Source organism: Mustela lutreola, chromosome 2 (genome assembly GCF_030435805.1).
Source record: "Mustela lutreola isolate mMusLut2 chromosome 2, mMusLut2.pri, whole genome shotgun sequence".
Lineage (NCBI taxonomy): Eukaryota > Metazoa > Chordata > Mammalia > Carnivora > Mustelidae > Mustela > Mustela lutreola.
In genome coordinates, this window is record NC_081291.1 from 177,593,264 (window position 1) to 177,737,442 (window position 144,179).

The 144,179-nt window shown below is 36.0% G+C and overlaps 1 long non-coding RNA gene and 1 pseudogene across 2 annotated transcripts; both read right to left on the reverse strand.

Annotated features, from left to right (window-relative positions):
- Window positions 1-12,618: 12,618 nt before the first annotated feature.
- LOC131825210 (uncharacterized) lies at window positions 12,619-106,008 on the reverse strand. Of its 2 annotated transcripts, XR_009351159.1 has the most exons (4): window positions 105,738-106,008; window positions 61,650-61,842; window positions 53,482-53,623; window positions 12,619-13,475 (listed from the first exon to the last, which is right to left on the reverse strand). It is a non-coding gene; the product is annotated as an uncharacterized LOC131825210 (long non-coding RNA). The 2 variants fall into 2 exon arrangements; XR_009351160.1 differs by lacking the exon at window positions 61,650-61,842.
- On the reverse strand, window positions 81,406-90,285 carry LOC131825207 (ribosome biogenesis protein NSA2 homolog; annotated as a pseudogene).
- Window positions 106,009-144,179: the final 38,171 nt, after the last annotated feature.

The window sequence follows — 144,179 nt, forward strand, 5'->3', positions numbered from 1 at the left end:
GAGAAAAAAGTTATTTACAACGTTTTTACTTTTTTTTTTTTTTACTACTTTACTACTTCTTTACTACTGGTTTAACTGGTTTTGGGTGTGAATGTTATTTTTTAATTATTATCACAAATGTTCTGTTTTTTCCCTGGAGTGGAGATGGACTACAAAGAGCCCAAATAGGTTTAGCGGGTTTTCTGCAATTATTCTGAATTGCAGAATAAAATAGTCCCACATAGATGAAATAGTTAAAGACAAAAAAATTATTTTTATGGAGGTATTCTGTTTACTATCTTAAGGAATAAAATACTTATTATATTATCATTTTGTAACCTCAAGCAAATTAACAGTTCAAAGTAATGATCATCTATGATTAGTAACCTCATAAAAAGAGAAAAAAACTCTTACATTATAATACCTATGAGTTGTTTTGCCAAGAATATTAAATTTGAATCTGTTCATGCCTGTACATGTAAGTAATATTATATAGAAAACATCCAGATCAGGGGAACATGTTAAATGATAGCATGGGGATGTAATCAGCAAAAACAAATCTGCGCAAGCTATACAGAAAAAAAATAACCTATTCTCTTGAACAAATAAATTGAAAAAAAACACAACCACCACAAAAAACAACCAGTGAGGAATTTATAGACTTAAAGGGACTTATATTGTGACATATAGACCTTATTTGCATTCTGATTTCGACAAATTTAAGAAATGATTACAAATGGAGGAAATTTTAATTCTGACTGGACTATTTTATAACGTTATGGGACTGTTGTTAGTTTTTACCTAAGAGTGGTATTGTACATGAGAGCACTTGCTCTCAAACTTTTGAGTCTCAGGATCTCTTGCACTTTAAAGAATCATTGAGGACCCTAAAGTTATTTTGTTTAAGTGGTGTGTATCTATTGACATCCATGTATTGTAATTAAAACACAAAAATTAAAGTATTAATTGGGTCATTTAAATAAAAATAATAATCTAGTAAATATTAACATATTTTCATAAAAATATATTTTTTCAAAACAAGAAAAATAGAAGTGTGACATTTTACATTTTGCAAATCTTTAAAATAACTTTTCTTATAGAAAGCAGATGAATTCTAATATCTGCTTTGCATTCATTCCTTTGTGATATCACATGTCATGTAGCCTCTGGAAAACCTCACTGTCCACTCATGAGAATCAGAAAGAAAAAGGCAACCAACATCTTTATTTTTTTTGAAAATAAATTCCTTTAAAGGGTGGTGGGGACCAATAGGGGTCAAACAGACCATACTGTTAGAACTACTTGTTAGAGATATATTCCATTCTGATGTATTTAAAAATGAAAAAAAAATTTTGATATTAACTTCATCATCTAGGGATAGAGAATAACAAGCGACTATATTTGATACATTATTTTCTATAATTTGATAGTTATTCAAGCTGAATGAGGAATATATCAGATACATACTAAGTCTTTTCTGATGTTTAAATTTACCAACAAAAAGTATAAATAAATAAATAAATAAAGTAAATAACAGTACAAGTGTTTTGTAAATGGGGAAATTATTTGACCATAACACAAGTATAATTAAAATATTGAAAACTTTGGACAAGAGAAGTAGTAAACAAAAAGTATTGTCCTTAGAAAAACATGAATGGTTTTATATATATATATATTTTTTTTTACAGTTTTAATGATTAAGAGTTTTTAGACTAATACATAGTTTTCATCCTTTAACTGACATTGATGAATTTTTATAATTCATCTTATTTTGTAGTAAGAGTGTCAAATTACAAAGTTAATCTAAGTTTTTAAAATTGGATGAAATAGAGTTAAGAAATTATAGTTTTTAATTTTCTAAGTTATAGTTTCTTGTAGTAGAAATTAAAAAAAAACTCTATTGTGAAAGAATTTCCCCATAAAGAAAAAATTAATTCTAAATCGTTTTACACATAATAACAAGCTTTCTATGAGCAGATCATCTAATCTTATATAAAATCTTTAAAACTGTCAAGGAGTACTGGAAAGGGTCCATTCTATAAGGCACAAATTTGGTACCACAACCACACAAGGGCAGAAAAAATGAGAAATATTGGCCTAGGATATAGGTGCCAAAATTCTGAACAGAAAATTAGCAAACTAAATATATAATAGTGTATAAAAAACATAATATATATGGTGAAGTTAAAGTTTACCTGTGGAACTCAAGGAAGATGTAATATCACAGAAATCTTTAAACATCATTCATCATATTGATAGGTTAAAATAGAAAGCCTGTAAGTCAACCTCAATAGGTGTAGAAAAAATCATGATAAAATCCTGAATAAATTAAGATTGGGAAGGATGTCAGCAAGATGAAGGAATAGGATATCTCAGCACTCATACCTCCCATAGAAACACTGACTTTTACAACCAGTCCTGGTGAGAACACCTTTACGGGACACCACAAGTACTTGAGAAGTTCCAGCACCTTTGGTACACCAAAAAATCTGAGAGTAGATGTATTGAAAAAGGCAAAAGCAGTTTCACCTCACCCATGTCACCCCTCCCCCAAGGAAGCACAACTCTGGGGAAAGAAAAATCTCTTCAGTCTTGATTTTTCCCAAGGGGGAGAGTGACAACAAAGTGTGTCCCCACTTTTACCAGTCATTTAGAATGTTGTCCCAGAGGTCCATTTCTGTCTTGCCCTACCCAGAACACTGAAGGGACTAGCTGAGAAATCTCAGGACTGCTAGAAGCAGAGAGAAGTTAGGGTTCACAACACCCAGGGGATCTTAACAACAGGCTGCAGCTCCTATAAACATGCCCAAGGGCCCCATCCACACCTCTGTAGGATCCCTCATTGGGGAACCCCACAGTGAGTAGATGTACACTTCCACATCTCTCTGTGCCCCACTGTGACCAGCAATGGGCATCCCCCTGCCAACTGAGCACAAAGAAGCCTCTTTGGATGGCACATGGGAGTCATCATGGACCTTCCAGAAACTCCCACATGCAACACATAAACATCAGCAACTGGCTCAACTCTGCTGCATTGGGAGATGACACACAGCCTTGACATTTCAGGGCACTTTCCTTAAGAAAATAAACAAAAGACTGTAAATACCCTACCTGGCTTTGCAATTCTAATTTTCCCTCTAATGAAGGAATAAGAGCAGTGGAACAGGTGTACCATTAGAAAAGGTCTGAGAAGTCTTTACCAGACTCTCTAACCAGGCTGACTGGTTATGGCGTTTCTTGAAGCCAGTCAATAAGATTAGAGAAGATAACTCCTTCTTTGAATGTGAAGACAATAATACAAAGCTTTAAGGATATGAAGAAGTACTGAAAACTATCAAGATTTATTCATCCATAAATAGAAAATACAAATAATAAAAATTCATCCATAAATAGAAAATACAAAAAAGACAAATAATAAGAAAGAAGATTGAATCAATAATCAAAAAACTTACAATGAGGAAAGCCCAGGATGAGATGGCTTCATAGGTGAATTCTGCAAAAACTTAAAGAATTAATACTAACCTTTTCAAACTCTTCCAAAAAATTGAAGAGATGGGAACATTTACAGATTTATTTTATGAGGCCAGCATTACTTTGATACTGAAGCTCAACTATGAAACTACAAGAAATGAAAACTATAGATCGTTGTGCCTGATGAACATTGATGCATAAACCCTCAATAAAATACTAGCAAACCAAATTTAGCAGCATGTTGAAAAAGTCATAAACCATGATCAAGCAGGATTTATCCTTGGATTCAAGGATTGTTCGACATACGCAAACCAATCATTGTGATGTGCTATGTTAACAGAATGGAAGATTTAAAAAAACACTTGAACATCTCAGTAGATACAGAAAAAACAAACATCTTTTCATGATTGAAAACTCAAAAGATTAGGTACAGAACAACTATAATTCTACTTCATAGAGGCCATATATAACAAGTCTACAGCTAAGATTATACTCAACAGTGAGAAGCTGAATGCTTTTCCTCTAAGATCAGGAACAAAATAAAGATGCTCACTTTTGCCACTTCCATTTAATATTGTACTGGAAGTTCTAGCCAGGTGGCTCCCTCTAGGTTAGGACAATTTCTAGATAAAGATTTAGCTAATGGGGCGCCTGGGTGGCTCAGTGGGTTAAGCTGCTGCCTTCAGCTCGGGTCATGATCTCAGGGTCCTGGGATCGAGTCCCGCATCGGGCTCTCTGCTCAGCGGGGAGCCTGCTTCCTTCTCTCTCTCTCTGCCTGCCTCTCAGTGTACTTGTAATTTCTCTCTGTCAAATAAATAAAATCTTTAAAAAAAAAAGATTTAGCTAAGAACTATTAGTAACCAGCACTTTTCTAACCTGGAGTAATGAGTGCTCTAGAAGCATAGGATCTAGAAGTGTAGTAGTATCTGGATTGCATACAGTAGCATCCATGATCCTATGTATAGAAAACACTAAAGACTCTACCAAAAACTCTCTCAGAATTAATAAATAAATTCAAGAAATTTGCAGGATACCAAAATCAGTGAACCAAAATCATTTGCATGTCTATTCACGAACAAAAACTATCTGAAAAAGAAATTAACAAAAAACAATTCTATTTACAATAGCACTGTATGGGATAAAATAATTAAGGATAAATTAAACCAAGGAGGTGAAAGATTTGTACACTGAAAATTATAAAACATTGGTTCTTCTTCAAAATTATAATTAGAAAGCACTGGTGAAAGAAATTGAAGGCAATATAAATCAAAGATATCTCATGTTCATAGATTAAAAGAATTAATATTAAAATATCCCTAACACTCAAAGAGATCTACAGATTCAATGTAATCTTTATCAAAATTCCAATAACATTTTTTACACATCCATACAGGCACACACACACACACACACACAAAACCCTAAAATTCTTATGGAACCACTAAAGACTCCAAATAGCCAAAAGAATTTTGAGCAAGAAGAAAAAAGCTAGAAGTATCATATTTTCTAATTTCAAAATATGACAAAACTATAAAATCAAAACACTGTACTGCCATTAAAAAAAAAGACATGTAGACCAATGAAACAGAATAGAGAGCCTTGAAATAAACTCACCAGAGTCATCGTAACTTCAATAAGGGCACCATGAACACAAAATGGTGAAAAGACAGTCTCTTCACTAAATGGTTTTAAGAAAACAGAATATCCATAAGCAAAAGAATGAAATTGAATCCATATCTCACACCATATTAAAAAAATCAAGATTAAAACATTCAATGTAAGACCTAAAACCATAAAAATCCTAAAGCATAACAGAAAAGCTCACGTAAATAGGTCTTAGCAATGATTTTCATATATGACCATAAAACACAGGCAAAAAAAGCAAAAATAGACAATATTGCATCCAAACTGAAAACTTCTGGACAGCAAAAGAAACACTGAACAGAGTGAAAAGGCAACCTATAAAATGGGAGAAAATATTTGCAAACCACATCTCATGAAAAATTAATATCCAAAATATATAAGCAACATCTATAACTCAGTATAAAACATACCAATGCCACCTACAAAATTATCCACCTAATTCCACATAAGTGTCCAAATCATATATGGTCCACTGAGAGGCATGATTCTTGTGAAGATTTGCAAATAAATGGAAATGCCTGACAGGGTGAAAAAAATCATGATCAAATGGTGTAATTAGCTTAGTTTGCATGATTCATATGCTTTTAAAAAAAAAAAAATTATCTGACAGACAGAGATCCCAAGTAGGCAGAGAGACAGGCAGAGAGAGGCAGAAGCAGGCTCCCCACTAAGCAGAGAGCACGATGCGGGGCTCGCGGGGCTCGATTCCAGGACCCTGGGATCATGGCCTGAGCTGAAGGCAGAGGCTTTAACCCACTGAGCCACTCAGGTGCCCCTCATATGCTTTTTTACATTTCTCAGTCTTCTTCTCATATACTTCTGATTCTATTAATGTTTTTAACAAATAATATAGGTGGAAGTCAGAATTGCCATCATTAAAGCTACAAGTTCTCCAAGAAAATTGTCTGGGATTGAATGATGTTTCTATTATTACTAAATGTGTGACTTGGGACAAGACATTTAATATCTCTGTGTTTTAGAATCTTCATCACTGAAATGGGAATAATAGTATTGCTCTCATAGAATTTTAGTAAGTTGTAGTATGGTTTGCATATTGATGAGTAATGTGTTTCTGGAGCTTGAAAAAATTTCAGTGCCTCTTTTGTACAGAAAGAAGCCAAGCACTTCTATCCTTGGATTGCATCTAGAAAAGGTTAAATATTCTGCATAATCTCAAGTGGTTCCTTGAATGTGGGATCCGGAAGAAAAGTGTTAGGCATTGGCAAAAAGCAGTTTAATGACTTTCCAACGGTAATACATTTTCATTTTCCTAAATGTATGGTATGCACCAAGTGAAGAACATACTCTATATAAAACCAACTTCCCTGAGCTGTTCATTATTTATTAAAAATTTACCATGAATTCACATGCAGATACTTATTTCTTTAGGTATATTCTATATTAATTGGTTTATTTAAATTGTATTTGGATCAAGTCTTCAAATTTTAGCATTCTGTAAAGTATTTAAATATTGCTGACAGCTAAAAAGTATAGTGTCCTGTTCAATCCTTTGGCCAGTTCTCATGGTTTATTGATTAACAGCAACACATAATTGATTTCTTCTTCCACCACAGGTAAAATGTCATATAAGTATCATCAGAAATGTGGTACTCCTAAGTATCAGGACTCATTAGTTCACTTTGAAGACTGCAAGGATTTTGATCTAGGTTAAACTGAATTCAGACATTGAAGTTAAACCAAGGAATTTGTTTCTGAACCTGGTGAATTCTTTAGTTCTAGGAAGTTGATATGTTAATGATTACTACAGGATTTCTTATTGACTCTTAAAAATGCATAATGAAAAATCAGAGAAGTCACACTGAACATATTAAATGCTGATGAAAGAAATTGCATATTTTACCTTTGAGAGTCACTGATGTTGCAGTGATCCAGTATCTTGTATATCTTGTCATAGGCACAAAAGAATTTAACAGGTGTTTTGACTGGTGGATGATGATGACGATTTGTATGCAGGATATTTTTTAGTAAAGTGTTCTTGGGAACAACACCTGCTGATTAAGGAAAAGCAATTTTACATTAATACAGCAGATTACAAAAGGTTAACAGAAATTCTTCTCCTGAAAATTATACTGTGCAGGCCCATAGATTAAACTCAGAAGATGGTGAGAAGGCTTTGGCTCTGCTGGCCATTTATCACAGGAGTATCAGTTTAATAACAAGTTCAGTTGTAGGTTTGGCTTTACTAGAAGCATACCAATTCATTATATTATTCTAATAAGAATTCTAATAAGAATAATATAATGAATTGGTATGCTTCTAGTAAAGCCAAACCTACAACTGAACTTGTTATTAAACTGATACTCCTGTGATAAATGGCCAGCAGAGCCAAAGCCTTCTCACCATCTTCTCACTCATTATATTATTCTAAATATTATGACATTCCTTTTTCACTTGTAAAATTGGGAGAGATTTTCTTGGGAAGAAATAAATAATTTTCTTGGATCTTTAGAAACAATTATAGATTATACTGAAGGCAGCTGCAGTAATGTCAAACTCTTGGACACTTGAGATGAGCCATTTCTTGGGCAGATTCCATTTTCTCAAATTATCTGCTTAATCATAAACCCAAGAACTCTCTTGGCTCTAAGTTTCTTTGCCAACAGAGTGATTATGAAAGGTGTATAGAGATCTAGGCTCACCCAAAAGTAGATTCAGTAGGATATAGTGGATGCTATCGTATGCAATCCGGATACTACTATACTTCTACAGCCACAGCACTCCTTACTCCAGGTTAGAGAAGTGTTGGTTACTAATAGTTCTTAGCTAAATCTTTCTCTGGAAATTGTCCTAACCTAGAGGAATCCACCTCATCCAAGTTTGCTCTCTTCCCTGGGGCAGCCTGTATCCAATAACTGGTTATCAAAGAAGGTGCAAAGGTTCAACCTCATTGCCTCCATTTAATACTACTTTTAAGGGTCATTCCCAGCTCCAGAACCTCCTAGAGGACTGGCTGAGGCTTTTGCTGAAAGACTACATTGCAGTTCAACTTGTCTCTGTGTCCTAATACAGCTTCCCCTTCCTCAATAGGTGTTATTCCCAAGAGCATTTCACCAAAAAATATCCTGCATACAACTCTTCATCTCAGTGTTTCTCTCGGAGGGAATGTATCTTCTGACAGTTGACTATGTCAGGAGTGGTTCTAAGAAGTAGATTGTAAAGTGAATTGGATATTCTGCTGGCCAACTGGTAATGATGCCATCATAGTTGGTAAGTAGAGTACTCATAGACCTCAACAGGTTGTAGAGGCATATTCTTAAAACATTGACTAATGGTGAACTGAAATGGGGTGCTAGTGAAAGGAAATTCCCCATTAGGAGAATATCTTAGGTATTTGAAAAGTTCTACGGATCATAATTTTAAGTACTGTGGAATCAGACAGCCTTTGCTCAGTTTTAAGTAAAGACATTAAAATGCTAAGGGTAATAAATAATTTGTTAAATGTGAGCTCTGAAAGCCAAAGGGCATTCTTTAATAGTACAAAAAGAGACTCTCAATCCCTGCAGCTGGAAGGGAAGGAAAGAATTTTACAAGAGTAGTAGAGCTCCAAAGAAAGTTGACTTTAACTGTATCAAATTTGATATGCCATGATCAGGAACCTATTGAAAACATATGGAATCCTGGGTCTAGGGGTCTTGCCATCTGGGTCAATTTATCAAAAAATCTTGAATTCTTAGATCCTCTAGCTCTCTCTAAGCCCATAGAAGTGGTCCAGAATCCCTACTAAAGGCTAGGGCTTCCTCCTTCTGCTTTGTAAGACAATATACATTCCTTTCAGGATCTATCTCCACCTCCTCTCCTGACCATCAGACAAATATCTAGGATAAGTTTACTGTATAACCCAGACAGGAAAGTGCTAGATGGCTAGATGTGCTAGACAAGATTTCTTTCTATCTATCTATCCAACTCAAAGATTCAGTAAGACCTGGTTAATATATAGTAGCAGGGACCAAGAGAGTTTTTACAAGATTTCTTCTTGAGGTTCTGGATCAGAAGTGCAGAACATAAAGTTGGATAAATGAGATTTTATTTGCCATTCTTCTGGAATACAGGATTTAACTCCCTGACAAGACTTTAGAAGAAAAAAATTGTTAGCATACTTCTAGGATGATCCTTGGGAACTTAGAAAAAAAAAATGCCTACTCTAAATGAAGTGTAAATTTTTGACCTGTTCTAACTGACAGCTGAGATAGGGCTCAATAGGCAGAAGTGAAGAGATAGGGGATGCACTATGTACACCTAGAAAACTACCAGCTGACAGTGAGAAGTTTGTAAGGGAGCTACAGAGACATGCTGTTTACCAAAGCAACAAGGATTGCTTTGGTGAGAGGGACATCCATGTCACTGGGAAGCTCAGTGATGTCTTTCCACTTCAGCTAAGAATGATAGGAGAAGTCCTATTACTGAACTAGAAACAGGAAAGATAGAAGCTGGGTGCATAGTCGTCAGAAACAAGTTGTGCATAGTTACTGTAATGAGAGGCAAGACTGGAATGGCAACTCAGGGCCTGACCTTCAGAGCTATGAAATGACTAACAAGGCACAATATTACTAGGAGAAAGATATAAATGAACAACCAAAAATGATATTAATTTATGCAACCAAAAGAAATTAAAAATCTATGATTAGGAGGCTAGGAGAACCAGTCCTATGTGGACAATATGGCAATCCCTTGCCCAGTTTCCAGACCTAAGCCAAGTCTCAGGCTCTTGAACCTACTGACTAAAGGAGATGCTGAGTCCACAGAAGGAATGACTCTATAACTCCATGGTAAATGTGTATGGTAATAGTTCCCTCAATTCTTTCCCCAAAGGAACCTATCACCATTTATTTAGTTAATGATACACTGAGGAAAAAAGAATATCCAGACATTTTAAGGGCTCTTGGATATAGGGTGTGAATTGACATTGATACCTAGATATCTGAAACAAAACATATAATTGGTAATTGGTACACTCCCACACTTGTTCCTTGGCCTGTGGAATAAATGCTATGATAGTAAGGGAGGATAAGTGGAAATCATTGAAATTGCCTATCTTATACCTAGTCAAAATGGTAAAAAAAATAATAATAACACTGAATTCAGAAAGAATGACAGAGATTAAGACCTAAAAGGGGCAGAGATGGTTGTTCCTATCATTTAATTTACCAGACTTGTCCCCATGAACATTTTAGATCCTGTTGGATAGTGGTACACTATTGCAAACTCAAGAAAACTGTAGCCCCAATTGCAGTTTCTATGCAGGTGTGCTAGAGCAGATTAGCATAGACTCAGGTATATGGTTTGTAGCCATTGATACGACAAATGTGTTATTTTCCACCATTGTCCAAAAAGTATACTAAGACCAGTTTGCATTCATATGAAATAGAAAAAATGAAATCCATTTGGTCTTGATTCAAGCTATGTTAACTTTCCAATTCTCTCTTAAAATATAGCTCCAAGAAACCCAAACCATTTGGATACTCTGTAGGTCACCACATTAGTTTCCCATACTGAGGACTCATATAAATTGGAACAAATAATTAAGAAGTGGTGAATAAGTTGGAGGCTTTGATAAGATGTATGTATGTGCTCCTTGATAAGATATGAGTTATTTAAAAAATAAATTACTGGGGCACCTGGGTGGCTCAGTTGACTGAGTCTCTGAGTCTTGATTTTGGCTCAGGTCATGATCTCAGGGTTGTAAGAGCAAGCCTGCATTGGGCTCCACACTGAGTCTAGATCCTGCTTAAACTCCTAAAAATTGTCTCTCCCCCTCTCTTTCTGCCCCTCTCCCCACTTGCTCTCTCTCTCCCAAAAAACAAACAAACAACTTTTATTATTTATTTTAAAATATTTTGATGAAAATAATAATCTATCATTTTATTTACTTCCCTGCCACAAGGAATTCTGTGCTTACCACTCTATACATATTATACTTTCAATCTTACAACAAATCTATTATTGTTTTGATTTTACTAGTGATGAAGCTGAAGCTTTACATATTTACATACTTGGTCAAATTTGTACACTGGCAAGAAGATTCAGAACCAGAACTCAGGTCTGTTTGACATCAAAACTCATGCTGAGACACAAATGGTTTCCCAAACCTGCTGTTCAGAGTTGATTTTCTGGTCCTCATCACTTCTTTTTTCTTTTTGTCTTGTCACTAAACAGGAAATAACTACTTATTTTAGCCAGATGGCAGCCAAATCACACCTCTTTGAGAAAGAAAAAGAAACTGACTGCCTTTACTTTAAATGACACATAAATCACAATGTTTAAATCACCCTTTCAACATAGTGCCAGGAAAAAATACAGGAGAAAAAATTAAATTTTTCAGAAGTAGTCACAAATTGCTTAGTATGGACAGAATTGTCCTCAAAAATGGAAAGGATATATCAGACTGTTAGGTGTCTTGCTTCAGACTGATGGTTGAAAGGCCACACCTTCTCAGGAAAGGTGCACTTGTGGAGTCTTTTCTTTTTTTTTTTTTTAAGATTTTATTTATTCACTTGACAGAGAGAGAGATCACAAGTGGGCAAGGAGGCAGGCAGAGAGAGAGGAGAAAGCAGGCCCTCCACGGAGCAGGGAGCCCAATGCGGGGCTCGATTCCAGGACCCTGGGATCATGAGCCGAGCTGAAGGCAGAGGCTTTAACCCACTGAGCCACCCAGGTGCCACAACCTTGTGGAGTCTTAATGAGGTGTTTCAAGAAGTCAAGATACTAAATTGAATTGGGAATCTGGCCAAAACAGCATTTTCCCAGGATATTAACATTTATTCTATTTGTCATCATGAATATATATTTATTACATAAATGCACGTATAATGCATGCTTTCTAATAATGATGATTTTATCTACTCCCAGATAGCATTCTAATTTGTTCTTGGAGTTTTTTCCTCTGAATTTGTTGGATTCATCTTTAGCCTGAACTACTGTCCTACTGGAAAACACAGAGCATATCTTTATAGCCTGGATTTTCATCAAAGAAGTCAGTCAAAATCAAACCAAAAATAGAAATTTGATTTTAATTTAGGGCTTAAACACACAACAATATTTTTCGTTGGCTGTTATCACTGTTATAGTGACAGAAACCAGAAAGGGAAAGATGAAGATCGATTATTAACTCTGCTTCTCAGAAATAAATATACAGGCAATATACCAGAGGCTTCTATTTATTGTCCAAGAAGTAAGTGGAAAACTTTAAATGAAATAACTTTCGTTATTTGAGTTTTATAAAATTTATAACTTATTTCTGCCAAAAGTCTACTTAAAGTGAATTTATTCCTATAGAGACCAGATTTTCACATTTCATAGTGAACAAAAGGTTTGTTGAACTTTATATTGAAAGCTAGAACTAAAAATTATAAAAATATATTTATTAAACCAATTACTGTAATTAGGTTATTATAGCAAACATACTTTAATTATGTACTAAGAATGGGAAGAAATAAAGTATAAATCAAATTCTCTTTTTTTGTGGAGAAATCAGACAGAAGAAGCATTTGGTATAATGTTATAACATCCTTTATTTTACATTTGACATTTTATAGAACATAAAGGGTCATTGTTACAAAGATATATGGAAACTTTATCAATTTTTCCCAATGGTCTTTTACAATTTGTTATTCAAAACCATTCTCTTTTAAAGTGTTTATTCTGACATTATCACTGTCATTGTTTCCTTCTTTCAGGTCATTATTTCTCAGTATCTATGCCTGTGATTCCCCAGTACACTTTTTTATATTTATAAAATTGGATAATCATCCATACACTGATAGAGTTTCAAAGAAAGGGAAAAGGATTATTCATGCAATTGCTAAACAGAAAAAGATGTGTTGAGTGGAGGGGTGCCTGGGTGGCTCAGATGTTTAAGCATCTGACTTTGGCTCAGGTTGTGATCTCCAGGTCTGGGATAGAGCTCCATGTTGGGCTCTCAGCCAAGTGAGGAGCCTGCATGTTCCTTTCCCACTGCCTCTGCCCCTGCTTGTGCTCTCTGTCTCTCTGTTCCCTCTCCCAAATGAATAAATTTTTAAAAATCTTTTAAAAAGATATTTTGAATGGAAACTAATATTTAAATTAAAATTTTTTGTACTTTCACTTTTACTTTCTTAAACAATAACATGCCTGCAGAGACTTAGTGAATAAGAATTCATAAAACAGAGGAGGGGTTTAAACAAAGGGCTATGGAGTGATTCTGTTCAGTCTGCCATAACAAAATACCACAGGCTGGGTTGTTTAAACCAGAAGTTTATTTTCTTATGGCCCTGTAAGCTGAAAGTCCAAGATCAGGATGCTCTTAGGATTGGTTTCTGGGGAGGCCTCTCTTCCTGGCTTGTAGATGGACTCTTCTCATTGTGTTCTCATATGGCATTTCCTCTCTGTAATGAGAGAGCTAGAGTTAGAGCTAGAAATAGAGCTAGAGCTAGAGATGATAGAGATACACCTAGTGTCTTTCTCTTTTCTTATAAGAATTCAAATCCTAACAGATTAGGGCCTTCCCTTATGACCTTATTTAACCTTAATTATGTGTATAACCTTAATTATCTCCAAATATAGCCATATTAAGAATTAGGGCCTCAATATATGGATTTAAGGGGACAAAATTCAGTCCCTAGCAATGTGTGCTCAATTATAGCTCCATTACTTTCTTCTTGTTTCATCTTGGATAGATTATAATAATCACTTAGCCTTAATTTGATAATCTCTATAATGTGGAAAACTACTCAATTCATAGGATTTTGAAATAGATCAAAGAAGCAGTGAATTTTAAGGATTCAGCACAGTACCTGGCATAGAATAAGTACACAATAAACACTTGTTATTTTGGATTCCTGATGATACCCCAGTACTAATTTAATCTGAAAAATGAAAAAAGATTGTATTCATTCCTTCATGACACTAAGATATGGTGAACCTAGAAGAGATCAGGGAAAATGGTGGAATAGGAGGATGCTGAGCTCATCTTGTCTGAAAAATTACTGAAGCAGCTTCTATGCAACAAACTCTTAAAATTAGCGGGAACACATCTTTCAAAAGCTAGTCATAAAGAGAAGGCCACATAGAAAAAGATATAGGGGTGGACATGCAGTCAGGAACCAACCCCTGGTGCAACTAACCACAAGTGGGAGGGACATCACAAACATGGAGGAGCAAGGATATCAGATTCCACAGCAGGCACTCCTGGCCTTGGAGACCTGTATAGGAATACAAGTCTCCATAACTTCTGGCTATGAAAGTCAGTGGGGCTTAATTTCAGGAAAGCCAGAGGGCTATAGGAAACCAAGTCTTTACCCATAAAAGGCCAGTACACTAAATGACTCAACCTGATGCACAGCACAGAAGCAATAGTTGAAAAACTCCTAAGGTATACATGAAGAAAATTTCTTGACCAATTTTAAGATGTTTGTCAGAGAGGTATTTCTTTGAAAAGAGAAATAAAATTAATAAACCTTTAGCCAGATTGATAAACAAAAAAGAAAGAAAACTCAAATATATCATAAATGAAAGGGAAATAACAATGATACCACAAAAATAAAAAGGTTTATCTGAGAATACTATGAAAAATTACATGCTAACAAATTGGGCAACCTAGAAGAAATGGGTAAATTCCTAGAAACACACAATCTTCCAAAACTAAAGAAAATAGAAAATTTGAGCATACTTATTAACTACTACCAAAATTGGATCAGTAATCAAAACCTCCCAACAAACAAAAGCCAGGACCAGATGGCATCACAGGTGAGTTCTATCAAACATTTAAAGAAGAGTTAATACCTATTCTTCTCAGTCTTTTCCAAAAAATAGAAGAGGAAGTACCCTACCAAATTTATTCAATGAGGGCAGAATTACCCTGGAACTAAAGACACTCCAAAAAAGAAAACTACAAGCCAGTATTCTGAAGAATAGATGTAAGAGTCTTCAACAAAATATTAGGAAACCAAATTCAACAGTACCTTAAAAGCGTTATTCACTACAATCAAGTGGTATTTAATTCCGGGATGCAAGGATGGTTGAGTATTTGCAAATCAACCAGTGTGATACATCACATTAATAAGAGGAAGAATAAAAACCATAGGATCATCTCAAAAGATGCAGAAAAGGTATTTGCCAATATTCAACATCCATTCATAATAAAAATCTCAACAAAATGGATTTAGAGGGAACATCCTTCAGCCTAAAAATAGCCATATATATACATATATCTATATGTATATATATATAGCACAACTAACTTAATACTGGTGAAAATTCAAAGGCTTTTCTCTAAGATCAGGAACAAGACAAGGTGGTTCACTCTCACCACTTTTATTCAACATAGTACTGGAAATCCTAGCTGCAGCAATCAGATGAGAAAAAGAAAAGGCATCCAAGTTGGTAAAGAATAAATAAAGGGGTCCCTATTTGCAGAGGACATAATGCCATTTACAGAAAACCCTAAAGACTCTACCAGAAACATTTTAGAATAAATTATTTTGTTAATGTTTTGGGATATGAAATTAATACACAGAAATCTATTGCATTTCTATGCACTGGTAACAAAGTAGCAGAAAGGGAAATTAGAAGACAACCCCATGTATAATTACTCCAAACAATAAAATACCTAGAAGTAAATATAACTAAGGAGGTGAAAGACTGTACTCTGAAAAATATAAGGTATAGTTGAAAGAGATTAAAGATGATGCAGACAAATGGAGAGATATACCATGCTCATCAATTGGAAGAATTAATGTTATTAAAAAGTTCACACTACCCTAAGCAATCTACAGATTTAATACAATCACTATCAAAACACCAACAGTGTTTTTCACACACCTAGAACAAGTAACCCTAAAATTTGTATGGAACCACAAAGACCCCAAATAACCAAACCAAATCATTTCACTTGAAATGATTCAAGTGATGGGGTTTCCACCACTTCCTGTGAATGACTATTCCACAGACTGACAGATCCCATTACATGGTCATTTTCCTCCTCATGCTCTGCCTACATTTTTCTTTGCATGAAGAAAGAACAAAGTTGGAGGTATCACAATCCCATATTTCAAAGTATACTGCAATAAAAGCTGCAGTAACGAATTTAATATTTTATTGTGGATAGACAACAAAAGCCCCTAAATAAATATCCAACCTCTCTTTGAAGTCATTTCATCTTTAGCCTTGTTTTAAATTTTTTCCATAATTATTGAAATTAGTATGTTTTCTTAAAGATTTTACTTATTTATTTGAGAATGAGAAAGAGCAAACATTAGTGGGGGGAGGGTAGAGGGAGAAGCAGACTCCCTGCTGAGCAGGGAGCCTGACACAGGCCTCCATTCCAGGACTCCAAGATTGCAACCTGACAGTTAACTGACTGAGCCACCCAGGTGCCCCCAAATCGGTGTCTTTTAATGGGATTTCTCTCTCATTTGTTCATTTTGCTCATCACTGCTACTCTGTGATTTCTAAATTTAAAAAAAAATTTTTTTCTAGTTATTCTACCAGGTTGCTCTCTTAGTTTTCCTCTTCTTTCTTTCTTTTCTAAAATTATTGAAATTAAAGATGAAAAAGACACAGTGCTCATCAAGTCCCTCTTCTTCCACGGTGGAATAGTCTTCTTTAATAGAGCAATTTTTCCACTTAGCTGAAAATGATTCAAGTGATGGGGTTTCCACCACTTCCTGTGAATGACTATTCCACAGACTGACAGATCCCATTACATGGTCATTTTCCTCCTCATGCTCTGCCTACATTTTTCTTTGCTCAATTTAATCCTGTTTCTCTTAGTTATACCTCTTTGGATAACTTAAAGAAATTCCTCTCCCCTTCTTGCTCCATATTTCCCTCAAATATTTGCAGATGGTTATTATTTCTCCTTAGTCATTATTTGGCCCAACCATTTGAATTAGGTCTTTCATCTTTTCCCGTTATCCAGTGCCTCTAGCTATTTCAATAGGTAGGTATTTGTGCTCAGAACTTGCCATTTAAAAAAAAAATGTTCTAAATCTTTGGGAATGGGAACATCCAAATCTCCATATGAGACTTTTCTCTTAGAAACTTCAAAGTGATATACACACACAATGCAGGACAGAAATAATTCAGGGCCTCTTGTACCTGTAGCTTCAGTTGTAATATTAAGTGATGGTGCTTCTTCTTGGTTCAAAAGCTTCTATTTCAAGTCTTATCTCTTTCTTGAAACCTCATTCACAGCATTTGGCACTGTTATAAAGAGGACTGATACTTCACTGTCTGAAATAAAGGAATTCTTCTGCCTCAGAATATTTAAAAACATCCCCCAAAGAGGCACCAGTCTCCTGAAAGAGGAATACATTCTTCCAAAAAATACAATTTTAATTAAAAAAATTTTTCCCTCAAAAATTCTTTGCCAACCTACTTTACTCTCCCCATAAATAGGTCCTCAGATCTCCAGGTTCATTTGTGGCAGTGGTTCTTACTAACCAGGGCTAGAAATACCATTGGAACATGATGTTTTAAGAAACATATCCTCTCTCTCCCTTTCTCATATTTAATGCATTTCTCCTTTGGTCAATGACTAGTGCCATACATAAATATAATGTAATTTCTGTTCCCTTTTCATTCATTTTTGTTGCTATTCCTGATATTTTACAGTGCCAATTGAAGCTATGAGGGTGAGTTGTTAACAATATTTGCTTTGTTCTCTGACGTTAGAAATGATGAAACATAAGGCAGATGTGTTAACTTGAAATGTCTTCAGTATAGATTTGTTAGGATCATAGAGGAAAACCAAATAATAGTGTAGAACTACATGGGCTTTGGAGCCAGATGGCCATTTATCTCTGTATTGTTATAAAATCTAAAGCAAGTAACTTCTCGTGGGTTTTTTTCCAAATATTTTTCTCTCTCTCTCTGACTTGGTAAGTATGACTAGTGACTGTTTCTTATTTTAAATAACTTATTTGTAATAGTTATCGCTATAGAGTGTATCAAAAATTAATAATGTTCCCACTCACTATATTTGTTTGGCTAATTCTGCCCATCATCCTCACAGAAACCAGACCTGTAGGATGGTTGTATTTTCAAAATAAACCTGTCTTCCAACTCCCGAGTTTGCTGAAGTAGTATTTTGCTTCCATGTTAATGCATTTTTCCCTGACAAAAATGTCAGTTTTATGGCATAGTTCTTGCTTATTACATATAATTTTCAATTATATTAAATGAACTATTCAGATTTTACTATGACTATTACCATTTATTGCTCACAATTGTCTTCTTTAAACACTTGTTCTATCTAGAGTTCACACATAATTTTCTTGGTTAGAGTGCTTTCTCAGGTAATTGCTGCAGTGATCGAATACATGGAGAGAAAGGGTGTGTAATATTTGTATTCTTATGAGATGAAAATAAAGGGTATCTTGGAGAAAGACAAGAATATTTATGATATTTATGAATATAAGAATATTTATATATGATACATATCATATATATGAATATAAGAGTATTTATGATAATATTTATGATCAATAAATATAAGTATTATATTATGTAAATATATAAAATATAAATAATATAAGTATTAATAAATTTATAGCTCTTTTTAAAATGTTTCATTGTTTTAGAGGGGAAACCTGATGCTAGATGGGTAGCTTCCCCAAAGTGCATGATCCAGGAGAAAGTAAGGTGGAAGCTGCAATGTCTTTTATGACCTACATGAGGGGTAGATACCAGGGGCAGACTCAGTGGAAGCCAACTTGGATGGTGGCTAGCACAGTAGTTTATTTTTTCATTTAATTAAGGGTTTTCTAAGATAATTATAGATTGAAATTCAGTGACTATACAGAAAGATCAATGCACACTTTGCCACATTTCCTCCAATGGTACATTTTGCAAAACGGTAGTATAATATTACAAGCAGCATATTACCATTAATAAAATCCACCAATTGTATTCAGCTTTCTCAGTTTTACTCCTACTCATTTGTGTATATATATATATATATATATATATATATATATATATATATATGCTTGTTTGTGTGTATTAAGTTCTAAACAATGAAGTTATGAGTGTTAATTCATATATTCAACACCTTATTTAAGATTCTAAAGAGTTTTAATACCACAAGAATCCTGTGGCTTTTTTATAAGCATCTTTCTTCCCTCTTGCACTAGTTCTCTTCTTCAACCCTAAACCTGGTAATCACCAATCCAACCTCATTTCTACAGGTAAGTGGTAAAACAAATGGTAGTATATACATACCACAAAATACTGCTCAGAAATATAATAGGAAAGGACAATTGATATAAATAATAACTTGGATGATTCTTCAAGGAATTATGCTTACTGGAAAAAAAAAAAAAACACGGTTCCTTCAGCCACGTTCCCTCTTTCTTTGTCTTCCTTCCTTTCTTTGTCTTCCTTCTTTTCTTCCTCTTCCTTCCTTTCCCTCTTTCCTTTTCTCTCCTTTCTTTCTCTCTTTGTCTCTTTCTTTACCTCCTTTCCTCCCACCCTTCCTTCCTTCCTTCCCTCTTCTGTTTGAAGAACTTCCTTTAGCTAATCTTAAAAAGTAGGTTTCCTAGTGAAATTTTTTTTTTTAGTTTCTTTTCACTTGAGAATGTTTTTTATTTTCTTTTAATTCCTGAACAATTCCACAGATACAGAATTTATGATTGATGCTTATTTTCTCCTAGTACTTGAAAAATATTGTGCCACATATTTATGGCCTTTGGGATTTTCAATGAAAAATTCTTTGACTCTTCTATAGATAATGTGTAGTTTCTATCTGGTGGCTTCCAGGATATTTTCTTACTATTAATTTTCAAAAGTTTATGATATGTCTTAGTGTGGATTCCATGGACTTTATACTGTTTGGGGGCATTGCTCAGCTTCTTGGATCTGTAGGTGTATGGCTTCCACCAAATGTGGAAAATTTTCAGACACTATTTCTTCCTTCCTTTCTTTTCTTTTCTTTTTTTTTTTTTTTTTTAAGGATTTATTTACTTGAGAGACGGAAAGATAGAGAGAGAGAGTGAGGGGAGGGGCAGAGGGAGAGAATTCACAAACGACTCCCCCCTTGAGCACTGAGCCTGATTCAAGGCTTGATCTCATCAACCTGAGATGATGACCTGAGTCAAAACCAAAAGTCAGACAGATATTCGATTGACTGAGCCATCCAGGCACCCCCCCAGACCTTATTTCTTCAAATACTCTTTCATTCACATTTTCTTTTCCTTCTTATTTTGGAATACCAAATGATATCCATGTTGATTTTTGTTATTATACCCCCCACTCCCGGATCCCTGAACCTCTGTTAATTTCTTTTGGTCTATTTTCTTTCTATTGTTCAGATTAGATAAAGAACCTGTCAATCTACTGTTTTATCTTTAAATTCACTGATCGTATCCTCTGTCATCATCACTCTACTATTGAATCCATTCAGTGAGTATTTATTTGTTATTGCATTTCAGCTTCACAATTTTCACTTGATTTTTTAAATAATTTCTATTTCTTAACTAATATTTGAAACTATTGTTTTATTTGTTGCAAGAGAGTTTAGAACTAGTTGCTGGAGCATTTTAATGAAATTTCTTTATAATCTTTGTCAGATAAATCCCAACATTAGATTCATCTTTGTTTTTTGGTATTAGTTGATTATCTTTTTTCATTCAAGTTTTGATTTTCTGAGTCTTAATATGGTGGATGATTTTCTATTATATTGTTAACATTTTTGTCTGTTGTTAGGGGACACTGGATCTTATTTAAATCTTTTACTTTCCAAGCAGTACCTGTTCAGATTTATCACATGAGGTTTGGCCTACTTTACGGACTGTCTCAAATGGTAGTTTTATTTTTAGAGGCTTTTGGTTTTAGTTTAGTCTGTTTGGTTTACCTGGTGATCTGGGGGTACCTGTTGTTCCTACTAGTGTTGCCTTAGGGAGAGAAGGGGGTCCTATGGTGAGCTGCTGAACATCTTTCAGTGAGGAAGGTCTGATACCTCCTGGTTGTCTGATATGTCTGTCCAGGGATAGGAGATTCTCAGGTGTCTGAGGTAATGAGCTTTCCAAACTCAGCTGTCTCTTTTACCGATTTCACTTTATATCTACTGTGTGGAAAGCAGACTCAGGCTCTTCAAGGAGAGAGAATACTTCCACAGACTACTTATTTTAGCTTGGGTTCCCGGTCCTTACCTAAGGAGTCTCACTCCACTGATGTTGTCAGGGAGATTTCTGTTCAATCTGTGGAAAGGAAGAGCTTGTCTCAGCTGCCTTCTTTTCCTAGATTAGGTATCTGAAAATATTTGTTTTGGGTGACCTTCCTGTGTTGGATGGAAGTATGCAAGACTTCCTGCCATTGTGCAGTTCTACCAGTTCCTTGCCCTCCAAGCCAGCTCATCATCCTCTCTTTATCTTTTATAATTCTCTTTTCTTGATGCCTTATACCATTTCCAAGGTTTACAGTTGTACTTGCCAGAGAGGAGCAGGGAAAAATGGCTTTACCTCATCTATAAGTGTACCTTTTAAATCCTCACTCTAGGTAAATTTTCTTGTATTCATTTATTTCTTCATTTGTTCTTTGAGGACCCACTATGGGTTTAGCACCATTGAAGATATTGGCAATGATAAAAAAGTACAAGATTTATGTCCCCATATAGTTTACATTCTAATATTTCTATGATTACCACTTTTATCACATATATTTTTTCTTCATATATCTTGTGTTTTCATTTATTATTTTCCTTTCTTAGTACTTTTTGATGTATTTTTCTAATTATAAAACCTAATTTTCAGTGGTAACCTCTTTATTTTCAATTTCTCTAATTTTTAAGTTTATTTGTTTTTGTTCCAAAAACTCTTTACATGTGTGTGCTATAATTTATATTCTTAATAAGATTAAGATTTTGCTTCGAGTTTTCTTCTTTTTCTGCCATTAATTATACTTCCATCCTTTCTTGATGCCACCATCTTCCCAGAAGTCATCAGGTTTCCTTAAATAGCTCCATTACCTGCTTTTATCAATAGGTATAAGTGAGAGAGTAAATGATCCTATAAGGAGTTTTTCTCCAGGTAATTGGTGATAATAATTTTGGCAAATTAAAACTTATCTGTTAAGAAATTTCAGAAGAAGCCTTTTTCTATTTAGGTGAAAGTAGAAATGGCTTGCAATTTCTTTCTGTGGCAGTGACATTAAGGAAATATCTTCCTTTTCCCAGAGCTGCATGTAGCAAGCCAAATTTTTCCCCATACCAATAGATTTACTTTAATGGCTAGCCAGATATCCTATGTGATTCCCATCCCACAGTACACAGAATTAGTGGAGGTTTTATTTTTGTTTTAAGCAAGCTCAATGCCCAACACAGTTATTGAACTTAACAACCTGGGGTCAAGAGTTGCATGCTCTACTAACTGAGCCAGCCAGGCGCATCTTGGTGTTTTGTTTTTGCAGAGACACAAACCTCTTTCTAAGACACTGGAGTCTCAGTTACACCCCACACATACACCTAATTTATGAGGTTATAAGGTCTGAGATATGTCTGTATTCTTCTCAGCCAAGATCATCTTGGTGTTTATATCTTTCCACAGGGAATTGTCAGGAGGTTTCCCATTTAGCTAATTGCCTTGCCAATTGGTGGAAAGAGACATGAAAGAACTGAAAAATCTGTAGATGATGGCTGAATTCACATTGGAGTGTACAGAGAATTACTAGAAAGAAAAAAAATGAATATTACAATAAGCACGAGGAAATGAAGTGTGAATGCTTATACAGACATGGCTTAGAGCATTTATGTTTAAAGCATGGAAGGAAGAGAGTTGGCAAATGACTTAATAAGCATGGGGGTTACTGTAAATGAAAAGAGGTGGGAAAAGAGATCTAAAGCTTTACCTTGAATTGTGATTAGAAACTCCTGTCACTCTGGAATTTTCTTGAGAGACAATAATATATATTTAATCTTTAAAAATAATTTATAAATGTTGTATTAAAGTTTCTCTGAGATAACACTTTGTCAAGATAAGACCACCCGTGTAGATTAGAAAAGAGGCCATACAGTAAAGGGTAAAAGTCATGGATTTTGGAGGCAAATACTACTTGTTTAAAAACCTAACTTGATTAATTATTTTCTGGATAAATAGGAGCATATTTATCCTCTCCAGGCCAATTTTTTTATCCGTTAAGTGAGGATAGTACTATTTAGGATAGGATAAGATTTATCTTACAATAAATCCTGAGGTCCTAAATATAACCTTAAAAAGACTTCCATATTATGGCCACTGCTTACAACCTCTTATTTGAACACATCAGGTCAAGGAAACCAGGACTCATTTTAGTTCCTTGAATATACTACAGTCTTTGTTTTGGTTGTGACCTTCCCAAAGGCTATTTCCATTGCTTATAAATTACTTCTCTTGTCTCTATCCCCATGCCTAACTCTTCATCTTAAACCTCATTTTTCAGCTTAAACTTCATTTTTTTCTGTTTTCCTGTCCCTTAGCCTAATTCTCATTTTGTTCTCCCAGAGTTCCATTTCTTTATTATAGAATTCAGAACATTTTATGACTATATACTTGTTTTTTGTTTAGGTTTTGTCTTTCCCACTGATTAGGGATTAAGTCTTGATATTATAGCTTCAATATTTGGTGAGTATTCATCACATAGTAAGTACTTAATAAATATTTGTTAAATGTATAAATTAATGAGCAATTGAATAAAGTAAGTGTCCAGGGAATAGTATTATTAGAGGACCCTCTCAACTACATAATTTATTTATAAGTGTATTAGTGTAAAGATGACTGTAAAAAAGAAAAGAAAATGCTAGAGTTCCCTTAATCTTCATATACCCTTTGTTGCAGACTTTCAATTCCACAAAGTAAAATAAAAGCACAATATTTTTCTCATTTAACACAGATAATAACCTACATATCATGTAGGAAGTGAGCAGCCCTTCTGCTAAAATTTATTCCATGTGTCATATCAACAGTAAGTTAGACACCAATATTTTCTAATAGACTTAAAAGAAACCCCAGCAGTTACTTCTAAACACCATGAAATTGATAATGTGGAGAGAAAAGCACTACTTGTCATACTTGAAATCCCAGGAGTCAGTCAGATATGTTGCTACCATATAATTTTTCCTTCACAATCTTTCCTGTCTACTGAGCCCACACATATGAAAGAAAATAATTCCCTTCTCTAAGAGTGCACAAAATAACCATAGAAAATTCTGCTGTTTCCCACAAACCAAAACTAAGGTAGCTAAGTCACATTTATCAGACTACTCGGTAAGTTGCCAGGAGTCAAAGTACTTTCCAACTATTTAGCTCAAAGGGCAAGTTTAGGAGCCCACCAGATTCTCTTGGGATATAGGAAAAATAATAGATGAAGACAATTCCTGTCAAGGTTACTTTTGTTTCAGCTCATCACTCTTACTGCCAAATTAGCAAAGAGATTGAACAGCTCCTTAGAAATCTAGTGTGAAGAGCATTATTCTTTCAAGACCATTAATCTTTGAATAATGTTCTGGCCGTAAAGATGGATCTGGACATGCAAGACAAATTAAAATTAAGAGACTGTTGCTTAAATAAAAAGAACAAGAGCCTGGATATATTGTGAATTGGAAAGTATCTTATGCAAGCAAGGTACTTCATCTTTCTTGCAGACAGGGGTATTGAGAAAGGCTTCTAAATTGGGTGATAAGAACCCATGAACTACAGATTCCATGTAACCAGGCTCTGACATTCAGATGATGCAAAAGCTCATTTCAGTAAAACTATTTAAATCTCAGACTTACAAATGTCTTTTGTAATTGTTGTTTGCTTTCTGTCTTTTCCACTGTCTTGTAGGTTCTGTGAGGTCATAGGACTATCCATTTGCCACTGTAGCCTTACAGCCTTTTCAGGCCCATGTGTAATGTGAAACTCTAGTGTCCTCATTTTGTCTTTGGCAGGCCAACCAGAAGTCCAGGCACTAGTGCTCGTTTCACTCTCTCATTTAGAAATTATTTTTTGCAGTTCACAGTGGTTACAAAAGAAAGCTTTAAATCTTTCCATTAAGTTAAAACACTGACTATCCCTCCAAATAAAGGACATACGATGTCCTTTAGTGGAGATGCAAACCATGTCTCTGTACTGTTTCCAGTATCTTATACTGAAGGGATCACATCCACGCTTTTTTATTTTTTTTATTTTTTAAAGATTTTATTTATTTATTTGACAGAGAGAGACACAAAGAGGGGAACATAAGTGGGGAGTAGGGGAGGGAGAAGCAGGCTTCCTGCTGAGCAGGGAGCCTGATGCTGGCCTGGCCTCGATCCCAGGACGCTGGGATCATGACCTGAGCCCAAGGCAGATACTTAATGACTGAGCCACCCAAGTGCCCAACAATCAGGCTTTTTAAAAGAACTGAATTTGATTTATGAAATATTCTTCTTTGGACTCTCTCTTTAGATTTTAAAATTAATAGAGGTGAAATAGCATGTTTTTCAGATAATGTCAGATGCTGGAGACAATATGGAAATATAGTAGGAACCATCTTGTACAAGTAGATTACATGTAGACCATTCTAGTGAACAGAATACAGTTAAAAAAAAGTATAGCTTCACCTCATAGCCCATAAGTTTCACATTTAGATATTTACCCCAGAAAAAAAATCTCACATAAGTCTAGAGAGGAATGGCACTGTTACTGACATTGAAGTATTACAGCAAAACTTGGTGTCTGCCACTGGTCATGTGGTTTAGTACACACTAGGGAATATATGCAATGAGAAAAGAAATACTTGATGTTTACAGAGAAATAGGAATAGATTTATTAAAAATTAAAATTGAATATATGTATGATATTCAAGATATCATGCATTTGCTTGAGTGCATGTATATACAATAATATATGTGTGTACACACATGCACACACACACACACTACATCATCCACATGTGCAGGAATTCTGATAATTTCTCAAAATTCTCACCCTCCTAAAGACAGATATTAAGAGTCAGAAGCCTTTGTGGAAACCATAGGCATCTAAAGGAGTTGGTGAAGAAGGTAGCTCAGAAAAGTCCATAACTAAAAGTTGCTTAAAATCTATTTTCTAAACTTGGCTTAGTCATTTCCTCTTTCTTAAACTCCATAGGTCTCTATTTTCTCATCTACAAAAAGAGCATATTAAAACTTATTGCATGGGTAGATATAAATGAGACAACATACTTATAAAGACCTTAACATATGGTTTGGCACATAATGGGCTTTTAAATAATATGAATTTTATTTCTTCCTTTTCTTTCCAACTCTCCTTCTTCCTTTTTTTTTTTTTATTTTCCTATTTTTAAAAGATTTTATTTATTTGTTAGATTGAGAGAGGCAGAGAGAGAGGGAGCACAAGCAGGAGGGAACAGAAGGCAGAAGCAGAGGCAGACTTCCTCCTGAGCAGGAAGCCCAATGAGGGACTCGATCCCAGGATCATGACCTGAGCCTGAAGCAGACGTGTAACCGACTGAGCCACCCACATGTCCCTTATTTTCCTATTTAACATGAAAAGCTGACCTATGACATTTTCAAATTGGAATACTAATGATCAACTTTTGAATACTCCCATATTGCCACTATGCTTCATATATAGTATTTCATAAATGAGATATCCTGAGAATCTTGCAATTTGATACCAATATTATTTATTTCTAGTTAAGAAGACTGAGGCTCAGAAATCTTAAGAAATTTAGCTAGAATATAAACATTATCTAGAAGAATTCAACAGTACTTCTCATCCTTACAGAGAAGCTGAAGTGTTTGAGCATGTAATTCTTTTGAGGGATAATCCTCAATCTTCAGCTACTCTGTGTATGGCTAAAAGAGTGGTATTAAATGGGTAGAGTGCAATATTGAATTTTTTTCCTGCTCTTGAATGGTACAAAAGTGGCCACAAACTGAAAAAGACATGGGATGAGAGAGAAAGGGAAGAAAGGAACTCACCTTTGTAGAATTTTGTAAAATGTAGACTCAATCATGAGAAATTTATGAGGCAGTTTTGAATATATTTGTACTTCTTTCATGGGTTTAGATTGTATAATCTCTGAGAATAATTGCTCTTGGAAGTCATGCTAACACATCTCAACATCTACTCATTGACCAATTACAGGAGGGAATGGATTTTTCTGAAACCCATATTGGTGGACAGATCTCAAAAAGAACTGCTAAAAGGGTTCCTGCTTTATCTGAGCTGAGATGCAGAACCTCTTTCAGCAAGTCTCTCTTCCTCAATTTCATTCTTTGGAAACTGGAGTGTGACAGTCATTACTGTCTAGTGGAATCTCTCAAATGATTGCTTTAGAGCTATAGTTCTCAAACCTGGTTACACATTGTAATTACCAGGGAGCTTTAAAAAATCCCAATGTTTAAATTCCACCTTACAAAGATTCTCACTCAGGGGTCTGAATATCGGAATTTTAGAAAGTTTCCAGATAATTCTAATGTACTGACCAATTTGAGGACCATTGCCTTAAGCCTGTTGTGCCTGTAGAGCTTTTAGTCTAATGGAACTATGGAAAAAGAGAAAGTATATGGTAATAAACTGCATCTTGCTCAACATGATTCTCTCCAGGTGAGAATAAGCAATAAATAGCCGTTTAAGTGGATGCCCAACAATTCTGGTTAGTGACCTGCAGCAGAAAGAGGGACAAAGGTCCTAGATCAGAGGTAGAAGCAATTTTGAGATGCATAGAGACTGAGGAGCAGTATTCAAGAAAAAATAAGTCCGGAGCCACTTTCAAATAAGTAAAACTAAAATTTCTGTTTTTTTCAATACATATTAGATAGAAGCTGAGGTTATAGGGCAAAATCAGAATTCATCTTAAAATCTGGGCTCATTCCACTGTACTACAGACTTTTTCTATTACTCATGTTCTAAATGTCAGATATATATGTTTCAAGCCCAATGGTCAAGCAGATATATTCACTTCCTTGTACTCTCTGATGTTTTTACTGCCTCTGAGTTTATTTCACACTCTTCTTTAATGCCTCCCATCTCCATTCCATTCCTCAAGGTCTTAATCAAGCCCAATATTCCTCTGAGGTCTTTCCCCAAATATCCTAGGCTATATAGCTCCCTCTCATTCTAGAAAACATGTTATACTTCCATTTGGCATCACATAGACAATTGTTGCTTAATGTCTGTATGTGTGTAAATTCTATTTTTATAATTATATTTTAAGTTTCATGTATATAGATGCCACGTTTTACTTGTTTTGTGGTTCATATATTCCCTGACACAGTGCCAGGCACATTGTGCATGCTCCTGAAATATATGATCAAGTGATGGATTATAAATATTAATAATTCTCAATGTTTTCAAGGAAAGAAAAATTAAAAAAAAATGAGACCGCTTCCAAGAAAGAAATATGATAAATAATTATCATGTTAAACTTGATAAATGGATCTTTTTAATGGGAGAGGCATCCCTCCAGTACACCTGCACTCAAGAAATGTGTAATCAAATTATAAGCACAAGACACCCGCCACCAATTTAACATTTAGACATGACATCATTTTTTCCTATGATTCAGTAGGATTATTTGACCATTCAACAATCCAAGACTGTTTATTCCAGAGTTGTTTTTTTAACTTTGTTTAACCATCTCCTTGACTTTCTTTAAAATATGTAACTTTGATACATTCTCTTCTTTACTGGAAATTCTAACTCTAAATATCCCATTACAAATCTGGAGTTTGAAAGAGAACTTCTGGGGCATTGAGATAATTTTTCCCTCCTTTCCAGGAGCCAAGTTTCTTCCTCCATATTTTCCCAAATGCCACAGCCAATAATGACCTGAATACCTCAATGAATTCCAAGGAAAAATGCCACTTGGTTTGACTGACCTCATTGTTGGGACTGTCTAGCAAAAGGGCTACTTGAACATTTGTTTTTCTCCTTTTGAGAAAATTCTATGATTAGACCATTTAAAATAATGTATTACCACCCCCACATCTTTTTAAGCTATAATTTCAAAAGTTTTGTTTTTTGTTTTGTTTTGTTTGTTTTTTTGGTATGGTTTGTGTGTGTATGTGTGTGTGTTTAAGGGTTTAAGTGTGTAATGCTATTTCCCTATGTTTCATTGGTCCCTTTCTTTTTATTTAGGTGAACTGAGAAAAGTGGCTTCATTAAGACAATGAAAGGCATTGTGGATTAAAGATTCATACCTATTCTATGGATGATCAATGAAAGGTTGGCTACAGTTCACTTATGGGAGATTTGAGGTTTTGATTACAGAACATTGGTCATCAATTCTGGTGTTTATCCAAATGACCCATCGACCTCTTTCGAAAATCTCTATGTCTGGCCATTCTCCTGAGATGAACTTAAGAAAAGCCTGCACACCATCAGGTAACAATTTTATCTTTTTAAGAAAACAGATGAGTTCAATAAACTGTAACCATTGTTTTTAACTAACTCGGATCTCTGTACCCCTTTTGCTGAAAATAAACTACATGTTATAAGAGAACATGTAGTTATACCTCTACTTAGAATTAAGAGTGCTCATTGTTTTTAGTGTTCTATTAGATAATACAGAAAAATAAGGCCCTCAGAGTAAAGAATGAGGTAAGAAGATTATGGTATAATATTCTCATAAAATTTCAAATTCTGACTACACATACAAACATATAGACATCTCCAACAGGAGAACAGCTATTCAATTTCCCATTGTTCTTCCTCCACTAATAGAATTCAGTTGTCAGTTGTGAGCAAAACTACTCTGTGTACCCCATTGTAAGAGAAACTAGATCTGTTTATGGTCCAAAATGATAATCACTTGTATCAGCAGGCTGGAAAATTTTGAGTATCATTTGTTTAATTATTTAATATCTTATTTAATACGGCAAAAAAGGGAGCAAAAACCATTTGTTTCTTTTCTTTGATGTCCTGAAACCTGTGTTCAATGAGATTAAAAGATTGATAGTAAGATATAGCTAACCCAAAGAGGGGCTACAACAGTATCTTACAGTAGCGGTCCAATATTTATCTGAAACATGAAATGGTCACCACAATGAGTCTAGGTACTGTCTGCCACCATAAAAACTAGTTCCCATTATTAACTGTATTCCTTATGCTGTACATTATATCTTTGTATCTTATTTATTTTCTAACTGGAAGATTTTACCTCTTAATCACTCTCACCTATTTTGCCCATCCACCACCCACACCCCTCTGGCAACCACTAGTTTGTTCTATCTATGAATCTGTTTCCATTTTGTTTTGTTTGTTCATTTAAAAAAAATTTTTTTAGATTTCACATATAAGTGAAATATATAGTTTTTGTCTCCCTATATGACTTGTTTCACTTAGCATGATATTAAGTTCATCCATGTTGTTGCAAATGGCAAGATTCATTCTTTCTTATGGCTGAGTAATATTCCATTGTGTATATATACCACATCTTTATCCATTTATCTATTGAGGTACATTTAGCGTGTTTCTATATCTTGGCTATTATAAATAATGCTACATTCAACATAGGAATACATGTATTTTCAAATTAGTTTTTCATTTTCTTCAGATAAATACCTAGATTTGGAATTTCTGGATTGTATGGTAGTTCTACTTTTAATTTTTTGAGAAACCTCCATATTCTTTCGCATGGTGGCTATACAAGTTTACATTCCTACCAACTGTGCATGAGGGTTCCCTTTTCTCCACATCCTCACCATTTATTATTTCTTGTCTTTTTGATACTAGTCATTCTGACAGGTCTGAGGTGATATTAGATTGAAGTTTAGATTTGCATTTCCATCATAATTGGTGATATTGCACATCTTTTCATTTATGTGTTGGCCATCTGGATGTCTTCTTTGGAAAAATGTCTATTCAGATTCACTACCTATTTTTTTTTAATATTTTATTTATTTATTTGACAGAGAGAGATCACAAGTAGACAGAGAGGCAAGCAGAGAGAGAAAGGAAAGCAGGCTCCCCAACAAGCAGAGCGCCTCATGCGGGTCATGATCCCAGGACCCTGAGATCATGACCTGAGCCGAAGGCAAAGGCTTAACCCACTGAGCCACCCAGGTGCCCTCCACTACCTATTTTTTTAAAAAAGATTTTACTTATTTATTAAAGAGAGAGATTGAAATCACGAGCAGCAGGGAGGGGCAGAGGGAGATTGAGAAGCAGACCTCCCACTGAGCAGGGAACCTGACATAGGACTCAATATCAGGACCCTGAAATCATGATCTGAGCAGAAGGCAGATGCTTAATTGAGCCACCCAGTCATCCCCCCTTGCCCATTTATTAATCAGAGCTTTTTAATATTGAATTTAATGAGTTCTTCATATATTTAATGTTAACCCCTTTATTGGATATATCACTTGTGAATATCTTCTCTCATTCAGTTGGCTCTGTTTTCATTTTATTGATGGTTTTCTTCACTGTGCAAAAACCATACAGTTTGACGTAGTCCCATTTACTTTTACTTTTGTTGTCCTTGCCTGAGAGACAGATCCAAAAAATACTGCTAAGGCTGATGACAAAGATCTTACTGTTCATGTTTTCTTCTAAAAGTAAGTCTTTAATCCATTTTGAGTTTATTTTTGTATATGGTGTAAGACAGTAATCCAGTTTGTATGTAGCTGTCCAGTCTCTCAACACCATTTATTAAAGGCACTATTTTTTCCCTATTATATATTCTTGCCTCCTTTGTTGTCAGTTAATTGATTATATAAGCATGGGTTTATTTCTAAGATCTCTGTTCTGTTCTATTGATCTATGTGTCTGTTTTTGTGACAGTACCATATCATTTTTGGTTTTGTTTTTATTTAAGTTCAAGTTAGTGTACTAACAGATAGTGTATCACTAGTTTCAGGGTAGAGTTCAGTGATTCATCAGGTGCCTATAACACCCAGTGCTCATTCCATCAAGTGCCCTTCTTAATGCCCTTCACCCAATTACTCCATCTCCCCACCCACTTTCCTTCCAGCAACCCTCAGTTTGTTTCTTATAGTTATGGGTCTCTTATGGTTTGCCTCTCTCTCTTTTAATCTTATTTTTCCTCCCTTCCTATATATTCCTCTGTTTTATTTTTTAAATTCCACATATGAGTGAAATCATATGGTATTTTTCTTTCTCTGAGAAACTTTCCTTGCTTAGCATAATAAACTCACCATTCTTGTTGTTCCAAATGACAAGATTTCATTCTTTTTGATGGCTGAGTAATGCTCCATTGTGTATATCACATTTTCTTTATCCATTCATCTATCAGTGGACATGTTGGTAATTGTGGACATTGCTGTTATAAACATTGGGATGCATGTGCCCTTTCAAATCACTACTTTTGTATTCTTTGGATAAATACCTAGTACTACAATTGCTGGGATATTGGGTAGTTCTATTCTTAACTTTGTGCGGAAATTCCATACTGTTTTCCAGAACGGCTGTGCCAATTTGCATTCCCACCATCAGTGAAAAAATGTGAGACATAAATCCATCAAAATTCTAGAGGAGAACACAGGCAGCAACTTCTTTGACCTCACCTAAAACAACTTCTTGCTAGCCAGTACCATACTGTTTTGATTACAATAGCATTGTAGTATAGTTTGAAATCTGGGAAGTTGATACCAACTTTATTCTTCTTTCTCAAGATTGCTTTGGCTATTTAGGGTCTTTTGTGGTTCCATACAAATTTTTGGATTATTTGTTCTAGTTCTGTGAAAAATTCCATTGGTATTTTGATGGTGGTTGTATTGAATTTACAAATTGATTTGGGTAGGATGGACATTTTAACAATACTAATTCTTCTAATTCATGAGTATATCTTTCAGTTTATCTGTGTCATTTTCAGTTACCTTTCATTGACGTTTTATAGTTTTCAGAATATAAGATCTTTCACCTCCTTAATTAAACTTATTCCTAGGTAATTTGTTCCTTCTGATTCAGTTTTAAGTGGGATTATTTTCATAATTTATCTTTCTTTTTTTTTAAAGCTTTAATGGAGATTTTTATTATTGTTCTTTTTTTAAAAAAATTAACATATAATGTATTGTTAGCCCCAGTGGTACAGGGCAGTGAATCCCCAGGTTTACATACTTCACAGTGCTCACCATAGTACCTACCTCCCCCAATGTCCATAACCCCACCACCCTCTCCATACCCCATCCTCCTGACAACCCTCAGTTTTTTTGTGAGATTAAGAGTCTCTTCTAGTTTTGTCTCCCTCCTGATACCATCCTTTTCCATTTATTTTTTCCCACCCCCCAAACCCCCCACATTGCATCTCCACTTCCTCATATCAGGGAGATCATATGATAGTTGTCTTTCTCTGATTGACTTATTTCACTAAGCACATGTCGTCGCAAATGGCAAGATTTCATTACTTTTGATGGCTGCATAGTATTCCATTGTATAAATATACCACCTCTTCTTTATCCGTTCATCTGTTGATGGACATCTAGGTTCCATCCATAGTTTGTCTATTGTGGATATTGCTGCTATAAACACTCAGGTGCATGTGCCCCTTCAGATAACTACATTTGTATCTTTAGGGTAAATACCCTGTAGTGCAATTGCTGGGTCATAGGGTAGCTCTATTTTCAACTTTTTGAGGAACCTCCATGCTGTTTTCCAGAGTGGTTGCACCAGCTTGCATTACCACCAACAGTGTAGGAGGGTTCCCCCTTCTCTGCATCCTTGCCAATATCTACCAATTCCTGACTTGTTAATTTTAGCCATTCTGACTGGCTATTTGTATTATTGTATTTCCCTGATGCTGAGTGATGTGGAGCACTTTTTCATGTGTCTGTTGGCCATCTGGATGTCTTCTTTGCAGAAATGTCTGTTCATGTCCTCTGCCCATTTCTTGATTGAATTATTTGTCCTTTGGGTGTTGGTTTGATAAGTTCTTTATAGATTTTGGATACTAGCCCTTTATCTGATATGTCATTTGCAAATATCTTCTCCCATTCTGTCATGTGTCTTTTGGTTTTGTTAACTGTTTTCTTTGCTGTGCAAAAGATTTTGATCTTAATGAAGTCCCAATAGTTCACTTTTGGCCTTGCTTCCCTTGCCTTTGGCAATGTTCCTAGGAAAAAGTTGCTGCAGCTGACGTCGAAGAGATTGCAGCCTGTGTTTTCCTCAAAGATTTTGATGGGTTCCTTTCTCACATTGAGGTCCCGCATCCATTTGGAGTCTATTTTTGTGTGTGGTGTAAGGAAGTGGTCCAGTTTCATATTTATGCATGTGACTGTCTAATTTTCCCAACACCATTTGTTGAAAAGACTATTTTTTTTCCACTGGACATTCTTTCCTGCTTTGTCAAAGATTAGTTGACCCTAGAGTTGAAGTCTATTTCTAGGCTCTCTATTCTGTTCCCCTGATCTATGTGTCTGTTTTTGTGTCAGTACCATACTGTCTTGATGATGACAGCTTTGTAATAGAGCTTGAAGTCTGGAATTGTGATGCCACCAACTTTGGCTTTCTTTTTCAACATTCCTCCAGCTTTCGAGGGCTTTTCTGGGTCCATGTAAATTTTAGGATTATTTGTTCAATTTCTTAGAAAAAAAATGGATTGGATTTTAATAGGGATTGCATTAAATGTGTAGATTGCTTTAGGTAGCGTAGACATTTTCACAATATTTGTTCTTCCAATCCATGAACATGGAACATTTTTTCCATTTCTTTGTGTCTTCTTGAATATCTTTCATGAGTACTTTATAGTGTTCTGAGTACAGATTCTTTGCCTCTTTGGTTAGGTTCATTCCTATGTATCTTGTGGTTTGGGGTGCAGTTGTAAATGGGATTGACTCCTTAATTTCTCTTTCTTCTGTCTTGCTGTTGGTGTAGAGAAATGCAACTAATTTCTGTGCATTGATTTTATATCCTGACACTTTATTGAATTCCTGTACAAATTCTGGCAGATTTGGAGTGGAGTCATTTGGGTTTTCCACATAACCTATTGTATCATCTACTAAGAGTGATAGTTTGACTTCTTCGTTGCCAATTTGGATGCCTTTTATTTCTTTTTGTTGTCTGATTGCTGAGGCTAGGACTTCTAGTACTATGTACAATAGCAGTGGTGATAATGAACATCCCTGCCACATTCCTGACCTTAGTGGAAAAGCTCTCAGTTTTTCTCCATTAAGAATGATATTCGTGGTGGGTTTTTTATAGATGGCTTTGATGATATTGAGGTATGTCCCCTCTATCCCTATGCTTTGAAAAGTTTTGATCAGGAAAGGATGCTGTTCTTTGTCAAAAGCTATTGAGAGTATCTTATGGTTCTTGTTCTTTCTTTTATTAATGTATTGTATCACATTGATTTGCGGATGTTGAACCAACCTTGCAGCCCTGGAATAAATCCCACTTGGTCATGGTGAATAATCCTTTTAATGTACTGTTAGATCCTATTGACTAGTATTTTGGCGAGAATTTTCACATCTGTGTTCATCAAAGATATTGTTCTGTAATTCTCTCTTTTGATGGGATCCTTGTCTGGTTTTGGGATCGAGGTAATTCTGGCCTCATAAAATGAGTTTGGAAGTTTTCCATCCATTTCTATTTTTTGGAACAGTTTCAGGAGAATAGGAATTAGTTCTTTAAATTTTTGGTAGAATTCCCCTGGGAAGGCATCTGGCCCTGGGCTTTTGTTTATTTGGAGATTTTTGATGACTGTTTCAATCTCCTTACTGGTTATCAGTCTGTTCAGGTTTTCTATTTCTTTCTGGTTCAGTTGTGGTAGTTTCTATGTCTCTAGGAATGCACCCATTTCTTCCAGATTGGCAAATTTGCTGGCATATAGTTGCTCATAATATGTTCTCATAATTGTTTTATTTCTTTGGTGTTGGTTGTGAAGTATTCTCTTTCATTCATGATTTTATTTATTTGGGTTCTTTCTCTTTTCTTTTCGATAAGTCTGGCCAGGGGTTTGTCAGTCTTATTTATTCTTTCAAGGAATCAGCTCCTAGTTTCATTGATTTGTTCTGTTGGTGTTTTTGGTTTCTATTTCATTGATTTCTGCTCTGATCTTTATGATTTCTCTTCTCCTTCTGGGTTTAGGCTTTCTTTCTTGTTCTTTCTCTAGCTCCTTTAGGTGTAGGGTTAGGTTGTGTATTTGAGACCTTTCTTGTTTCTTGAGAATGGCTTGCAATCGCTATATATTTTCCACTCAGGACTGCCTTTGCTGTGTCCCACAGATTTGGAACTGTTGTGTTTTCATTATCATTTGTTTCCATGAAATTTTCAATTCTTCTTTAATTTCCTGGTTGATCCATTCAGTTTATAGAAGGAGGCAGTTTAGTCTCCATGTATTTGGGTTCTTTCCAAATTTCCTCTTGTGATTGAGTTCTAGCTTCAGAGCATTGTGGTCTGAAAATTTGCAGGGGATGATCCCAATCTTTGGTACCAGTTGAGACCTGACTTATGACCCAGGATTTGATCTATTCTGGAAAATGTTCCATGTACACTAGAGCAGAATGTGTATTCTGTTGTTTTGGGATGGAATGTTCTGAATATATCTGTGATGTCCATCTGGCCCAGTGTGTCATTTAAGGCCTTTATTTCCTTGTTGATCTTTTGCTTAGATGATCGTCCATTTCAGTGAGGGGAGTGTTAAAGTCCCCTACTGTTATTGTATTATTATCGATGTGTTTCTTTGATTTTGTTATTAATTGGTTTATATAGTTGGCTGCTCCCATGTTAGGGGCATAGATATTTAAAATTGTTACATGTTCTCATTGGTCAGACCCTTTAAGTATGACATATTGTCCTTTCTCATTACTTATTATAGTCTTTGACTTAAAATCTAATAGATCTGATATAAGGATTGCCACCCAGCTTTCTTTGATGTCCATTAGCATGGTAAATTGTTTTCCACCCCCTCACTTTAAATCTGGAGGTTTCTTTGGGTCTAAGATGAGTTTCTTGTAGACAGCATATTGATGGGTTTTGGTTTTTTATTCATTCTGATATCCTGTGTCTTTTGATTGGGGCAGTTAGCCCATTTACATTCAGGGTAACTATTGAAAGATATGAATTTAGTGTCATTGTGTTGACTGTAAGGTGACTATTACTGGATATTGTCTCTGTTCCTTTCAGATCTACTACTTTTAGGCTCTCTCTTTGCTTAGAGGACCTCTTTCAATATTTCCTGTAAAGCTGGTTTGGTGTTTGAAAATTCTTTTAGTTTTTGTTTGTCCTGGAAGCTTTTTAGTCCTCCTTCTAATTTAAATGATAGTTTAGCTGGATATAGTATTCTTGGCTGCATGTTTTTCTTATTTAATGCTCTGAATATATCATGCCAGCTCTTTCTGGCCTGCCAGGTCTCTGTGGATAAGTCTACTGCCAATCTAATATTTTTACCATTGTATGCTACAGACTTCTTGTCCCAGGCTGCTTTCAGGATTTTCTCTTTGTTGCTAAGACTTGGAAATTTTACTAATAGATGACGGGGTTTGGATTCATTCTTACTGATTTGGGGGGGGTGGTTCTCTGCACCTCATTTTGATGTTTGTTCCCTTTGCCATATTAGGGAAATTATCTACAATAATTCTCTCCAATATACCTTCTGCTCCCCTCTCTCTATCTTATTCTTCTGGAATCCCAGTTATTCTAATGTTGTTTTGTCTTATGGTATCACTTATCTCTTGAATTCTCCCCTCATGGTCCACTAGTTGTTTGTCTCTCTTTTGCTCAGCTTCTTTATTCTCTGTTCTTTTGTTTTCTATATCACTAATCCTCTCTTCTGGCTCATTTATCCTAGCGGTAAGAGCCTCCATTTTTTATTGTACCTCATTAATAGCTTTTTTCATTTCAACTTGGTAAGATTTTAGTTCTTTTATTTCACCAGAAAGGGCTTCTCTAATATCTTCCATGCCTTTTTCAAACCCAGATAGCACCTTGAGAATCATCATTCTTAACTCTAGATCTGACATATTACTAATGTCCATATTGTTTAAGTCCCTGGCCTTCGGTACTGCCTCTTGTTCTTTTTTTTGTGGTGAGTTTTTCGGCCTTGTCATTTTATCCAGATAAGAATATATGAAAGAGCAAATAAAATACTAAAAGGGTGGCAAAGACCACAGGAAAATGTGCTTTAACCAAATCAGAAGAGACCCCAAATCATGGGGGGAAGAAAAGGAGTAAAAAAAAGTTGGGGGGGGAAAATTAAAAAAGGAAAAAAATAAAGAAAAAAACATAAAAAGGAAAAAATATATATATTAGACTGTTGAATAGAACAGAGTCACCCACTTAATTTGGGGAGTATTTTGGTCTCTTAGAAGAAACCACCTCCCAAAATTTTAAAGAATGAAAAACATATATAAGAGTACACATGATGAATGGATGGAATATGACTATAACAATGTAAAAAAAATTTTTTTTTGATTTCTAAAAAAGGAGTTGATAAGTTGGTTGGGAGATTAAAGAAAAAGAAAGTGTAGAGAATTTGCTCAGGCTTGAGACTAGAACAAAGCCCTGTGCTAGAGTTAGGATATATTTTGATCTATTAGAAGAATTTGTATCCCAAATTTTTTTAGAAGAAAAAACCCTATGTGTATACAAAAAGTAGTTAGATACAATGAGGGATAAAATATGACCATAATAATGAAGGTTCAAAAAATATTTTTTGAAAGGTATTGTTAATATAAACTAGTTAAAAAATGTTAAAAGAGGAAAGAGTAAAAGTTAAAAAAATTTAGCATAGAAAAAAAATAAAATTAAAAAAAAATAATCAATTTGCAATACTAAGGAATCATGGGTAGAAAGCAATGAATTCCATGCTTTTCTTCCTCCTCCTCTGGAATTCTGCTGTTCTCCTTGGTAAGTGAAGTTGTTCTTGGCTGGACTTCTTGCTGATCTTCTGGGGGAGGGGCCTGTTGTAGTGATTCTCAAGTGTGTTTGCCCGAGGCGGAATTGCCCCACCCTTACCAGGGGCCAAGCCAAGTAATGCGCTCAGGTTCCCTTTCAGGAGCTTTTGCTCCCTGACTGCTTTCTGTAGAGTTCTGGAGGATGGGGAAAATGGTGGCCTCCCAATCTCTGGCCTGGAAGAGCCAAGAGCTTAGGGCTCCACTCCTCAGTGAACACTCAGAGAAAAGCTCTCAATCACTCCCATCTCCCTGGCCTCTGGCTGTGCTCTGAGCCCACCCAGACTGTGACCTAGTGTCTCTGTCTCTGGCACACAGCCCTGCCAGGAGTCTCCAAACTCTGCAGATCCCTGTGCTCTTCCAGGGGTGTCTCCCTGGATCTTGTGGAATCTCCACACACAGAGAAGTGGCCTGTGCCACGGATCACAATTTAAGGTAATCCCAAGTTGCGAGCTCACTCCTCAGCTCTGTCTCTGTAGCCAGATTCCCAGCTCTAATACCTGTGAGCTCTGAGACACTCAAACACCCCTGATCCTTCTGTGACCCTGCAGGACATGAGACCATGCTGTCCCCGCATGGGCTTCACCCCAGCTTCACCTCTGGAGTGATGTCCCTCAGCGGAGCTGACTTTTAAAAGTCCTGATTTTCTGTTCCATTGCTCCGCTGCTTGCCGGGAGCCATCCCCTCCCCCACCCCAAGGCCTATCTTCCCTTTGCTTTGGATTCACTTCTCTGCCAGTCCTACCTTTCAGAAAGTGGTCGATTTTCTGTTTCTTTAATTGCTGCTCTTCTTCTCTTTGATCTCCTGTTGGATTTGTAGGTGTTTGGAATGGTTTGATAAGCTATCTAGCTGATCTTCTGCTACCTGATGTCATCTCAGCCTGCTACTTCTCCGCCATCTTGACTCCTCCCATAATTTATCTTTCTGACAGTTTGTTGTTAGTGTCTACAAATGCAACAGATTTCTGCATATTGCTTTTGTATCTGCAACTTTACTGATTTTATTTATTGCTTCTAATAGTTTTTTGGGTAGAAGCTTTAGGGTTTTCTACATATAGAATTTTCACATCTGTGAATAATGACAATTATACTCCTTCCTTTTCAATTTGGATGCCCATTATTTCTTCATGCCTAATTGTTCTGACTGTGACTTCCAATACTATGTTCTGTTTGATAAACATAACAAGAGTGAGCATCCTTGTTTTGTTCATGATTTTGGAGGAAAAACTTTAAACTTTTCATTTTTGAGTATGATTTTGGCAGTGGGTTTGTCATATATGGATTTTATTATATTGAGGTACTTTCCCTCTATATCCACTTTGTTGAGAATTTTTATCATAAAGGTATGTTGAGTTTGTCAGATTCATTTTACACATCTATTAAGATAATTATATGATGTTTATTCTCCATTTTGTTAATATAGTGTATCACATTGATTGTTTTCTGGATATTGAACCATCATTACTTTCCTAAAATAGGTCCCATTTGATCACAGTTTGTGATTCTTTTAATGTATTGTTGCTATTGTATTGGTTTGCTAATATTTGGTTGCTGATTTTGTGTCTATGTTAACCAAAGATATTGGCCTATAATTTTCTTTTTTTATAGTGTCTTTGTCTGATTTTGATAGCCAAATAATGGTAGCCTTGTATAATGAGTTTAGAAACATTCCTTCCTGTTCAATTTTTTGAAATAGTTCAAGAAGCCTAGGTATTAACTCTAAATGTTTGGTAGAACTTACCTGTGAAGCTCTTTGGTCCTGGACTTTGGGGGAATTCTTTGCTGACTGATTCAATTTCATTAATAGTAATAGGTCTGGGAGGGAGGAGTCAAGATGGTGGAGAAGTAGCAGACTGAGACTACTTCAGCTAGCAGGAGATCAGCTAGATAGCTTATCTAAAGATTGCAAACACCTACAAACCCATCGGCAGATCAAAGAGAAGAACAGCAATTCTAGAAACAGTAAAATAACCACTTTCTGAAAGGTAGGACTGGTGGAGAAGTGAATCCAAAGTGATGGGAAGATAGACCCAGGAGGGAGGGGCCAGCTCCCGGTGAGTGGCAGAGCAATGGAGCACAAAATCAAGACTTTTAAAAGTCTGTTCCGCTGAGGGACATTGCTCCAGAGGCTAAACCAGGGTGAAGCCTAAGCAGGATCAGCGTGGCCTCAGGTCCCGCAGGGTCACAGAAGGATCGGGGATGTCTGAGTGTCGCAGAGCTTACAGGTATTAGCACGGGGAAGCTGGCTACAGAGACAGAGCCGAGGAGTGAGCTCCTAGTTCGGGATTACCTTGAACCTGTCACCTCGGTGAGATCGGAGTGTGGCCAGAGGCCATGGAGATGGGAGTAATTGGGCACTGTTCTCTGAGGGCACACTGAGGAGTGGGGCCCCGGGCTCTCGGGTCCTCCAGGCCTGAGACTAGGAGGCTGCCATTTGTATTCCCATCCTCCAAGACTCTACAGAAAGCGCTCAGGGAACAAAAGCTCCTGAAAGCAAACCCGAGTGGATTACTCAGCCCGCACCCTGGTAAGGGCGGTGCAATTCTGCGTGGGGCAAAGACACTTGAGAATCACTACAACAGGCCCCTCCCCCAAAAGATCAACAAGAAATCCAGCCATGACCAAGTTCACCTACGAAGGAGTGCAGTTACAATACCAAGGAGAGCAGCAGAATTCCAGAGGAGGAGAAAGCAAAGTAGGGAACTCATGGCTTTCTCCCTATGATTCTTTAGTCTTGCAGTTAATTTAATTATCTTTTCTTTTTCATTTTATTCCTCTTTTTCTGCTAAATTTTTTTTTTAACTTTTACCCTTTTCGTTTTAACGTTTTTTAACTAGTTTATCTAACATATATATATTAGATATATTTATTTATTATATTATATTTATTATATTTTATATATATATTTTTTCTTTTTTATATTTTATTCATTTTCTTTTTAAATTCTTTTCTTTCTTTCCTTTTTTTTGCCCTTTCTTTCTTTCTGAACCTCTTTTAAACTCCTTTCTCCCCCCCTCACAATCTGGGATCTCTTCTGATTGGGTTAAAGCATATGTTACTGGGTTTTACTAGGAGCTGGTTCTTTGAAAAAATTAATAAGATTGATAAACCCCTGGCCAGACTTATCAAAAAGAAAAGAGAAAGGACCCAAATAAATAAAATCATGAATGAAAGAGGAGAGATCACAACTAACACCAAAGAAATACAAACTATTATAAGAACATACTATGAGCAACTCTACGCCAACAAATTTGACAGTCTGGAAGAAATGGATGCATTCCTAGAAGCATATAAACTACCACAACTGAACCAGGAAGAAATAGAAAGCCTGAACAGACCCATAACCAGTAAGGAGATTGAAACAGTCATTAAAAATCTCCAAACAAACAAAAGCCCAGGGCCAGACGGCTTCCCGGGGGAATTCTACCAAACATTTTAAGAAGAACTAATTCCTATTCTCCTGAAACTATTCCAAAAAATAGAAATGGAAGGAAAACTTCCAAACTCATTTTATGAGGCCAGCATCACCTTGATCCCAAAACCAGACAAGGATCCAATCAAAAAAGAGAGCTATAGACCAATATCCTTGATGAACACAGATGCGAAAATTCTCACCAAATTCTAGCCAATAGGATTCAACAGTACATTAAAAGGATTATTCATCACGACCAAGTGGGATTTATTCCAGGGCTGGAAGGTTGGTTCAACATCTGCAAATCAATCAATGTGATACAACACATCAATAAAAGAAAGAACAAGAACCTTATGATCCTCTCAATAGATGCTGAAAAAGCATTTGACAAAGTACAGCATCCCTTCCTGATCAAAACTCTTCAAAGTGTAGTGATAGAGGGCACATACATCAATATTATCAAAGCCATCTATGGAAAACCCTCCGCAAATATCATTCTCAATGGAGAAAAACTGAAAGCTTTTCCACTAAGTTCAGGAACACGGCAGGGATGTCCATTATCACCACTGCTATTCAATATAATACTAGAAGTCCTAGCCTCAGCAATAAGACAACAAAAGGAAATTAAAGGCATCCAAATCGTCAAAGAAGAAGTCAAACTATCACAATTCACAGATGATATGATACTATATGTGGAAAACCCAAAAGACTCTACTCCAAAACTTCTAGAACTTGTATAGGAATTCAGTAAAGTGTCAGGATATAAAATCAATGCACAGAAATCAGTTGCATTTCTCTACACCAAAAACAAGACAGAAGAAAGAGAAATTAAGGAGTCAATCCCATTTACAATTGCACCCAAAACCATAAGACACCGAGGAACAAACCTAACCAAAGAGGCACAGAATCTGTACTCAGAAAACTATAAAGTACTCATGAAAGAAATTGAGGAAGACACAAAGAAATGGAAAAATGTTCCATGCTCCTGGATTGGAAGAATATATATTGTGAAATAGTCTTTGATACCTAAAGCAATCTACACATTTAATGCAATTCCTATCAAAGTACCATCCATCTTTTTCAAAGAAATGGAACAAATAATCCTAAAATTTATATGGAACCAGAAAAGACCTCGAATAGCCAAAGGAATATTGAAAAAGAAAGCCACGTTGGTGGCATCACATTCTGGACTTCAAGGTCTATTACAAAGCTGTCATCATCAAGACAGCATGGTACTGGCACAAAAACAGAAACATAGATCAATGGAACAGAATAGAGAGCCCAGAATTAGACCCTCAACTCTATGGTCAACTAATCTTCAACAAAGCAGGAAAGAATGTCCAATGGAAAAAAGACAGCCTCTTCAATAAATGGTGTTGGGAAAATTGGACAGCCACATGCAGAAAATTGAAATTGGACCATTTCCTTACACCACACACGAAAATAGACTCAAAATGGATGAAGGACCTCAATGTGAGAAAGGACTCCATCAAAATCCTTGAGGAGAACACAGGCAGCAACCTCTTCGACCTCAACCACCGCAAGATCTTACTAGGAACATCGCCAAAGGCAAGGGAAGCAAGGGCAAAAATGAGCTATTGGGATTTTATCAAGATCAAAAGCTTTTGCACAGCAAAGGAAACAGTTAACAAAATCAAAAGACAACTGACAGAATGGGAGAAGATATTTGCAAACGACATATCAGATAAAGGACTAGTGTCCAGAATCTATAAAGAACTTAGCAAACTCAACACCCAAAGAGCAAATAATCCAATCAAGAAATGGGCAAGGACATGAACAGACATTTCTGCAAAGAAGACATCCAGATGGCCAACAGACACGTGAAAAAGTGCTCCATATCACTCGGCATCAGGGAAATACAAATCAAAACCACAATGAGATATCACCTCACACCAGTCAGAATGGCTAAAATCAACAAGTCAGGAAATGACAGATGCTGGCGAGGATGCGGAGAAAGGGGAACCCTCTTCCACTGTTGGTGGGAATGCAAGCTGGTGCAGCCACTCTGGAAAACAGCATGGAGGTTCCTCAAAATGTTGAAAATAGAACTACCCTATGACCCAGCAATAGCACTACTGGGTATTTACCCTAAAGATACAAACGTAGTGATCCAAAGGGGCATGTGCACCCGAATGTTTATAGCAGCAATGTCCACAATAGCCAAACTATGGAAAGAACCTAGATGTCCATCAACAGATGAATGGATCAAGAAGATGTGGTATATATACACAATGGAATACTATGCAGCCATCAAAAGAAATGAAATCTTGCCATTTGCGACAACATGGATGGAACTAGAGCGTATCATGCTTAGCGAAATAAGTCAAGCAGAGAAAGACAACTATCATATGATCTCCATGATATGAGGAAGTGGTGATGCAACATGGGGGCTTAAGGGGGTAGGACAAGAATCAATGAAACAAGATTGGATTGGGAGGGAGACAAACCATAAGTGACTCTTAATCTCACAAAACAAACTGAGGGTTGCTGGGGGGGAGGGGGGTTGGGAGAAGGGCAGTGGGATTATGGACTTTGGTGAGGGTCTGTGTTTTGGTGAGTGCTGTGAAGTGTGTAAACCGGGCGTTTCACAGACCTGTACCCCTGGGGATAAAAATATATTATATGTTTATAAAAAATAAAAAAATAGTAATAGGCCTGTTCATATCTTCCATTTCTTCTTTGGTATGTTCCAATTCTTAATATGTTGTATATTCCTAGGAATTTATCCATTTCTTCTGTGTTGTCCAATTTGTTGGTGTATAATCATTTTCAGTAGTCTTCTATGACCCTCTATAGGGTCATAGAATTGGTATTGGTCGTAACGTCTTCTCTTTCATTTCTTATTTTATTTGTTTGGGCCCTCTATCTTTCTTGATTAGTCTGGCTAAAGGGTTATCAGCTGTATTTTTTTTAAAGACCTAGCCCTTAGTTTCATTAATCTTTTTTATTGTCTTTGTAGCCTCTATTTCATTTATTTCCACTCTGATATTTATTTCCTTCCTTCTACTAACTAGGATTTGTTTGTTCTTCTTTTTCTAATTTAAGTATAAGGTTAGAATGTTTATTTGAGACTTTTCTTGTTCCTCAAATTCGGCCCATATTGCTAGAAACTTCCCTCTTGGAGATGCTTTTATTAAGTACATGGATCTTGGAGCATTGGATTTTCATTTTCATTTGTCTCTATGTATTTCTGGGTTTCCTCTTTGATTTCCTTATTCACCAACGGTTGTTTAGTTGCATGTTCTGTGTTCACATGTTTGTGTTTTTTCCAATTTCCTTCTTGTAAATGATTTCTAGTTTCATAGAATTGTGGTTAGAAAAATGTTTCATATGATTTCAAGCTTTTTAAATTTATTGAGACTTATTTTGTGATCTAACATGTGATCTTTCCTGGAGAATGTTCGATGTCTACTTGAGAAGAATGTGTATTCTGCTGCTTTTGGATAGAATATTCTTTATATATCTATTATGTCCATCGGGTCTAATGTGTCTTTCAATGCTACTGTCTCCCTATTAATTTCCCATCTGGATGATCTATCCATTAATTTAAGTTGGGTGTTAAAATCCTCTATTATTATTCCATTACTGTTATTTTCTGTTTGCATCTGTTAATATTTACTTTATGTATGTAGGTAGTCCTCTCTTGGGTGCATAAATGTTTGCAAATATATCTTCTTGTTGAATTGACTCTTTTATTATTATGTAATCCCTTTCTTTTTTTCTCTTGGTACAGCCTTTGTTTTAATGCCTATTTTGTCTGATGTTAATATTACTATACCAACTTTCTTTTCATTTCCATTTGCATGGAATATCTTCTTCTATTCCTTCACTCTGTGTGTGTGTCTTTATATCTCAACTCAGTCTCTTGTAGACAACCTAGAGATGGGTCCTTTATTTTATCCATCAAGGTGTCTGAATTTTAAAATCTCCACAGGTGATGTAGATATGTCTGAAAGGTTAAAACCTGTGGCTAGAATGACTTGAGGGGTTTATCAAAATGTATGCTGTCTTGTGTTCTTGCCAAGAACTGCATGGTGACGGAGCATACAGGGAGAATAGCATTCTTTCATTTCACAATTATTTTTGAGTTCCTCTTATTGCAGGCATTGTCTTTACTGCTGGATCTATAATAGTGTTACTAATATTCCTGGCCCTTGTCCTCCAGAGACCTACAATCTAGTACCTTTTTCTGGATGGTATTAGAAAAAAAGAAAAATATGTATAAATTTCTAGTTACTCTTTGATTTTAAGTCTGGGCATTGCTGTTTAGTAATAAGTCATTGAACCTATGGGACCTTAGTTTCCTCATCAGTGAGCCAGGATAATAACTTTTCAGCACTGTTATAAATATTAAGCATGATCATACATAAATATGCATATATATATGTACAAGGTATTATTTTTATTGAATCCCACCTGGATTCACTTTTTTTCCCCTTCTTTCATTTTTTAAATCTTTTCCATTTGGAGGAGGAGTCAAGATGGTGGAGAAGTAGCAGGCTGAGATTGCTTCAGCTAGCCGGAGATCAGCTAGATAGCTTATCTAAAGAATGCAAACACCTGAAAATCCATAGCAGATCGAAGAGAAGAAGAACAGCAATTCGGGAAACAGAAAAACAACCACTTTCTGAAAGGTAGGACCGGCAGAGAAGTGAATCCAAAGCGACGGGAAGATAGACCCCGGGGGGAGGGGCCGGCTCCCAGCAAGCGGCGGAGCAACGGCGCACAAAATCAGGACTTTTAAAAGTCTGTTCCGCTGAGGGACATAGCTCCAGAGGCTAAACTGGGGCGAAGCCCACGCGGGGTCAGCGTGGCCTCAGGTCGCGCAGGGTCACAGAAAGATCGGGGGTGTCTGAGTGTCACAGAGCTTGCGGGTATTGGAACGGGAAAGCCGGCTACAGAGACAGAGCCGACTGTAAGCTAGCAACTCGGTGTTACCTTGAACCGGTCGCAGGCTCGGTGAGCTCAGAGCACGGCGGCTGGAGGTCAGGCAGACGGGAGTAACTGGGCACTGTTCTCTGAGGGCACACTGAGGAGTGGGGCCCTGGGCTCTCGGCTCCTCCGGGCCGGAGACCAGGAGGCCACCATTTGTATTCGCGTCCTCCAGAACTCTACGGAAAGCCCTCAGGGAACAAAAGCTCCTGAAAGCAAACCCGAGCGGATTACTCACCCCGGCCCCTGGTGAGGGCGGTGCAATTCCGCCTGGGGCAAAGACACTTGAGAATCACTACAACAGGCCCCTCCCCCAGAAGATCAACCAGAAATCCAGCCGAGACCAAGTTCACCTACCAAGGAGTGCGGTTTCAATACCAAGGAGAGCAGCAGAATTCCAGAGGAGGAGAAACCCAAGCACGGAACTCATGGCTTTTTCCCTGTGATTTTTTAGTCTTGCAGTTAATTTAATTTTTTCTTTTCATTTTTTGTTTTTTTTTCTCGCCTTCTGGTAATTTTTTTTTAACTTTTACCATTTTCTTTTTTAACATTTGTTAACTAGTTTATCCAATATATATATTTTTCCTATTTTACATTTTTCTTATTTGTTCTCTTTTTAAAATTCTTTTCTTTTTTTTTTCTTTTTACTTTTTTTTTCTTTCTTCCTTTTTGAACCTCTTTTTATCCTCTTTCTCCCCCCTCACGATTGGGGATCTCTTCTAATTTGGTTAAAGCATATTTTCCTGGGGTTGTTGCCACCATTTTAGTATTTTACTTGCCCCTTCATATACTCTTATCTGGACAAAATGACAAGACGGAAAAATTCAACACAAAAAAAAGAACAAGAGGCAGTACCAAGGCTAGGGACCTAATCAATACAGACATTGGTAATATGTCAGATCTAGAGTTTAGAATAACAATTCTCAAGGTTCTAGCCGGGCTCGAAAAAGGCATGGAAGATATTAGAGAAACCCTCTCGAGAGATATAAAAGCCCTTTCTGGAGAAATAAAAGAACTAAAATCTAACCAAGTTGAAATCAAAAAAGCTATTAATGAGGTGCAATCAAAAATGGAGGCTCTCACTGCTAGGATAAATGAGGCAGAAGAAAGAATTAGTGATATAGAAGACCAAATGACAGAGAATAAAGAAGCTGAGCAAAAGAGGGACAAACAGCTACTGGACCACGAGGGGAGAATTCGAGAGATAAGTGACACCATAAGACGAAACAACATTAGAATAATTGGGATTCCAGAAGAAGAATAAAGAGAGAGGGGAGCAGAAGGAATACTGGAGACAATTATTGAGGGGAATTTCCCCAATATGGCAAAGGGAACGAGTATCAAAATTCAGGAGGTTCAGAGAACGCCTCTCAAAATCAATAAGAATAGGCCCACACCCCGTCACCTAATAGTAAAAGTTACAGTCTCAGTGACAAAGAGAAAATCCTGAAAGCAGCCCAGGAAAAGAAGTCTGTAACATACAATGGTAAAAATATTAGATTGGCAGCTGACTTATCCACAGAGACCTGGCAGGCCAGAAAGAGCTGGCATGATATTTTCAGAGCACTAAATGAGAAAAACATGCAGCCCAGAATACTATATCCAGCTAGGCTATCATTGAAAATAGAAGGAGAGATTAAAAGCTTCCAGGACAAACAAAAACTGAAAGAATTTGCAAACACCAAACCATCTCTACAGGAAATATTGAAAGGGGTCCTCTAAGCAAAGAGAGAGCCTACAAGTGGTATATCAGAAAGGAACAGAGACCATATACAGTAACAATCACCTTACAGGCAATACAATGGCACTAAATTCATATCTCTCAATAGTTACCCTGAATGTTAATGGGCTAAATGCCCCTGTCAAAAGACACAGGGTATCAGAATGGATAAAAAAACAAAACCCATCTATATGTTGCCTCCAAGAAACTCAATTTAAGCCCGAAGACTCCTCCAGATTTATAGTGAGGGGGTGGAAAAGAATTTACCATGCTAATGGACATCAGAGGAAAGCAGGAGTGGCAATCCTTATATCAGATCAATTAGATTTTAAGCCCAAGACTATAATAAGAGATGAGGAAGGACACTACATCATACTCAAAGGGTCTGTCCAACAAGAAGATTTAACAATTTTAAATATCTATGCCCCCAACGTGGGAGCAGCCAATTATATAAACCAATTAATAACAAAATCAAAGAAACACATCAACAATAATACAATAATAGTAGGGGACATTAACACTCCCCTCACTGAAATGGACAAATCATCCAAGCAAAAGATCAGCAAGGAAATAAAGGCCTTAAACGACACACTGGACCAGATGGACATCACAGATCTATTCAGAACATTTCATCCCAAAGCAACAGAATACACATTCTTCTCTAGTGCACCTGGAACATTCTCCAGAATAGATCACATCCTCGGTCCTAAATCAGGACTCAACTGGTATCAAAAGATTGGGATCATTCCCTGCATATTTTCACCACAATGCTCTAAAGCTAGAACTCAACAACAAAAGGAAGTTTGGAAAGAACCCAAATACATGGAGACTAAACAGCATCCTTCTAAAGAATGAATGGGTCAACCGGGAAATTAAAAAAGAATTGAAAAAAATCATGGAAACAAATGATAATGAAAATACAATGGTTCAAAATCTGTGGGACACAACAAAGGCAGTCCTGAGAGGAAAATATATAGTGGTACAAGCCTTTCTCAAGAAACAAGAAAGGTCTCAGGTACACAACCTAACCCTACACCTAAAGGAGCTGGAGAAAGAACAAGAAAGAAACCCTAAGCTCAGCAGGGGAAGAGAAATCATAAAGATCAGAGGAGAAATCAATGAAATAGAAACCAAAAAGACAATAGAGCAAATCAACGAAACTAGGAGCTGGTTCTTTGAAAGAATTAATAAAACTGATAAACCCCTGGCCAGGGGTTTTTTTCAAAAACAAAAGAGAAAGGACCCAAATAAATAAAATCATGAATGAAAGAGGAGAGATCACAACTAACACCAAAGAAATACAAGCTACTATAACAACATACTATGAGCAACTCTACGCCAACATATTTGACAATCTGGAAGAAATGGATGCATTCCTAGAAACATATAAACTACCACAACTGAACCAGGAAGAAATAGAAAGCCTGAACAGACCCATAACCAGTAAGGAGATTGAAACAGTCATTAAAAATCTCCAAACAAACAAAAGCCCAGGGCCAGACGGCTTCCCGGGGGAATTCTACCAAACATTTAAAGAAGAACTAATTCCTATTCTCCTGAAACTGTTCCAAAAAATAGAAATGGAAGGAAAACTTCCAAACTCATTTTATGAGGCCAGCATCACCTTGATCCCAAAACCAGACAAGGATACCATCAAGAAAGAGAGCTATAGACCAATATCCTTGATGAACACAGATGTGAAAATACTCGACAAAATACTAGCCAATAGGATTCAACAGTACATTAAAAGGATTATTCACCACGTCAAGTGGGATTTATTGAAGGGCTGCAAGGTTGGCTCAACATCCGCAAATCAGTCAATGTGATACAACACATCAATAAAAGAAAGAACAAGAACCATATGATACTCTCAATAGATGTTGAAAAAGCATTTGACAAAGTACAGCATCCCTTCCTGATCAAAACTCTTCAAAGTGTAGGGATAGAGGGCACATACCTTAATATCATCAAAGCCATCTATGAAAAACCCACCGCAAATATCATTCTCAATGGAGAAAAACTGAAAGCTTTTCTGCTAAGGTCAGGAACACGGCAGGGATGTCCATTATCACCACTGCTGTTCAACATAGTACTAGAGGTCCTAGCCTCAGCAATCAGACAACAAAAGGAAATTAAAGGCATCCAAATCGGCAAAGAAATCAAATTATCACTCTTCGCAGATGATATGATACTATATGTGGAAAACCCAAAAAGACTCCACTCCCAAACTGCTAGAACTTATACAGGAATTCAGTAAAGTGTCAGGATATAAAATCAATGCACAGAAATCAGTTGCATTTCTCTACACCAACAGCAAGACAGAAGAAAGAGAAATTAAGGAGTCAATCCCATTTACAATTGCACCCCAAACCATAAAATACCTAGGAATAAACCTAACCAAAGAGGCACAGAATCTATACTCAGAACACTATACAGTACTCATGAAAGAAATTGAGGAAGACACAAAGAAATGGAAAAATGTTCCATGCCCCTGGATTGGAAGAATAAATATTGTGAAAATGTCTATGCTACCTAAAGCAATCTACACATTTAATGCAATTCCTATCAAAGTACCATCCATCTTTTTCAAAGAAATGGAACAAATAATTCTAAAATTTATATGGAACCAGAAAAGACCTCGAATAGCCAAAGGGATATTGAAAAAGAAAGCCAACGTTGGTGGCATCACAATTCCGGACTTCAAGCTCTATTACAAAGCTGTCATCATCAAGACAGCATGGTACTGGCACAAAAACAGACACATAGATCAATGGAACAGAATAGAAATAGACCCTCAACTCTACAGTCAACTAATCTTTGACAAAGCAGAAAAGACTGTCCAATGGAAAAAAGACAGCCTCTTTAATAAATGGTGCTGAGAAAATTGGACAGCCACATGCAGAAAATTGAAATTGGACTATTTCCTTACACTACACACGAAAATAGACTCAGGTACACAACCTAACCCTACACCTAAAGGAGCTGGAGAAAGACCAAGAAAGAAACCCTAAGCCCAGCAGGAGAAGAGAAATCATAAAGGTCAGAGCAGAAATATCTGGTGATTCAAAATGGATGAAGGACCTCAATGTGAGAAAGGACTCCATCAAAATCCTTGAGGAGAACCCAGGCAGCAACCTCTTCAATCTCAGCCACAGCAACATCTTCCTAGGAACAACACCAAAGGCAAGGGAAGCAAGGGAAAAAATGAACTATTGGGATTTCATCAAGATCAAAAGCTTTTGCACAGCAAAGGAAACAGTTAACAAAATCAAAAGACAACTAACAGAATGGGAGAAGATATTTGCAAACGACATATCAGATAAAGGACTAGTGTCCAGAATCTATAAAGAACTTAGCAAACTCAACACCCAAAGAGCAAATAATCCAATCAAGAAATGGGCAGAGGACATGAACAGACATTTCTGCAAAGAAGACATCCAGATGGCCAACAGACACGTGAAAAAGTGCTCCATATCACTCGGCATCAGGGAAATACAAATCAAAACCACAATGAGATATCACCTCACACGAGTCAGAATGGCTAAAATCAACAAGTCAGGAAATGACAGATGCTGGCGAGGATGCGGAGAAAGGGGAACCCTCCTACACTCTTGGTGGGAATGCAAGCTGGTGCAGCCACTCTGGAAAACAGCATGGAGGTTCCTCAAAATGTCAAAAATAGAACTGCCCTATAACCCAGCAATTGCACTATTGGGTATTTACCCTAAAGATACAAACGTAGTGATCCAAAGGGGCACATGCACCCGAATGTTTATAGCAGCAATGTCCACAATAGCCAAACTATGGAAAGAACCTAGATGTCCATCAACAGATGAATGGATCAAGAAGATGTGGTATATATACACAATGGAATACTATGCAGCCATCAAAAGAAATGAAATCTTGCCATTTGCGACAACATGGATGGAACTAGAGCGTATCATGCTTAGCGAAATAAGTCAAGCAGAGAAAGACAACTATCATATGATCTCCATGATATGAGGAAGTGGTGATGCAACATGGGGACTTAAGTGGGTACGAGAAGAATAAATGAAAGAAGATGGGCTTGGGAGGGAGACAAACCATAAGTGACTCTTAATCTCACAAAACAAACTGAGGCTTGCTGGGGGGAGGGGGTTTGGGAGAAGGGGGTGGGATTATGGATATTGGGCAGGGTATGTGCTTTGGTGAGTGCTGTGAAGTGTGTAAACCTGGTGATTCACAGACCTGTACCCCTGGGGATAAAAATATATGTTTATAAAAAATAAAAAATTTAAAAAAAATCTTTTCCATTTGGCCAGACATTTTAGCAATTACAACTCTATCCTTGACTCACCATGCAGACTACAGCAAAAGTATCAATATTTGGTCCCAGTTTCTTTATCTTGTTGAGGACTCGAGGAATGTTTTATGAATACATTTTAAAGGGAAAACAAGGTTTCATTTAAATAGCATGGTATTTAAATAAATACCATGTAGGATTCCATCATGAACTTGTCATTTTGATCCAGAAACTTACTTTTGGCTTAGTCAAAGTTTGGAAACTTTCTCTTGGGTGTTAACTTTGTTAAATTCAGGGCTAACCAGTTAGCCAGCTTCCCATCTTATATGAGTCACTCACCTCATGTGCATGGTCTTCTTAGCTTTTTGCTGCAGAGCTCCTGGGAAGATAAGGAAGACATTATGATGCTATTTTGATATTTTGATATTTGTAACAATACAAATACAAAAGGAATACAAATCTGGAGTTAAGAAAGAGGATAAATATAGTCAATTTTGTCATGCTAATCTTAATTTAATATCTCAATCATTGTATTTCTTCTATAACAATTGGCCCTTTCTAACTCGTATAAATTATGCATTATATTAGTTTCCTATTACTACTATGGCAAATTGCCACAAATTAATAACTTAGAGCAATGCACATTTTCTACCTTATAGTTCTGGAAGTAAGAAATCTGGCATGGCTCTCACTTGGCTAAGATCAATTTGTGGACAGGACTGTATTTCTTTCTGGAGGTTCTAGGGGAGAATTCATTTCCTTGCCTCTTCCAGATTCTTGAGGCTATTCACAATCTTTGGCTTATGGCCCCCTTTACCTTCAAAACCAGTAATGTGAATCATTTACATCTCCTTCTGACTGCAGATTTGGAGAAGTTTCTCTGATTTTAAGGAATCATGGGATTAGTCCAAACCCATTCAAATAATCCAGGATAATCACTTTCATCACAAAGTGCTTAATCTTAATCACAAATCACAAAAGTCCCTTTTGCCATCTAGGGTAACATACTGACAGGTTGTAGAGACTGAGGAGTGGACATCTTTGTGTGGTTAATAATCTGCCTACCACATGTATGTCTGTCTCATTTCTTCTACTGAATCATAAACTTTTAGGACCAAAATGTGTATCTGATTTGTTGTATTCTTCTGTGAAGTGTATTGAGTACAACAAATGGTTCAACCACCATTTGTTGAATGATGCAGTAGAATTCAGAAAATTTAAAAGATTCATTGGCGCATGATATTGTGGGGTTTTAAGAATTCCTATAAGAATAGTAATTTAATATATCCACATATACTGGAAAATTCGTGAACATTATAAAATTTATAAATATTAGCTTACAAAAATTACTTTTTTTATTTTTAGTGCTTATACATGACAATAATATATTACATTCCAGGATATTCTGATGGTGTTAATTTCCAACTGGATTTCTGTCAGTAGAGTTTATGCCTGAGTGTTTTACCATGATGATAAGCACAAGTCCACACTTAGAAATCAGGTGCCACAGGAAAGACTCAGTATTGCCTATCAAATATCAGTCATAGAAGGGTCAAGAGGAAATTAAACATTATAAAGCTGGCTTGGGTTCTTGCCCTGGGCAATTAATTTGCTGATAATTTGCAATGTTCATCTCTTATAGAATTGAATATGATGTGTTTCTAGACTCCCCAAAGGAGTAGCTTTTAAGACATGTGTCTTGTACGGTTTGTATCACATAGAGTTCTGCAAGTTGTGCAAAGCAGCCACAGACTGGAATCTATAGTTGGCAAGAGAAATAAATATTTCCGTATTGCATTTAGCAATTGCTATATATTAAGGCAATTTTGTTTAAAAATTATTAAGGGATTTGTAGCACAAAGACCCTGTTACATTACACAGAAAGGATTAGATTTAGGGGGTGGGGTATACTGGGGGATATTGGATATGCAAGCGCAGATGGTCTTGATCGACTCATGAACACACCAGAGCCAAGTGGGAAATATATGTTTTGTGTGGTTAAGTATGTTGTAAGAAAATTGCCCCTGGTTCTTTCCTGTAAGAAAGTATGAGGAGGAAAGAAAAGGGGAGAGATGAAGATCATGTGGGGAAAGATGAAGCAGACACAAGACCAGCATATGTAGCAGATGTCTGGCAAAGAGAGGAGCAAAGAGAGGGTGATGAGGAAGGACAGCCAAATTCCTTCCTTGGAATGTGAGTGACCGATGAGAGGAGGATTCCTCTGTGCCAAGGATCAAGGTCACCAAGTGGATATCTGTTCTATAGAAAGTTGCCTTGGGATACAGGTGTAACTCTCCAACCACACTGCCTGGTTTCGTGTACGGAATGTCTTCCTATGAGGAATGGGTTTGTGCAGAGTTGCTTCTAATCCACCCAATTCCTTTCTTTGCCACAAAGGCCTCAGATACCTGGGAAGGGTGTGGGCAATCTCAGTTATTCTGAACTCTGTTCCAAACCCTTTACAGAACTTCCTTCTTATAATCCTCACAAGAACATTAATTGGTAGTTTGGAGAATGGTACCCCATTTTATAGATTAGGAAACCTGACCTCAAGGAGACAGCCATACTGCTAGTTGATATTGGTACAGGATTTGTAAGCAGGCAGTATGTCTTCAAAGTGCCCAATTTTAACCCTTCACTGCCTTCATCAGTAGTCTATGGTCTTACTCTTTAAACTAATGATCCCCTTAGAAGGGTAATTGCAAATTTCACTTTATAGCCCTCATAGAACTTGTCAGAACATCTATCTATAAAATAGGTGCTTCATTTCATAGTAAATGAATTTTTGACTTAGGTTCTAATACACTTGTCAGAAACTCTAACAAGCCTGTTTTTGTATCCCTATTAACAGAGATGTATTATAGGAAGGAATGGAACCAGTCTCAGCAACTCCAGAGCCAAACTGACAGAGACCTAGAGAATCAGAATGGAACAGTACTTTTAATAATCTCCATGGTGATACATAGCAACCCTAATGATATTCTGTCATGTTCACGGTTCAGTTTCCCTTCTGCTTTGTTCTCTACCTATTTTTTGCTGCCTTCAGGCTTCTACCCTTTTGTGTATCTTCTATTTTCTTTCATTTATTTCTCAAGTCCTTTCCCACTTCTCACTGTCTTTGTACATCTCCCAGCCAGATTCCAGTAAGAGCTTTGATGGAATCAGTCACTCCACCATTTTGTGTAGAGTTCTCTAGCCGGACCCTTTTTTTTGGCCTTTGCTTAGTCTTTAGGTGGCTATCTCTGGGTTAGACAAATATTCTTTTGCTGGAGAAGCTGCAACCAGACTTGAGAGAGGGGTGAGGATCACAGGATACGCAATCTATGGATGGACAACGACCCTAAAAGGAGCCATGGGCTTGGCAGGGACCTCAAGACTTCTCAGAAGGGAGAATTCTTCCTTATTTGGCTTTTCATATTCATATTCATGAAAATGGGAAAAATTATAGCCACAAAAGTTTGAAAATCTAAGGAAATGTGGTATCCCTGGTGTATATAATAAAATAGGGTAGAACAAGAACAAATTTGCAAATAGTTTTCTGAGTCCTAAACTTTAGAATTGTGTTAAAGATGCTTGGAAGGTATTGAGATGAAGCAGATGATTTAACCTTCAAGACTCATTTGTGGAATCTGTCAATCAAACCTAAAAACATAGCAAAAAAAAAAAAAAAAAACAAAAAAACTAAAAGCCTACAACATGGGGAGCCTGGGTGGCTCAGTGGGTTAAAGCCTCTGCCTTCAGCTCAGGTCATGATCTCAGGGTCCTGGGATCAAGTCCCTCATCAGGCTCTCTGCTCAGTGAAGAGCCTCCTTCCTCCTCTTTCTGCCTGCCTTTCTGCCTGCTTGTGAACTCTGTCAAATAAATAAATAGACTTAAAAAAAAAAAGCCTCCATACATATAGTTATTCCAGTTGCCAAGGGTATAGATAGATAGATAGATAGATATTCATAATCCTAGTGATAAACATGGTATTCAATTCTTGGCACAACATAAATCAAAGTCATTTAAGAAGTTTAGAAAGTTATGGAAACAGTTACAAAAAGCATTCTTTTTTGTCACAATCTTAAATTTGTAATACCGTGTTCCCTTTTAGAATGCCATATGGAAAAGAAACAACATTTTAAATGGGTTTCTGAAGAACTGCAGTTGACATGAATACCGAAAAAACTTCACGAAACCACTAAATATTTGGCTTGTGTGGAGTCTACTTGAGGTTTTAAGAAGTCTGAAGACAAATTGTTATGTTAAGAGAAAAAGTCTTCAGACCATGGCTGACTTATCAACTGACCAATAACTTTCCGCACTGAACATTTAAATCACCCAGCCTTCAGAACTACAGACTTCCCTAATTAAGCAGCTTTCCCCACCCCCAGTGGTTTGGAATGGATCAGTGTATTGCTTTGGCTTCCCTGGCAGGAGCATGCACAATGTCTGCTCTGGTCAGCTATCCAAACCGCTTTCCCATACATCAAGGATCCAGGATAATTTCACCAGACACTTTAAAGTGCAATTGCAATTTGCCAATTTCCATCTCACGTATCTTCCTAGAAAACAGAGATCTACACACAGCCCATGATATTTTTGCACATGGACTGAGATATAGATCTTGGTAGATGCCTCAGAAATCTGGAAATGGATATGCTGCTAGCTATAGTAGTAAATTAAGCATCTTTCATATTTGGCATTGGTGCACAATTACAAAGTGAATAATAAAAAAGAGGTTTATATTTGGGATTACAGTTTGAACTGTTTTGTAGTGTCTTCTAGATGTAAGAATATATAGTGAATTCAGAATCAGAGGACAATGTGGTATTACAGTCATAGGGGTATAATGGACTTTCCTGAAGCCCTAAGTTCTTATAGAATTTTCAGATAAAACACCTTTGCATTCAAATTCCAAGTCAGCAGTTTCAGCAAAATTGTGTGTGTCAAAAGAAAATATATCAACAGGGGGTTCATATTTTGATTTCCTTGGACGTTGCAGTGTGGAATTCTGCTGTTCTCCTCATGCTGGCCAGGGCTGAAAAATACTTGTTACAGAATTTCAGATGGTAACAAGGCCTGTCTGGTTTATTCATAAGTCCTGTGAGAGTTTAAGACATGCCACTTCAACTGAAGAGAGAAAAATGGGGCATCTTTCTGGACATCAATAGAGAATTCTGTAAATACTTCCCTTCAGCTTCTCTCCCTTTCAGAACCAGATCAATATCTGCTGGTCACTCATATTCTCAAATTTCGTGGGGGCTGCTGAGAGTTCAGCTGCCCTTATGCTCCCATGTCCATTGATGAAAGCTCAGGCTCAGCAGCTGGCTAGAGAACAGAAAGATCAAGGCCAATGTCAGATCCTACCCATATTTAGCATTTTAAGCCCCAGTCTTGTCCCACATGGATCATTGCCTTCTCAGTCTCTGGGGGTTATAAGTACCAGGCTTTATTGGCCTGCTATGTATCTGACAGTTCTAACACTGTCATCTTTTGCAATCTAGCTATATTTCATCTGGCTAAGAATTTCCATGGTATGAGAAGACTGTCTATAAGCTGAAGTTAGTACCTAATAAATTATCGGGCTCCACTAGTGTTTGTGGAGGAGTACATGAAGTTTATGTGATAGCTATTACTTTTGTAAGCCCAGAGAGTAATGGAGCTTGTTTCTTGGGAGAGAACAATTCTTATTTAAGTCAGTGGCCTTGGATAATCATGTATAACATAAAGAATATATTAGTGAATATGGAAAAACATAGTGAGGAGGAGGACAGCTCGGCATTGAGATGGAGGTGGTTGAAAGGCTAGAAATGGATAAAAAGTTTGCAGAAATAATTTTACCCTATTTCATGGCTATTTCTGTTCTCCCAGGCAATCCCTCATCTTGAACTGATAAAATAGCCCCAGAGTGGAGGGGAGTAGTGGGATAAGATTGGTGAATCCCACTTTCTTCTGCACTCTTCCCAACTGTGTGACAAAGTGTTCTGGAGATACAAGTATGTGTGTATGGACATCTCTAATAGTTACCAAGGCAGAGGACTATAATTCATCTTATTCTGTATTTCAAAGCTAGATTACATGTCAAAACCTCTTTTTAGCTCTATCAACCCATGCTGTCATAGTTCTTTGTGCCTCCAGTTCTCCTTTTGTTTTGTTCATTTGAATTCTTCATACCATCTTAGTGATCAGTAATATTATTTTTGTCTGGCAGATGAAAGTTGGACTTGGGGAAACCATATGACTTGGGCAATTCATCCCAATAAACAAGGATAGAACCATGTAGCAAGCTTAGTTTTAGAACATATCCAATTCTATAAATCACTAGGCCCCAGAAGGGCCTCCGCTTCCTACTTTCTACTTTCTGTTTAATTTGTGTTCATTCAAGATCTGTCTTCTGTTGTGTGGGTCCACTGGCTTGTTATTCTGAAGTGGAAAGTCTTAAGATTGCTGTTCTCTCTGAGCTTGGCAAAGTGTTTCTGGGGAGTGTTTTAAGAGAATAAAGTATGATCTGTCATGTAACTGTTGCTAAGGAAGAAACACAGGACTAGAACCAGGAATTCCTGGTCATGCATAAGCTTCATGACCTGTACAAGGCCTATTGGTGTCTAAACTTCTCCATCCATATTCTCTGCCTGCCCCAACCTCATGGGAATATTATGCGGCTAAATGAAAGGAAATTATCTTGACCTACTTGGGTTTGATGAATTCTGCATTCTCTTCCAGTTCTTAGATGCTACAGGTCTCTACTTGGGTGGAGAAGTTGAAAATGGGAGTCCAGAAGAGATTTTTAGATGATCTATGATTTTAACAACTAGTAGACAAGTGATGACTATTCTTCAGCTCCTATCTCATCCTCATCAATAAGAATCATTCAAATGTAGGAACTTTATAACTGGAGGTGTTAATTGGGATAAAAATCAATGGTAGTCTCTGTCCAGCTACCAATGCTGTATTTTACATGAATGGTATATGCTTCTGTTGAAGTTTTGAAGCAGAATTTTGGGCAATTCCACACCTTCTACAGGGAAAATCCTTTTGCTCTGTTTCTTAATGTTAATTTACTCCTTTTCTTCTCTCTTTCCTAGTGAACTTTCTTCGTTCTTTCCTGTGCAAATAGCTCATTAGATCTGTTTCCATTTGAGCTCGGCTCACCTATAAGATCCATTGTCTAAAGATCACTGATGTCTTAGTTCAAATTCTTATCAAAATGGCATCCGAGTAACTTAAGTCTTGGCTGCTTCTCCCTCTTGGGATATAGGTCCATTCTGGTTGGAATCAACAGTAGGAGAAAGAGGGCATGGACAGAGAGCATAAGCATGGGCTTCCACTCAGGGTCTACAGACAGTACAAGCAATATCAGGCAGGTGTACCTTGGTTTGCAGTGTACAATGAAAGACATCTTCCACCAAGCTCAATACCTAGTTTTGGTTATAGAGGATAATCCTTTTGCTTTGAACATGTGCTGTTTATGGAGTCAGGAATTCTTTTTTTTTTTTCCCAAGAATAAAACTTCTATATTGAATATTCAGTAAATATTTACTGACAAATTATTTTGCTCCACCAGTCTTACACGTCCCACGTATAAGTAGACAACTAGAGTCCTTAAGGCCTTTTGGTTTTCTTTTACTTTACTTTTTTTTTTTTTAAGATTTTATTTGTTTATTTGAGAGACAGCAAAAGTGAAAGAGATCACAGAGGGAAAGAGAGCAGGGAGCCTAACATGGGGCTGGATCCCAGGACCTGGGGATCATGACCTGAGCCAAAGGTAGACGTTTAATTGACTGAGCACCCAGGCTCAGTAACCCTGACCTTTTGGTTTTCAATTTTGTTTTCTAATCTATTAAAGTCTATTTTATTTGATTTTTTTCCCCAGTGACTGACTGATTTCATCCCTTATTGATCTTTGTTGGGCAGTGCCTTCTAAGATGTGGCCCAGCCTTCCCTGCACTCTTAGTGCTCTATAGACCTGGGTGTGGGCACAGCACTCGCCTTCTCCTACCTTGTCTGCTGCTCTGTTTCTTCACCTGACTGCTGCTACCTGACTCCATTCATTCCTCTGCTCAAAGGTCACAACCTTAGAGAGACATTCCCATTCATGCTATTACAGCTCCCCATAGCCTGTCATTTTATAGTCCTTTACCCTGCTTTACTTTTCTTCCAAGCACTTATCATGACTTGAAAACCCAATACTTATATGTTTGTTTGATCACATATGTTTGTGTGGTTTTCTCCACTAGAATATAAACTGTAAGAAAATATAGACTTTGTCAATTTAGTTGATCACTGCATTCCCATAGTCTAGAAGAGTACTGGTACAGGGTAAACTTTGAACATTTAAAAGAACTAAAGAATGCTCAAGGGAACTGCTTTATTAAGCAAAGAGTTCTTTTACATGCAAATAATCAGCATCTAATCTATCTTACTCATTAGGACTGAGTCAGTTGAAGTTGGAGGTGTCTTTTTTCAGAAAAGCCACAAGTTTGTTCAACTCATCAGAACAAAGGCAGGAAGCTGCTGCTGGTGAAGACTTGAGGGAATCAGGAATTCTTTGTTCATGATCTTGGCTCTGCCTCTTACAAACTATGTGAATTTCTTATTACTTAACAGTTTTGCCATCTGTAAAAGGAGAGTAATATTAGTATCTTCTATTCACTTCATAGAACTATATAAAGAAAATATATCAAAAATATTTATGTTTGTGAATTTAGACAATGTTCACATTTTTTATATATTTTTCCAGTTTTATTGAGATATAGTTGATATACAAAACTGCTTTAGTTTGATTTTGAGTATACAATATAATGATTTGATATATACATATATTATGAAATGATTACCACAATAAGTTTCATTAACATCCATCCCTTCAAACAGTTACAGTTTTTCTTCTTATGGTAAGAGTTTTAATGGTTTATTCTGTTAGCAACCTTCATATACACAATACAGTTTCATGAACTATAATTACCACATCGTATATTACAACCCCAGAACATATAACTGGACATTTGTACCTTTTGGCCACCTTCACCCATGATAGGTTTTCCTTCTGAATCTGATAGATGCTCAGTGTATTTTATGAAGTTATGTAACATGTCTCAATACAAGGAAAATAATAAATAAGAAAGTTGTTTTCTTATAAAAGGAAAAATAAAAACCTTCATTGAATACAGAAGAGTAGGATTTTCTATAGCTCTATCCTCAATTTTCTTCTGCATTTCCATTTCCTTTGCCTGCTGAGACCTGGATTCCTGAAGGTCATATAGATGTCAGCAAGTAGCTGCATGGAGCCATTAGTTTCTGCTCAGAGCCATTAGTTTCTGCTCTAAATGGAGAATTTCCTCTAGAGCACATTTAGCTGGGAGCAAACAATACCACTTGACCAAAGCTGTTCTTATTATTAGGTCACATTTCTGATAAAGATGATTCAGGGATGTTATGCAGAATATTTTAAAAATCTGAGTGGGTGAAGCACACCAATTGAAGGGGAAATCTGACTAATCAGAGTAGGCAGCCCTTGCCCCTGAGAAAAACCCAGTGGGTCATACCAGGATGGGAAGATGGACATGTTTATTTCCCATCAGCAGCTTGGGCTCTTTTCCTAAGCTTTTAAACCCTAATTATCATATACTACAGGCCGCTAATCAATAACTGGAGACATGTCATGTTAAAAAATATGGATTACTTTTATCCTTAAAATTACTCAACATTAAGAATTCAGCTAACAAAAAAAAAAAATTTGACTAATGTAGAGTTATCTCTACATATCTACTAATGTAGAGTTAATGTAGAGTTAAAATTTATTTTTTTAAGATTTTTATTTTCATTTATTTGACAGACAGAGGTCACAAGTAGGCAAAGAGGCAGGCAGGCAGAAAGAGGGGGAAGCAGGCTCCCCGCTGAGCAGAGAGCCCCGATGCAGGGCTCGATCCCATGATCCTGGAATCATGACTGGAGCCAAAGACAGAAGCTTTAACCCACTGAGCCACCCAGGTGCCCCTAATTTTTATTTTCTTAAAAGATATTATTTCTGTGAGAGAGAGGGTGTGAGAGCACAAGCAGGGGGAGAGGCAGAGAAACAGACTCTCCCTGCTGAGTGGGGAGCCCACCCCTGCAGGGCTTAATACAGGACCCTGAGATCATGACCTGAGAGGAAATCAAGAGTCAGCTGCTAAAGCACCTAACCACCCAGGTGCCCCAATGCTGATTTCTTCTATATGGAAACACCATTGAATGGGGGAATGGGAACAGCAACTCTTCCCAGCCCTTATTTTCTACCTTTCCCACAGAGACAACTTGCAATGGTTCTGGTGGCATTCAGTGGAAACAGATGTTTCCTCTTTCTCAAATGATCTTTTGTATGTTAATATTACTCCCCTGAAAGCCTTCTTTAGGCATCCCAGAGCATTTAACATATAGCATTTTAATAAAACATTGCAATTGAGATCTCCTATAGGACAGAAGCTCTTTCACTTCAGGTTTATTTTATCTTACTTCTAAAATGTTATGATTATCTTTTAAATCTGTTTTCTCAGCACTTGTTCCAGAGCTTAGCTCATCAAAAGTTTTCAGTAAATAGTTTGTGGAAGTACAAATAACTCAATAAGAATATGGAGTATGAGCATTTTCTATCCCAGTTCAGAAGAACTCTTGGCACTTGCTCCTCTTTGTACCCTGATTACGATTACAGGGATTTTTTTTTTCCCCTTATCTGGAACACAGGGAGGAGCAGGGGTGGAGTGGGAACTAGACACCACTTGTTTGTTACCAGCTATGTGGAACTAAGATCCAAGAAGTAATAAAAAGGAAGTTCATGGAGACAGGTAATATAATTTGTAGTTTTGTGTTCACAGATGGAACTGTGGGACTCTCCTTTACGGGACAGGGTCAAAGGTTTTGGGAGAAAGAGCAAATATTTCTTTTTCATTCTCTTCAAATACAAATATAATTGGGAAAATATAAATCAATGAGTCAGATTAAGACCTCTAAATAATTTAAACTGCTCTTCTTTGCAGTTTTATCAGCATTTCTAAAAAATCAAGTTTTCAGTCATGAAGATTAGAAAGACAATGGAATTGATGGCCCACTAAAAGGAATTAATACCATTTTTAGTGTGAAAAGGTGATTGGATCAAACATTTTATGTCTTTAAGTCACAGTTTCCTCATCAAAAATGAAGATAAGGACAACTGCTTTCTCCATCTTCTGAAGACACATGCAGGTAATATTTGTAAAAATGAAATCTGCAAAACAACGTAGAAATGTAAAATATGCTATTTTCTGAGACTATTATCTTTTATTCCAAGGCTAATTGGGCATTCCTCTTTTAGCTGCAGATGTAGGTGTGAACTTTTGGACCTTTCATTAGTAGAAAACAGAGTACAAAATTTTCCTGGGAAGAAATTGAAACTAATAGCTGAATGATTTGAGAAGATTGGTTATCATGTCTAATTTCCTACTGCTTTCCAGCAGTGCAGCCCTGATGATGATTATCTTTGAGAATCTCATGACATTAAGGAAATTCATCTTTATGACACCTTCAGGAAGAAAGAAGCAGTGACACACATGGCCCTCCTCTGGTTAGTGGAGGCTCACATAGAAAAGCGGCCAGCCATAACAATAGTATACTGAGATGTAGTTGGAATAGTATGATCTAAGTTGTCAGCCTGTGGATGTGAAGTCTTCTTAACTCTCTAAGATAGCCATTTCCTCACTCAAAGAAATGGGAGGATCAGGCCAATTTTTTCACATCATATATTCCTCTACCTTCTGGGCATACTCAACCTATCCCTACCATGCTTGCCTTGGACTCATTCACTCAGCAATTGTAAATTTCCAATTGTAAGATACTGTGGTGGTCTATCCTTCCCAAATCATATATGATGTTTTGGGGAAGTTAAGCTGTGTGGTGGTAGAAACCAGAAATCATAGCAAATATATAATGCTCACTATCAGGCACTATACTAGAAATAACAGTGAGTACATATTATAGTGGACACTATTGTAAAAATGAGATGAATTTAGTCAATCTTCATATACTCATATGAGGAACATTCTAGAAATATTTCTCTTTACAAATATGAAAACTGAAGCAGAGGGAGGTCAAGTCATTTGTCCACAGCCACATATCTAACAAAGTCAAAACATGAGTGCAAAAAGCCCAGATCTAGGGTTTGGTTGATAGCTTTAGTTCTGGCTCCATGAGAAGGGTTTAACTCTGGAAGTTTGAATAAGGAAGATGATTTCTTAGTAAAGTGCTTAGGTTGCCAACAAGGATTGAATTAGAATACCACTCACAGGAAAATCAAAGGTAACTCTATATAATAATATAACACTATCTGTCCCGCCTTTTTGAATGTCTCTTACACTTAGTATAAATATCAGTGTTAATTATGCTTTTGCTATTTCAGGTGGGTAAGTTTTGCCTCTCCATTAGATTATAAACAAGTAAAGAAAAACAACTTTTTAATATATCTATCTATTATATATCATCTATCTATCTAGTTTTTCATTTGTCCATTTATACTTCCTGCATAGTGTAGGACACATGGTGGGCACCCGTTAACAACAGTGATTAGTTCAGTCACATCGTTTTTTTCCTTTTCTTTTGATTAATTTACTTTTTATCTTCTTCCTTTGAGAATTTTGACTGAATGTAAAAGATCTGGAGAATTGTCTCCTTTGCACTCTGTATTCATCCCTTGAACAGCATTCTCTTCCAAATAAAATAAGGGCACGTTGGCTTCCTTTAGAAACTACACACCCAGAAAAGAGCAAAGTAAAAGGCAACCTTGGGGTAGTGGAATTAGAGCAGTCTGGACAAGTCACAGTGGCATCTGTTTCTCACACATAAGGGATCAAATACAGAAAGATAAATAATAATCTCCTCCCTGCTGTAGTAATGCTCTGTAAAACTGTGGTCGCTAGTTGTCAGGAGTAGTGCCTGAATTTCATGGGGTCTCCCCTTACCTGAATCATCAGTGCAGCTGGCATGGCTCATGGAACCCTGACTACTCCAGATGTTAATTCTAAATATGGAAAAGAGTAAATTCATATGGGATCTGGAATGAAAATGACTCCTTAAGCTATAATGTATTCTCTCCAGGCACACTATGCCTGTGCTGAAATTTATGTGGACTGCAAAGAAAAATACACAAAACACAGGCAAGTATGAAGGTATTCTGTTTAATAAGCTAGGATAAATTCCGTGTGATTTCCTAGATTTTACAGAGAAAAGAGATTTTTCATGAATGAATTTTAAGAGGTTTAAGATTGAAATGGAAAGTATATTCTCCCTTCTGAGCCTTTCTTTTCCTTATTGGTAGAGGATTAAAAAGTATTTTTTTAACCTCTTGTATTAATAATTCTACCCTGGGCACCTGAGTGGCTCAGTGGGTTGAGCCTCTGCCTTCAGCTCAGGTCATGATCCCAGTATCCTGGGACCAAGTCCCACATTCCACATCCAGGCTTCCTGTTCACCCAGGAGCCTGTGCAGCTGGGAGCCTGCTTCTCCTCTGTCCCTACCCCTGCTCATGCTTCTGCTTGCTCGCAAGCACTCTCTCTCAGATGAATAAATAAAAAATCTTAAAAAAATAATAATTCTACTCTAGTCATACAGTATTCATTGATCAAAAGAAATGACCAAGTATGGGAAGTTTAACTTCAATTTTTAAAAATAATCTGGTTGTAATAGATGGTAAAATAGATTACAGACAAGAGATGGAATGCAAATTCTTGTAAACTTTTAATTTGCCATTTTAAGGTCACTGATTCGCTTATTAATCTGACATATAATGGGAATTGTGCTGTTAGGGCCTATTTAGCCAAAGTGGCTCCATCTCAGTTGAACAGCCATTTTGTTGTTTATACAGTAAAACTTAAACTGACCCCCCCCCCCCCCCCAGAGGACTTACTGAAAAGCAAGTCGGGAAAACCAGTCCCACGTAACAAAGCCCAAATACAAGGGTGGATCAGGCCAGGTGGAGACATCCAATCAGTGGGGCGTGCATACTGTATCCCTAGCCACCAAGGAGTGTGGGCCCCGCCTTTTGGGTGCCTTTTGGGTGCCAATTCTGACCAAGGTGATAGGCTGGTTCAAATATCTACTATAGGGTAAATTGTGATTCAGTTGGTCACTTGTGTGTGACCTAGCATGACTATGCAGCTTTCTCTGTGTGTTGCAATCTCATTGCCACCTGTGTGTGGCCAGGCTCAACTACATGGCCCTTGCCCTTTAAAAGTTAGTAAGGCAGGCAGAGTTCACCCTCTCTGTAAGAGGCGGTCCTGACTGATCGGTTTGATTCTCAATGCTTGGCGTGAAATAAAGCTTTGCTTGACCTTCGCTTTGTATCAGTCTCGTTCCTTTGATTACAGACCCATCAGTGCTAGGTAGTGAAAATACAGCAATGAACACTTGTTTTAAGCACATACCTCCAAATACCAATTAAATGTTAACCAAAGGAGACTTGAAGGCACTAAAAATACAGGTTTCTGCCTACCTGCCTGTTTTGATACTTTATATTTCTTCTAACATCTATTTGTGAAAATTATTTGATTCAGCTGAGGAGACCCTAGACTCTGAAATGTTATATGGAAAGGAAAGATACCAGGCTGCTTTTGGGAGGCTCACCTATGACTTAACACAAATGTGGTCAAAGGGGATGGTAATGACCCACACAGCAGGGAGGTTTTAACATGGGGAATGGAAGAGTAGGGTTCAATTATCCTGACTTCAAAATAAGCCAAACTGAGCCAAAACTCTCTTAGGCATATCCAACAAATCATGTGTGAGCCAGTGCTCTCCAACAAGGCAGATATGTGTGATCTTTTTGTGTGCTAAATGCAGTTTCTAGGGAACTATAATAATATGATCACTTTTTGATTAGAACGAGATTTATTTCACTGTTGAAGATACACTGGCCCTTGATCAAGGGAGCTTGTCAGTGGATTATTAGGAAGAATGGAACGCTGTGGAAGTATTTAGCTAACATTTTAAAACTAAGTCTTAATTAAAAGCACTTGTGATATGCTGTAATACTGGTATTTGTTCTTGGATTAATTCTTTATTGCAGTTCTAACCAAGTAGCTCAAATAAGTGCTATAAATATACATAAATGTACCAAACATAGCCCCAGCATATACTGTATACTAGATTATATTTATTTATTATTTTCCATTGTGTCCATTTATCCAGTCTTAGAAACCAAAAAAAGAATTAACATTGCATAAGCGTCTATTTTTCCTTTGGCTATGTTACAAACTACCTGATCCTTCCAGAAACAGATCAAGCAAAGGTTTAAAGTGTGTGCTCTTCTCTTAACTGAATTTTTTTTTTTATTATAAGCTCTAATTGCATACTTCTTAAAAAGTTTACATGTCATCTTGATTACCATGATCATGGTTTATTTTGGTTCATCTTTTGTGTGCATAACAATGGGAGCCTGGGGTTCTAGTCCTCAGTAATTTAACTCTAATAGCAGATAGAAGGCAAATACACAGATAGCATTTCTTAGTAGTTCCTCCACATACATTTAGTTAACTTTCTTATTTATTTTCCCAGAATAACTGCAATATTAGGGACAATAAGCAAGGTGACTTGGTCTTCCAAGTCCTAACTATAAAATGGGTTTTGAGTAATCCTTTGAATGAGGGAAGAGATATCAAAGAACAAGTTCAGTAAACTGTGCCCCACATACCAAATGCAGGTCACTGCTTACTTTTGTAAATAAAGTTTTATTTGAACACAGCTCCATTTGCTTATATATTATATATGACTATTTTCCCACTAAAATAGTGCAGTTAAATATTTGAAACAGAGACCCCCTGGCCTGCAAAGCCTAAAATACTTACTATCTTGAAAAAGTATATAAGTTCATCTATCTAGAAAAAGAAGGAGAGGGTATTACAGTGAAGAGTGTAACACTTCATATATCAAACTTGGGAGCACAAGTAATCAGGGAACAATGTGTAAATGACTCTGAGGTTAATTCCTAGCACCATTGATTTGAATAATAATTGGTATCTGGAACAGACTTCTGAGAAGGAAAATAAAGTCTAAGAGATTCTTAAATTCTGGGTAGAATGGATCAGAGAATCTAGAAGCTGAGAGATAATAAAGAATTTCAGATAGAATTTACTGAAGACAAATTACCACTATATTCTAGTATTTGTTCATTTTTAACTGTTGCCGCTATAGGTAATAGATTAATCTGGAAATTGTGTTTTACTTTTGATAGTCTCAATTTCAGATATCAGTAATAGTATCAAATTGAGGGGACATCTAGACATAGAATGTAACATTCCATGGATATAGGAAAACTCTAGTCTTTACTCTGATTATCAATAGTAGAAGAGATTTTTTTTATTTTTTATTTACTGAACTGTTACCATGTATGGATATTGAATTTTATCAAATGTTTTTCCTATATCTATTGGAATGATTAACGGTTTTCTTCTTTTTCTGTTAATATGACGAGTTATACTGATTAATTTCCAAATATAAAATCAGTATTGCTTTCTTGGACTAAGTTCTATTTAGTTATGCTATATTACAATATATCATATTCTAATATGTTAAATGAATTTTTGAATGTATGTAAGAGATATTGTTCTTTTGTTTTCTTTCTATTTTTTTTAATTTGAGGTATAAATGACACACAATGTTACATTAGTTTCAGTTATACAACTTGGTGATTCAACAGTTCTATATGTTATGCTACCCTACCACAAGTGTAGCTACCATCTGTCACTGTAGAACTCTATTATACCATGGACTATATTCCCTATATTCTACCTTTTATTCCCATGACTTATTCATTCAATAACTACAAACCTGTACCACTCCACTCTGCTTCAGCTATTTTGCCCCCCCATTTGTTCTATGTATTTACAGGTCTGTTTCTGCTTTTTTTAAAAAAACAAAACTCATTTGTTTTATTTTTAGATTCCACATGTAGGTGAAATGGTACAGTGTTGTCTTTCTCTGTCTGCCTCCTTCACTTAGCATAATACCCACTGGGTCCATCTATGTTGTCACAGATGGCAAGATCTTATTCATTTTTATGACTAATATTTCACTAAATATATCTATCTCCTTTATCCATTCATCTATCATTGGACACTTAGGTTGTTTCCATATCTTGGCTATAATAAATAATACTACACATAGTGTTTCTTTTCTGCTTTAATTGGCTCTTTGGTGTAAATAAATAATACTACAATAAACATAGAGGTGCATATATCTTTTTGAATTGTCTTATTGTTTTCTTTAGGTAAATACTCAATAGTAGAATTATTGGATCATATAGTATTTCTATTTTTGTTTTTTGAAGAGCTTCCATAGTGTTTACCATAGTGACTATACCAATTAGCATTCCCATCAATGATGCACAAGGGTTCCTTTTTCTCTACATCTTGATCAACACTTGTTATTTCTTGTCTTTTTGATACTAGCCTTCTGAAGGGTCAGAGGCGATATATCTTCTTGTGGTTTTGATTTGCATTTCCCTGATGATTAGTGATATTGAATATCGTTTCATATGTCTGTTGACCATCTGTATGTCTTCTTTGGGAAAATGTTTATTAGGTCCTCTGCCTGTATTTTAGGTGGATTATTTGTTTTTTTGGTATTGAGTTCTAGGAGTTTTTTATATATTTTGGATATATATTTTTTTAATTTTTAAAGATATTTTTTATTTATTTGACAGACAGAGAGAGAGAGAATCACAAGAAGGCAGGGGGGGGGGGAAACAGTCTCCCTGCCGAGCAGAGAACCCGATGCAGGACTCAATCCCAGGACCCTGGGATCATGACCCGAGCCAAAGGCAGAGGCCTTAACCCACTGAGCCACCAAGGTGCCCCTATATTTTGGATATTAATGTCTTATCAGACATATGAGTTGCAAATATCTCCTCCCTTTCAGTAGGTTGCCTTTTTAAAAAATATTTTATTTTATTTTATTTCTTTTCAGTGTTCCAAAATTCATTGTTTATGCACCACACCCAGTATTCCATGCAGTATGTATCCTTCATAATATCCACCACCAGGATCACCCAAACCTCCATCTCCCTCCCCTCCAAAACCATCTGTATTTCAGAGTCCACAGTCTCTCATGGTTTGTTTTTTTGAAGGTTTCCTTTGCTGGGCAAACCTTTTTATTTTGGTGTAGTTCCAGTAGTTTATTTTTGCTTTTGTTTCCCTTGCCTGAGGAGATATCTTGTGTCTTTGTTTGAATAATGGATTCATAAACTTTTCTTTCTCCTCTATTTTCTGGAAGAATATGTGTGAAATTGGTTTTACTTCTACCTTAAATAATTGGTAGAATTCATCAGTATAACAATCTTTCTACCAGTTTTTTCATGGTAAGATTTTGAGTTACAAATTCAATTTCTTTTACTTTTTTGGTTTTGTTAATTTTTTATATTTTTTTTAGGTTTTGTTAATTTTTATCTATGAAGAAAGTTTCTATTTCACCCAAGTAATTGAATTTTTTGGCAGTAATTGTCTATAATTTTTTTTATTATTCTACTAATATATGTACTATCTGTAATGATGTCCTTTCTTTCAGTTCTAATATTGATAATTTGTATCTTTTCTGTTTTTCTTGAAACTAGAATGTGAATTTTCTCAATTTTTTTCTAAAAGCTCAGGTTTACGTTTTGTTTTTTAAAAGCTTTCTAATCCACTCCTTGCTTTTGTCTCTATTATTTCTGTCTTCTTACTCTGATTTTAATTTACACTTGAAGAAATGCCTTATAAACTCCTATGGATTATTATTGATTATTGGTTTTAGACCTTTTATTTTATAATATAAGCAAATAAAAGAACAAATTCACCATAAAAAGCTAATTGTTCTCACTGATTTTGACATTATATTTTCATTCTTAGTTCAAAGTATTTTCTAATTTTCTTTGTGATTTCTTCTTTAATATATGGGATATTTAGAACAGTAATTTTTAATTTACAAATACTTGAAGATTTCCCCCTTAGTTTTCTGTTATTATTTCCTAATTCAATTCTGTTTTAGTCAGAGAGTATATTACATATATTTCAATCCTCTCCGATTTATTAAGACTTATCTTATGGGCCATTAAATAGTCTATTTTAAGCAATCTTTAGTATGAAATTGAAGAGTGTATATTATTCAGTGATTGGATGGTATGTCCTATAAATGTCAGTTTGATCAAGTCAATTGATAATGTTGTTCAAGTCATTAGTATTTTTTGCTGATTTCCACTTACTTTTATCAAGAAAAAGATGTTGGAACCTCCAACTATAATTAGATTTTGTCTTCTTTTCCTTTTTTGTTCTTTCAGTTTTTCCTTTGTGTAATTTGAAACTTTGTTATTAGGTGCATAAACATTTAAGATTGTTATTTGTGTTTGTTTTTTTAATGAGTGGACTCCTTTTTCATTAGGAAACATACTTCATTACCCCTAATAATATTCCTTATTCTGAAATCTACTTTGTCTGATATTTATATGCTACTCCAGGTTTGATTGGTGCTTTCATGTTGTATTTTTCATCCCTTTACTATTAATCTATATTTTTAATATTTAATGTATATCTTTTTTTAAAATCAAGACTTTGATAATCTTTGCCTTTTAATTGGTATTTAGGCTATTTGCATTTAATGTAATTTTGGCACATTTGGGTTTAAATCTACCATGTTGAATTTATTTTCTAATTATTCCACTTGTTATTTATTTTTCTCTTTTCTTACTTTTTACAGATTAATTGAATATTTGAAATTGAATATATCATTTTATTTCCATTATTGGCTTGTTAACTATTCCATTTGGTTTAATACATTATTTTTTCTTTAAAGAGTTAATTATCTCTTGAAGATGATAATTAGATATCTTTTAAAGAAGGTAATTAGAAAAAAAAAAAAGTCTCCTGGTCATTTATTTATATTTCTGTCACTCTCTCAAAACTGTTTATTTTGTTTGTTTTTTAAGACATTTATCATGGTTGGACTCAGACCGCAAATTTTGCCTTTTGGATAACTGCTCGACCTTTAGGGTTTTTTTTTTGTTTGTTTTTCTTTTTTTTTTAAATTCTTAGCTGAGTGGCTTAAAGTCAGCTCCATGCATTCATAGCTCATGGGTACCAAGAGATTTAGGCAGAGTGCATATGCAGAAACTGTGGCACTCCCTCCTTAGTGTGCTCTTTTTCTGGATACTCCCTCAATTTCCAGCAATTGCACTCGAATTTCCAGGCCTGAAAGACACAGTGTTTTCTACTGAGTTTTAGCCATTTACATGGTGCTAAGTGCAGCTTGATCTCAAGCTAAAATATTTACCTTCTAATTCCAGAATTTACCTGATGTTTTGTGTTATTCAATTCTTTCATGTAATTTCCTTGGCATTTTGTCCAGAGTTCATGGTTATTATTTGCAGGAAAGTCAATCTAGTAGAACATATTTGTCTATGCTACAAGGAGACCTATGTCTATGTATGTCAGACATAGTATCTATGAAGACCAGTTTGGGACCCCAATGCAGACCTTTTTTTATTCATAACTCCCTACTTTCAGAAATTTTGTCCCAAAATTTCTAGCTGCCTCAGCCTTCCCAGGTCTAATCCCCATCTCTTAAGCTCAGTGTCACCAACTGTACTTTGTCTGCATTTCCCCACCCTGTATTATGTTTCGTTATTGGCCCCAAGCAGGAAGCCAGTATGAATGTAAAGTTCAACTTTGAGTGTGTAAGACTGATGATTCACAGACCTGTACCCCTGAAGCAAATAATACATTATATGTTAATAATAATAATAATAATAAAATTTAAAAAAATAATAAAGCTCACCTTTGTTTTTTCACCTTCTCTTAGGCATCCCAGTCCTGCATTTTCTCTTTTATCATATTGGAAAATAGTTGTTTCATATATTTTGCCAATTGTTTACAGCAGGAGATTAATTTCAGTTTTTGTTATTTCATTATAGTTGGAAGAAACTTTGTGGCTTTATTTTTAAAATAGTATTTGAGATCTTTCTCACTTCTCTCTGTCTCTCTCTCAAATAAATAAGATATTTAAAAAAATGGGGTGGCTGGGTGGCTCAGTTGGTTAAGCATTTGCCTTAGACTCAGGTCATGATCCAGGAGTCCTGGAATCAACATCCCCCCATCTGCATCTGACTGCTCAGCAGCTATCTGCTTCCCCTTCTGCCCCTCTGCCCCTCGCCCCACTTGTACTCTCTTTCTCATTCTCTCTCTCCCTCAAATAAATAAATAAGATCTTAAAAAAATAGTAATTGAGGAATACAAAATAGATAATTATGCCCATTTATACATATTTTGAAGCACTGTTCCTACTTTTTAAAAGAATACTTACTGTAGAATATGTGGAAAATATAGGAACAAGAAAATAAAATTCTAAAATCTAACCAACAACAGACAATTGATATTAACATATAAATGTATTTCCTGGAGTTCTTATAGGTTTTTTAAAAGATTTTTCAACATTATAAATGTGTTAGTATAATGTGCATTTATTCTATATTAAATAACATATATACTATATGTTATATATATATATACTATATAATTTTAATACATTTTAATTTTAATATATACATTTTATATCATATATAATTTTAATTTTTTAAACGATTTTGTTTATTTATTTGACAGATAGAGAGCACAAGTAAGCAGAGCAGCAGGCAGAGGGAGAGGGAGAAGCAGGCTCCCCACTCAAGGGGAAGCCTAATGCAGGGCTTGATCCCGGGACCCTGGGATCATGACCTGAGCCAAAGGCAGCCACTTAACTGAGTGAGCCATCCAGGTGCCGCTATATCATATATATAACTTTAAGTAGTTTTAAGGGATTATTCGGGGACTCACGGTATGATGACAGCTAATATTTGTCCCTGGGTTGTTTATTTTTCTCTCCTCATTAAGCAAAATTACTCAGATCATTTAGTATGACTTTTGGCCATGCAAAAAATATTTACTGAAGATACTTAGCTGGGTTTTGCTCTGTGTATCTCTGTTTTATGGGGATGGGTGAGGAAAGTCTTTTGGCAAAGTGTTTCATGCATGAATAGTTTCACTACCCTAAAAACTGCCTGTGCACTACCACTTCTTCCCAGTCTACTACCCCTGAGCCCCTGGTGACCGCTGATCTTGTTAGGATCTCCATAGTTTTACTTTTTCTAGAATGTCATATAGTTGAAATCACACAATTTGTACCCTTTTCAGATTCGCTTCTTTCACTTAGCAATATACATTTAAGCCCCTCTATGTCTTTTTATGATTTGATAGCTCATTTCTTTTATTGCTGAATTATATTCCATTGTGTAGATGCACCAGTTTATTTATCCATTGATCTATTGAAGGACATCATGATTTCTTTTAAGTTTTGGCAATTATAAATAAGAACTTATTTGGCAATTATAAACAAAACGTACATGTGCAGGCTTTTGTTTGAACACAAGTTTTCAATTAATTTGGGTACTTAGGTGAGAATGTGTTAGTTTTGTTAGAAATTGCAAATGGTCTTCCAAAAAGGCATACCATTTCTTATCTTTTAATTTTTATTATATAGAAGTTTTAAACTTTGATTTAGCCCAATGTATTACTTTCATGATTTGTAACTTTTGCTTTCTATTTTTTTTAACTTTGACTTTTAAAAAATGCTATAAAATCTAAAATACTCTATAAAATCTCTGTGATAGTTTAAAATTTTATTTTTACATTAATTTCTTGAACCTGTCATTTTTTTCCTTCCACATTCTGTCCCAAATCTAATTTTGCCTCTTATCTTCAACATAACTACACTCTTCAAGCCAGATCAGTCTGCCTGTTGGCTCCAAAATGATTCATCAAGAGCCCTACTTCCATGCCCTTGATCATGTTGGTTCCCATGCCTAAAGATTTCATTTCTGTCTAAGTTTAAGTTCTACACTTTCTTCAAACTTGAACTGAGTTCAGTCTCCCCTTTGTGGTCTCCTCTGAACTTTTTTCCTTTGCTTTTAAGACCCTTCTCTCATTTTTCAGATCCAGGATGTAATATTAACACTTGGGTCAGTAATTTCTGAGTATTTTATTAGCAGCCTAAATATAAGAAAGGACTGGTCATGGAAGAAAATACCACATCTTAAGGATTTTCTAGATGGTATTTCATTTATTTATATATTGTGGGAACTCTTAATTTTTCACACATCTCCTAATTTATTCCTCTGCTCTAAATGATGGGGTGTTCTATTTGTCTTGGAAAAGCAAAGTCCCATATTTTATTTCTTATTAAAAAGTTATGCTTGGTTTAGACATTCATAAGATGAAATAATAATGCTTTGTGGTTATGGAATATATTCCATTTAATATACATCACTACGCAGTGTTCAGTAGATAGTAGATTCAAATATCAGTATATATTATTCTTTCCCACATCAGTAGCATTGCACACATAGTGTGAGAATCTATAGCCCAAATAAGCCACAATTAGGCAACTGCCAACATTCCTGTTTTAGAGAAGCTTGAATTCTTGGCCTGGGTGTGGCTTATGACTTTCAATTTAGATCTGATCTTTTTACATATCCCAACAAATTTCCTAACCAAGTGCCATTAGTCAGACTTTCCCCATCACCATCTCCCTACACCCAGACTCTGCCTTCCTCATCAGTGACTAAAGAGAAGCAGAGCCATGTTGTCCTTTAAGTGTTTATCTGGGTGGAGAAAAAAATAGTATGCTTGATATTCAATTCATTTTCCCAGCTAGGATAGGCTTCTCTGCAAGAATGTATCACTGTCAAAGTTTTACAAATATTTATCAAAAAAACTCTGTTGTCTTTAAAACAAAAAGTTGGAGATTCCTCCTTCCACCAGCAGAATGTCATGGGTCTGGATAAACGACAAAGTTTTCCCTTAAAAGATTGGACACGGGGTGCCTGGGTGGCTCAGTGGGTTAAGCCTCTGCCTTCAGCTCAGGTCATGATCCCAAGGTCCTGGCATCTAGCCCCCCATCAGACTCTCTGCTCAGCAGGGGGCCTGCATACCCCCCCACCTGCCTCTCTGCCTACTTGTGATCTCTCTCTCTCTCTCTGTCAAATAAATAAATAAAATCTTTTAAAACAATAAAAAAAAAAACTGGACACATTCAGAATGAAAGAATAAGATAGGTCACAATCAGGATGGCATGAGAGACTCTACTCACCAAGGTCAAAGAACTTGAGACATTACAGAGCAAACTCTACCTCATCCAAGTTTTGCTATATTATTCTATTATTTTCCTCTAGAATACTTTGATGATGGAGGTGCTGGTGCTTCTTTTTAGATAGGGGATATCACAAGGATTACAAACATTAAATAACATTAATATTAATAATATCAATATTAAATAACGGTTCATAGTGGTGGAATTATTGCATTATTTACTCTTCTGTCTTTTTTCTTGATGTTTTAATTTTGGTTATTAGAATTAAAAAAGAACTTACAGTGTACCATGAACCTACATTTTCCACCAGAGTTAGAATACAAAGTGGAGGATGCAGAGGATGAGATTTGTATAGAGTCAAAACTAATCCTGGTCTTATAGGAAGGTACACATTGGAGATCAGAATAGCATCTCTCAAGTAGTCCAGTGCAGCTCTTTTATTCAGCATTGGAATAGGTCACTTTTATTTGGACGGAGCACCATGTAAAGCAGTTGACTTGTATTTACGTTGTGTAAAACACTGTTTTTAAAAATACACATTTTTTTACACAGTCTGTATCTAGTAAGGATGCATACTAAATCTAATAAAAATATACATTTTTCCATAGTCTTAACCTAGTGAAGAGAGATACACTGTGAGAGGTGCTCTGGAACTGAGATCAATAGAGGAAACAGTAGAGTTCAGACTCCCATATCATGCTCAGATTATAACATTATTATTAAGTGGACAAATGGATGGAATTGATGAATTTGGATTTGGTTGCATTTGTTTGTCTTGTTTTGTCTTCTTTTAGAGCCTGTGTGGTGGTGCTTGTATGGTAAATTTGCATAAGTTAAGTACTTAAAAATACAACTTCACCATAAAATTGGTAAAACTGTCACCAACAATTTAGGAGTATAAAAATGTCTTTGATATTTAGTGTCTGTTTTTGTCCAGTAATGGTAACATAATATATGTCTATGTATTAGAAATTGGCTTGAAATACTGACTTATAACCTACTTCTCCAACTTATCTTGGCAGCTTCTACTCATCCTTAAGATTCACACATACCAAATTATTTTATGCAGTTGCCCAAAAGACCATGGTGTTTATAGCCCCATGTGCCTTCGTATATGCTGTTGCTACTACTCAGGACTTGGCAGAGTCCTAATTCTGCTTCACATTCTCAATACCCCAAACCCACCTGGAAACGTACTCCTCATCTCTTCAAAACTAGATCAAGCATTACTACTTCAGTGAAATTTTCACTGATTCTGTATTATCATTGCACTTAATACATGCTTTAATTAGCATATTTGTACTGTATTTACTTTTATGTTTATCTCTTCAATTAGAGCATCCATTTAAGAGTGATGTTTGTTAATATCTGACTTTGTATCCTCATGAACTCCCAAATCATTCTTCATGATTATTCAATAAGTAATTAATAGTCATTTCTCCTCAGGATATTAAGTACAAAAACCAAAAAACAAAAACAAAAAAAAGAAGAGGCTAATTCAGTGTGAGTAATCCAAGCTAAAATACCATTTTCCCTCAGTTTTTGTTGTCTGTCACCATACTTTTACATGTGTCCATTGGAAATGCAAGCCTGTCTACATTTTCCATAGGATCTGATCTCTGTAAAAAAAGGAGAAACCACCACATGCTTTCCAGGAGCTTTCCCTCAAGAGTGTTTGGTGCTTCGCTACAAGTTCTGCATACTCTGGGTATACCAGGGGCCTGGCGTTTATCTTCCCTATCAGTTGAAACCACACACTTTAACTCATAATTGGTGAAAAGATAATTTCCCACTCAAACTGGGATGTAAGCCGAGTTCCAGTAGGGAATCCAGAGTGATGGGAGAATTTCTGCTTTCTCCTAAAATCACAGAAAGGTGAAGTATACTCAGTGAACCTACTGAATTTTAGAGGTACAACATTGCATGATAAAGGGAAGATGTCATTCCTCCCTAATGCTATCCTATATCTTCTGACATTTCCCATCACTTTATTAAGTGATTAAGCTCTTGTTTATAAAGTTAGTGTGCTAGAGATGCCCTAACTTATTCATAAGCATTTCTGTAAGTATTTGAAATTGTATTCATTTTTATTCACTTGAATTTTTAAAAAAATAAATACTGCTAAAACAAAAGCATAGATATAACTAGTATTGAAAGAGTCCACTTTAATTATAGAATATCATAGTTGAGAGTGGTTTCAGACAGAAGTTATAATCTTTAAAAAAAGGAAATATTCTTTATAGCCTCTTTTGACATATAAGGAAAAGCAGCAGGCCTGAAAAGATGTTATGACTTTCCTCAAGGTCACCTAGCCATAGTTTAATTCTTGGACTTTAACCAGCTCTTTAGAGCTTCAGACAGTGTTCTCTCTCTTAAAAGGTGATGAAATTTAGGGTGAGATTGAAATAAATACCAATAATTTAGTGTAATAGAAGATTATTAAAAATAATTTTGGGCTGCAAATTAGAAATGATAGGCATTCCCTTCAAAGAATATGTATATAAATAAAGTTGACTAAAGTTAGAAATGACACTGGTGTATAGCCAAAGGAAAATTACTATCAAATGTACAGTGGTGCAAGTGAAATAAATGAATACAGTTAAGATGTCTAGGTCTTCAAATGGTTCAGTGCCTGTTATAATTTTTAAAATCCTTTTTAGTAACTCATCAGTTATCGAGTATATATAAAGAGAAATGGCCAAGATTAAAAATAGATGAAAGTAATTTTCTCATGAAGATATTGATTTTTCCCAAGAAATAACCATTCTTGCTAACACAAAAAAATTCTTCACATGTGTAAGACATGTGGAATCTTTCTACCCCAGGGTCTTAAAATCCTGGACTACGTGGATGATTATAATTTAGGGCCATTAGGTTTTATTTCCTTGTCTTTTGTAGAATTTTATCCAAAATTTTCCAACCAAGTCAGATATTAATGTATGTCTTAGCAATTGTCTTATAACCAAGGAGAGTACTCCATTGATTCTGTCCCTAATATCTGGATTTGCCACATAAAAAGTGACCAAAGGAAATTTTTCATGTTTGAAAAATGTACACAAAAATTATTAAATGTACTAATTTCTTCTAAAAGTATGTGTAAACTAGACATCTGTTAAAATTATCAGTGGTAATTTTTTTTTTAATGCTGGGCCAGTCTGAGAAAAAATTAATGACCGGAAGTCTTTTGTCTGCCTTCTTATACCCTTCTCAAACACCTCATGCTACCCTCAGGATTTCTAGAACCTTGAATTACAGAACCTTACTGGAATCTCACTTCCTGCATTAATCCTCTTATTGGGCCTTCCACATCCCACATTAAACTATACCTTCTTGTATCCCATCTAGTCAAAGCTCTGATGGTAAAATAAAAATTATTCTTGAATTAATGTATTATCTTCTCATGTAATTCTTATGTAAATGTGCACTTAAGCAAAGTTTTTATGGAGGTACAATTACTTAATCCAAAGTAGTATAGTCAATGGCATCAATATATGACAAACCAGAGGGGATGTGATATATTTGGGATATCAGTTACTCTTACATCAGACTCCATAGGGAAATCTCTGAAAGTTTTCTTGTTGTGTTAGTTACTACAGAGAAACAGAACCAATAGAATATATATTTATGGCAGCATTTATTATAAAGATTGGTTCATGTAATTACAGAGGCTGAGAAGTCCCAAGATCTGCAGACAGCAAGTGGAAGACCCAGATATAGTGGTATACAGTACTGGTACAAGACCCAAGAAGAACTGAGTTTTCATTTTGTTTGAAGGCAAAAGAAGACCAAAATCCCACCTCAAGTAGTCAGAAAGGTAGAGTACCTTCTTAATCAGCCTTTTTGTACTATTCAGGTATTCAATTGATCTGGATTAGGTCTGCCCATATTAGGGAGATTAATCTACTTTACCCAGTCTACTGAGTCAAATATTAATCCTATCTAGAAACAACCTTATAGAGACACCCAGAATAATGTTTGGTCAGATGTCTGGGTTTTGTGGCCCAGTCAAGTTGACACATAAAATTAACCACATGTGGACAAAGAATAATTTTTATCTCCAAATTATACTCTTTTCTTTTTAAAAAATATTTTATTTATTTATTTCACAGAGAGAGAGAGAGAGTACAAGCAGAAGGAGAAATAGAGGGAGAGGGAGAAGCAAGCTCCCTGCTAAGCAGGGAGCCCTATCTGGGACTCAATCCCAGGATCCCAGGAATCATGACCTGAGCTGAAGACAGTCGTTTAACCCACTGAGCTTCCCGGGTGCCCTATCTGCAAGATTCCAGAGAACAGACTGGAAATAATGGACAAAACTCATGAAGGGCCATTTGGGCTCATTATAGGAAGAAGTTTCTAACAGTTACAATTATATGAAAAAGATGACTGTCTTATTAAGAGAGTGAGCTTCCAGATCTTCAGGCTGAAGCTGATCTGTAATGGATTTTTTATCAAGGATTCCTGATTTGAATGAAGGTTGGACTACATACCCTCAAGATGTTTCTACTCCAAAGAATTATAATATCCTCAGTATTTAGGAGCCCAGTCTTATTTTTTTATAATCTCAACCAACCCTCTGTTCCCTGTATCACAGCCAGAAGGGTCTCTTCAAAATACTTTTCTGTTGTGTCGTTAATTTATTAAGGAAGTTCTTCCCCAAGTTGATGAGGGTGTACAAAGGAGGAGCCAAGCCTAGTCCCAATATCAGCCTTTCTCCAGGGTATATTAAAGCAAAAATTACATCCCAGAGCTGATCCCCTAATTTATGAGCTGTCCTAGTAGCTGATAACTCCCAGGCACTACCCTCTCTCTCGGCACCTGTGGGCAAAGCAGCTTCAGTGACTCAAGAACAAGCCCCTGAAGCATGGTACTGGAGTAAGCCATCAGGAGCACATTTCAGAGGAGCTTGAGAATGGATATACAGAAAGAAACCAAAATACGATTCTGAGGTGATCTAGGCAGATAATTGACAGTGTTCCCTTTGTGTTTCATTTTAGTTTGGAATAATATATGGCGCCAAATGCCAGCATGTTAGGGTTAAGGAACCCTGTGGATAACATGATAGATCACTTAAAGAAATGATCAGTCACTCAAAATCTTGTAACAAAAACAATTCCTATATTTCATTTTATATGAAAAAAATTTTCCAATATGTCAGATAGACTCTATGAATAATTAATTTTTTTTATTCTTAAAATAAATATTAAGTCCTGAACTATAAAAAACTTCTATGTTGTTGAGTTTTTTGTTTTTTGTTTTCAAACTGTCTGACAGTTGGGAAAACTTAGGAGGTAGGGGAAATGGGCTTCCATTTAGTTCTATGTTTTTCAGGAACAAAGCAGAGAGTGATATTGACATTTTGATGACTGTTTAACAGCCAACATTGCCACCTGCTACCTTGAGGCAATAAGCAGTCTGTTGGCACTCTTGTGCTTGATGAGAAAATCAAGGGATGATGAATAGCCAGTCCCCAATATCAAACAGGGTGCACAGCAGTGGCTGGCACAAGATGAATTGTTTGCTAAGAAAATAGAATGGCCAGTTGAAACTCCCAGACCATTGATCAAACTTGTTTGTAGCCAACAATTAGTGTTTTGCTTTTGGCTGCTAGAATCTCACTACCCTTCCTGGTTCAAAAGGAAGCCAAGGACCCTTCATCTGTTTATACAGACCATGTGTAACTACAAACAGAACTATACAAAGTTGTTCCTTTGGAGCCCAGGCATCCATGTACTTTCCCTGTATATAAGCCAAAAAAATGAATGTGTTCATCATTTTTTATTGCCCTGTGGGATCTTGCTACAGATTTACTAGTGGTATGACTTAACCTTTATATCCAACCTGCAAATGCAAGAAAGTTTAAAACTAGTTGTTCCTTTAATTGTTAATAGAAACCGAGACTTTTTTTTACTACATTTATGCATGCTGAAAGATCTCTCCATAGACTCATCAATTTCACTTTATAGACTTAACTGAAAAGTTTATTAACCCATGGAGTAAGTAGCCACACCTAGCAAGGTGCTCCTTTGTAGATGTGGGGAAATGGCATTCATAGTGTTAAATAGAAACAAACTAATACCAGTAAGGAAAAATATGTCTCTACTGTAATTCCTTCCATGAAAGTCTCAAGATAAAGGTTACATATTCAGAAGAGTTTGAAAACACCTATTAATACATAGGGTCTTGCATCATTTTCACAATTCCATATGGCCCTTTTAGATGATTGATCTTTCCTTCTGTGCCAAATCTTCAGGTTTGCCTACTTATCTTATTGAATTATCACATTGTTTTATTATTACTATCATTAATCAAAATGTCTTTTCTAGATGTTTATATCCTTGAAGCCAGTGACTTCTTACTTGTTTACTTAGTTTTAGCCTCTAGTGCAGTATACATATAATAAGTGCTCAGGTAGACAGTATTCTAAGATGACCCCCAGTGCCTCACTGTTATGTAATTTCTTTTCCTTTAGTGTGGATGAATCTATGAATATAATGAGATAGCATTCCTTTGATTATGTTACATTATATAGCAAAAGGGATTTCTGAAGATGTAATTTAGATTATTAAGTTTAATGACATTTAAATACTGCAGATTTTGCTATTAGTTACTAAAAATTTTACAGATGTACTTAAGGTTTGCTGAATTGGGATTAATAAAAACAGAGATGATCTGAATGGGCCTGACCTAGTCACATAAGCACTGTAAATTTGAATTTAGAGGTCAGAGATAGAAGTTAGAAACTAGAAGCAGGAGAGACTTATTTTTCTGACCTTGAATGAGCAACTAGCATGTTACAGAGAGGGCCATATATCAGGGAATGTTAAACATCTTCTGATCTTACAATCGCAAGAAATTAAGTTTTATATGAGGGTTGAAAATTTACATGTTTTATTCATGGACATAACCTCAGGGCCAACAATAGTGCCTGGTACATCATTTTCAGACTGACTTAATGACTTCTGGTACTTTAGTCTTCATATCTCTTACCCCCTTAACTAAAATAAGTCTTTAATGTGGATGCACATTAATCGATTCCTCTTGGAAATATTTATATTTATTATTTTAGATCTATATTTAAAAGATATTCTTTGTATGGCTACAATATGTAGCCATAAAAGTTAACTGAGAGTTCAATCAATGTTGAACACAGATCCTAATACATAATAATAGGTACAGTGTGAAGTAATGGAGGACATATTGACCACGGATGTGAAAATATGCATTCTAAGTTGAGCAGCATCACCTTAGGCAAATGATGCTACTTCTCTCTGCAGAAAACTCAAATAGTTCTCAAGCCATAGAATGAAATCAAAATTCCTACTGTAAGCCAAGAAGGGCTCCTGCCCTTGGCCCTGAACTCTAGAAGATCTCACTCTGGCCTTATGTTGTGCCCTTTCCCATGGGGAAATTGGTTTATGGGCCTAAAGGGATATACCCACCCGAAACTTATCTACCTTTGAGATCACATCCAAGATAGTGTTGGTGTTCTCTACAGTACATATTTCAGGGTCTCGTACCCAGGAAATATCTGGCAGTTCAAAGAAAGAAACTTTTCTGAGCCTAGGTTTCTCATCTCTATTTCAATGAATGTCGATTTTAATGTTTTCACGATAAATAAATACTTCTCTTGATGACTGCAGATATGTAAGGCTGTTTGGTAGTATTCAGAACCATCACAGTAATGGTGGTCTTCCTGATTGGTGTGTAGTCTTCAATAATTATAAGGAATTACTTGTCTGAAACTGCTGTCAAACAAGCAATACCCCATTTATGCTGCCATTTTCAGGATTGTTGGTAACCTGGGCACATATGCCCCAAATAACTTTGCCTCCTTGTGTCACAAGGCCCAACTCACTTATGTTCACCTCAATTACAGTACCTTTGGTAATAACACCCAAAGTTGTATATAGTAGGGATGAAGGATTCTTTTTTATGCCAAGAATTGGCAGGTAAAAAAGTTGGTTTCAATTCAAGATGTGTTACATGGGCCTTTTTGAAACATAAGCCCATTGGCCTAATGAATCTCTCATATTTAGGTGGTTTTCGAGTAACGCTGTCTCCAAGAAAGCAGACTTTAGTGACCATCCTCTTCCATGCTTGCTTTTTCCTCTTTCCGGTTTGAATAACTTTTAATAGTTCTGTTTCTCCTTGGGCCTGTGGGGTAAAGGAGCTTCCCATTTCCCTGCTTTCTCTTTTTGTCTTTTTTAATCATTTTGGAAAGTACTTTAGCTCAGGACTGTCCCTCCCTGTCCGGTAGATAATGAGGTACTGCTCCCTGTGGAGTCTTTTCATCATTCTTTTGTTTGGTGTTTCTCTTTTCATGCACCTTGATAGTCTCTTTCATTTGTATTTTCTCAGCATGGCACCGAGCTGAGCTTTCAGATCAGTCATCTTTTTTGCCTTCTTTGAAGGCCCACGACCCTTTTGACCTTCTTTCTTTTTTTCTCATGGCAATCCGAACCACAGCCATAGTGCTTCCGGTGTAACTCAATATATTCATTTTGTGGCATGGTGACGTTCACGAAGCCATAGGGTACACCTGCCAAGATGTGAACCTCCCAGACCTGCGAGCTGACTCCATGCAAGCCACCACAGGAAAGGGTTTCTCACCTCTAAAAAGTGGAGCCCTACAAAGATATGTAAGGTTCGTTCCAGGTCTACCATTTTACAGTACTGTATATGAAAATATTGTAAGATTTCAGTGAAGGTTTGTTCACTGATATGTAAGGTTTGTTCCAGGTCTACCATTTTACAGTACTGTATATGAAAATATTGTAAGATTTCAGTGAAGGTTTGTTCACTGATATGTAAGGTTTGTTCCAGGTCTACCATTTTATAGTACTGTATATGAAAATATTGTAAGATTTCAGTGAACAGAAAAACAATATTGAAATGCATAATATAATAGACTCCTAGAAATCATTTAGACTAGAAAAATAGAAATCAGTGTAGGAATTCTTCCTACAACATCCTGGAAAGATAATTACTCAGCCTAACTTGAAGATCTTCAGCAATAAAGAACTCACCATCTCGTAAGTCAGCATTTTACTTTGTCTTCCTTGAATTGTGAATAATCAAAGACTGTTTTTCCTTATATGGAACTTAATGCAAATATTCTTCTATCTAAACCAAACATTTCCAGTTTTGTGTTCCTATTGTGTTGCTATTGTGACTGTGTTCCAGACTCCTTCACTTTCTTGTGGTCCTGCACTGAGCACATTCCGATCTCTATTTTCACCTTCCAAACATGTGACTCGTATGAAGAGCAGTTAGGAATGCCTATCTGCTTTTTCATCTGTGAAAACATCCTGGTTTAACAGTTTTGCTGTGTTGTTATTTGTAAGAGTCACACACTATTGGCTTATATTGAGTTTAAGTCAAGTAAACCCACTAGCTTTTGTTCATAGCAATTGCTGTTATGGCAGGTGTCTCTTATCCTGTAAGATAATCTTGGAAACCAATAATATCTTGTTAGGTTCTCCCCAATATTTCAACCTGTCATAATATTTTTAAAACTTGATTCAGACATCCATCATATTAACCATCTTTGTGTTGGCTGCAGATGATAAAAAGGCCCTCTTGTCCTCATTTAAATTACTAGTAAAAGTGTTGTGCACAAGAGACCTAAGTATAAAACTTTGTAGCATGTCATCAGATCACCATTTTCCAAATTATATCCTTCATGATGCTAATTCCATGAGATGCTAAAAGGGAAAAAAAGGAAAAATTTACATGATTGGATAAGTTTGAGAGACACCACATACTACATACCCTTCTCGGGAAGTCTGCATATTATAAAGTGAGGACTCTTGGAGTGGTAATAAGTCTTGTTTAAGTTCAGTTAACCCAACATTTCCCAAGCTTATTTGTATAAGGATATCTGGGTGGTAGATGGTGTTTTAGTTTGTTTTAACATCCTGCCATGTTCTTGGTTCACAGAGTACACTTTAAGATACTCTCTTACACCTCCAATAATATGCTTTAGAATTTTACCATGAAGGACCCAAATTAATAAGTATGTAGTTTCAAAGATTCATTTTATCCCTTGTGAGCTTTAAGGTAAGGACTTCCCCACTCCATTTACTATTAACTATGATTCCTTAAGGTTTGTGTGATTACAAATTGTTTTAATATTCTGGGTTATATTGCTCTCCCCTTTAATTTACTTGTCTTCATCTGTCTTGTGCTTTGTTTTCCTTTTCTCTGTTTCCTTTTTTTTTCAGTTCAAAAATAATTTTTTTTAATATGAGAGTTAACAACAAACAATAATCAACAGTTTGGTCTTGGAGCACCTGGATGAGTCAGTAGGCTAAGTTTCTGCCTTTGGCTCAGGTCATGATTCCAGGGCTCTGGAATCGAGCCCTGCATCAGGCTCCCTGCTCCTTGGGGAGCCTGCTTCTCCCTCTCCCTCTGCCTGCTGTTCCCCCTTCTTGTGCTCTCGCTCTCTCTCTAATAAATAAATAAAATCTTAAAAAAAAAAAAAAAGAGTTTAGTCTTGTACTAACATTACTCTGTCTCACCCAAGTGGATTTGGCTCTTCATGTTCTTCTCACACTGGGTTTTAATTCTAGATTCTTTTCCTTTTTTTTTTTTTTTTTTTTACTTCTACTCCATTTTGGACTTTGACTAGGAATCTTATGGGTTTATGACACTCCTATTTTCATTTTAGCTATACACTGTTTATTCTGTCTTTTGTGCATGTTTTTAAAAATATTATCTCATCCCAGATAGTACCTAAGGCTCTATTTTTTGTTGTTGTTGTTGTTTTTAAAAATATAATTAATGTCTGTATTATCAAAATGCCATTGTTATTCTTCCATTCCTCTGAAGCAACCTTCCCTTTCAGAATCTCTGGACATGTGGTCATACCTAATTTGCCTTATATTTTTTGAGATGTACTTTCCTAAAGTCCTGGGTAGATGTTTGGCTGCCCCCCAGAATTCCTTCCACAGGTCTATTGGTCTATTTTTAATTCTAAGAACATTGTTCACATTCTCCAAAGTTACTATCACTCCCATTGACTCAATCAGGGTTTTTTGTTGTTGTTACAAAGAATTAAGTTCAAAGTAGAAGTTCTTCTTGCTTAGTTCTGGACTAATTGAGACTGAAATTATTGACAAAGCAATACAGAGTTAGGTAATACGGATTTCTTTATTAAATATATGAGTGACTACTACGTGACAAGCAAAGTTCTTGCTGGAGGAAATAAGGCACAGAATCAGACAGAGGGAGGATGCAGGGGACATAGTAAATACATATAATCTCACCTAATCATAGGTTACATAAATAAAATAAAATACCATAACACAATAGAAAGCTATGAGGTCAGGAAAGGCCTGGGTAAGGAAGTAACATTTGAGCTGAAATCTCAATGTTGAGAGAAAGCCTATAAAATATCTCTGGGCAGAAGAGCTCACACTGAGGAACAGCAATTACACTAGTCCTACAGTGGAGATATCCTTGGCCTATTCAAGAAAAACTAAGGCAAAGGGGCTGATCATAGGGGATAGAGTGGTAGGAAACAAAGTACAGAAAATCAGGAGGAGATGAAGAGGGAAACACATGTCAGATGGTGTCACCTGATAGACAAGCTAAGTCACGTAGGAATGACTGTGAGGTTTCAGTCAGGGTGGAAACATGATCTGGTTTATACTAAAAGAAAAAACAAAAACCCTCTCATTCCAGTGTGAAGAACAAGTGTGGGAATGACTGAACAAGATGAAAGTAGAGACAAACAAGAAACCTATTAGAGACTTCAAGAATAGGAAGCTGAGGCCCTTCTCACGGCCGAGGCTCAACCCTGTCATTTTTGTGATCTTAGATATGAATATGATTTTTTTCCCCCTGATTGACTGGAAAATGTTTAGCATGTTTTCTAAACTAGATTATTATTTCATCTCTCTCTCTCTCTCTTTTTTTTTTTTTGCTCATTAACATGCTCTTCTTTCATCTGTGTCAAGACTTTTCACATAGTCAATGTTTCCTTGACATATAGTACCTCATTACCCCCATCTCAGAATTATTTTTTCTTTGAACCAGACTAATAGTTTAGATGTTCCATCTGTGTAAAAAAAAAAAAAAGTTATAAATGATGCTGCTGGAGTTATTCCATGCAGAGTCCCACATTGGCTAGAATATGTTTTAAACCATGAGTCATGTAGCATGTTCTATTCATATTTTATACTTTGGAGGAATTCTCTGGAGTTTCCCAAAATTATTAAAATGTTCCCATTTTAATAGCTGTGTTTTGGATATGAGAAAGGAAAGAAACTAACTGTTACTGAAAGAAGTCTGGGGAACAAATAACGTATCTGGGTTCATTATTTAAATTCGCTAACCAGTTTGCTACAGCAAAATGCTTCAAGTGAATCATACAATTTTAGTAAGGAAACTGTTGTCACTAGGCAAAAGCACTTGCTTCAGATTAGACTCTGCTTTGAAGTAGCCAAAGCTATTCAGGTTTCCTGTGGACACATCAGGACCAGTTAAAGACCACTGTGCATAGTTCATACTGAATTTTAACAAAGATTACAGTTCTTTTGTGCTTATTTGACTCTAGAGACCAGCCAAAAAATAAGCAGGGGCCATGTTCATTTGCTTTTCTCTGCTGTCTCTGGCTCCAAGATCATAGTATAAGTAAGTCTTGCCTGCAACCAATTGCTTTAATTTCTCACCAGAGATTATTGCTGCTATTGCTAGATGAAGGCAGTGATAATTTTCCAAACTGCCTGGGATGGTTTTACTGGATGGAATTTCACAGCTATAATGGGGAAGAGAAGAAAGCATTCTCTGCTGTTGCCAATAACATTAAAAAAAAATAACTTTACATGTCAATAAAATAAGGAATCTTAAAATAGTCCTCTCAATGGTGTATCAGTAGAAGAATTAGTAGCACTGTTTCACCACAGGCATTTTTTTTTTAATGTGCAAAACAGGGATTATGAACTCTCAGGATACAGCCCCAAAGTTTTCTTACAATACAGTTACTTATTACAGTTACTTATTTCTTACAATACAGTTATAATATAGTTACTTGCAATACAGTAACAGTATAGCTCAAGAAATAAGACTGTTGATATGCTATTACAGTTTCTTTATGGTGGTTCTCTCATATTTCCCAACTCATCAGGAAATTGTGTATAACACAATAATAATAGTATTAAGATTTAGGTTCCATTTCAAGTTCTGTTAGGAGAAAGTTGTGAGAGCTTAGACAGGTCATATTATCTTTTTGGGACTCAGTTTCCTCATTTAGAAGGAAATCCTGTCACTTGTGACAACATGGATGGAAGTTGAAGATGCTATGCTAAGTGAAATGTCAGACAGAGAAAGACCAGCACTGTATGATCTCACTTATATGTGATTGCCAGGGGCTAAGTATGGAGGAAATGAGGAGATATTGGTCAAATGCTGCAGTCTTTCAGTTAAAAGGTAAGTTCTGGGGATCTAATGTACAGCAGGGTAACTATAATTAACAATATTGTATTGTATATTTGAAAGCAGCTGAGAGAGTAGATCTTAAGTACTCTTATCACACACACACACACACGAATAACCATGTGAGGTGATGGATTAACCTTATTGTGACAATCATTTCACAATATACATATATCAAATCATCATGTTGTATATCTTAAATTACACAATGTTATTAGTCAATCATATTTCAATAAAGCTAGAAAAAATTAAAAATAACTAACATGAAGATGTTGGGTTAGAAAATAAGCCCAGGGGCAACTGGATGGCTCAGTTGGTTAAGCTTTCCTTTTGGCTCATGCTGGGATCAAGCCCAGGGAGTTTGCTTCTCTCTCTCTGCCCCTCCCCCTACTCATGCTCTCTCTTGTGCGTGCTCTCTCTCTCAAATAAATAAATAAAATCTTAAAAAAAAAAAAAGAATAGAAGCCCAAATATCCCTTCCATTCTGAAGTTATTTTCTTTTAGCAAGATTTTTCATTAAGACAAAAATATAATAAAAACAGTTTGGAGTATTTTTTTTTCCTAGCACAATAGAGCATGGAATGAAGACCTCAGATTCTACTGAGTTCCTTTATTTAAAATGAATTTGGTCCATTGTTTCATGTTTAGCTCTATTTCCTTATCTGACCAAAGTACTCATTGCTCTCTAGCATTCCAGCATGTCATACATCAAAAGGTTTAGTGGGTGTGGGGAGGTGGGGGGAGATTATGAACATCTGGAAGAAGGAACAAGGATAGATGATTACTTGTAGCTCATGCAGGAAAAGTCAGATTTATATATTCCTTTGTGTTCAACCTTTCAGCTGTCATGAACCAACTCTAAACTAGAAAAAGAAAGGATGCTGCCTTTGAGTTTAGATTTAGGAAATGAAGTGCAGGTTGATACTTTGGTCTACATATTTTCCATTATATAATCATTACATATTCATTAGGAGGTGAGTTTCTGAGAGTAGAACTGTGAAATTTATCAATGAGAAGGAAGAACAAACAATGATAGACAAAAACTTTGTTAACACCCAGGAGTTTGCTATATTAGCCAGTCTATTTATAGCAGCCAGCTTTAATTAATCATGTCACCTTTGCCATGTATTTATCTGATCATTTACATTTCAGTGTGACTTAGCTTTGATTAAACTCACATTATATGTAGAAAATCATGATTTTTCCCTCACTTCTTGGCTGGAAAATAATGCTCATTTAAAAGGTGAAGGGTACATAAAATTATTTATGTGTGATGGGATTGGTTGGGAAACAGATTACTTGGGTATGGTGTTAGTAGATCTATTCATAAAATGGTACTCACAGTTTTTCATATATTTCAATGAATTTTATACTGTAAAAGGAAAAATAGAAGCTGGACTGATGTTTCAAAGTTTATGTTGGTAATTTCCTATACTGTCATGCTATCTTTTATATGTGAGTAGATGTGTGTATAAGTGTGTGTGTGTGTGTACATATATAGGTGGAAGTTAGGCAGAATCACTGAGATATAAGGTTGGGCTGTATACAGTTGCTTGTCATTATTCATCATAGTTATGTTCTATAAAGTAGCCACCCCTGACTTTGCGATTACTGAACCATCATTGCCAGGGGAAATACACTATAAGATTCCTTTAATCTTCTGGTTACAACATTTTCATCAACAAGTCAGTACATAAACTTGTTTAATAGGTGTTTAACATTTATTATGTATTTCTGTTTCATTAACATTGAATTCAAGCCAATTGTACTACTAGTTATGCTTGCACAGAGATTACCTAACAACATATTTTCCCCATAAGGCACATCACGGTATTCTTGCACTTTGAGACACATCACCATGATGCTTAGAGGTCATTTTAGACAACAAATCACCAACAAAAAGCACAAAATTATAAGAAATGTGACACTGCATTGACCATTGAGAAGACCCTTGTTTATAGTAGGAGAACTGAAACAAAAAGGCAGTGCTAACTTGTTCAGATTCAGTTGGGAGTGCATATCACATGTATGTCCACCAATGACTGTTACAGTGTTGTGACTATTGGTTTAGGGTTTACAAATAAATTTTAGTGAGTAGACAGATCTGCAAATGCAGAATCCATGGATAATGAGGATTGACTGTATGTATGTATCTCTATATATGGCAGAATCACTGAGATGTTAGGTAGGACATCTCAAGAGTCTGTTTGGGTGTAGGGAGCATAGAGGACACAGACCTATCATGTGACATTACAACTCAATCTTAATCAAGAAATACTGACGACCTTTGAATATGTGTTTATTCCAGTTATCTTTGATGCCTAATAAATCTTCCAAAACTTAATAGCTCAAATAATATCAATAATTTATTTTGCTCATAAATGCAAAAATGTAAATTTTTGCTCATAAATTTTGCAAGGCTTGTTCCACTCATCTTTGCTCCACAAGGCATCTGTTGGAACCTGGATGACTCCTTATGACCAGTAAGTTGGCACTGACTTTCACTTGGAACTCCACAGAGATGTGGGCCAGAACCTTCATTTATCTATTCCTAAGGGTTCTTGCATGAACCCTTAGGATTGGGCTTCCTCAGTGCATGTATATCAAGAGACAGGCCATGTAAGTTACCAATTTTTTGTGGCCTGGGGCTGGAAAATTGCACACTATAACTTCTGACATATTCTATTGTTCAAGTGGCCACAGAGCCCTGATTTAAAGGTAACAGACGTAGACCCTTGATGAAAGAGTGTCAAGAAAACTTTGGAACCATCTTTTAAAACCACTGCAATGCCACTGATATTACCATTAAGCCTAAACAACATGCCATTCTACCCTACTGACTATGATAATAGTAATTTCTTATGACCATATGAGTATTATCTTTCCCTTAATTATTTTCCTAGATCTGCTTATTATTATAATTTGTATAGCACATACCCAAATATCAAGTTGACTGGAAGTAAGCCTTGTAACAAGCCACCCCATCTCTCAAAAGTCATGGTGGATTTGGAAATACCTCCAGCTTGGCTAGAGACAGAGACATTGGAATCTAATTCAATGCAGACATGCTGCTTTTCTACAGAAATGTTGAGAGGGAAATAACTATGTTCTACCCTTTCACTACAGGACATATGAATTTAATGAAGGTTGTTGACACGCTCAAGTTCCAGATGAGTTACATAACCACAACCTATCCACTTTAAAAAATTAGTCTTGATATAAAGTTCCAAGCTACTCTACAGTAAGGGGAAGAAATGGGAGGTTGATAAACACTCCATTTAGAAAAAGCTTTGAGGTTTGAGATAAATAACTCAGACTAAGTTCAAGATTAGAGGATATTAGTGGATAAATAAATTACAGAAGGAAAGAGAATCAGGGAAACAGAGCAAGCACTGATGAGAACTTAGACAAGTGAGACGAGAGAGAAAAACAAACAGAATTTTTTTAAAAAACTTTGAAAATATTTAATTCTTGAAGATAATCTCATTATGTATTATGTATTACTACAGCTTTTCTTGTAGATGGGCACACTGAAGTGAACTTAAGCAATTTCCTGAAGATTATTTAAATTAACAAGTGTTAGAATCCCAAGCTTAAAAAGGTGCAGAATGAGAAAAGCCATGAATATGAGAGGATTGGTTTCTACTTTGGAAAAGAAATCTTTTCTTTGGTTTTATGTAGTAGGGAAATAATACACCCAGGTATTGAGCAGAAGAGATCTATTTAGGATTAGCTTGGGAATTTGCCCCTTCATTGTGATCTTTAATTAATGAGGCACACTTCTGATCAGGGGGATATTTTGTTGGTTTAATTTCATTTAGAAAACATTAACATCCAATATACCTAAAAAGCATTCTCAAATAAGCTAAAGTATGCATGAGAAATTTGGAAATGATGGAGTGTCATTTATTATATTATTTTTCAGCTCCTCCTATGTCAAACTGTTAGTACTCATGGTAAATGCTTGTCCAAGGCATCCTGTGACCCACAAGAGGAAAAGAGAAAGAGAACTAGATGCGAAATAGAAATTAGTCCCAAGTTACTCTCTAATAAGGTGAAAAATACGTCCCTACTTTTCTGATGCCCATCATAGTAACTACTGTGAAGGGGTTCAAAATTGACAGAGGCAAACTGGTAGTAGAGGTAAAATTTTAAGAAGAGCTCTAGAGATATAGTCACTGGTCGAGAAAGATTTAGATTTAAAGAAGAATGAAGGGCTCTTTAAAACAAGCCTGGAAAACATGAAGACTTTGGAGTTGTGCTTGAGTTTAAGTCCCACCCTGTGGTTGTCTGAGTCTACCTCAGGTAATTGAGTCTCAGTCGCAGTTTCTTCTGTAAATGTTGGCATTTAAGTATGCCTCACAGTGCTTGAGGTGAAGATTAAGTGACATAGTATTTGTAAAGCACCCGGCACCTAAGCCCTGATCAGATTTTATTTTACCCTAAAAACATATCTAGGCTAATTAATGCTGGCTTCTGAATAACAAATTTCCTGTTTTGGAGGCTTCCTCTCTACAACTATACTAGTTTCAATAGGAAACATTGATTTTCTTCTTAAATGTACAGCTTCCATGTGTGCTGGTCATTATAAGTGTGTGTGCATGGGGTATACCATTTATAGTTTTCTCCCTGAGGTTTTCTTTAGGCTAGTTGAAATGGCACAGAATTACAAAAACAGATGTTGTATACTTGAAAAATGTGGCAACATTCTCCTTCTCTTATGTTAGACTGTCTTCACTTTAATTTACATAAGGAAATGCGTAAGCAAATTATAAAAGGGAATGCTTTGGAATTAGTTTCTGCACAATGGATTCCTTCGGTACATGGACATCTATGATGTAAAATCTCCTGGCTTTGTTTCAGAGGAAATATTATTGTTTAAAGGCTGTCATTTAGAATACAATTTAAAAATGTATTTTCAACAGCTATAAAATTATAGGCAGATTCTGAATGGAGAAATATAAAACAGACGTGATGCTCATTTTTCACACAACCATGATAATCACTTAATTGATATTGTATATGTGTCTTCATTTTTCTTTTTCTTCTTTCTTCTTTTTTTACTTTTGAACATCTCCTTCTCTGATTCATATCCTATTTATCATTATTATTCTAAATTTTCTTCTAAAAATCTTTCATTTTTAAATTATGAAAATAAGTGTCCAATATTTTCCTTAAAACAGGAATTCTTACATTTAATCATTTGTTTAACAAATAATTACCAGGGGCCAACTATGTGCCTCACACTTTGTCAAGTTCTCTTATTTTCTTTTCTTTTTTTAAAAAGATTTTATTTATTTATTTGAGAGAGAAAGAGAGTATGTATGTGCATGCATGTGTGGGGGTGGGGTGGGGTGGGCAGAGAAAAAGGGAAAAGCAGACTCCCCACTAAACAGGGACCCCAATGACATGGGGTTCAATCCCAGAACACTGGGATCATGACCTGAGTGGAAGAAAGATGCTTAACCTATTAAGCCACCCAGGCACCTGGAGTTCTTTGACTGTGGTCAGCAAAATAAATAGGGTCCCTACCTACAAGGAACTTAAAAATATTGGTAGAAATAGAAATTATTGAAATAATTTCCAAATGTAATTGCATCTGTGATATGATATAAATAATAATTTCAGGGTGCTCTTGAGAGCGCAGCAAAAAGAAGAGATCTAATCAGTTGTTAAGAAACAGCTCTGAATGGAGATGTGGAAGATGAAGGTAAGTTAATTGAGGAGACAAAGAAGAATATTCTAGACAGAGGTCTTGACATAAAATTATTATCATTTTCAAGAAAAAGAATGCCCAACATGAAGTTAGAACTGTAGGGTTCTGATGAAAGGATTTGATCTTTACCCAGAAAACTAAAGGAAACTTTTGTAGAGTTTTTGAAAGGGAGTAAAATGAAGAGATTTGGATTTTTTTAATTGTTTAATTTTTTTTGTTATTTTATTTGTGTGTAATTGTTTAATTTTTAATAAACATATAATGTATTAAAGATCTTTGTGTCCAAGGTGGGAAAGTAAAAGAAAATGGAGGAAACTCAGAATGAACTAAGGTGGATTTCAATTAGTGGTGATGGAGAGAAGTAGACAGATTGAAGACAGGGAAGGAAGAGAGTGTTTCTTTCATTTATTTTTCCCCATTGTTTTTCTTTTTCCTTTTTTTAAATTTATTTTCAGCATAACAGTATTTATTATTTTTTCACCACACCCAGTGCTCCATGCAATCCGTGCCCTCTATAATACCCACCGCCTGGTACCCCAACCTCCCAGCCCCCGCACCTTCAAAACCCTCAGATTGTTTTTCAGAGTCCATAGTCTCTCATGGTTCTCCTCCCCTTCCAATTTCTCCCAACTCCCTTCTCCTCTCTAACTCCCCATGTCCTCCATGCTATTTGCTATGCTCCACAGATAAGTGAAACCATATGATAATTGACTATCTCTGCTTAACTTATTTCACTCAGCATAATCTCTTCCAGTCCCGTCCATGTTGCTACAAAAGTTGGGTATTCATCCTTTCTGATGGAGGTATAATACTCCATAGTGTATGGACCACATTTTCCTTATCCATTCGTCCGCTGAAGGGCATCTTGGTTATTTCCACAGTTTGGCGACCATGGCCATTGCTGCTATAAACATTGGGGTACAGATGGCCCTTCTTTTTACGACATCTATATCTTGGGGTAAATACCAGTAGTGCAATTGCAGGGTCATAGGGGAGCTCTATTTTTAATTTCTTGAGGAATCTCCACACTGTTCTCCAAGAGGCTGCACCAGCTTGCATTCCCACCAACAGTGTAAGAGGGTTCCCCTTTCTCCACATCCCTTCCAACACATGTTGTTTCCTGTCTTGTTAATTTTGGCCATTCTAACTGGTGTAAGGTGATATCTCAGTGTGTGTTTTTTTTTTTAAGATTTTTATTTATTTATTTGACAGACAGAGATCACAAGCAGGCAGAGAGGCAGACAGAGAGAGAGAGAGAGGAGGAAGCAGGCTCTCCACGGAGTAGACAGCCCGATGCGGGGCTCGATCCCAGGACCCTGGGATCATGACCTGAGCTGAAGGCAGAGGCTTTAACCCACTGAGCCACCCAGGTGCCCCTCTCTATGTGGTTTTAATTTGTATCTCCCTGATGGCTAATGATGATGAACATTTTTTCATGTGTCTGATAGCCATTTGTATGTCTTCGTTGGAGACGTGTCTGTTCATATCTTCTGCCCATTTTTTTATATGATTGTCTGTTTTATGTGTGTTGAGTTTGAGGAGTTCTTTATAGATCCTGGATATCAAACCTTTTGTCTGTACTGTCATTTGCAAATATCTTCTCCCATTCTGTGGGTTGCCTCTTTGTTTTGTTGACTGTTTCCTTTGCTGTGCAGAAGCTTTTGATTTTGATGAAGTCCCAAAAGTTTATTTTCGCTTTTGTTTCCTTTGCCTTTGGAGACATTTCTTGAAAGAAGTTGTTGTGGCTAATATCGAAGAGATTATGGCCTATGTTCTCCTCTAGGATTCTGATGGATTCCTGTCTCACATTGAGGTCTTTTATCCATTTTGAGTTCATTTTTGTGTACGGTGTAAGAGACTGGTCGAGTTTCATTCTTCTAGATATAGCTGCCCAGTTTTCCCAGCACCATTTATTGAAGAGACTGTCTTTTTTCCACTGTATATTTTTTCCTGTTTTGTCGAAGATTATTTGACCTTAGAGTTGAGGGTCCATATCTGGGCTCTCTACTCTGTTCCACTGGTCTATGTATCTGTTTTTATGCCAGTACCATGCTGTCTTGGTGATCACAGCTTTGTAATAAAGTTTGAAATCAGGTAATGTGATGTCCCCAGTTTTATTTTTGTTTTTCAACATTTCCTTAGCGATTCGGGGTCTCTTCTGATTCCATACAAATTTTTGGATTATTTGCTCCAGCTCTTTGAAGAATACCGGTGGAATTTTGATCGGAATGGCATTAAAAATATAGATTGTTCTAGGCAGTAGAGACATTTTAACAATGTTTATTCTTCCGATCCAAGAGCATGGAATGGTCTTCCATCTTTTTGTGTCTTCTTCAATTTCTTTCATGAAATTGAAGTTCCTCCACAATTGAAATTATGTTCTGTAGTTCCTTGAGTACAGATCCTTTACCTCTTTGGTTAAGTATATTCCCAGGTATCTTATGGGTTTTGGTGCTATAGTAAATGGAATCAATTCTCTAATTTCCCTTTCTGTATTTTCATTGTTAGTGTATAAGAAAGCCACTGATTTCTGTACATTGACTTTGTATCCTACTACGTTGCTGAATTGCTGTATGAGTTCTAGTAGTTTGGGGGTGAAGTCTCTTGGGTTTTCCATGTAAAGAATCATGTCATCTGCAGAGAGAGAGTTTAACTTCTTCATTGCTAGTTTGGATACCTTTTATTTCTCTTTGTTGTCTGATTGGTGTTGCCAGGACTTCTAATACTATGTTAAACAAGCAGAAAAAGCATTTGACAAAATCCAGCATCTGTTCCCGATTAAAACGCTTCAAAGTATAGGGATAGAGGGAACATTCCTAAACTTCATAAAATCTATCTATGAAAGACCCACAGCAAATAACATCCTCAATGGGAAAAAGCTTGCAGCCTTCCCGTTGAGATCAGGAACAAGACAAGGATGCCCACTCTCACCCATTGCTTTTCTTAATCTGCAGAGTCTACTGCCTTTTTCCTTCCTACCAGAGGCAATCATCCAAATTGTTTCACATGTATATTTTTGCTTCTTTATTGTCTTGCAAAATATGAGATATTATTTTATGAGCATATATTTGTAATTCATATAAATACCATATTTTGGATTTTGTTTATTTTGAGATTAAATTCTGTTGCCATATGTATCTAACCATTATTTTACTTATTGACTGTATTTTTTTAGTGGTATGTTTCCATTGTTCCTCTCAGAGTCACATAGATTGCTTTTCACTTTCTACCACCCTAATAATGTTTCAAAGATAATCCAGTTACACATTCACTTATGTGAAAATTTGGCGGGGGGGGGGAGTTACAATTCTTCTACTAATAATGAATTGGATTATTTCTTTACGAGATGTTAGCCTCTTGTATTTTCTCTTTCGAAAAATTTCCTGTTCATCTTGTACTCATTTTTCTTTTGAGATTGATGTCTTTTTCTTATTGATTGACTAGTGTTCCCTGTGTTGCCTATATATTAATCCTTTATTGTTCTCATTTTGTTACCTGTCTCTTCACTGAATTAACAGTCTTATCATTAGACATCTAACTTTTTTGGTATATGGTTCATAAATGTTTGGGGAAGAGTTTTGGGAAACAGAACATAGTTAACAATGTCCTATATTGCCAAGAGATAAAGTAAGGAGAGAGTTCAAGTAATCAGGTAGGGTGAAAGGTAGTGGTGCAGGCAAAAGGTAAAGGATATTGAATCTCAGTTTTCTAAAATGTAAAATAAGAACATTAATACTAGACCTATTTATATGTGTTTGTGAGTAACAAAATAATTTTATAAGCTAGAAAGATTTCCATAAACATTTGTAGGTTTTATGATAATTACTTTTAATATGTAGTCTGGATCTACTAATGGTCTTCAGATAATGTAAAGGCTTGGGTTAAATTTAAAAGGTACAAAACACAGGGTTTATGTGTGCTTTTATTTAATATTTAACTCTGCATAAAGTAGCACCTCAAAATTAAATTTGAAGTATAGTCCCAGTAACAGTATTAACTAGACAGTTTTGGAGAATATATGTGGTATTATGTTATAGAACATAGGTTCTATGGGTGTTCTTGCTCAGAAATCTGCAATTTACTGAATGACAACAATTTACAGAACTAGATTTATTTTTGAAAAATATGTTTCTGAAGCCAATGGTTTTATAAATTAAATTATCTAAAAGAAATTATAACTTAATTAATTTGAAAGAATGAAAATTGAAATTTCTTCTATAATTTGAGTAACAACAATGTTATTCACTTAGTAAACCCAGACTTTTCTAAGAAGTCAAACCCAATATTGCATATAGTGTGTTCCTGAAAAAAAAAAAAAAAACATCCATTTTTATACTGTAAAACCAGAGCAATATTTTACAAAGTGGATTCTGCAAAATACATTTTCTAAGCTACTGTTATGAGATTGAAAAAGTTTCTATGATCAAATGAGTTTAAAAAACATGTATACCTTTTTTTTTTTTGCTATTTTGATTAAATGGACATTATTGAGACAAATGTTAATTTCTTTTGTATTCAATTATAATTAATATACAGTGTTATATTAGTATCAGATGTGCAATATAACAATTAAACAATTCTCCATATTTCTTAGTGCTCATCAATATAAGCATACTCCCCCCCAAAAAAATATATATATAAGCATACTCCCAATCCCCTACATTTATTTCACCCATCACCCTGCTTATCTCCCCTCTGGTAGCCACTAGTTTTTTCTCTGTATTTGAGTCCATTTGTTTGTTTTATTCTTTCTTTGTTCCTTTGTTTGTTTCCTAAATTCTATATGTGAGTGAAATCATATGGTATTTGTGTCCAACTGACTTATTTCCTTTAATGTACACTTTAGGTTCATCTATGTTTTTGCAAATGTCAAGATATCATTATTTTTTATGGCTAAGTAATATTCCATTATATATTATATTCCACATCTTTATTCATCCAATCTTCCACGGACATTTGGGTTACTTATATATTTTGCCTATTGTAAATAATACTGCAATAAGCATAGGGTTGTATATAATATTTTTGAATTAGTGTTTTTGTTTTCTCTGGGTAAATACCTATTAATGGAATTACTGGATCATATGGTATTTCTATTTTTAATTTTTTGAGGAACCTCTATACTATTTTCCACAGTGGTTACACCAATTTTGCATTCCTACTAACAGTGCACAAGGGGGATTCTCCACATCCTCATCAACATTTGTTATTTCCTGTGTTTTTGTTCATTTCCATCTCTCTGCTAGTATTTTCTTACCTTTTTATGCCTTTCATTCACTTTTTCCACTATATCTTTTAACATATTAAAGAATTATTTTTTAAGTCCTTATCTGATAGTTCCAACATCCAGGTCATCTTTATGTTTGGTTCTGTTGACTATTTTATTGTTTAAAAATGAAGCATAATTTTTATGCTTGTTTATCTCATAATTTTTCATTGAATACTAAAGATGAAAATAAAAAGAGTGGACCCTTAGGTAAGCTATACTATGCCAGGAAATAGGAAAGCATCTTCTCTCTCAGGCCATCATGAGAGACCTTGGGTGTGATTCATTCTTTGCTTCTTCCTGCCTGGCTGCAGACCTGTGCTTTATATCAATAAAGGATTCTGGGAAGAAATGGGTATTCTGCCCTCCACCAGAAGCAGATCTCTTTTGACTATTATCAGTGCAGAGTGTTAATGGGCACAGCACATTTTTGGCCCTTCCCCCAGTATCACCTTTCCTGGGATGAGTGAATGAGAAAGTTACTTGCCCCTTCTCCAGAGGCCAATAATTTTTCCCTTGTTTTAAAGCAGGATCAAGTTGGGGGTTAAGTGAGGTTTTAAATTTTTTTCGTTGAGTTGGTTATTCAGCAATTTTATTATAATGCATTTAAATATGGCTTACTTTGGATTATCTCTCAAAGTTTACTGAACTTCTGAAATATGTAGATTAATGGATTTCATTAGTTTTGGAAAACTGTGAGCCATTATCCCTTCAAATATTATCTCTGTCCCATTGTCTCCTTCTGGAAATTCAATAATAAATTATGTTATACTTTTTCATTATGTCCATATATATTTTAGGGTTCTTTGTATTTATTCATTCTTGTTCTTTGTTCTTCAATCTGTATATTTTTATTGATCTGTTTTCAATTTATTAATCATGCTCTTTTGCTTTGTCTAACCTGATTGTTGTTGATTTAACATAAACTTTATTTATTTTTTATTTCTAGAATTTTTTCTTTTTATTTATTCTATATCTCTGAGGAAATTTTCCATATCTTCATCTATTTCTCCATTTTCTTTTCTGTTCCTGAATGTATTAATCATAGGTGTTTGGGAGTTCATGTCAGTGAACTCTGATATCTGGATCACCTGTGTCTATTTCTGTCATCTATTCTCTTGGTTTTGGTTATAAGGCCCTCTGTCTGTACATACCAAGAATTTTTTACTGATTTCCAAAAATCATATATAGCAAGTTATAGAGGTTTCAGATGATGCTTTTTTCTTTCAGAAAAAAATTACCATTTCCTCTGTTAGGCAGAGAGAGTAGGAACTAATCACTTTACTCCAAAGAGGATCAAATTTGGTGGATACTGGATGCAATTGTGGTAAAACTAAATCTGCCTATGTTAATTGTGCATAGCCCATTTAAGAATGCCCTGTTAACTGGACAATGCTTTCTGGTGTTTTCAACTGAGAGTCTGATCACTTGAGACTATTCTCACTAGATCCCCTTCCACAGTGGGTTCTTAATGCAAATAATTGTCTCTTTGGGCCATGAGTATCCGCAAATCTCTGCTCTGCTTTTCACAAGTGTTTTGTTTTAGCTCCTTTTGCTCTTTCTCCATGAAGCTTCAGAAATCAGCAAATGTTATGAGGGCAAAACTGAGTGCAAAATATCCTTCAAGCATTTAAAATTGTCACTCTAGTATGAGACTATAAAGATTCTGCAAGTTTCTCTTCTTTAATAGTGACTTTCTGCCAGGGCAAAGCTCAGATTCTCAATCTCTTGGTCACACCCAGATTGAAATGGGGCTCCATCAGAAAAAGCTGTTAGAGACTATCATTTATCTCTCCATAGTTCCTTCTTCCCAGGAATCTTAGCCACACCTAATGTCATTTTTCAGCAGATCTCTTGATGGTTTTAATCAGTTACTGTAAATAGTATCCAACTTTTCTTTTTGTCCTTAATGGAAACACTGAAAAATTATAAGGATGCCCTTTATATGCTACATATAATTAAATTGTATGCTAGATCATGATTTAAAGTCTATGAAGATATTTTAAGTGACATTTAAGAATACTAATTGGAATGAAGATTTATTTTTGCAGGATATTACTGCTAATACAAAAGACTTAGTCTACTGAAGTATTATATTCTATGTGTTACTAAATTGACACACCCACAGGTAATAACAGTTCATTAAAATCTACTTGAACCCTCCATGACCCTGTCATTCAATCAGGTTTTTGTCATCTAGCTATCATGTGGGAAAGGGTGGAGGGATCCCTCTAGGGTGGTATAAAATCCTTTTAAGGGTGGTTTCCTCTTAGGACAGGGACACCCTTATCCCTTCCTGCCTTTCTTCCAACTATCCTTTTACTTATACCAAGGTACACCATTTTCCAGTCTTGTTTTAATTTTTTTGAAAAACCATTTAATGTTCTTAGAATAATAAGATACAATACAGTTTGTTTCTTATGACATTCTTGTTGGGCTTGATTTCTTTCCTATGTACAACTCATCCCTAATTTTTTAATTTTTGGTTTATATTATCTTTCTGTTTTTCCAGATAGTTCCTCAAATGTCTTCAGATGAATTAGATTATGATACTACATTTATCCAGACCTTACCAATGTTCTTATTTTTGATAACATGATTGCTACATTTCTCTAATCTAAATGAGGGATGACAATGGATTTCATCTTGTATGACCATTCTAATCAAATCGGAAAAATACCTTAAGCTGTTTGAAAAGATTCTAAGGAGACATCCAAGCCCAGTTTGAAAATGTACCAAGATAATTTAATGAGGTCTGTCATGCATTGGAAGGTAGAATAGTAATAGACAATCTTGTTAGATCTTGAGTACTTAAAATTGGACACAAAGTTTAAAATCCACAAAAATTTGTAAATTAACTAACTGATTTTTACTAAAAACTCATAAACACAATAACTAAAAATTACTTCTGGTTTTATTAACAATTATTCTATTTGAAAAAGAATCATTTCATGTGAATAGCTTACTCTTTTGCCCTCAAGTCTAATTCATATTTATATTTTACTTTATATTCTTCTAAAAATTTTTTACTGATGTAATTGATTATATTTTGAAGTATAAATAACTGAAGTATAAATAATCAAAGTCTTCTGAAATATTATTATTAGTGTTCTACAACAAACTTATTTTTTTAAGACTTTATTTATTTGACAGAAAGAGAACACAAGAAAGCACAAGCAAGGAGAGCAGCAGAGGGAGTGGGAGAAGCAGGCTCCCCACTGAGCAGGGTTAGGGACCCTGGGATCATGACCCTAGCTGAAGGCAGATGCTTAAACTACTGAGCTACCCAGGCACTTCAAAAACCTTATGTTTGACAAAGAATCTAAATTAAGTTAGCTATAGAGAAAACTCTTATCCAAGGGGAGGTGGGTGGGAGGATGCGTTAAATAGGAAATGGGGATTAAGAAGCGGAAGTTAAGCTGTGTTGTGACTGTTCTTCGCTGCTTCCGTGCCCTGCAGGCGTTGTTGGGATTCTAGGAGTCAAGATGGCAGAGAAGTAGCAGGCTGAGATGACATCAGGTAGCAGGAGATCAGCTAGATAGCTTATCTAACCATTGCAAACACTTACAAATCCAACGGGAAATTGAAGAGAAGAAGAGCAACAATTCTAGAAACAGAAAATCGATTACTTTCTGAAAGGTAGGACCTGAGGAGAAGTGAAGCCAAAGTGATGGGAAGATACACCGCGGGGGGAGGGGCCAGCTCCTGGCAAACAGCAGAGAAATGGAGCACAAAATCAGGACTTTTAAAAGTCTGCTCCACGGAGGGACATCACTCCAGAGGCTAAACCGGGGGGAAGCCCATGCGAGGGGCAGCATAACCCCAGGTCCCGCGAAGTCACAGAAGGTCTGGGGGTGTCTGAGTGTCACAGAGCTCACAGGTATTAGAATGGGGAAGCCAGCAACAGCGACAAAGCCGAGGAGTGAGCTCTTAACTCAGGCTTACCTTGAACCAGTTGCAGGATGGGTGAGCTCGGAGTGTGGCCGGAGGCCACAGACACAGAAGCAACCAGTCAGTTTTCTCCAAGTGCGAGTGATTGAGTGCTTTCTCCCAAGCGCAGCCAGAGGCCAGGGAGACGGAGACAGTTGGGTGCTTTTCTCTGAGGGCGCACTGAGGAGCGGGACCCCAAGCTCTCGGCTCCTCCGGGCCGGAGGCGGCCATCTTCATTCCTATCCTCAAGAACTCTAGGAAAAATGCTCCCGAAACAAAAGCTTTCAAAAGCAAACCCCAGCGGTTTACTTAGCCCAGCCCCTGGTGAGAGCGGTGCAATTCCGCCTGAGGCAAAGACACTTGAAAATCACTACAACAGGCACCTCCCCCAGAAGATCAACAAGAAACCCAGACAAGAGCAGCTTCACTCACCAAGGAAAACAGCAGAATTCCAGAGGAGGAGAAAGCAAATATTATCTGGACAAAATGACAAGGCAGAAAAACTCACCACAGAAAAAGAGCAAGAGGCAGTACCGAAGTCTGGGGACCTAATCAATACAGACATTGGTAATATGACAGATCTAGAGTTCAGAATGACAATTCTCAAGGTTCTAGCTGGGCTCAAAAAAAGCATAGAAGATACTAGACAAACACTCTCCAGAGAGATAAAAGCCCTTTCTGGAGAAATAAAGAACTAAAATCTAACCAAGTTGAAATAAAAAAAGCTATTAATGAGTTGCAGTAAAAAATGGAAGCTCTTACTGCTAGGATAAATGAGACAGAAGAAAGAATTAGTGACATAGAAGACCAAATGACAGAGAATAAAGAAGCTGAGCAAAAGAGAGACAAACAAATACTGGACCATGAGGAGAGAATTCGAGAGATAAGTGACACCGCAAGACGACACAACATTAGAATAATTGGGATTTCAGAAGAAGAAGAAAGAGAGAGGAGATCAGAAGGTATATTGGAAAGTATTATTGTAGAGAATTTAACTAATATGGCAAAGGGAACAAACATCAAAATCCAGGAGATGCTAAGAATGCCTCTCAAAATCAATAAAAATAGGTCCACACCTCATCACCTGATAGTAAAATTTACAAGTCTTAGCGACAAAGAGAAAATCCTGAAAGCAGCCCGGGAAAAGAAATCTGTAACATACAAGGGTAAAAACATTAGATTGGCAGCGGACCTATCCACAGAGACCTGGCAGGCCAGAAAGAACTGGCATGATATATTTAGAGCACTAAACGAGAAAAACATGCAGCCAAGAATAATATATCCAGCTAGGCTATCATTGAAAATAGAAGGAGAGATTAAAAGCTTCCAGGACAAACAAAAACTGAAAGAATTTGCAAACACCAAACCAGCTCTACAGGAAATATCGAAAGGGGTCCTCTAAGCAAAGAAAGACCCTAAAAGTCGTAGATCAGAAAGAAACAGAGACCATATACAGTAACAGTCACCTTACAAGCAATACAATGGCATTGAATTCATATCTCTCAATAGTTACCCTGAATGTTAATGGGCTAAATGCCCCAATCAAAAGACACAGGGTATCAGAATGGATCAAAAAACAAAACCAATCAATATACTGCCTACAAGAAACTCATTTTAGACCCGAAGACACCTCCAGATTTAATGTGAGGGGGTGGAAAACAATTTACCATGCTAATGGACATCAAAAGAAAGCTGGGGTGGCAATCCTTATATCAGATCAATTAGATTTTAAGCCAAAGACTATAATAAGAGATGAGGAAGGACACTATATCATACTCAAAGGGTCTGTCCAACAAGAAGATCTAACAATTTTAAATATCTATGCCCCTAACATGGGAGCAGCCAACTATATAAACCAATTAATAACAAAATCAAAGAAATACATTGACAATAATACAATAATAGTAGCACACTTTAACACTCCCCCCCACTGAAATGGACAGATCATCTAAACAAAAGATCAACAAAGAAATAAAGGCCTTAAATGACACACTGGACCTGATGGACATCACAGGTATATTCAGAACATTCCATCCCAAAGCAACAGAATATACATTCTTCTCTAGTGCACATGGAACATTCTCCAGAATAGACCACATCCTGGGTCATAAGTCAGGTTTCAACTGGTATCAAAATATTGGGATCATTCCCTGCATATTTTCAGACCACAATGCTCTGAAGCTAGAACTCAATCACAATAGGAAATTTGGAAAGAACCCAAATACATGGAGACTAAACAGCATCCTTCTAAAAAATGAATGAGTCAACCAGGAAATTAAAGAAGAATTGAAAAATTCATGGAAACAAATGATAATGAAAACACAATGGTTCAAAATCTGTGGGCCACAACAAAGGCAGTCCTGAGAGGAAAATATATAGCGATACAAGCCTTTCTCAAGAAACAAGAAAGGTCTCAGGTACACAACCAAACCCTACACCTAAAGGAACTGGAGAAAGAACAAGAAAGAAACCCTAAACCCAGCAGGAGAAGAGAAATCATAAAGATCAGAGCAGAAATCAATGAAATAGAAACCAAAAAAACAATAGAACAAAGCAACGAAACGAGGAGCTGGTTCTTTGAAAGAACTAATAAGGTTGACAAATCCCTGGCCAGACTTATCAAAAAGAAAAGAGAAAGGACCCAGATAAATAAAATCATGAAGAAGCAGAAGTTAAATAGGTGATCACCTATTTAATGCATCCTCCTAACGACCTCCCCGCGGGTAACCCCCAGTTTGTTCTCTATAGTTAAGAGTCTGTTTCTTGGTTTGCCTCCTTTTTTTCCCCCTCTATAATCATTTATTTTGTTTTTTAAATTCTACATTGAGTGAAATCATGCAGTATTTGTGGTTCTCCGACCAACTTATTTTGCTTAGTGTAATATTTTTAACACAAGTGTTCCTAAAACATAAGTGAGGATTTGGGCCTGGTAAGAATAGGAATGGAAATAAAAATGAATTTAGAATGATTTCCATTCTTTCATTCTATGTATCTTTGATAGCAATATGCATTATAATAATTAAAATAATATGTATCAAATGTATCTCAAGTAGATGTGAAATGACTGGTATGAGAAAGCTTATCTGACTTTTTAGGCATTATTAGGAGAAGGAAAAAATAAACTGGGAGAAGAATTTGTTTTTTGTTTTTTTTTCATCAAGTCAAACTCAGTAAAAATTCGAGGTCCTTATACTTATAAATATACGTATACTTACAAAGTATACATATACTTATAAATACTTAGTATTTAACACATGAGTTTACTTGAGTTTGCACAGTATAAAATGAGATTTTTCCAAAGTCAGTGCATCCCAGGTCATGTTGAGATATTTGATATACAAAGATTTTGCCATTATTTGTAACCATTTTTTATATGACCTTTAAAAATGAAAACTAAAAACATTCTGTTCTTTTAATAGTTATCTCTGTTTAGGTCCTACAGCATTATACTTGGCATACAACATAAGTTTAATGAATTGACTATTTTGATCTTATATTCAGATTTCCAATATCAGATTCCACTTCCTCCTTAAAAAATGAAAAATCCATTCCCCTTTATATATTAAAACTTTGGGAGACTCCTCTGACCTTATTTCAGATTCTCTTGATCACTTAATAGCAGGTGTCTTATGTTTGTCCATTTCTGAATGTATATCTTTCTCACAGAACAAAGAACTAGTGAAATCCTTAAGTGAAAAATCTCTTAAGTGAAAAAAAAAACCCTTTTAAGTTTTAAGTGAAACTCTTAAGTGAAAAAAGAAAAAAGATTTGCTTCCTTTATTCTTAGGAGCAGGTTGAAAAATTATTCAGCAGGGATTGATCCAGTCAGAATTATTAAGCTGATCAAATTCATCTTTGGCAGCACTTCCTCACTCTTTCTGCACCATTTCCTACTGACAGCATCTCTTCTTACCAGCACCTCAAGACCAAGAACCTTTATTTGATCCAATAATTTAGGTCTGATCTGAAATTATGACTCAAATCTTCTTTTTCTCTCAGAGGTTTTTGTTTTTCTTTTGTTTATTTATGTAACTCATCTCAATTAGATGTTGGGTGGAAAGAATTCAGTTATAATTCATACTGACATTTAAAAGACAGTTTTCTAAGGTCCATTTGCTCTAGAGGAGTAGGTAGTTAAACCAAATAAATCTTTTGGCTTTTAAGGAGCCATTTGTTTAGTGAAAGGGGGAATCATTAAAACTTCATTTTAAAGCTAAGGCCAGGACCAGGACAGGGATCCAAACTGGGATTGAAGTCGAGATTAGTCCCAGTTATGGTCTCTGCTCTCCCCATAGTGGAACAGCATTGAAGAACAGAGAAAACAAAGGAAATCTGTTCTTGGAAATTACAATATCCTTGAATTCACTGGATGAGATCATCGGCCAGACAAGGTTTGGAGCAGAGAGTGACAATGACTAGTGTACCAGATACTCTACCAGTACCAGGTGCTGAATATAAGCAACAAATTAACAGAAGCCCTTGAATAAGCCAAAACTCTTATAATTGTCCTAAATTTCAATTTCTTGTTTTGTCTTCAGATTTGTCAAAAAAGAAAATCAATACAGTCTGAGAATTACTTTGATTTATTAAGATTTGATGAAGCTCTACCAAACATATGGGTATAAATCTGCTACTAGTTGAAGAATTCTTCATGGTTAAGATAGTTGTGATTTCAAATTCATAGTTTATGACTCTATTGCAATAGCAGGATATGCCTTTACTAAAATCCACATATGACATATCCTGTTGGATTCAATATAGTAAGAATTCCTTGTGTCAATGCCATGAATAGATTATTCCAAGAAAAGTTCATATTATGGAAGAGAAGAGGCAATGCCTGCATGATTACCAAGAATGGAATAATTTCATCAGTGAGCAAAACAAAAAGAAGTAGAAATAATCTTAAGATTGTTGAAAACATATTTTTAAGAAAACCCTAACTACTTTGTCCTTCTGTGACTCTGTGACTGATTCACATTTATTCTATGCACTTGGGAAAAAATTTATTATGTTCCTTCATTATAAAAAGCAGTTCTGCAAGAGCAAAACTTGGCCAAAACAAACTGTTAACAAAAAAGATACTCCCCTCAAAAAAAAAAAAATCATTAAAAATATAGGATATCTGAAAAACACTATCAACCAACTTGACATAATGTAATTCACAAAATCTACATAAAACACATGTAGAATACACATCCTTTTCAAGTGCACATAAATTCTTCAAAATAGATTGTCTGCTGTGTCATAAAATCAATTTCAATAGAATCTAAAGCTCCAATCCCATAAGGTAGGTTTTCTGACCACAATGGTTTAAAATTTAGCATGAATAACAATATCTAGAAAAATCTATAACATTTGACTATTAAGCAAGATAATTGTAAGTAACCTATCGTTCAAAAAACATTACAAAGGAATTAAGAAAATAATTTGAACTACTAAAAATATATCAAAAGTTTTGGAAAGTAGATAAAGCAGTCCTTAAAGGGAGATGTATGATTTTAAATACCTACATTATGAAAAAGAAAAAGAAAAAGAAAAAAAAATGACCCAAGATTATCCCTTAAGGAAGTAGAAAAATAGAAGCCAATTAATTCTTAAGTAAACAAAAGAGAAGAAATATTTAAAATGGGAGGATGTCAATGAAATAAAACCCCAAAATAAAATAAATAAAGATCATAATTATTTTTTTATTTATTTTTTTAAGAGATTTTACTTATTTGAGAGAGAGAGCAAGCACAAGCAGGAGGAGTGGCAGAGGGAAATGGAGAGGGAGAAGTAGGTTCCCCATAAAGCCAGGAGCCTCATGCAGGGCCAATTCTAGGACCCTGAAATCATGACCTGAACAGAAGGCAGATGCTTAACCAAATGAGCCACCCAGGCACCCCCATTTCTAGGAAAAATATTATTGCTTCTGGAGGAGGACATATATCTGACAAAGGACTTACATTCAGAGTGTATCGAGATGCCTACAAATCTTCGATAAAAAGACAAACACCATGAAATGGGTAAGAGTCTCAAACAGGCACTTCAGAAAGGAAAATGTATGAATGGGCAATAGTATATGAAAACTGTTCAGTATCATCACTGATCACTGAAGTGCTAATTAAAACCACAACAGAATAGCATTTTATATCATTGTAATGGTTAAGTCTAGGAGGATTGATAATGCCATATGTTGGCAAGTGTGTGGAGAGTGTAAAATGTGGGAACGTAGATTTTTTTAAAATGTCAAATCTACAAAACCAAACCCAATCAAGCAATGTATTAAATAATTCTAACATGCAAAGTTTATCCCACAAGTTCAAGAATTATTTAACTTCAGAAAAATAATACCATAATTTATTGCATTACCAAATAAAAAATAAAACCACAATACCATCTCAACAGATGCAAAATGAAATATTCAGTGAATTCAAAATCCATTTCTGGTGAAAAATCTTAGCAAACTAAGAAGAAAAAGAAATTTCCCAAAGATGATGTTATTGACAAAACTCTAAAACAATTATCATTAGTCTGAAATAAGGAATCTCTTTATTATTGTTTTTATTTAACACATTTTGAATATTTGAACCAAGACAAAGAAGATAAAAGTAAGAGGAATAACAAAAGTGTCATTGTTCAGAGAGATATTTTCGTATATATGGACTAAGCAAATATCCAACCAAACTATTAGCACTATTAAGAGAATTTAGGGAGACATTGGATACATTCCTATTTATTACCCAAAATAATTTAAAGTAAATGAGGATAAAATAAGACATCAGAACAATAAAAGACATAACACTAACTTTGGTAATAAAAACATGATATATATTCTTAAAATATATTAAAGAAGACTGAAATAAATGAAAACAGTACCACATTTATAGCTGGGAATAAAAAATATTATTTAAAGAAGGTAATTTCACCAACAATTATAAAATTGGCTTAATTCTAAAAAAAAATCTAATAAAATTTCTTATGTCTTAGGTTGATAACTAAAATTCAAATAAAAGTGTAAGAGTTTTGAGAAAAAAGATGTGGTAGAAGAACTCACCATACCAGATATCAAAATATATTTAAAAAAACCTATTACAATATAATAATAAAATCAGTGTGATACTAATGCACGAATGGAAAATCAGCCAGTGGGACAAAAAAATAAAGTTCAGAAATAGATGACCAAGTTCCTGTTTCAAATCATCAGATGGAAATTGGCCAGGTAAATAAGTTCTGCTCAGATAATTAGCTTTAAGAAAAAAAGTCATATTTAGTTTACACTATTCTTTTAAAATTCTTATACTAATTAGAGGATATGAAATCAACAATTTGAATATTCTAGAATATTGAAATGTATGTTATATTAGAAAACAAAATTTTAAAAAAGATACAAAAACCACAAACTATCAAAGCCTATTTAATTTGATTACAATAAAATGAAAACTTCTGTATAACAAAAGACCTCCTAAACAAATCTAAAAGGAAAGCTACAAATGAAAAACACTTAGTGCAATGTTTAATTGGTAAAGGACTTGTATCTGAAATTTATAACAAATCCTATAAATCAATGAAGAGGAGACAATTGCATAGAAAGACAATTGCATAAACTATATAAATATAACCTTCGCAGAAAAAAAAACTCAAATAACTAACAAACATACATTTTCAAACTTACTGACATGAAGAATGGTTAAAATGGCTGAAAGACTAGGCAATGATGAAGAGAAAGATCTTATATAAAGTGAGAGATTGATGACTCAGGAAAAACTAGAAGTGAAATGCTCCAGAGTAAATAAGTGGGCATAGGAGCCCAGAGCGTTAGGTCACAGGGCCCTCTAGCAGCACAGAGGGAAGGAGGAAAAGATGCATGTAGATTCAGGTACGTTTGTGGTTTGGATGGTCATGAATTTGGTTGACTCTTTTCAGGTGGATTTTTTTTTTCTTTCCTGTGAAGTAAAGGGTAATATCATCAACTAAAAATAAATATGGTCTGAGATTGAGAAAGAAGTTGCAATTTAAAAATTAAAATTAATATTTGGAGAAAGTAGGAAGTGAAGTTGATTGAGAAAAAGATAAGGTTTGCAATATCAAATTTATCTGTGAGATCTATTTTTCAGAGCAGATAATTGAGTTGATAGAGGTTAGAGATTTCTGAGGAAAAAAAGGCAAAAAAAAATTTCAATGGTTTTATCAGGATAATTATAGAAACTCTGGATCATGAAGGAAGAGAATAAAAGGTGGTTAAAAAGGTAGAAATAGAAGAGTCAATGAACTGGGGATCCCAGAAGGATAATGTCCACATATAAATAAACCAGAAAGATTAGAGGACATGATGGAAGGGGTGAACTTAAATTCATAATTTTTAGAATTGGAGCAATTTGTGTAGTAGCATGTTCTAGGAAGTAACTGATGGAGAAAGTTGTCAATTACAGATATTCAGGATTTGGATAACTTGTCCACTTGAACATTCAGTAGGTTGGAGAAGAAAACCATAAACCTGGGATCAAATTCCTAAAAATTAGGGGTAAGTGACTGGGTGTTAGGGAGAATACAGTGACAAGAGAGTGGAGATCATTAAATAATATCTGGAATAATCTCTCCTAAAACAGAGAATTATGACATATCATGAATAATCTACAAAATCATATGATGTATCATGAAGTCATCACTTCCATGGGTCTTTGAGAATATATACATATTGCAAACTATATTCTGAAATAACGTCAAGTATACAGAAGCAATAAAACCAGCAGAGAATTTAAATTAAAACAAAATTCCACATAGAAATGCCTTATAAGAATGTGGCTTCACATTTCTGTAGAAAAGGAGAACAAGAATCTAATATGTTCTTTTAGTTATTAAACTACTTGACGGGTCCAATATCCGCCTGGAGTCTTCTACTGGCTTGAAGCTAGCAAGAGTTCTGAAAGTTTTTTGTCCAGAAGAACTTGGCTTGAGATAATTTTTGGCTGTGCTCAAAGTTGAGTAACTGGGACATGAAAGTAGGGCTGCTCAGAAAAGGGCCTATTGGCCCAGCCTGCTGCCTTAGGCAATGTTGTCCTAGTAAGAGCCCTACTCAAGAATTTATGTCATCAGAAGTAAGTAGTTTGTTCTTATTGAAGAAGACATTGCTTGCAAAGGCTTGCCAAGTAGTGTCCAAAGAAATGAATCAAGGTATAAAGTCTGGGCGGTCCTTAAGAGCTGGCTTTGCACATAAGACCAAAGAAGCATTTGTGAGGTGGCAGAGCATCTGTAAAGGGAATTCTCTTTGCAGTCCGAGGGCCATTTTGGCAGAGACAAGGAGATCAGTCAGTAACACTGGGATTTGTATGGCCATATTTTTTGCCAGGAAATATTTACCCCATAGTCTAACACTGTCTGTTCCTAAATTAGGACTGGCAGTTACCATAATTCTATGGCATTAATAGATTTGTTTTGGGAAATAAGTGTTCTGGAGATGTACTGTAACAGCTCACCACTGAGCATGTTCTCCAAGGAGACCGTAAGAATGAGCTTCATTCTGCAAGGGCCACAAAGAACAGGGCTCCAAATTCTATCCCACCCCAAAGTTTTATCCCATGTAGTTTTTTCTTGTTTTTGTTTTGTTTTGTTTTGTTTTAAGGTTTTTATTTATTTATTTGACAGAGAGAGCGAGCGCACAAGCAGGAGGAGCAGCAGAGGGAGCTGGAGAAGCAGGCTCCCTGCTGAGCAGAGTCTGATGTACGTCTTGATCCCAGGACCCTGGGATAAGGACCCCAGTGGAAGGCAGACACCCAACCGACTGACCACCCAGGCGTCCCTCCCATGCTGGTTTTAATAGCTGCTTCCCCCTATCCCAGCTCTGGAGCCATCTCAAAAAGCCAAAAAGGGGGTTTCTTGGGTGGCTCAGTCGTTGAGCATCTGCCTTCGGCTCAGGTCATGATCCCAGCATCCTGGGATCGAGCCCCATATTGGGCTCCATGTGGGCAGCCTGCTTCTCCCTCTCCCACTCTCCCTGCTTGTGTTCCCTCTCTCACTGCCTCTCTCTCTGTCAAATAAATAAAATCTTCTAAAAAAATTAAAAAGGATAAAAGACAAAAAGACTGGCTGGGGTGGTTTTAAACAAAAGTCAGGAACTACAGAAGGAGTGTGTGTGTGCGTGTGAGTGTGTGTGTGTGTGTACAACTTGCCTGGACATGATCACCAATCTCAAGAAGATGTATTTTAGTGATAAAAAAATCATACTGCATGTAAAAGTCATCAAATCGACTAACTTACAGTCAAAACAGACCTAGTGTGTTTTGATTCAATGTCCTCACTTTTGAGATGGGGTAACTAAGATCTGGTTGTGTTTAGTAACTTTCTCAAAGTCACAGAGCTAGATAGTAACAGAGCCAGGAATAAAGCCCATCTTTTGAATTTCAGTCTTGACTTTTTAAATTATGCCAACTAATGTAGGCTTAACTCTGTGCTTTCCTTTTAGCCTTTCCTCCTATTGGATGTCTTCACTGAGCTCAGTATCCTCACCCCAAAGCTTACCAATCTTATTTTAAAACACATCAACATTAAAAAAAAAAAAGAACGCCTAGAGAATATTTTCAGAAAAAGACATGTACGTACTTAGCTTTAATGAATGTAAACATTATGCTTTACTTGTGTGTCTTCCCCTCCCCTTGCTTCCCAGAAATAACCATTATACCAAATCTTGAGTTAACTAAGCCAACTCAAGTAGTTATATTCTGTATCTATCTATACACACACTCACACATACATAATTCTACATTTTTATTTTGTTCAATATTATATTTTTAAGATTTATCTTATTCCAATGCAGTATTCCATTGTATGGATGCACCAATAGTATTTATACATTCTCCCATTGATAAACATGATTTTAAAATTCTTTTGTAATAGAAATAATGTTCCAATGAATATTTATGAATCTCTCTCTTTTTTTGAGAGAGAGAAAGAAAGAGAGAGAGAGAGAACGGGGCGAGGGGGGAGGAAAGGGAGAGAGGGATAGGGAAAGAGAGCCTCTTAAGCAGCCAAAATCAAGAGTCTGAGGCATAACTGACTGTGCCACCCAGGTGCCCCTGTGAATATCTCTGAGCACATTTGTGATATAGTTCCTTTAGTCCTCAGAAGTAGGATGCTACTGCTTGTTCAAGGAGTGCATGTGCATATGATAAGTAGAATAATGGCTCTCCCAAACATGTCCTTGGAACATAGTCCTGTGACTATGTTACCCTACATGGCAAAAGGGATTTTACAAACGTAATTAAGGTTAAGGAACTTCAGAAGGGGAGATTATCTTGGATAATGCAGGAAGACCCAGGTGAATTACATGAGTCTTGAAAGTAGAGGAGGTGGACTAAAGGGTCGGAGGATGCCACCAGCAAGGAATTCAGCCAGCTGTTGCTAGTTTTGTTTATGGGGGAAGGAGATCATGAACCAAGAAAGAGATGCCTCCTAGAAGGAAAAAAAGGCGGGGAAAGTGGATTTTCTCTTAGAGCCTCGGGAAAGGAATGCAGCCCTGAAGGGAGATACCTTGAGTTTAGCTCAGTGAGCTCCAATGAAGACTACTGACCTCCAGAACTGTAAGCTAACAAATTTTCATTGTTTTAAGCCATGAGTTTGTAGTAATTTATTATGACAGCAAAAACTAATTCAGCGTATTAAAATTTAACTGTTGCTATATATTTCCTTCCAAAGTAGCTATTCTGTGCTTGCTATCAATATATAAGAATCCCTGTGATCCCTCAACCTTTATAACCCTAGAGTAAAGCCATTTTTGTCTGCTGAGTTTGAAAAGCTATGTGGTACTTATTTGGACATTATTTTAACTTTCATTTCCATAATTATTTGTGAGGTTGAACATTTTACTCTTTGATTGATTATTTGAATGTTTCTTTTCTTGAATATCTTGCTCATGTATATTGCTCTTTATTTGTATCGGACTGTTAATTTTATTTGTAATCATTTACAGACAGATTCTAGAAACAAAATCTTTACTGGTAACACTCTGCAAATATAAATTCCTACCCCGCAGTTTCCTTTAACTTTGTGGTATTTTGTTAAATAGCAAGTTTTAATTATAATATCAACAAACATAACAGTTTTTACTTAGTTTTGTATTTTAGGTCTTACCTAATACTTCCTACCCAACTTCAAGATCATAAACATATTCTATATTTTCTTAGAAGTTTTAAAGTTTTGCTTTTCATATTTAAAGCTTTCAAATATTTGGAATTGGTTTTTTGAGTAGCTGATTGTTCTAATGTTATTTATAAAAAAATCCATTATTTTTTAGCAATTTGTAATACTACCTCTCTCTCATACTTCAATACATGTACAAACCAGTCTCGGGCTCTCTTTTCTGACCCTTTGTCTATGAATTTATTTCAGTTTCTGCTCTATACTATTTTAGTAACCCTAATATTAAATATATCTTGATATCCTCTTTTATTTTTCTTCTAAATTTATTAACTGTGGATTTTTATTTATATATGAATTTTAGCATAAGCTAGGCAAGTTCCTAGCTACTCCTCACACCCATGCTTTCTAAGATTATTGTTGAACAAATGTAGACTGCTAGGGTCAACTGGGGATATTAGGTCTTTGGATATTAGGTCTTCTATCATACCATAATTTTCCATTTATTCAGTGCTTTAAAAGATCATTCAAATTTTTAGTTTTTCTAACTTGAAAACTTACTATACAGCTTTTCCTGGGTTTATTGCTATATTTTACTGGGTGTCTTTGCTATTGTTTTATTCATTGATGATTATTCACATGTACGAATGCTACTGATTTTACATGTCGATAAAATCTTGCTTACTGAATATTCTTGCTGAATATTTTCTTTTAGTCTCAGTTGTTTGTCTACAAATTTTCTTGGATTTTATAACTAGTATTTATTCAATAAGGATAACTTTGCTAGTTTTTATACTTCTTATATGTCTTAAACCTTTTTAGTTATTGTCTGCTTTGAATTTGCAATGCTGTGTTTATTAGAGGCAGTGATAGGAGGCAGCATCATAGTGCTTTTGAGTGTAATTGGAAATGCTTCTGGAGTTTCACATAAAAGTATGGTGTTCACTGACAATAAGTTCAGGGATACTCCTGGTAGTCCTAATTTGCTAAAAATAGTCATAAATGAGTCTTGAAATTTATTGAATTTTTTGGTATCTATAAGATTTTCTTTCACTATTCATGTTTGCTTTGGGTATGAAGATGTTTGCCTCATAAAAGTAGTTGGGTAGCTTTCCCTCATTTTCTATTTTATGAAACATTTTTATACAGTATAATTATTTTTTTTCTAGAAGTTTTAATATTTTTAAGGTCTGATTGTATAACTTATTACATTAATTATTATTTCTGAGGCAATTTTGCTGTCATATTTGCCTAAAAAGTTGTCATTTTCTTATAAATCTACAAGTTTATTGCCATAAATTTCTTCATAATGCTTTTGACATTTGAAAAATTGTGGAAATATACTCCTTTCCCTTTTTACAATTTCCATTTCTTTTTCTATTATTACTTTTTATGCTCTTTCTCTTTGTTATTGATCAGGTTAGTCTATCTTCTTTCTTTTGAAGAAACTGTCTTTGTTTTATTGATTTTTTTTTTTATTTTTTATAAACATATATTTTTTATATACATATATTTTTATCCCCAGGTCTGGTTTTATTGATTTTTATTTATTTTCTGTTACTGTTATTAATTTTTCTTTGCTTCCCTTTTATTTAATTTATTCTCCTATTTTCTTATCTGAGTTAAACCTCTGTCTTACTTATTTTCAACCACTATTTTTTATGAGTACATTTATATGTATAAATTTCCCTGTCATTACTACTGTACTAGCATCTTTCAGATTTTGATACCTATTTTTATATTTTTAGTCACTTATAAATATTCTCTAATTTCTATTGTGATCATTTTCCCTCATACTTTACATATGAAAATATGTTAACTTTCCTAAAATAACCATATCTTATTTTTATTAAATAGTTAATGTATAAAGAAGACCTTATTTTTGTGATAGAAATCATTTGAAAATAGTTCAGATATTATGTGTGACTTAGTGTGTGATTAATTTTATAATATTTCAATAAGTTGAAAAATACATATTCTTTATTTTTTAGAGTTAAGGTTCAATATATATTCTCTGTTATAGAAAATCATACACATATTATTATATTATGCTTGATTATAAATTTGCACATTATTATGGAAACCAATTTTATTTTTAAGATTTTATTTTTTTATTTGACAGAGAGAGAGAGATCATAAGCAGGGGGAGAAGCAGTCTGAGGGAGAGGGAGAAACAGGCTCCCTGATGAGCAGGAAGCCTGAGGTGGGGCTAGATTCCAGGACCCTGAGACCATGACCTGAGCCAAAGGCAGATGTTTAACTAACTGAGCCACCCAGGCACCCCAGGAATCAATTCTTATAATTACCTCAATTACTAAAAATTAATGCATCTATTCATTTGGGCACTGTTATGTATCCTCTGCATATAAAAATCTATTTTATCTCTACAACAACTATGTGAGGTGAGTGCATCATTTCCCATTTACAGACAATGAGATTATAAGAAATTAAGAAGTTCATAAAGTTAGTAGTTTGTAGAGTCAAGATTTAAGCCCAGTCAGTCTGATGTCTCCTATGCACACATTTAACTCTCAACACTGCCAGTTTTTACTTTATGTATATATGCGTATGTGTAATTTTTCCTTGTCAACACTGATTTCTTGTCTTTTTTATATTAACCATTCCGACACGTGTAAGGTCATACCTCATTGTGGTTTTGATTTGTATTTCCCTGTTTAGTGACTTTGAGCATCTTTTCGTGTGTCTGTTGGTACTTTGTACATTTTAAGAATGTCCCATTAGAAATATACAAACTCATACGCATTGTGATTTATTACAGAATTATTCCTATTATGGTGCATTAATTCTTCATTTCTATCAATACTTTTTGACTTTAATTCTATTTTGTTTATTTAAATATTACTATACCAGTTTTTGTTTTTGTTTTGTTTTGCTTTTTTCTTGTTGTTAGCATTTAATTGGTCTTTTTTTTCCTTTTTTAAACTATTCTGTCTTTTTTTTTCCCCTCTGCTGCTTTGGACACCATTAATTTTAAAAATTAAAATTTTAATTTTTAAATTTTATTTAGTTGTCACTCTTAGTCCTTTAACATATATATTTAACCACAAGAAAACAAAGTTGACGATTTCACCTTCCTCCATAACACATGGACCTGAATTCAATGTAAATATCCATTAAAATCCATTATATTTTTATTTTTTATTATTTATTTTTTAATTATTAATTTTTTATTATTTATAAACATATATTTTTATCCCCAGGGGTACAGGTCTGTGAATCACCAGGTTTACACACTTCACAGCACTCACCAAAGCACATACCCTCCCCAATGTCCATAATCCCACCCCTTTCTCCCAAACCCCCTCCCCCCAGCAAGCCTCAGTTTGTTTTGTGAGATTAAGAGTCACTTATGGTTTGTCTCCCTCCCAATCCCATCTTGTTTCATTGATTCTTCTCCTACCCACTTAAGCCCCCATGTTGCATCACCACTTCCTCATATCAGGGAGATCATATGATAGTTGTCTTTCTCTGCTTGACTTATTTCGCTAAGCATGATACGCTCTAGTTCCATCCATGTTGTCGCAAATGGCAAGATTTCATTTCTTTTGATGGCTGCATAGTATTCCATTGTGTATATATACCACATCTTCTTGATCCATTCATCTGTTGATGGACATCTAGGTTCTTTCCATAGTTTGGCTATTGTGGACATTGCTGCTATAAACATTCGGGTGCACGTGCCCCTTTGGATCACTACGTTTGTATCTTTAGGGTAAATACCCAATAGTGCAAAGCTGTCATCATCAAGACAGCATGGTACTGGCACTAAAACAGACACATAGATCAATGGAACAGAATAGAGAGCCCAGAAATAGACCCTCAACTCTACAGTCAACTAATCTTCGACAAAGCAGGAAAGAATGTCCAATGGAAAAAAGACAGCCTCTTCAATAAATGGTGCTGGGAAAATTGGACAGCCACATGCAGAAAAATGAAATTGGACCATTTCCTTACACCACAGACAAAAATAGACTCAAAATGGATGAAGGACCTCAATGTGCGAAAGGAATCCATCAAAATCCTTGAGGAGAACACAGGCAGCAACCTCTTCGACCTCTGCCGCAGCAACATTTTCCTAAGAACAATGCAAAAGGCAAGGGAAGCAAGGGAAAAAATGAACTATTGGGATTTCATCAAGATCAAAAGCTTTTGCACAGCAAAGAAAACAGTTAACAAAATCAAAAGACAACTGACAGAATGGGAGAAGATATTTGCAAATGACATATCAGATAAAGGACTAGTGTCCAGAATCTATAAAGAACTTAGCAAACTCAACACCCAAAGAGCAAATAATCCAATCAAGAAATGGGCAGAGGACATGAACAGACATTTCTGCAAAGAAGACATCCAGATGGCCAACAGACACATGAAAAAGTGCTCCATATCACTCGGCATCAGGGAAATACAAATCAAAACCACAATGAGATATCACCTCACACCAGTCAGAATGGCTAAAATCAACAAGTCAGGAAATGACAGATGCTGGCGAGGATGCGGAGAAAGGGGAACCCTCCTACACTGTTGGTGGGAATGCAAGCTGGTGCAGCCACTCTGGAAAACAGCATGGAGGTTCCTCAAAATGTTGAAAATAGAACTGCCCTATGACCCAGCAATTGCACTATATTTTTATTTTTGCAAAGCACTTAAGTTTTGTCTTTTTAAAACTCAAGAAGTTATTTAGATATTTTTGAAACAATTTTATCTATCACTCTATTTAATAGAATTCATGTTAATATTTGGTTTTGCTCCCTCTTTCCTTCCCTGTAAGTTTACTTTTCTCTGTGCCATAAACATTCTTTTAATTACTTTTTTTAAAATTAAAAATCTTTATGTGGTACGGTTTAAGTCCTTGTACATTTCCGTATGTCTTTGTTCGATTCTCACTATAGAAAATAGTTAAGCTGGTCACTTGGTTCAGACTAAGTTATTGTCCCTCAGCCTTTTGCAGATAGTGTTCCAAATTTTACTGGTCTTCTGTTTCTGGTAAGAAATATGAAGTCAGCCTAAGCTTATTTATTTGATAATCTGGTCTTTCCTCCAAGGTCATTTTAAGATTCTGCTCTTTATGTTTGATGCTTAGAAGTTTTATTGAAGCATAGCTAGGTATAAAATTTTTAAATATCCTGCTTGCTATTCAGATACACTTTGGTTTAATGACTCATGTCTTTCTTCAATTGGGAAAATTCTGGAGAAAATGTAATATAATGAAAGAAACCTGACATCAGAAGAAAAAGGTAAAGATTGGATTTTGAAAACTCCACGCTATGTGGAAGAGCACCTAATCTCCCTAAAGCTCAGAGTTCTCCTCTCCATCCCAGAGTTGTGATGACAGTCAGATGAGGAATTCGATAATAATAATAAAGATTACTATTGACCAAAAGCTTTCGGTTTCCCAGGCATTGTGGTAATCTATGAATACACATGCATGCTCACACACACAAGCTCACACACACACACACACACACACACACACACACATTCTCATTTAACCCTCACAATACTATTTTCATTGATGAGAAAACCAAGGTGAAACAAAGTCAAATACATCCCCAAGGAAAGGCAAAAGCATAATATAAAGTAGACAGTTTTGAACAAAGTTATTAGTGTGTTTTATCTTTCTTATTCCGTTGAAAGCCACTTGAGTGCAAAGCTTCTGTCTTTCTGTAACAGAGACCTAGCAAATGTTTGAATGACCTTACATTTCCATAAGTGAATCTATAATGCACAGAAAAATACAATTTAATGATTTTATGATTTGTTCACAATAATGAATATATGTTCATCATATAACTGCTATTTACTCAAGAGAAGGCATTTCATTTATTTTTGTGTCATTTTTTTGACTGCTCAATATTTATTAAATATTTCAAGTGGTGTCAGTGGGAAAAGTTTATTAGAGCATACAAGCTTCATGATGGGAACATGTAAATCTTACGCTCATTCACCCATATACATCCCCATCTATGCCTATACAGAGAGAGAGGAAGAGAGAGGCAGAGAGATGGAGAAGAAGGACGTAAACTTATTATAGAAATCTGCCACCAATTTCAAGCTAGGACAGACCCTTCCCTGGATGACAATAAAAAATAGTCTTCTTTTAAAACATGAATCGGTACCAAAAGTACCATATGAGAGAATTTCTGTATTTCCTCTCTTCCTTTTTTTTTTTTTAAATTTCTATTGGGAGGAGGTAAAATCAGAAGTATTATTGTCATATTACAATTCTTTTCCCCTTGAGGATTCTTTTAGAAATGTAAGTCTGGAAAAACTTCAGATTTTCCCTAATAGCTGAATAAAGGCTAAATTAAATATAAATTAATTAATTTTATTTTCTTTCTTGATTGCTGCATTTGTATTCCTTTTTAAGATTTTATGTACTTATTTGACAGAGAGAGAGAGTACAAACAGAGGAAGCAGCAGAGAGGGGGAGAGGGAAAAGCAGACTCCACGCTGAGCAGAGAGCCTGGTGTGGGACTTGATCCCAGGACCCTAAGATCATGACCTGAGCCGAAGGCAGACACTTAACTGATTGAGCCACCAGGTACCCCTCCACTTGTATTTTTTATGTTAACATGGCTTTCCTTAGTTATAAACAGATTCTATTTGTAACCCCCAAATTAAATTTCTAAGTACTCTAAAAGGCCTCTTACTCTGAATTAAGAAAATATCCAGGTGGTTCTCAGAGTCTACAAAAGGATTTAGATTTAGGAGTCAAAACATTAATCTTTGGGAACCCTTATATGACACCTGGGGAGAAAGTTGGTTTAACTCAATCCCTCCAAAGAGTCATGGGCCTTCTAAGAACCCACACATAATACCTTAGAAGGCAACTTTAGGCATGAATGTAAAACAGTACCTATGAAGTGTCTGTGGGAACTTATGACTCTGGATCCATAGTTGAAAATGAATGTCTGCTCTAGTTTTTCCTTTATTATTTCTGGCATAAACAGATTTTAAGGTATTTTTAAATATTATTATTTATTTTTCCAGTATATATTTACTCAATGCCTACTGTGGTTAGCATCTCTATTATGCCAAACTCCATGAAAACCTACAACACCCCTGCCTTCATGAAGTTTCAGTCAGCTTATTACTTGATCATCATATGATTTAAGGACTCACAAATATTAGGTTAAATGGAATTCCCAGAAGCCACCTAGGCCATTCCCCTACCTCAAAAAAAGACTTAATGAGATATTATCTGACAGATTTTGTTATTTGTCATACTTGAATATTTTTAGAGGTTTTTCTCCTAACTTCCAGTCAGAATCAATGTTCTTATATGTAATAAAAGTACATGTGTAGAATGTTATTTACACAAACTAAGGTATAAAGGTGGCCTGTGGTAGTAGCATTGCCAGATGAGATACAAGATGTCCAGTAAAATTTGAATTTTTATATAAGTATGACCCAGATATTGCATAGGATATAAAACTTAGACTAAAAACTTAACTGTTGTTTATCTGAAATTGAAATTTAACTGCGCATCCTTTAATTTTATTTGTTAAATTTGATAACTCTGGGGCACCTGAGTGTCTCAGTAATTTAAGAATCTGACTTTTGGTTTTAGCTCAGGTCATGTTTCAGGTTTGTGAGATCAAGACTCATGTCAAGCTCAGCGCTCAGCACAGAGTCTGAGATTCTCTCTCTCTCTCTCTCTTTCTCTCCCTCTCTCTCTCTCTCTCTCTCAGATAAGTAAATAAATAAATAAAACATCAAAGGGGATTACTTTTTTTTTTCTAAATATTTATTTATGTATTTGTCAGAGAGAGAGAGAACATGAACAAAAGCAAGGAGAGCAGCAGGCAGAGCAGGCAGAGAGAGAAGCAGACTTCCCACTGAGCAAGGAACCCAATGTGGGACTTGATGTGAAGACTCTGGAATCATGACCTGAGCCCAAGTTAGACTCTTAAACTACTGGGCCACCCAGTTGTCCCAAAGAATATTGTTTTTAAAAAAATCTGATAACTATTTGGTAGAGAAAGAAGGGACATCAGTCAAAAAATATTTAAGGTATTAATTAATTATATAACAAATAAAATAATTCAATGGAGGTAGATAAGCTCCTCCTCCCTTATGGTCTCTGATGCTATTTAAAGGAGACTCAGCTAGGCTTGCTTGCTCTATTTTGAAATCTTTTATAAATCCTAATGGAATCAATATGTACCTTAGGTAGAACATTCTTGCAGATCATTTATACAACACTGTTACTTTTTTAAATAAAGGAATGGATACCCAGAGAAATTAAGTAGCAAGTTCTAAATAGGTGGAATTAAACTCTAACCTGCTTATCTTTATTTGTAGTCCTCTTTTCTTTTCACTATATCTCCAAGTTTTTCTTTGGAATTTAAGATTTGGGGGGCTTAAATATAAAAATATATACATATATTTAGAAATAACAAAGAGCAAAGGTGAAAATTCTAACAGTCCCTGGTCTTATATTCACATTTAAACAAGTTGTTTTAAGAGTTTGCATTAGTATTTTTTGTTTTTTTTTTTAGTAACTCACATAATGGGCTTTAAGGAAGTATTTGCTTTCTTACAAAGAGGAAATTGTTCCCTATTCTTTTGAATTGGCTTGAACCTTGCCTAAATGGTTGTCATGAGGTGAGAACATTGCAGGTTCTCAATTTGATGTGCTGGTAGGATTACCATCTGAGTTTCCTCTGGAAAGTCTGAAAATAAAATGTCTAGACTGATTTTCAATCCAGAAACTCAAACATCAAGAAACTTGGGCAGTCACAGTAGCCTGAGGAGATGGAGTAAACCCAGCTGGGGCATGCATAGTCACGCTGTGTCCTTCAGAGTTTACACCAATTCCAGCTTTTCTCCCTCCAGCCAAAATAAGAATCAAGTCATTTTTCCCATGCTACCTTCTCATCAAAATCTTTCTTTTTTCAGTTTCTTTCTGATCCTGTCTTGGTTCTCATTTCAACCAAGTTTCTAAACTTTTCATTTCTGCTGAATATTTGGTGAGATTTCAGAATGTAACCATTCTTTATAACTTCATTTTCTTTTTAACTCTGGGCAGATCAGACTAGATACTTCTCTGGTTGATTCATTTGTACCATGGCCATGTACTAAGCACTTATTGCACATAATAAACAAAAAGGGAGATGAAGGTCACTCTATTATATAACCTCAGCCAGTATCACTCATGTAGTGGTCCTGCCAGAACTTGTAGTAAGAATTATAGCCATCTATTCTGTGGAAGTTAGCTTTGATTTTCCTGCTCTCTGAATACTAATCAAGGAACTTTGCTATTATTAAGCAAAACCTTGTTAGGTAACCTTGGTGGTAAGGTTACCTCCACCAAAGTGGAAACTTTACATTGTATAAGGGCTGCCCTGCCTAGGTACCAGTCTGGTATGAAAGTAGATACTTTCTCTGTCAATATAACTCTACTTATCATGCCCTGCATGACAATTTGTGGGCTATACCTAGAAAGCAGTACCCCAGGTCAACCTAACAATAAAATAAGCAGCTGATACTAGTGACCAAGAAGCACAAACCATAGAGAAATTGAGATACATCTACTAAGAGTAGAATCTAAATAGGACAAAAGATCAAAGATGTAATAGGAAACCAAGGCAAATCTCTTGACCTGGGAGATAGGCAAATATAGGGACATCTGGGTCTACCAAAGAGTTTAAGAGAGATTCCTAAATTTCTTGATTTCATCTACTCTGTTTTAGCAACTCTGCAAGAATCCTAGCCACCATGATCTCTGGTCTATGGTAATAGAATTTAAGTTGGTCTCTCTTCTTCTGTTCCAGTCTTTTCTCTTTCTTGTAACCAAAGTGATTTTTAAAAAACCAACAGCACACAAGTTTGATTGTGTAGTATGTACTCCTCACCCTCCTTATTACCTTCCCATTCTAAGATAAAGCAAAATTCCTCAGAGGTCCTTCATGGTAAAACTTTTAACACTACATGTTCAGTCTCGTTTCTCACTGCCTCTCCCATGTTCTCTCCAGTCTCATCACCAAACTATCCTCTTATAGGCCCAGCTTCTTACTGACAGAATTTTTACATAAATGGTTCCTTTGGCTAGAATGCTTCTTTGTCTTATCTTGACTAGTGAACACTTCCTTAACTACCAGTTTCAGGTTAAGTTTGGGGAAAAGCTTCCTTGAGGACTCCTGACTAGGTCAAATCCCCTAGTCAAGGTTTTCATGTACCTCTCCTTGTTAGCATTTATCATGACTCTAATTTTACCTCTCTTTAATGGACCATATGATAAAAATCTGTAACCCCTACTAGACTGCAGTGTCCATGAGGGAAAGAATGGTGTCTTGACAGCCACCATTCTCTTACACCATAAATGAAGAAAAACTCAAAATGGATGAAAGACCTCAATGTGAGATAGGAATCCATCAAAATCCTAGAGGAGAACGTAGACAGTAACCTCTTCAACATTGGTCACAGAAATTTTTTTCAAGATATGTCTCTATAGGCAAGGGAAACAAAAGCCAAAATGAACTTTTGGGGCTTCACGAAGCTAAAAAGCTTTTGCACAGCAAAGGAAACAGTTAAAAAACTGAGAGACAACCCATGGAATGAAAGAAGATATTTGAAAATGAAATTATAGATAAAGGACTGGTGTCCAAGATCTATAAAGAACTTCTCAAACTCAACACTGAACAAAATGAATAATCTGGTCAAGAAATGGGCAGAAGACATGAACAGACACTTCTCCAAAGAAGACATACAAATGACTAACAGACACATTAAAAAATGTTCAACATCACTAACCATCAGAGAAATACAAATCAAAACCACAATGAGATACTACCTTACACCAGTTAAAATGGCAAAAATTAACAAGATATGAAACAACAAGTGTTGATGAGAATATGGAGAAAGGGGAACCTGCTTACACAGTTGGTGAGAATGCAAGCTGATACAGCCACTCTGGAAAATGGTATGGAGGTTCCTCTAACCATTAAAAATAGAGCTATCCTATGACCCAGCAATTGTACTTCTAGGTATTTACCACAAAGATACAGATGGAGTGAAAAGAAAGGGCATGTGCACGCCAATGTTCATAGCAGCAGTGTCCACAATAGCCAAACTGTGGAAGAAGCCAAGATGTCCTTCAACAGATGAATGGATAAAGAAGATATGGTTCACATATACAATGGAATACTATTCAGCTGTCAGAAAGGATGACTCCCCATCATTTGCACTGACATGGATGGAACTAGAAAGGATTATGCTAAGTGAAATAAGTCAAGCACAGAAAGACAATTATTTTATGGTTTCACTCATATGTAGAATGTGAGGAATAACATGGAGGACCACAGCAGAAGGGAGGAAAAACTGAATGGGAAGGAATCAGAGAGGGAGACAAACTTTGAGAGACTCTGGACTCCAGGAACCAAACTAAGGGTTATAGAAGGGAGGGGAAGGCGGGGAAGGGTAACCGGGTGATGGGTATTAAGGAGAGCACATGTGATGATGAGCACTGGGTATTATACACAAACAATGGATCATGGAACACTACATCAAAAACTAATGATGTACTATGTTGGCTAATTGAACATTAAAAAAAAAAAAATTGTCTTAAGGAGCATTTTTGTTTCAAGTGCCCAGCATAGAACCTCCATCATGGCCACTATATCTATGCAACCAGTGAGTATGACTCTAAGAAGTGAAGCCTACTTGTAATTGTTTCATTTAATGGAATTTATTATACTCTTAATACTTGGCACTCAGGAAGCTCTTGGATCTCCAGGTTTCTGTGTAAGGGATCAAGACACATCATGTGGGAATTCTGTGAAGGAGAGGGTTCTTCACCCTTTGTAACTGTGATCCTAAACTGATGACAGAAGGAGCCACATTTTCCACCACCATAGTGCTCCACATACTTCAAGTTTGGAGTTTGAAAAGATTTGTGTGTGTCACCAAGCTCACCATATGTATTAAGTAACAATTCATTTGTTTAAAGATTTTATTTTTTTATTTGACAGAGAGAGAGATCACAAGTAGGCAGAGAGGCAGGCAGAGAGAGAGGGGGAAGCAGTTTCCCTGCTGAGTAGAGAGCCGTATGGCTTGATTCCAGGACCCTGAGATCATGACCTGAGGTGAAGGCAGAAGCTTAACCCACTGAGCCCCAAGCTCCCCAAAAATTCATTTTCTTTTTCTTTTCAAAGACACAAATAATAGCTAGCTAGTGCTGTTAGTTAACATAAACTTACAGTGTTAATATACTCTGTTGATATTCTTACAAATGAAAATATAGCAAAAAATACCTGTGTCATGCGAGGCTTCAAATTTCATTAGACATAACTCTGAGCTTTTATTTTTGTGTTTTGAGGACTGATAGAAATCTAGGGCCCTAAGGCTGGGAACCATTGCACCAAGTGTCATAAGGACAGGACAATAAAACTGGGGTGAGAAGACCTTCCTCTCTGTTCTGCTACTGCTGTGTCCCTTTCACAGCATTGTGACCTGGAGTATTTATTAATAGAGACTACAGGTAGGCAAGAGATTAGTGTAAGGCTTATGCACTGATGTGGTGTCTTAGGAAGAAACACCCCACTGAGGAAGAAGCAGACAGTGGTCCATGCCTTCCTGAGAAGAACATTTTTTTGAAACTTCAGCATGGTTAAAGTTACCATTTTCTTAGTTGTAAACTGACATTACAATCTGCGGGTTACATTTAGTAATAATTTCAGACATGCATGGCTGGTTTCTTAAAGCCAAATAAGTATTTAGATAATAGAAGGAACAAAAGGTCAGACACTGGCCTGCCAAAGCTTGACAGTGATGCATGTTTTCAGGAACAGAAACAGTGATTTCCTTTATTCTGCTTTGAGACGATATCTTCGAAGTCTTCACTTATCATAAAATAATAGCATATCATCTGTATGGAATACAAGGAAGTAATTAAAACATGACCCCAATTTACATTATAGTAGTTGAGTGAAGACAAATGAAATTTTATGTATAAAAGTGGTTTGAGCCTCTAGGAGGAAGGTTTTAATACAAAACCTGAAGAATGCTCACTCCAGATGTTTCTATGAGTAAAAATTACACTGAAATCACGTATATTCCCCTTTTATGAAATCTGAAGCTAATTCTAGCCATAAATAGAGCAGATGTAATATGACCAGGGAAACACTGCTATAGGTGTTCTCTAAAATGCTACTGTGACAGGTAGGCATAAAAATCTGATGCTGACTCCATGAAAACTGAGACTGTGGCTAAAAGGTTCATTTAAGGTGAGTCAACAATAGAATTCCTCTGCCCAGATCCTTTTTGAATTAAGTGAAAAATAGCACTGTTATACTTGTCTCCAAAATGACCTCTAATACCATTCTGCAGCATTCAAGCTACACCCACCACTAAATTGCACTTTAAAACCACTAAACTGCAGTCCTGTCTAAAGGTTAACGACTCAAACCCATAACATAACATTTATAAACAAACAGCTTCAGAAAGAGAAGGAAAAGTCTTAACCAGCAAACAGAAATAATATTTACGGTATTATTGTAAGTGCATGGAGCACAGCTCACAAAGGATACTCCTTCATTTTTCAGTAAAATCAATTGAGGAAGAGCTGTGTTATGACTCAGAACTGACTTTCCTTTAATCTGATATTCAGACCTTGTTGATGGTGCCAGTACTTTTTATGTTCAGGTTTACCTATGGCTTTCGATAGAGTGTCCTGAAATAGCCTTTCCTTACTCTTTGGGAAATGAAACAGAGCCAGGGACGGGAATGAGAAGAAAATCCCATACTCAGATCACACCGAACCTGGACTTCAAGTATAGGATCCCCTGTGGGACCTACTCCTGGCCAATGGATTGATGAGCCAGTAGGGAAATGAGAAGCCCAAAGGGGACTACACATTTTGAGGTTTGTGCTGACTTTCTTCAACCACAGACTTTCCAATGGTTAAGGGGCACCTGGGCACCATTGCTCTGGAATGTAAAATGAAGAGTTACCAACCTAGTTGCAGCTCCTTAGAAATATTTCTGGTTGGCTTTTCTCAGTACTGATGACAAAATAATCAGTCAGAAGACTCTTATTAAAACATATGCCACTTTTCAAAGAGGGTGAGGCTTTCATAGACAAAACAAAAGCTATTTTTCTTCTTGGTTCCTACCTGGCAGAAAGAGGGACCACTGATGTTCATGGGCAAGAGTTATGTGAATCCCTGTTTTTCTTAATTTGTGTAGAAGCCCCTACACAATATATATCCTATACTGGAGGAGTGAGAAGAAAAGGGAGCTGAAAAATGGAAAGGTCACCACTCTGACAATTTGTCATGGGAAATCAAAATGCATGCTAATGTAAATGGAGAAAATTGGAAAGAAAAAATAGGGACTATGTTCATAATCAGCTAGAGTGTATTTCCCAGTGCTTAAGCAGTGGTTCTGACCACATGCAACTGTTTAGGGTGTGTACATAAGCAGGGGTTAGTTTAGGAAGGAAACAGAAGCTTACCTGTTCCCCAGCGATTTACATGAATGAATAACTCAAAACAGACTAGCAATTTTAAAAAAATAGCCAAAAGCCACATTCACATTTGTCTGGGAATTCATGTTGGAGAATAGCCTTTTGGAATTGTAACAATGAAATGCTAACATTTTGATCATTTTAATCATCATTCATAAATCTCAAATGGTTTTGCCAAAATAAATATATTTGCTTTGGGTTAAAATGTACCAATTTTGTACTTTGAAATAATGTTTTCCTTTTTTCAAAAAGCCAGATAATCAACACACAGGAATTTGAACACAACAAAGTGTACCCTGGGCTTCAGGTCCAAAACTATTTGATACTTAAAATGATGGATTTCGTTTTGCCTATGACATTTGACAAATGTTAACATATTGCCATATTTTCTTCTTTATTAAAAGAAATAAAATGTGTAGCTGTCACTGATGTCTCCCTCCACATGTCATTCCCCTTCTTTTCCTAAAAAGGCCATAAAGTCACTGAATCTGGAACACTGCTAAGGGATGCAAGTCATTTACTGTAGAACTCAAGTTTTGCAATGGGACACCTCAAGAACCACCACTTCAAGTGCCCACATTTGTTTTTGAACATTTACTATAGATGTTTGGATCTTTATATAATACTTATCATTTATTTACCTATCTATCTTAAAGATTTTATTTATTTGACAGAGAGGAGCACAAGCTGGTGGAGTGGCAGGACCCCACTGAGAAGCAGGGAAAGGAGAGAGCCCAATGTAGGGCTTGATCCTAGGACCCTGAGATCATGATCTGAGCCAAAGGCAGATGCTTGACCAACAGAGCCACCCAGGAGTCCCTCTTTAGGCAATATCTCGTATGCCTTCAGTGCTTTAAAAGTATTTATAAAGACACAAAGCTGTGCATGTCTTTCTCCATCTTGTGTTATTTTTAGCTACAGTAGAGTTAGTGATTATCTACCCATTAACTATTTCCTCCCTATTCCTTGATAAAGGAGCCCCAGTTTTGTTGAGATTTCCATCCCTTAGGAAAAGAGAACCTGTCCCCATATCAAAGGTAAATACCAATTAGAATAAGCAGTCATGGTAATCTCATTCCTTCCCAGTGAGTGGACTAAACAGGGCCATGTGACCTAATTCTGGTCAGTAAAACAAGAGAATCCCTCTGGGAGGTTTTGGGTAAAGATCTCTTACTCTTGAAAGTATAGAAAGACATGGCTTCATTGTCTGCTGGAGGTTGTCCTATCTGTAAGACCTAGAACTGTGTGGCCATCTTGCTACTTTGAGTAGGTTTGCCTAAAGATATGTCCAAATAATGACCGTGGTTATCCTACCTCAGGTTTGTTTTTATATGAGCTAAAGCTTTTCCTTTTTATATGCCATATCAATCATAATTTTTATTACTTTCAGGAAAAAAGCATCTGTGTTTTTACAGTGCTGAAAAGTACATATTTTTTGAATATTTTAAATCACTGAATAGTTCTAATGTATGAATATTTATCCATTGTCCTATTAATGGACATTTAGACTATTTTTAGTTTTCTACTATTACAATATTGCAGCAAACATCTTAACTCATGTCTTTTTATGCATATTGTGTAAGTGGAATTGTTGGGTCACGTACATAGGATATAGTGGATATCTTTGCTTGCAGTAAATATTCCCAATTGTTATCCAAAGAGCCTGATTGATGCCCCTGCAGCAGTATATAAGAGCATTGTTTTTTCCAGCATTATTGGCCTTTCAGGGTTTTATATTTTGGTATTTTCATACTTTTGCCTTCATGCTGAAATAGTGTCTTCTTGTTGCTTTCACTTCCCTTTCCATGTTTACAAATGAGGTTGAGAAACTTTTATGTATTTGTTAGTCCTTGAAGCTTCCTTTTTAAAAATTGTTTATTTAAGTCATGTCTGTGTTTTTCCATTGGATTGTTTGTATTCCTTGTTGTTGTTGTTGTTGGTTTTAGAATTTTTAGAATTATTTGTGGTATCTTTTGTGACACACACATTTATAGTTTGTAATCAGATTTATCATTGATAAGTTATGATTTTTCATTGATAAGTTATTGATAAGTTATGATTTTTATGTCTTCCTTAAAAATCTTTTCTGAGGACATAATGATATGACCCTAAATTTTCTTAAAAATTGTAAAGTTTAGCTTTTCACGTTTAGATTTTTAGTATATCTAGTCATCTTTGTTTTGCTTTTTAATGAGGTGAAAATATCTAAGTTGTCGTATTGTATAAATCCCTTGTAGAAGTTAAGATATAATCAGTGAACAGAAACCATGCTAGGTATTTCAGAAAAGGGAGTTTAATATAGAGAATTAGTTACACAGGTATTGAAGGAGTGAGAGAACAAAAGTGGAACACTTTGTTTCAGCCCAAAGAGAACTGAAGGAAGCAGATATCAGCCTTAGGTCTAGATGAACAGAAGAATTGGGATTAACAGAGCCTAGACACTCAGAGGACTCCCCTGAGAATATGTGCTCTGACCTTTCGGACCTCCACCTGGCTTCTGCTGGCACCTCTGATGGGCGCAGGGAGGCTGGCTCTGGGAAGTGCTGAAAGAACTAGAAACTGGGGTGAACTAGAAACTGCTGGGCTGACCTGCTGCTGCCTGGGTGAATTGCTACTGCTAGGGCAATGCTAATAGGAAAACAGGAAAGAGAACAACCTTTTCTTCCTGCATTCCAGTCTGCCTCTATTACTTCCACTTGGCAGAACCTAAGGGGAAGCCAGGTAGCAAAGGAATCTGGAAAATGTAGACTGTTTTCCCAGTTGCAGCTTTACTGAACAGAGTATAGAAGGATGGATTCGATCCAAAAGAAAACATGGGAAAATAAAGAGCCCATTAGTGGTGTCCACAGTGGGCTACATGTATCCAAGGGGATATGCAACCTGATTCACAGGAATGTGAGAATAAATTCAATTATGCTGTTATTTAACAAGACTAGAGTTTTCACACTAGTGCCTTCACTCAATCTACATAACCATTGTTAAATGTAAAGATAAGATAAACTCTGTTACCAAAAAACCTATATTCCAGAGTCGACCTTGATAAGATAACAAGTTATTATTGGTAGTATGCTACTTAGCAGATATTTTCTTAAAAACAAATACCATTAATTTGACCCTTCAAGATAACAGTGACATTTTAGCAAGAAACAGCTTTTCAAAAGAAGCCTCATATAAAGAAAATTTGTGAGAGAATATTTCTATCATTGTGTTACTTTGTTGGCAAAGTTGATATCTAATCAAATGTTTTCATTTGTACAAATAATCTCAAAATACACCAGCCAAAACACTTTCCAAATGAAAAATTCTAGTGTATTTTCAATGTGTTTTGTAAAAATATAAATATAGACTACCTTTTCATATTTTTCAGGACAATGACATTAGAGAATTTGGAACTTTGCTAGCTGAATTTTGTCAAAAACCACTCATAATTGGTGGATGAAACTAAAAAATGAATTCAGGACTTAAATAAAACCCATGACACACTTACTTCATTTTGGACCTCTGGATTATTATTAGTGATCTTTAAAAAAATTAAAGCAGCAATTAACACAAATGTAAAGTTAGCTGAACCTAAAACCCAATTTTTATATCACTATACATAACGTATTAAACTGAGATTTTAAAATAAAAAAAGTTTGGTTTTAGCAAAAAATCATTAATTTAAGTGAAAGCAAAATACTTTATATTAGTGAATACATAAAGTATTCATCTCACTTTTTCTTATTTTTAATTTCCCTTGTTTATCATTTAAATTTAAACATTAGTTCAGCAATATGTAGATATGTTATGAACACATAAATACTCTAGAGGGTCTGTGTGAGCAAATCTGGTTATTTTAAATCTAATGAGCTATGCAATAGGATGTATAACCAAAAACGATTGGAAAGAACTGTTACAAGATAAATAGGCATATTAAAAATGTAGAGCTTATTTGTGTAAAAATGATTTGAATTGGGCAGTATCCAATGTAACAGACAGAAAGGAGCTCCAAGGACCTGTACAAAATGAAAAGCTTTTATAAGCAGAAGGGAGCAGGAACAGACATTAAACTAGACCAAAAAAGTGGTTTGGTTACTTACTGCAAGGTCACTTTCCTTTAGGGGATCACAGGGGTCTCTCAGGCAAATGACCTAACTAGTGTGGTCAGGCAAAACCTGATAAACTTGTTTGAGATTACATTTCTGGAAGAGCTGAACTGTAATTAAGTCTCAGTGTGGTAACATGGGACTTAGCATAAGCGATTCCGTTTTGGGCCGTTTGGTAGTTGTGATGTTATACTGTTTTTAATTCCTAAATATAAATTATTTAATAACCTAAAGAATATCCAAAAATAAGTAGACTAAGAGATTTGAAAGCTTTTATTTTCTAAAAAGTTACAGCATTTAACATATGTTTTACTTACTTCAGGACTAAATATTCTAGATATTTGTATACATGAAGTGCTTTGAAGAATAGGTGACTGACTTCCAGCCATTACTTCATTATTTTATGAAATCAGTCATAGTCTGATTTTGGTTTTCTAAATTTCCCAAATGTGTGTGTACGCGTGTGTACGTGTGTGTGTGTGTGTGTGTGTGTGTGTGTAACTTAATTTATAAAAATATATAACTTTCTATTAGTAAAACTTTAGTCTATTAGTAAAATATATATTTGACTTCATATATTTTCATGTTTCCTAATTAACTGCATACTTGCATATTTGTTCTTAAGTAGTTAGAAGACATAAACAAGTCACTCTACCTATTCAGGCCTCATGCCCTTCACTTTTTAATGAAGGGGTTGGCATAGATATCAAAGGACCCTTTCAAGCCTCAAATTTTTGATATTACATAGAAAACTAATCTAGAATGGGGCTTTTCAAAATATTTCATTAAATTTCAGAATTCCAGTGAGCTGACTTTCAGAGTTTTAGTGGCTGGCAGTGTTCCCAGTGCCTGTAATAGAAGCATTAACTTTTCTCCTGGTCCACTTGAAGAGATACTCCAAAACAAAACTTCACCATTGTTGCGTGTTCCTGGGAGGGGCAGGAAAGGAACTCATAAGACTACTTTCTAAGTCTTGAGAAACTTTTACAGAGTCCTAACATGCTACATGCCCAAAGATGCCATCATGTAAATCTATCTTGTGTACTATTTCCACCTGCTTCATGTACAGACCATTATTGCCTGTCAGCTTGCCTTTTTCCTCCACCATCTTGGGATGATCTCTGGCTTTGGGGCTTGTACACTTGAAGGGTTTAGACCTAGTCTTTCTTCCTGTCTTTCTCTCCACACTAAGATACCCTTGCAGGTTCCTTGAAAGTGAAAGAACATGGCCATTTCAGGGATGTTTGTTTTGTGTCTGCTCCACCAGCAGCCGGCACTGCCCCAATCCTACAATGAGAGTTTGGAGTCTAAGGCATGAAAAACAGCTTGTAAGAATTTCAGAGACTCATAAAATTTGTAAACTAATGATCTAGGCCTTTCATTTTCTTTGGAAAGGTGGCAACCCAAAATTGCATGGAGCCAAAACGAATTTTTAAGACACAAGGAAATGCCTTTATTTAGGCTTTCATTCCTTGAAATGTTAGACAACTTGTCACTCTCCAGTAGAAAAATAAAAAAAATTTTTTAATTAAAAAAAAAAAAAAGACCTCTGTGTATGGAATAAAATGGCCTTCAAAGAGGCAAAATAAGATCATCTGGTCTGTGACAGGGGTAGAATGACACTGCTAAAAGGCAATGGCAGACAATGGCTATGAGGAGAGACAGGATAAAATGGGTACAGGGCCAAAAAGACAAAGAGAAACAACCCACTGGGAATGGTTATAAGTCCTTTCCTGTGTAATACAGTGGAGGAAAAAAACAAACAAACAGAGCCACTAATAGCTCAGTAGACAGACTTTGGTTGAAAATCTATAAAACAAGTAAATGGCCAAGTACATCCAAACGCTGGGTCGGCCTGGGGGATAAAACATGTCTGCTCCCAAATACCTCACTCCATTACTTTGGTACTTAAAATGTCTACTCTTATTCAGTCCTTGGGGTGGTACCATTATCTCAAGAATGCAAACGTTATAAATTAATTAAAAGGGATGAAAGGAAGTTTTTAATTAAAAAACATGGATTTTTAAAATTATTTGCTACTTTGGAAATCCAAAATTGAAGTCCTAGGAGAAGCTACTGCAGGAAGATACGTTTTAATGGAGCCACCCAGTCACTTACTAAAATATAATCTTATTTAATTCTCTTAATGTTACATAACACTTCTCTGTAGTTTCCCTTTTTATTCTTGTCTCTGATTCTTGCCTCTTCCCATTGATATACATAAATACAGAAGCATATTTTGTTTACCATTTTATACCCAGTGCCTGCACATTGCTGAGCACATGGTAAGCTCGGAAGACACATTTGTTAAATGCCTGATAAGTGAATGAATGAATGAGTGATTTAAGGAAAGAATAATATAGAGAAAGATTCAGAGATGTGTATTTGTGTACATTTGAAAAAGATAAGCCTAGGTAAGTTGCTGGGAACATGGAGAAAAAAAAAAGTAAGGAGTTTGGACAATGGGTACCTAAAGTCAGAAGAGAAGGAGGGTTACCAAAAATAAATGTCCCATTTTCTCCAGTATTGGTCCTGGAAATAAATTTACTTACTATGCCTTAATTGGAAGGTGCAGGATATTACTGTATTTCAGAACTATTGAAAAGGCCTTGGAATGAGGCATGAGCAGCACTGCTTTTGTATTTGGCCTGGGCCTCTACCAAAAATATCCCTTGTGCTTTGCAAGAAATGTTACAGAACTGGGTGCTCTGCAATGCCTGCTTTTAATTTACAGAAATAACAAGCATTTTGCTCAACTCCATGGTGGTCCTTATTAAGCAAGTGTAAGCGTTGGATGCTAGTGAAGTCCTGTCTATGTGCCGTGGTGGTGCTTTTCATGACTGGCTCCACAGTTCCTGTGTAGAAAATGAACAGAAAGAAACCTTGACAGTTTTCAAATTTAGTAACAATTTCATCATTTAATTCAGTATTTGAAGTAAAGAGAGGGCAAAAAAGCTGTTTGGGGAATACTTTGACTTGCCTGTCTTACCCTCAAAGAGGTTGGATGTGATAAAGGAATACAGAATATAAACAGCCCTAAAGGTTCCAAATCTTCTAAAGCTATAAATTTGTTTGGTTCATTTGTTTCTTCTTCTTCTTCTTCTTCTTCTTCTTCTTCTTCTTCTTCTTCTTCTTTCTTCTTCTTTCTTCTTCTTTCTTCTTCTTTCTTCTCCTTCTCCTTCTCCTTCTCCTTCTCCTTCTCCTTCTTCTTCTCCTCCTTCTCCTTCATTGCCATTGTTGCTCTGGCTGTGTTTTATTTTATTTTGTTTTGTACCCTGGAAGGAATAAATCTAGGCTTACCCAAAAGCAAGATGAAGACTCAACACATAAGCCCCATTTTATTTTTAAAGGAAATTCTGTGTGTTCCTCCTACTTATGTCTTTTTTTTTTTTCAGAATTTAATCTTTGCTATTTCTTATTTCAAAGCTAATCATTTACCACCTAATTTTAAGTTGCATAATGGTCCAGGAATACTACTAATATTTTTAGAGGAAAAATTTAATGAAGGATGAAATAGTATTCATAGATTTATGAAAGAAAGGTGAAGAAAAGAAGAGGACCTCATTGGACATTTCATATTCAGCTTTATCAAAGTTCTAGCCTTTGTGTCTAGGCTAGAAACTTCCTTAAGGACACAGCTTTCTTTTTTGTGTATTCTCATATTTCCCAGGGTGGCAAAAGGGTATTTTAATGACTTCCCTTTTATAAGGTCCACGGTTTCTAATTGTGTGCATCATACACTATGTGAGTTAGGTATTCATTCTTGGGAGATCAGAGAAAGTCTGGCTCCTTTGAAGGGTCATGAGAAGTTCCAGTTTTTTGAAAGGCCTTTCAACATGAAGTCTTCACCAGACCAAGTACAAATTCTGGAAAGTAAAATAGGAAGAACTAGTTTTCTTTTTGTCTGTGCTTCTGATTATATATTTACACACAACTAGAATATAAGTTTTAGGGTATAACTAAATGGGTTAATTATTTAAAATAATTCTATTCAAAATGATTTGTTTATTCCTTGTCAGTGCCACCAGATAACTGCATCAAGTACTATCCCTGTTGCTCAATCTAATGAAATCATGTCAGGCCCTACCATACTTTACTTAATTAATAACATCTATTGACACAGTTGCTTTACTACCTAAGTCCTGACACAGTCTCTTTCCTAAGCTTCAGAACCACCGTTATCTATTCTTTCTCTTGTTCCTTTGTTAGAGATTAATCTCCATTGCTGTGTCTTCCTCATCTTCTTGGCCACTAGGACTTGAATGCCTCAGGGTTATCTTTGAACATTGTCTCTTCTTTGTTTCACTCACTCTCTATTTTCACCTAACTAATCTCCTTCAGTCTCATGGTTTTGAATACATCAGCATCTCCTAATTGTACTTTCTTGATTCCCTAAACCCCAGACTCTAATATCCAGCTGACTCTTCAAAAGATTCCCTGGAATGGCTAATATAGTAAAGCTCAAATTTAGCATTTTTTAAATGGAATGTGTGATCTCCCCTAAAACATTTTCCCAAATCTGTTCCTTCCGCAACTTCTTTATCTTAATAAATACCATTTTCATCCTTCTACTTACCAAAGGCAAAACTTTCAGAGTCATCTTCGACTCTCCTTAATCAAATGCCCCGCATTCACCCCATCAGCAAATTTTTCCACTACCTCCCTTTGATTTCTCCTACCATAATCCCAACTCTTCATCTTTACTCCCTTGTATTCTACCAATAACATTCATATGGGTTCCCTTGTCCCCATACTTGTTCCCATGCCTGTTTTGACATGGTGCCTGAGGGATACTTTTTAAAAATTAGGTCAAATCCACAAGCTCTGTGACACTCAGACACCCCCGATCCTTCTGTGACCCTGCAGGACCTAGGGCACACTGACCCTGCATGGGCTTCGCCCTGTTTTAGCCTCTGGAGCGATGGTGTCACAGAGCTTGCAGGTACTGGAACGGGAAAGCCGGCTACAGAGACAGAGCTGACAGTAAGCTCACAGCTCAGGGTTACCTTGAACCGGTCGCAGGCTCGGTGAGCTCGGAGCGCGGCCGGAGGTCAGGCAGACGGGAGTGACTGGGCGCTGTTCTCTGAGGGCGCACTGAGATGTGGGGCCCTGGGCTCTCGGCTCCTCCGGGCTGGAGACCAGAAGGCCGCCATTTGTATTCCAGACCTCCAGAACTCTACGGAAAGCCCTCAGGGAACAAAAGCTCCTGAAAGCAAACCGGAGCCGATTACTCAGCCCCTGGTAAGGACGGTCCAATTTGGCCTGAGGCAAAAACACTTGAGAATCACTACACCAGGCCCCTCCCCCAGAAGATCAACAAGAAATCCAGCCAAGACCAAGTTCACCTACCAAGGAGTGCGGTTTCAATACCAAGGAGAGCAGCAGAATTCCAGAGGAGGAGAAAGCAAAGCATGGAACTCATGGCTTTCTCCCTGTGATATTTTTAGTCTTTCAGTTAATTTAATTTTTTTCTTATTCATTTTTTTTCTCTTCTTCTGCTAAAATGTTTTTATGACTTTTACCCTTTTCTTTTTTAACGTTTTTTTAACTAGTTTATCTAATATATATATTTTTACTTTTTTATATTTTTCTTTATTCATTTTCTTTTTTTAAAATTCTTTTCTTTTCTTTTTTTTTCTTTTTTTTCTTTCTTTCTTTTTGAACCTCTTTTTATCCCCTTTCTCACCCCTCATGATTGAGGATCTCTTCTGATTTGGTTAAAGCATATTTTGCTGGGGTTGATGCCACCCTTTTAGTATTTTACTTGTTCCTTCATATACTCTTATCTGGACAAAATGACAAGGCGGAAAAATTCAACACAATAAAAAGAACAAGAGGCAGTACTGAAGGCTAGGGACCAAATCAATACAGACATTGGTAATATGTCAGATCTAGAGTTCAGAATGACAATTCTCAAGGTTCTAGCCGGAATCGAAAAAGGCATGGAAGATATTAGAGAAACCCTCTCGGGGGATATAAAAGCCCTTTCTGGAGAAATAAAAGAACTAAAATCTAACCAAGTTGAAATCAAAAAAGCTATTAATGAGGTGCAATAAAAAATGGAGGCTCTCACTGCTAGGATAAATGAGAAAATAGATAAATGAAGAAAGAATTAGTGATATAGAAGACCAAATGACAGAGAATAAAGAAGCTGAGCAAAAGAGGGACAAACAGCTACTGGACCACGAGGAGAGAATTCGAGAGATAAGTGACACCATAAGACGAAACAACATTAGAATAATTGGGAGTCCAGAAGAAGAAGAGAGAGGGGAGCAAAAGGTATACTGGAGAGAATTATTGGGGAGAATTTCCCCAATATGGCAAAGGGAACGAGCATCAAAATTCAGGAGGTTCAGAGAACGCCCCTCAAAATCAATAAGAATAGGCCCACACCCCTTCACCTAATAGTAAAATTTACAAGTCTCAGTGACAAAGAGAAAATCCTGAAAGCAGCCCGGGAAAAGAAGTCTGTAACATACAATGGTAAAAATATTAGATTGGCAGCTGACTTATCCACAGAGACCTGGCAGGCCAGAAAGAGCTGGTATTGATATTTTCAGAGCACTAAACGAGAAAAACATGCAGCCCAGAATACTATATCCAGCTAGGCTATCATTGAAAAAAGAAGGAGAGATTAAAAGCTTCCAGGACAAACAAAAACTGAAAGAATTTGCAAACACCAAACCAGCTCTACAGGAAATATTGAAAGGGGTCCTCTAAGCAAAGAGAGAGCTTACAAGTGGTAGATCAGTAAGGAACTGAGACAATATCCAGTAATAGTCACCTAACAGGCAATACAATGGCACTAAATTCATATCTCTCAATAGTTACCCTGAATGTTAATGGGCTAAATGCCCCAATCAAAAGACACGGGGTATCAGAATGGATAAAAAAACAAAACCCATCTATATGCTGCCTCCAAGAAACTCATTTTAAGCCTGAATACACCTCCAGATTTAAAGTGATGGGGTGGAAAAGAATTTACCATGCTAATGGACATCAGAAGAAAGCAGGAGTGGCAATCCTTATATCAGATCGATTAGATTTTAAGCCAAAGACTATAATAAGAGATGAGGAAGGACACTATATCATACTCAAAGGGTCTGTCCAACAAGAAGATCTAACAAATTTAAAATATCTATGCCCCCAATGTGGGAGCAGCCAATTTTATTAATTGCTATATACAGCAATTAATAAAAAAATCAAAGAAACACATCAACAATGATACAATAATAGTAGGGGACTTTAACACTCCCCTCACTGAAATGGACAGATCATCCAAGCAAAAGATCAGCAAGGAAATAAAGGCCTTAAATGACACACTGGACCAGATTGACATCACAGATATATTCAGAACATTTCATCCCAAAGCAACAGAATGCACATTCTTCTCTAGTGCACATGGAACATTCTCGAGAATAGATCACATCCTCGGTCCTAAATCAGGACTCAACTGGTATCAAAAGATTGGGATCATTCCCTGCATATTTTCAGACCACAATGCTCTGAAGCTAGAACTCAATCACAATAGGAAGTTTGGAAAGAACCCAAATACATGGAGACTAAGCAGCATCCTTCTAAAGAATGAATGGGTCAACCCAGAAATTAAAGAAGAATTGAAAAAAATCATGGAAACAAATGATAATGAAAATACAACGGTTCAAAATCTGTGGGACACAACAAAGGCAGTCCTGAGAGGAAAATATATAGCGGTACAAGCCTTCCTCAAGAAACAAGAAAGGTCTCAGGTACACAACCTAACCCTACACCTAAA